Source organism: Rhododendron vialii, chromosome 12a (genome assembly GCF_030253575.1).
Source record: "Rhododendron vialii isolate Sample 1 chromosome 12a, ASM3025357v1".
In the NCBI taxonomy this organism is placed as follows: Eukaryota; Viridiplantae; Streptophyta; class Magnoliopsida; order Ericales; family Ericaceae; genus Rhododendron; species Rhododendron vialii.
This window is the reverse complement of record NC_080568.1, coordinates 23,400,546-23,542,912: the sequence shown is the minus strand read 5'-3', so window position 1 is coordinate 23,542,912 and position 142,367 is coordinate 23,400,546. Positions and strand designations below refer to the sequence as shown.

The following is a 142,367-nucleotide window of genomic DNA, read 5'->3' as shown; positions in this document are numbered from 1 at the left end:
ACAGCGACCGGGTTGCCTCGGCTTTCTTGGACTCTAGCAGTGCGGGACGCGCAAGGAGAGGAGGCCGTAGTTCGGTTCGAGCCTGCCAAGACAGATCCGGCGGAGATCACAGGGCCGGTATGATACTCTTCTTCCCTTGTAGTTTCCTCACTTTACTTTTGGCACATATATTTGGCTTGTATTCTGATTGTGCCCAAAATTGTATCACAGGCCCCGATGGAATGGGTGCGGGAGGCAGCGCGCTTGATGAAGGCCATGGAGAAAGAGTTCCATAAGATAGCCGGCGGTGCCTCTTTGCAGTTGCACTACCCTCTGCCAGCTCCAGCTCCTGTTGTGCAGCCTCAGGTATAACTTCCCATCCCTTTTTTTTGGATAGAATTGCTTTCAAAGTTTCCTGCACTTAACATTTTAACATATACAATATGCACAATGTATGTGTAGACACCCTAATCTGGGCTTCCAGATTAGTTTACTTACGGTTTTTGATTCTCCGATGATGAAATGGATCAAGAACACCCTGGGAATGATAGCGTGTTTGAGCTTTGAGTGTTTGCAAAACCCTTGAACCTAACCTAGCCTAAGCCACTTCAAAAAAAAACCAAAAACCCTACTGATGCGCGCCAGGCGCAACCATCCTGCGCCGGGGCGCACCATCGCGCGCCAGACTCACTCCATCGCGCGACAGTGCGCCAGGGCGCACCATCGCGCGCCCGACTCACTCCATCGCGCGACAGTGCGCCAGGGCGCACCATCGCGCAACAGACTCAAACCATCGCGCGATGGTCAAAGTTGTCCCCATCACCTTTATCAGTTGGGTTGCTTAGCCACCAAGCAAACCTCAACCAGCCTTGTGGACTGGCTGAGCTCCTCTCATTACACCAACCAGATTCACCTCCATCCTTCTCTATATATATCCCCCTTTGTTTCTCTTTCAAAGGGTTCAAGAATTTCAAAAGAATACACTTTGGGTCACCATTCCCCATTTTCACACCTCAACCTTCCAAGAACAAGCTTGTTCTTTGCTTCTACCACTCAAACTCCTCAATCAAGCCTTCAAACATCAAAGTTCAAACACCTTTCAAACTCAAAACCGAAGGTATAGCTTACCTTTGTTCTGTTTTCTGTTCTAATCTCTGAGGGGGGCTGGCAGGGCCAAGGCTGGTAATCAATACCAGTCCTGGTCCTAAAGCTGGCAAGGTTTCAAAAACCGTCATGGTAGGAACCAGCGCGCGATGGTCCCACTCTCTCGCGCGACACTCCGGTGCTGCATGAGATGGACCGCGTGGGGATTGGTGTCCTATTGTTTTATGCTTTATTTTGTGTATAGATCACTCTGTTGAGCATGTTAATAACCAGTTTACTGCTTTCCTTTGTTAGAAATTGCTAGCCGTCGTTCAATATGCTTATCTGCTGTTTTGGAGTACCCCTGGGATCATTCTGGACCTGTCCCAGAACCCAGAAATGTGTAAACCAAACACTGGTCCGTGCCAGGGCGCACCATCGCGCGCCAGACTGGCTCCGTCGCGCGACAGTGCGCTAGGGCGCACCATCGCGCGCCGGACTCGAACCATCGCGCGACAGTGCGCCTGGGCGCATCCTCGCGCGCCAATCTGAAACCATCGCGCGACATAGTGCCTCTGACCAGTGAGTGGCCTTGCACGGGTAGCTTAGTTTTAGGTCATTATTTTGTCCCCACACTGTTTATGGGGTGTTTTATTAATTTGTAGGGCTTTTTAGCCTTTAACATTCCTTTAAACTGTATATTATGCTGCTATAAACTGCGTGGTTTGTCCTGGGTGTGCACTGGTCCTTCCAGAGCCCAGATGGTTTGAGAATAAGAGCTGTGGGTTTGAGCTTACCGGCGCACGCTTGTGTTGGAATTGTGTGCGCAGGAGTAAGCAGCATGCAGTGACTTGCTCAGTGCATGCTGGTTTCTTCCTACGCACGTCACTCCAAAACAGGGGCCTCCCAGTTTGTTTAAACTCCCACAGCAGTCTGTTCTCATCCTATACTAACTGCTCATCCATGCTATCATTCACATCCTACAAACATGTTACAGTTTTAAATCCCCGATTAACTGTTCCCCTGCCCTAAATGGCTAAAGAATTGATTAATCAAAAAGAATCGCAAACAAACATCTTTCGCAAATGCCTAAGTAGAGACCGATCTCCGGATTGGGCGAGAGGGTTGCCATAAAACCCTTCCCCTCTCGTAACCTGGCTCCCGAACCCAGATATGGTTATGACGGACTGGTTCCTTAACTTTTTCAAATCAAACAGTGCGGCAAGTGCTTCGAAATACGGTTCCTTGGGTGTCGGACCTTCAAACCCGAGTGGCGACTCTGTATTTTTCGCGAGCGCTCGCTTTTCCCGCTCGCGCTCCCTCGACCCGGGCCCCTTGCCTCGCGTCTCGGAATCCGGAAATTCCGAAAACGGGCACGCATGCCCACAGTGGCGACTCTGCTGGGGATCGAATCAATATTGGTCTATGCTTAGATTTTAAATACGCTAGAGAACAATCCCACAAAAGTCTGTCAAAATAGTGAGCTTCGCGCTGCTAAAGAAAGGATTGGTGATTTAACGGGACATTGTGTCCGACCATCCAATCTGGGGCTTTTCCGATTGTTCTCTCGTGTAGTATCTTCTAAGTATTGATCAATAAAGAGAGCCAAATTTGAAAAGGCATTTGCGAATTTGCGATTCTATTTGATTAATCAATTTCTTTAGCATTCTCATTTGCATCGATGTGGGATAAGCCTCGTTGGATCGTTTTGGCAATCCGGCACGGTTTACCGGAGCTCGGGGACCCCGAATGACCAACAACCTTCGACGATGATGAGTCATTCTACCGTTTGACTGTTGCTCAGCGATTACGCGGGCAGCGGGAGGTATATCTTGGCTTTAGTCCGAGGAACCCGTTACAAGCCAAAACCAGCCTTTGCATATACAAAGCATTAGAACTCTCCAAACTAGGACAGGTACCTACAGGGTAAGATTATTTGCATCTAACCCCCATATACTGTCTACGTGTTACTGCTTTCCCTATCTCATGCACTGTACATGCACTGTTTTGCATAGGAGCACGCTTAAGGTTGTTTTGTCTTTCGAGTTTGTCTTACGCTGTCTAAGACGTTGTTGGACCCGATGAGGAGTCGTTCATTCTGTCGAATGTTCGTTATCAATCGCAAAGTCCTTAGTTCAATGAGACTTTGGGAAATCAAAATTTACTACATCCTTGGCTCATGCCCGATTAAGGATTCAACCAACAATAAGGAACAACGAAGTAGTGATGCCACGTCATTGGTGCCACCCAGGTTGAAGTGCGAAGTCACTATACACCGCCGTGTTCAAGGTTAAGGTGCCATGTCATCACTACCAAGTTGTCCCAAATTCAAAGTTGAACCTTTAAATGGGACTAGTCGAAGATTTAGTCTATTTTGACTTCTTTTAGGATCTGTCGATCTACTCAAGGACACATCGCCGAAAAGAATTCTGAGGATTCCGGCAACGTCTGAAACTCATGAGGCAAACTCGTCTCTGGAACTGTACATACATACATTCTGTTTTGCGTAGGAGCATGATTAGGGCGGCTTCTAGGTTGTCTCTCTCTTTCGAGTCTGTCTTATGCTTATTAGGACGCTGCTAGACCCGATGAAGAGTCGTGCGTCTCGATGGTGCACGTTGTTAATTTTTTTCAAAGTCCTTAGATCAACGAGACTTTGAGAAATCAAATCTTATTAAGTCCTTGGCTCATGCCTGATTAAGGATTCGACCGACAATAAGGAACCACAAAGTATTGATGTCGTGACATTGATATCATTCAGGTTACAAGTGCCTTGTCACTTACAACCACCCCGGCTAAAGCACAGCGTTGCTCACGCCACCCCGGTTAAGGTGTCACGCCGTCAATACCGAGTTGTTTCTAATTCAAAGTCGAATCTTCAAATGGGACTAGTCGAAGACTTAGTCTGTTTTGACATCTCTTAGGATCAGTTTGATCTATTCAAAGGATACACCCTCAAAAAGAATTCCGAGGATTCTGGCAGCATCCGAACATCATGAGACAGACTTGTCTCTAGTTCTAGAGTCTAGGGTTGACACCGACAACGACATGTACATTGCATTTTACTGTAGGAACACCACTGAGCTTTTGTCTTACTTTGCTGTCCGAAGCTTCGGGCCATTGCATCGTCGGAGAGTACCGAAAAGAAGAGCCAAACCTGCTTGGGAACATTTGCCAGAGCTGTTGCACCTTTGCTTCCAAGGTCATATCACCTGCCTCGTTCATCAATTCAGAATGGCAGTACAAATGGAGCTGGCTGAGCTCAAGAAGGCTGTAGAAGAATTGGGTCACAAGATGGACAAACAGATGATTATGGTCCAGGGACTCGTTGGCCTCGTTACCTCCACAGCCCCACAGCCAGATATGGGGCTAGTCAAAGAACCTCCTCAAGCCTACCACTCTCCAACGGTCGGAATCAAACTGTGCTCAGGAGACATGTTCAACGACCTGGTTGAATTCCATGAGGCTAAGACTCACTCGAAGGAGGATGTTGATTCCTTTGTCGAAGCCATTGCCAAAGGGGAGGACATACTTAGTGATGAATTCAGCCCCGAAGGCAAAATAATGCATCCTATTGATAAGGCAATGTGTTGCAACTGCGAAGCAAACAAGGGTTCCGCTTTGGATTCTCAGTTCACTCGCCGAAACCCACCAAGGACTTTCTCACGCTTCTCTACACCTTTGGCCTCAATTTATGAGAAGCTCCTCGATGCTGGTTCCATCAAGCCCCTCAATCCAACTCCTCTACCCAAAAATCCATCACCTAACTTCAAGTATAACCTCTATTGTGCCTACCATCAGATGCCTGGCCATCCTACCAATGCTTGCTTCCGGCTACGACATGCCGTTCAAGATCTCGTTGATTGTGGTATCATCACAACCCCACCACCATCAACAGCCGATATCAATCAGGTTCAAATGCTCAAAGCTTCCGAGCCCGAACCCAACCCCGGAGTTTCTCTATCTTCGAGGCACCTCTATCTACAGTAATGGAGAAGCTTTTCCAATCCGGGCATCTCAAGCCTTTGACCCCGACTTCCCCACCCAAAGTCTTACCAGCCAACTGCAATGCAAACCATTTCTGTGCCTTCCACCAAATGCCTGGCCATCCCATTGACGCATGCTATCGTCTTCGACATGAGATTCAAGATCTCATTGACAATGGCACGGTTCAAGTTCCACCAAAGCCCAACGTCATTTCCAACTCCTTGCCTCAACACAACTCTGACCCTCTGGTTGGTCAGATATCTATCACCTCCACTCAAATCAACCCGAGCTCCACCATATTCAACCCTAGCCACTATATCGTCCCAGAGAGCCAACCCAAACCAATCGTATCCATCCCGTTCGAACCGGAGATTAACATGATGGCTGTAGGTTGGGCAATTGAGGTCTTCACTGCCGACACCTGGATTGACAGTAATGAGGAACTTATGAAGGAGCAGACTGACGGGCTGAGGTCCATTGTTCATGGGAGCACCGAGTAGGTTTGGTCAAAGAAGTTGAGGAAGCCGAAGTGCTGTTGCTTGGGCCTGACACTCGTGGATCCTACCTCTTTTTGTGGAAGCTATGGGTAGCTTTTTTTTTAATATTGCATTTTCAAACCATGTCTAGTTTGCATTGGCGTTTTGTCTGAGTCTGACACAGAGTCTTTTGCATTTGTCTAGTCTAGCTCTGAGTCGGAGGTTGTGCCTCTTGGCCCTCCACGTTGTAGCTTTTGTTTCAGGTTTCGAGTCTGCTGTACTTGGCAAACCCCGGGGGTTTTTATGATATGTTTTATCTTGCTTCTAAGTACTTCGCTGGCTTTTATATAAACTGTGTCGACTCTGACGACGAAGGGATAGATTTCAATGGGATCATCCCCAAGGAAATGTGTTCCCTCGCCGAAAGGGAAGACAAAAGGCATGCTCAGCCTATTAAAAGGAGAAGTAGTTTCAAATAAACTTGAAAGACAAGTATAACCTCCCGAAAGGTTCAAGGTTGGTCCAAGCACTGCCCCCAGAGGAGCATTGCGCCCGATCAGGCAGGCTCGAAGAGTTCATCAATGTTTTGGCATGGTCTCTCAAATGACATGCCTAACGTAGACCCTGAGATAAAGGGACATCAAACCCCCTGCTATCGGGTGCCAAACCATGCAAAGCAAAGCTCAAAAGGTCCAGCACCTCATACGTGTTCAAGTTTGTAGGAACAGCGTTCCACCAAGTACAAGTTAGCAAGTTCAAAATTGGTCTGGAACGAGACATGTCAACCGAAGCACACTGGACTCTGCGTTATCAAAGCCGTTTTATCTGAGGTTGTGGCCAGAGATCATCGATCTCGACCGACCTCGATGGCAATCAATTTCAAATACCTTGGTCAACATGGATCAATTCAAAAGTCTTTTCCCTGAGAGAAGCTCGTTGGGCTGAAAACCCCAAGGGTGGGCAGTTCCAAGCAAAAGTTAGAGCAGCCTGCTAGACCAAGAACCTATGAAAGAGGTCTAGGCAAAAGTAAAGGCAACGTTTGAAAGCTCGCTAGACCGAAAACCCGAATGGGCGGTTCTAGGCAAAAGTTAGAGCGTAAAAGGTACGGTAAAATACTCGAGTAAACCTTGGCCTGAACTACGTTCTGACCTGATTCCCTAGCTTGGGATACGTAGGCAGTCTCTTTTTGAGACTCGGTCACATTCTATCAATTGGATCCATGGTTGACATTTTGGTACACATCAAAGGTCGAAGAGGATCGAAGATCAGATCAAGCTGCATTGGAGGAATCAGAAGGGGGAAAACCTTTGTCTTTCAATTTTATTACAAACTGCTTTTTCAATTTACAGGCTGAGCATAAGTCTTAAAATATTTGAAGCATCAAAAACAGAACGAAATGCTAGAGGCCTTAACTGGCTCACAATTTATTCTAAGTTCAACGAAGTCTGGTATAAGCAACCATAACACGTTTGTTCGAAGTGATGCGCGTTGGTCTCAAACCTGCGCACGCTTCTTGCAACAGACAGTAGCAGCTAGCTACTACCCTCGAATGTCATTCCAGGGGCTTTTGCCAAGTCTTGTCATACCATGCAAGTCATATGGACTTAATGTGACTGCACGGGGGTGTCGGTTTCAGTCCGGGCCTATACGAGTCATTATCTCCGTCTTATGTCCGTCTTTGCGACATTTTTCCAGCTTTTCAATCAACTGTCGTTTCGAGATGCTTTTCTCGGTTTTGTTTGTACAGGTCTTTGTGCCTTTTGCGTCTTTCGCAAGTGTCAGTTTCACCCGTCTAAAGGGATATTGTGAGTTTTGGCACGTTAATACCCAAAATTTCATTATTTTCCATATGTCTAAGGATCCTCATCGTACCCTGGGGCTCTTTTTCCCTTTTCATTCGAGCTAGGCGAGTCTGTTTATGTGCGCACGTCTGTGTGTCGATTCAAATCACTTGTCAATGCAAATTAGATATTAGTGGTTAGTTTTTGCATTCTCTTCAACACTTGTAAAAGGGGGTCAATAAACTGGAAAACGCAATTTTTACATTGCTACACTAGTATCTGTAACCCACAAGCAGTGGAATCTTGTGGACATCAAGGGCATGTCGGCCCAAGGCCAAGCAAAGCATATTTCTGGGGCTCGTCTGCTTAAGCATCGAAGAAAGGGCACGCAGGCCCACTACTGTTGCTACATGTCAATTGGGCACGCCAGCCCGCTCAATGTCTCTCTATCTTGGTGCGCATCTTCAGGGCAAAAGGCAGTAAAGTACTTGGGCTCAGTGGTAGTCCTTAGGCGTCGTTGTCCTCGTAGGAGCCGCCCTTAGCTTGCATCTACATTTTCAAGTTGTGCATTTTCTTAGTATGCATCTTTGCATATTGTATATCAAATGTTTAAAGCAGGAAAATTCTATGACGGAATCGCTTCTGTGGGTTAGTGCAAGTATGGGGGAATGCCACACGCCACTTTCCTTATCTTTTTTGCCATGGTAACCATTAAGCGCACAACCTCGCTGTCCTGCTCTGTTGGCACTTAGAATGCATTTTGGGGAATCAGAATTCAATCCAATTCAATGGCTCGATCATTTTGTATGGTGATCCGCCCTTTTCGAATCAACGACAGCCGGTCCTGTCCAACGTTCAACGGCTCGATCATTCTGCACACTGATCTGCCCGACTCAAATCAACGACAGCCGGTCCTGTCCAACGTTCAACGGCTCGATCATTCTGCACACTGATCTGCCCGACTCAAATCAACGACAGCCGGTCCTGTCCATTTCTCAACGGCTTGATCATTCTGCACACTGATCTTCCCGTCTCAAATCAACGACAGCCGGTCCTGTCCATTTCTCAACGGCTCGATCATTCTGCACACTGATCTGCCCGTCTCAAATCAACGACAGCCGGTCCTGTCCATTTCACAACGGCATGATCATTCTGCACACTGATCTTCCCATCTCAAATCAACGACAGCCGGTCCTGTCCATTTCACAACGGCATGATCATTCTGCACACTGATCTTCCCGTCTCAAATCAACGACAGCCGGTCCTGTCCATTTCTCAACGGCTTGATCATTCTGCACACTGATCTTCCCGTCTCAAATCAACGACAGCCGGTCCTGTCCATTTCTCAAACGGCTCGATCATTCTGCACACTGATCTTCCCGTCTCAAATCAACGACAGCCGGTCCTGTCCATTTCACAACGGCATGATCATTCTGCACACTGATCTTCCCATCTCAAATCAACGACAGCCGGTCCTGTCCATTTCACAACGGCATGATCATTCTGCACACTGATCTTCCCGTCTCAAATCAACGACAGCCGGTCCTGTCCATTTCTCAACGGCTTGATCATTCTGCACACTGATCTTCCCGTCTCAAATCAACGACAGCCGGTCCTGTCCATTTCTCAAACGGCTCGATCATTCTGCACACTGATCTTCCCGTCTCAAATCAACGACAGCCGGTCCTGTCCATTTCTCAAACGGCTCGATCATTCTGCACACTGATCTTCCCGTCTCAAATCAACGACAGCCGGTTTTGTCCATTTCTCAACGGCTCGATCATTCTGCACACTAATCCGCCCGTCTCAAATTAACGACAGCCGGTCCTGTCCATTTCTCAACGACTCGATCATTCTGCACACTGATCTTCCCGTCTCAAATCAACGACAGCCGGTCCTGTCCATTTCTCAACGGCTCGATCATTCTGCACACTGATCTTCCCGTCTCAAATCAACGACAGCCGGTCCTGTCCATTTCTCAACGGCTCGATCATTCTGCACACTGATCTTCCCGTCTCAAATCAACGACAGCCGGTCTTGTCCATTTCTCAACGGCTCGATCATTCTGCACACTGATCCGCCCGTCTCAAATTAATGACAGCCGGTCCTGTCCATTTCTCAACGGCTCGATCATTCTGCACACTGATCTTCCCGTCTCAAATCAACGACAGCCGGTCCTGTCCATTTCTCAACGGCTCGATCATTCTGCACACTGATCTTCCCGTCTCAAATCAACGACAGCCGGTCCTGTCCATTTCTCAACGGCTCGATCATTCTGCACACTGATCTTCCCGTCTCAAATCAACGACAGCCGGTCCTGTCCATTTCTCAACGGCTCGATCATTCTGCACACTGATCCGCCCGTCTCAATTCAACGATGGTCAGCCATATCATCAATGACGGTCAGCCATATCAGTCATTCAACGATGGTCAGCCATATCATCCATGACGGTCAGCCATATCAGTCATTCAACGATGGTCAGCCATATCATCCATGACGGTCAGCCATATCAGTCATTCAACGATGGTCAGCCATATCATCAATGAAGGTCAGCCATATCAGTCATTCAACGATGGTCAGCCATATCATCCATGACGGTCAGCCATATCGTCTATCTCCACCAAATCAACGGCTTGATCATTCTGCACACTGATCAGCCCGTCTCCTGTCATGTCTGCAACGGTTCGATCATTTATACTGATGATCCTCCCATCCAGACTTCAACGGTTCGATCATTTATACTGATGATCCTTTCTGTCAAATCCCCCAACGGCTTGATCTTTCGGTACACTGATCAGCCCATCTCTTGTCACAATTCCCTAACGGTTTGATCATTCGGCACATTGATCTCCCCGTTCGCCTTCACGACAGCCGGTCCTGTCAAATCCACAAACAACGACCAGAACATCATTCGATGGTCCGTTCATCCGCAACTGGTTGTTCCCCAGGAGAGTCCGTCTTGGCCTGTCCCGAACGACAATCACCCTCAGTCTAGCCGCAAGTGCATCTTCCAGCAAGCTTATTGCTCTGTCTCGGATGGTCTTTGATAAGGAGATTGGCTCTGATTCCCTACAGATGGAATTCAACCTGCCTGACACGGCCTACCCGTGTTTGTTGGAATACTTTGTGCCGAGGATAGCTTGATCCCCAGCAACGACGGCCTGTCCCGTCCAAATCTGCAACGATAGCCTGTCCTGTCCAAATTCGATCAACAAGCGGCGATTCGCTCGTCCACTTCTACTTCCATCCCCGGCAATGGACAACCAGTCCATTCCACCGATTAGGTTCTGTAAGTATGCTTGTCTACTTTGCTAGTATGCTTTGCTCTGGATTGCCTTGAGGGGTGTCTAGAATTCTTTGACGTTACTTGTACCAAGTCGATGGTGCTTCAAGTGCCGTCAAAGAGGGGCTACTGTAGACACCCCAATCTGGGCTTCCAGATTAGTTTACTTACGGTTTTTGATTCTCCGATGATGAAATGGATCAAGAACACCCTGGGAATGATAGCGTGTTTGAGCTTTGAGTGTTTGCAAAACCCTTGAACCTAACCTAGCCTAAGCCACTTCAAAAAAAAACCAAAAACCCTACTGATGCGCGCCAGGGCGCAACCATCCTGCGCCGGGGTGCACCATCGCGCGCCAGACTCACTCCATCGCGTGACAGTGCGCCAGGGCGCACCATCGCGCGCCCGACTCACTCCATCGCGCGACAGTGCGCCAGGGCGCACCATCGCGCGACAGACTCAAACCATCGCGCGATGGTCAAAGCTGTCCCCATCACCTTTATCAGCTGGGTTGCTTAGCCACCAAGCAAACCTTAACCAGCCTCGTGGACTGGCTGAGCTCCTCTCATTACACCAACCAGATTCACCTCCATCCTTCTCTATATATATCCCCCTTTGTTTCTCTTTCAAAGGGTTCAAGAATTTCAAAAGAATACACTTTGGGTCACCATTCCCCATTTTCACACCTCAACCTTCCAAGAACAAGCTTGTTCTTTGCTTCTACCACTCAAACTCCTCAATCAAGCCTTCAAACATCAAAGTTCAAACACCTTTCAAACTCAAAACCGAAGGTATAGCTTACCTTTGTTCTGTTTTCTGTTCTAATCTCTGAGGGGGGCTGGCAGGGCCAAGGCTGGTAATCAATACCAGTCCTGGTCCTAAAGCTGGCAAGGTTTCAAAAACCGTCATGGTAGGAACCAGCGCGCGATGGTCCCACTCTCTCGCGCGACACTCCGGTGCCGCATGAGATGGACCGCGTGGGGATTGGTGTCCTACTGTTTTATGCTTTATTTTGTGTATAGATCACTCTGTTGAGCATGTTAATAACCAGTTTACTGCTTTCCTTTGTTAGAAATTGCTAGCCGTCGTTCAATATGCTTATCTGCTGTTTTGGAGTACCCCTGGGATCATTCTGGACCTGTCCCAGAACCCAGAAATGTGTAAACCAAACACTGGTCCGTGCCAGGGCGCACCATCGCGCGCCGGACTCGAACCATCGCGCGACAGTGCGCCTGGGCGCATCCTCGCGCGCCAATCTGAAACCATCGCGCGACATAGTGCCTCTGACCAGTGAGTGGCCTTGCACGGGTAGCTTAGTTTTAGGTCATTATTTTGTCCCCACACTGTTTATGGGGTGTTTTATTAATTTGTAGGGCTTTTTAGCCTTTAACATTCCTTTAAATTGTATATTATGCTGCTATAAACTGCGTGGTTTGTCCTGGGTGTGCACTGGTCCTTCCAGAGCCCAGATGGTTTGAGAATAAGAGCTGTGGGTTTGAGCTTACCGGCGCACGCTTGTGTTGGAATTGTGTGCGCAGGAGTAAGCAGCATGCAGTGACTTGCTCAGTGCATGCTGGTTTCTTCCTACGCACGTCACTCCAAAACAGGGGCCTCCCAGTTTGTTTAAACTCCCACAGCAGTCTGTTCTCATCCTATACTAACTGCTCATCCATGCTATCATTCACATCCTGCAAACATGTTACAGTTTTAAATCCCCGATTAACTGTTCCCCTGCCCTAAATGGCTAAAGAATTGATTAATAAAAAAGAATCGCAAACAAACATCTTTCGCAAATGCCTAAGTAGAGATCGATCTCCGGATTGGGCGAGAGGGGTGCCATAAAACCCTTCCCCTCTCGTAACCTGGCTCCCGAACCCAGATATGGTTATGACGGACTGGTTCCTTAACTTTTTCAAATCAAACAGCGCGGCAAGTGCTTCGAAATACGGTTCCTTGGGTGTCGGACCTTCAAACCCGAGTGGCGACTCTGTATTTTTCGCGAGCGCTCGCTTTTCCCGCTCGCGCTCCCTCGACCCGGGCCCCTTGCCTCGCGTCTCGGAATCCGGAAATTCTGAAAACGGGCACGCATGCCCACAGTATGCTAAATGACTTAAATGACCAAACAGGGACATGCAAGGGCGGCTCCTAGGAGGAAGAGTGTGCGCCCTCCTCCAACAAAGAAGGTAGCACCGAGCTCCTCCCGGCCAGCGGCGAGGGTATAACGGGGAGTGCAGATCACTCCGGCTAGCGAGGAGCTCCAGTTCCGCCGAGAGCTGAGGAAGAGGGGTGCAGAGAAGAGGCCTACTGAGGGACCCTCATAGAAGAAGAGGATAGAGGAGGAAGAAAAAGAAGAAGAAGAACAGACGTCCCTCAGCAGCGACTCTGACTCGGCGAGCGACCCCAGGTTCCGGATGGACCTTCGAGAGTTGGAGGAGAGCGAGGAGGACGACGATGACGAGGACCTTTTCGACAACTGAGGGCTACCGCTGAGCCGTAGTTATTTTGCTGACACTTTGATACTTTTGATATGGGTGCTTTGATACTTTGGATAGGGCCTGCGTGCCTTTTTGACCTTTTGGGCGAGGGTGCCCTGATACTTTCAGTTCTGCCCGGGCCGTTGTGCCGCTTTGATGCCTATTACATTTCCACCTTTACGTTTTGACACAGTAGTATATAACTTCTGCATTTTCTGTTTATCATTTTCCTTTTGCTTTGATGAGACTTGGTAAAGGAAAAGAACGAACCATCCGCTAATATCTAACATGCATTGATGAATGCTCTGAATCGACAATAGACACTTGCATATGTACACAATTGACTTAGCTCGAAGAAAAGATGGACAGAGAAGTCCTAGGATACGATGCGTATCCCAGACACGCGGAGGATACGGGAGATTTGGGGCGCTAATTGGTCAAACTCTGAGAGTCTCCCGGGGGAAAGAAACTGACCCTTTTAAAAGTTAAAATAGGTGCATAATGACTTGTACGAGCTACAAAAACTGGTAGAACTGTCTCGGCATGAGGAAAATATCGAAGAAAAGCTAAAAATACCGCAAAAATGGACATAAGATGCAAAAGATGACTCGATATGGTCCCGGACTGAAACCGACACCCCCATACAGTCACATAAGGCCTATGCAACTTGTGCGGCATGACAAAACTTGGCAAAAGCCCCTGAAACGAGATTTGACCTCCCGTATCCTTGATTTTAGCTTGAAACGGGCCGCCGAGGGTCCAAAATCTTCATTGGGCGTGGCTTTTGGAATCCGACGCCTTGCCACAGTCCCAAATGACATTTGCGACTTGTAGGAAACAACAAACGTCCAAAACGAGCCCTGGAATCAAAAACAACCATGCGGAGGCAGTAGCTGCTGCAAACTGGTTTCTGGTGAACTTTACTGGCGTACGCCAAGAATTAGGCCCCGTACGCCAGTAGTTGGGGGACACGCACACGCCAGTTATAAACTGGCGTATGCCAGGTTTCTGAGTGCCAGATCCACTTGACTGACCAACCGTCCTTTTTCAGGGGGCACTTTGCTTTTACCCCCACACGGTTTCTGAGCCTTCAGAAGGCAGTGTACCCTGCTGCATTAGGTTTTGGAAGCTAGCATGATGCTTGAATGGTTTATTAGTAATGGAATGGAATGGCCAAGGCCTATAAAGCAGAGGCATAGGCATTGTGGCCTTCACGGCTGCACTGCTTCTTCTTTTCCTCAGCATATTTCAACATCCTCCATGGACAACCCCCTCCCGACTTTGCTTAGGCCCTGGTTGGCGCAATTTCTAAGCGTCGACTGGCTCAACTTCCAATATCATGCCTGGCTTCGTTCCGTTTTCTTCGACATGTGCCGCTCCGCCCAGCGCTCCTGCAGGCGGCCCTCAGATTCTGGGACCCCGACGTCCATGTCTTCCGCTTTGGCGATGATGAGATGTGCCCAACTGTCGAGGAATTCCAGGCGTACCTCCGGACCTACTCGTCCCCTACGCTTGTTGTTCCGCCTTATCAGGCGAGTATGCCCAATCTGCTTGCCAGCTTGCTCAACATCTCCCGGGGCCTGGCGAGCGCTATCCATGAGGGTGGTCAAATGAATATCATGCGGCTGATTGAGGTGTACAGTCCAGACAGCGATTTGGATAGCGACGAAGCTCAGGCGCGCCGCCACTTTGCCTTGGTAATCTGCCTGCTTGTCGCTTATTTGCTCGTGCCGGCTCACGGGCAGGTTAGCCCTTCACTTGTGAGCGTTGCTGCCCAGATGGGGGCACGAAGGAATGTGATCCCTTTGGTTCTGGCTGAGACGCTCTTGGGTTTGGATTTGGTATATACGGGCCAGTCGGCCGTTTTCCGGTTTTTCACCCATTCTCATTTTACCTCGACGCTCGGATTAGGTTGCTTCCTAGCTCCTCACTTGTCTTTTCGCTCAGGCTTTATCTGACTTCTTACTTGTCTTTTCGCTCATGCAGTTGTGGCTGTCGGACAAACTGAGTCTCTTGCACCCTCCGGTGGCGGGCTGGAATCTCTTTCCGAAGAGGATTCATCAGAGGGAGATGCGGTATCCTGACATGGATATAGAAGGCTGGTACGAGTTCATGTAGCAGTTGCAGCCTGACGAGATCGCCTAGAGGTGCCCCTGGCTGGAGACCTCCCGGATATGGCTATTCATTCCGATGGATTCGACAGGATGGTAATTGCAGGGCTGTCGAGCTTTACTTTCTACATTCCTGGCCGAACTCTTCGACAGTTGGGCGTTTCTCAGGAGAATCACCGCATCAGCATTGGAGATTTCCGTGTCCCGAATTTCAACGCTCAAACACTCAGCGGTTACCAGAGGCGCTGGGGCCTTAGAGCCCTTCAGGCTGAGATGCCGGATTTTACCACAGGGCTAAGGAGTCGCTACAGACAGTGGCTGAGAGCGGATGTGAACGCAAGGGAAAATATTAACTGACTCCGGGCCACTTTGCTATGCTTAGAATAAACTGCGAGCCGTTAGGCTTCCTAAGCATTTTGTTCTGTTTTTCATGCTTTAACTGTTTTAAGGCTTTTATGCTCAGCTTATGTATTAGAAGTAGTAATTTGCAATAAATTTGAAAGACGATGGATTTCCCCTTTTCTGATTCTCCTCGATGCGGCTTAGACCTGTGCTCGGCCTCCTCGAACTGCGACAAGAAACCAAAAATGCCAACCCTGGATCGAAATTTGGATAGAATATGACCGAATCTCAAGGTGAGATTGCCTACGTATCCCTTTTTAAGGAATCAGGTCAGAATGTAGTTCAGGCTAAGGTTCACTCGTGTATTGCACCTCTCCTTTTACGCTCTAACTTTTGCCTAGAGCTCTGCCTTTTAAGGTTTTCGGCCTAGCGAGCTTTTGACTTTTGCCTATTTATTTTCGCCTAGAACCGCCTCCTTAGGTTTTTGGTCTAGCAGGCTGCTCTAACTTTTGCTTGGAATCGCCCACCCTTGTGATTTTCGATCCAACGAGCATCTCTCAGGGATAGTAACATTTGAGTTGATCCAGGTTGACCAGGGTGTTGAATTCGTTGCCGTCGAGGTCGATGAGCTTAGCAGCACCCCGAGATAGGATGGTCTTGATGATGTACAGCCCGGATCGCTTCGGCCTGAATTTCCCGCGGGGATCAAACATTGGGGCCCGGATTTCCTTTGTAACCATGTCTCCTTCGACTAAGCCCCTGGACTTCACCTTTTTGTTGAATGCGCGAGCGATTCGGCGCTGATACCCCTGAACATGATACAAAGCCTGGAGCCTTCTTTCATCAAACAACATCAGCTCGACAAACCTCCCGCTCAACCACTCAGATTCTTCGAGGCCACTTTCAACCATGATTCTCAGCGACGGGACCTCGAGCTCGATAGGAAGCACTGCCTCCATCCCATAGACCAAGGAGAAAGGAGTTGCACCAGTTGAAGTGCGGATAGACGTTCGATACCCCCAGAGGGCGAGAGGTAGCTGCTCAGGCCAATCCCTTGCAGACTCGGCAATTTTCTTGATGATCATCTCGACATTATTGTTTGCAGCTTCGACTGTTCCATTTGTTTGTGGGCGATAGGTCGTTGAATGGTGGATCTCGATACCGAATTCCTCAAAGAGCTCTAGAACCCTTCCTTTGAAATGACTCCCGTTATCTGACACAAACGCCTGAGGGACCCCGTACCGATAGATGATGTTCTTTCGAACGAATTGAGCGACCTGAACCGTTGTCAGCGTCTTGTAGGATTCGGCCTCGACCCATTTAGTGAAGTAGTCTATTGCCACCAGTATGAACTTGTGGCCATTCGAAGCAGACAGCCTGATCATCCCAATAACATCGATGCCCCAAACACAGAACGGCCACGGTGAAGTCATGCCGTACAGTTTAGATGGAGGGACATGTTACAGGTTCGCGTGGATTTGGCATTTGTAACAACGCCGGACGTAGTCGATGCATTGCGTCTCCATTATAGACCAGTAATAACCCTGCCGAGGATTTTCCTAGCGAGCATGACGCCGCTCATGTGAAGCCCGCAAACTCCCTTGTGAACCTCCTCCATTATCCTTGTCGCTTCGACGCCGTTGACACAGAGCTTGTGCATCCCGCAGTGCGACCTTCGATACAATTTCCCCCCACAAATGATGTACTAAGAAGCCAACCTCTGTAAAGCAATCCGATCTTCTTCGTGGCCTCGGCAGGAAATTCCCCACGCTCCACAAAGTTCCAAATGTCATGGTACCAGGGTAGGCCATCATCGACATCATCAATGGCATTGACATACTCATAAGCGGGCAGGTCCCTCTGTTCAATCACTATCGGCCGCAGCCTAACGCCCATCGGAAGTTCGATCATTGAAGCCAAAGTCGCCAAAGCATCGGCGAACTGATTCTTCAAGCGTGGGACATGGGTGAAAGTCACCTTATTGAAGTGAGGAATCAGTTCTTCCAAATCTTGGTGATAAGGCTTCAGCTTTTCCTCACGAACCTTCCAATCTCCATTGGCTTGGGAAACCACCAAGTTTGAATCCCCAATTACTTCGAGTTTCTCGACTCCTAAAGTAATAGCAGCTTCCATTCCGATGATGCAGGCCTCGTACTCAGCTTGATTATTGGTAACATCGAAATTCAGTTTGAAAGCGAGCGGAATGTGAGCGCCGGCGGGCGTGATCAACAGCACTCCGATCCCAAACCCCTTTTGGTTAGCAGCTCCATCGAAATAGAGTCCACACGTCCTCGACCACTATTAACACCTCCTCGTCTGGGAAAGTGAAATTCACATCTTCCGGGCCGTCGATCGGGTGGTCGGCCAGAAATTCGGCCACAGCTCGCCCCTTTACAGACTTTCTCGTGACGTGTTAGAGTTCGAACTCAGCCAGCAGAAGCAACCAACGTGCTAGCTTATGGGTGAGCGTAGGCTTCTCGAATAGATACTTGATAGGATCCATTCGAAAAATCAGTCTCACCGAATAGGCTAGCATGTAGTGTCTAAGCTTTCTGGTAGCCCAAACCAGCGCCCAACATGTCTTCTCCAGAGGGGTATAGCGCTCCTCGGACCCCACCATCTTCTTGCTCAGATAGTAAACGGCTCTCTCGACCCCATTGCTTCTTTCCTGCGCCAGTAGACATCCCATGGCTGTTGGAGAGACGGACAGATAAAGAATCAACGGTCGGCCCAGTGCAGGCGGCATTAGTACAGGCGGGTTCTGCAAGTATCTCTGGATAGACTCGAAGGCGGCCTGGCATTTCTCTGTCCATTCGAACGGGACCCCCTTTTTGAGCAAACGGAACAACGGTTCGCAGGTTAGAGTTAGCTTGGAGATGAACCTGCTGATGAATTGGACTTTCCCTAGAAAGCTTCGCACGCCTTTCTCAGACTTTGGCGGCTCCATTTCGAGAATCGCTTTGATTTTGGAAGGGTCCACTTCAATTCCCCTTGCGGTGATTAGAAATCCCAACATCTTGCCTGCCGTGACTCCAAATGTGCACTTTTGTGGGTTCAGACATACGTTGTACTTACGGAGCCTTTCAAGAAACTGCCTAAGTGAAGGAAGATAGTCCTTTTCCTCCTTTGCTTTCACAATCATGTCATCAACGTAGATCTCAACGGTCTTATGGATAAAGTCATGGAACAGGGTCGTTTGGGCCCGTTGAAAAGTACACCCGGCGTTCTTCAGCCCAAATGGCATTTTTACATAGCAGTAGGTGCCCCACTCCGTGACAAATGTCATTTTCTCTTGGTCCTCGGGCGCCACAGAGATCTGGTTGTATCCGGAGAATCCGTCGACAAAAGAGAGCAAGGCATGCCCCGCCGTGTTGTCCACAAGCACGTCAATGTGTGGCAAGGGAAAACTGTCTTTGGGGCTTGCCTTGTTTAAATCCCTGAAGTCGACGCAGACTCGGATCCTTCCATCCTTCTTGGGGACAGGCACGATGTTGGCAACCCATTTGGGGTACTCTGCAACTCTTATGAATCCTGCGTCAATCTATTTTGTAACCTCTTCCTTGATCTTCTGAACCCAATCCGGCCTCATCCTGCGGAGTTTCTGTTTGACGGGGACAGCCCCAGGCTCCAACGGGATTCGATGCTGCACTATTTCAGGGTCGATGCTGGGCATATCCTTGTGGGACCATGCGAAAACCTCGGGGAACTCTTTGAGAAGCTCGATTGTTCCAGCGTGGTTTTCCGGGGATAGATTTGCACCAATTTGCATCATGCGGGGGTCATCCTCGTCTTTCAGATTTACAAAAATTACTTCTTCTTTTAGAGGCTGAGCACGCCTTTCGTCTTCCTTTTCGACGAGGGAACGCAACTCAGTCGGGATGTCCCCGTCGAAGTCTGTTCCTTCATCGTCTGGGTCAACACAGTTTATGTAAAAGCTAGCAAAGTAGTCAGAAGTAGGATCATGCATTTCATAAAGCCCAACAGGGTTGCCAAGTACAAAAGACTCGAACTCAAAGTAAAAGCTACGACGTGGAGGGCCAAGAGGCACAAACTCCGACCCTGAGCTAGACTTAGACTTGACAGACTCTGTGTCAGATTCAGATACATCGTCAGTGCATGTTAGACGTGGAGTGAAAATGCAGTTATTGATACTTCCCTGCGCCTTCACAATGAGAGTGGTAGAATCCTTGAGAGCATCTGGTGAGTCGGGCCCAAGCATCAGCACCTCAGCTTCTTCGCCCCTGCCAACCAAACCTACTTAGGAGAAAAGCATCTCCAGACCCCCTTGATCGAAAGCCTTCAGCCAGTCGAACTTCTCCTTGGACCGACCCAGCTGTTTCTCGACTTTTGCCTTAGCAAGCTTCTCTTCAGCTGTCTCCTCTTCGCCATCGGACCAGGTGTCTGCATCAAAGATTTTGAATCCCGGTAGCCAGGTGCAAGTCTCTAAATCCCAAAATGGCTCTATCTGTCCTGAGTAAGCAAAGCCTCCTCCTTCTCGAACAAAATAGCTGTCGGGGTTACCAAAAAGGGTTCGAGGTTTTCCCGTGTCTTTCCTCTTTTTGGCGTTTTTGGCCGATGGAGTGTAGCCTAGACCAAAGCGGCCTTCGGTGAAAAGAAATACAGGGAACTCAGCGATCCCTTGTTGGTTGACCCTGAGTCCTAGGCCAGGCATGAAAGACATTTTCCTCATCATTTCGAGGACGGTTGAGCTTATGGTGAAATCGTCATCCATGGCGATGGCGAGGACTGAGCCAGATGTGTCGAAAGAGAATCCTCCAAAATCCGAGTCTTCTTCCCCGTGCATGATCCCCAGAACTGGCGTGCCGTCATCCGTGAGTGGGCGGATCCCAGAGTCTCCGCAGATTGTCAAAGTCCCGGTAGGAAGATCCAGCATGACCTTCTGATGCAGAGTCGAAGGCACCGCCATGATGTCGGCCCTGTGGAGCCACGGCCTGCCCAGCGGCAGATTGAAGGTAGCAGGGACATCGACGACATGGAATTCTACATCCATTTCAAAACCCTTAGCGTCGAGTTGTAGAGTGAGAGTCCCCTCTACCGCACGACGGGTGCTGTCATATGCTTTGACGGCCAGATTGGAGGGCGTTAGGTCATTCTTTGTGAGCCCCAAGCGGTAAGCAGCCCTCATTGGGCAAACATTGATGGCAGAGCCATTGTCGATCAGTACAGTTGGCACCCAATGTCCCCGGCACTTAACAGTGATGTGCAGCGGGCGGTTGTGAGCGGTTCCTTCGATGGGGAGATCCCTATCGGTGAACGTGACAGAGTGCTTAGAGAGGAGTGGCAGCACAAAAGCAATCATGGCCTCGGGGGTAATGTCAATCGGTACCATGAGCCGGGCCAGCGAGGAGGATAGCTTCTCCCGATGCTCCTTTGATGACGATATCAGACCCCAGATAGATACGGCGGCCGGAATCCGTTCGAGCTGTTTCAGAATGGCGTCTTCTTCGGGAGCCCCATTTGGAAAGAGCGGACCATTCCTCTGAGCAGCGGGAGCGGCGGTCCTCTGAGCAATTGGATTGTACGAACTCCCAGCCTGGAGATTAGATGGCTGGAATACTCGTCCGCTCCGAGTGACGTTGGCAACATCCCACCAAGAAGACGAGTCAATAGAATCCCACAGATCGGCCGGCACCTCTTCCATCTTGTGTTTCCCTTTGTCCGTTGAAGCAAACGTTGCGGTCAAGTCTGGCCCCAGAGCTGTGTCCCACTCCAAGTCTTCCATGACTAATCCTTCCCAAAAAGTAGGATCTTGTGCAGCATCTTCCTCGAAGGGCGCCCCCGGATTAGTGACAAATGGTATGTCCCAGAACCCTCCATCGACAAGAGCAGTGTTGACAGTCCACACCTCGTTTCCCATGTTCAGGTTGACAATGTTGTCCACATCCCAAATATCAGCGGGCGGTGGGGTCTTAACAGTTTCCTTTGCATCCCAAAGGTCGGCAGGAGGCGCATCCAGGACCATGATCGAACAGTCGTCTCCGGGAATGGAAACAATGGGGCAGGGTTGTTCCGCAGAGACAATGTCAAGAGTAAGGTCAAGTTCATGGGTGCAGCGGCCGACCATGCTGGCAATCGTGTTTATCAAAGGTAGCATAGCACCGAGCGGGCGACGGACATCAGACACGACCTTCGCCTCTTGATAGTAGTCCCAATATTCCTCACTAATGTCATCCTGGTTCAAATCAGCCTCGAGACCCTGACCCATTTGCCATTCATCGGGTTGAGGATCCCACACATATTCCTCGGCTTCCTCCCCGACTTGGTTCAACTCAGGCTGGTAGAAGAGTGCGAACAAAGAGAGTCCGTCCAAAGGGTCAGTTTGCGCCGCATTCCACTCTTCTTCCCACTGGTCTAGCCATATTTGATTGACTTGGGGGTGTGCGGGAAACCCCATGTTGTACTGTTCGACCCAGTCGGTGCAAAGCTCCTCCCATTCCTTAGCTTGGTCTTCCATGGCCCAACCGGCTGCCATCATGTTAATACTTGGCTCGGAAGGAAAGGGTACGACTGGTTTAGAGTTGTTGGATGAGGTGATATGGTCGGTGGGGTTGAATATGGTGGAGCCGAGGTTTATCTGGTTTACTTGCGGGTTGGGGTCGTGTTTAGGTAAGGAATTGGAAATGACGTTGGGCTTAGTAGGTGGAGTTGGAAGGGTACCATTGTCCACCAAATCTTGTATCGCATGACGGAGGCGATAGCAAGAGTCAGTGTAATGGTCGGGCATTTAGTGGTATGCACAGAAAGCATTGGGGTTATGGCTAGGGGGTGGATTTTGAGGGAGTGGAGTTGGGGCTAAAGGCCTAAGGTGTCCGATTTTGATTAACTTCTCCAACACCGAGGAAAGTGGTGCCTCGAAATTGTCGAAGTAACGGGGTTGGTTGCGGTTTTGGGGTCGCTAAGGGGTCTGAACTTGGTTGATATCGGCGATGTGGTTGGAGCTCTGGGCAGAGGGATTGTTAGCAGAAGTGGTGTTGGCATAGCTGTTGCCACCAAACAGAGCAGTGTTGTTTCCGGTGTATGCACGGGGCTTTGACTTTAAGGTTGAGGTGGAGGAGGAATTGTCGCTCCTGGGCAGAACACCAGTTTGGAGGGCTTCTTCGATGGCCAGCCCGGAGTCGTAGAAAGTTTCAAAGTTTGCACCCTGAACCAAGACAAGGTTTTTGGCAAAATTCGGCTACAGATTACGGGAGATGATGTGGATCTGGTCCTTCTCGCTCGGGCGATCGGGCATGAGAGCGGCCTTGGCCCTCCATCTCTGGATAAAGTCCGCGAAAGACTCCTTTGCGCTCATCTTAGTGGATTCCAACTCCCGGGTGGTCATTTTGAGTTGGGCGTTGTAGCTGTACTGAGCATTGAAGGCTGTGCCGATGTCTTCCCATGTCCGTCTCTTGGAAATGTCGAGTGATAAGAACCACTGGAAGGCAGGGCCGGCAAGGGTTTGCGAAAACAGCTGAGCCATCGCGTCTTCCCCAACACCATGTAGTTTCATCGCACCATGATAGGCCAACAGGTGATTTTCGGATCACCGGTACCGTCAAACTTTGCGAAGTCGGGCATTTTGAACCGATCGGGCAGCCTGGCATTCGGGAATGGGCAGAGGCGATCCATGTCTAGTACTCTTGACCCTTTCCTTTCGGACTTAGAAACTGTCTCTTCCAACTTGGCCATTTTGGCGACCAGAGCTGCCATTTCCGGGCTTGGAGCAGGATTCTCGATCAGTGGTTCCTCTTCGGCAGCGGCTCCCTGTTCTTGCCTTTCGCCGCCTTCCCCTCCTGCTACAAGGGGAAGCCTTTCTTCGATTAGGGTTCGGAGATTGGCCATGGAGGTGTCAGCCTGGTCGGCCCTTTGCTGCATGATGGCTAGGTTGTGCTGTAGATCGGCCAATACGGTAGCGAGATTCAGAGGTGGGACATCTGCCATGGCTAGAACTTCCGTTTTAATAAGCTTTGGAGATGCCAGCGGAGATGGAGTAGACGGAGGGGACTCGTGCGGAGTAGTCGGCGGTGAATCCTCCCGTGACACAGTGCAGGCCAGAGTTTCCGTTGCGGTCGACTGAAAGACAAACCCCAAATCAAACTTTCAAACGGACTCGACGGACGGCCCCAAGTAGGTTTGGCTCTTGATTTCGGAACCCTGCTTTGACATCGGCATGACTAGATAGCAAGGTATAAGAGCTCAGTGACAGCCTGCAATCATTTTATTTGAAAGAAACGACAAGAATGGAAAAATGATCATGCAAATGTCGTCGGTGTCCTCCTAGACTCTAGAACTAAAGAGAGTCTGCCTTGCGACACTCGGACAGTTGCCATAGAATCCTCGTATTTTCTTTTCGACGATGTATCCTTGATTGAATCGACTGTCACTAAGAGATGCCAAAACAGCCTAAGCCTTTGACTTTCTCCCTTTTCGAAGTTTCAAAGTTTGAGTTAGGAACAACTCGGTGTAGATGGCGTGATGCCATAACCGAAGTGGCGTAAGCAGCACTGTGCCGGAGCCTGAGCGGTGTAAGTGTTTAGCACTTTTAACCTGAGTGGTGTAAGCATCACGACATTCTCTTCGTCGTTCCTAGTTTTTCAGCTTGAAACCTCGATCGGGTGTTAAATAAAGACTTAGGAAGTGTTGATTTCCCGAAGTCTCATTGATTAAGGACTTGAAAATTTTGGTAACGTGCAACATCGAGATGCACGACTCGTCATCGGTCCAAGGCAACGTCGAACGGGCGCAAGACAAACTCGACGAAAGACAAACCTAAAAGCCGCCCTAACATGCTCCTACGCAAACGGTTATGAATGTATGTATAGGCATGCGATAAGGAAAGCAGTAACACATAGACAGGATATAGGGGTTAGATGCAAATAATCCTACCCTGCGGGTTCCTGTATTAGGTTGAAAGGTACTAGTGCTTTGTAAGCGCTGTAGAGACCGGTTTTGGCTTAAGTGGTTCCTCTGACTAGAGCCGCGATATACCTTCCACTGCAACGCGTAGAGCAAAGCAATGGTCGAACGGTAGTACGACTCATCATCGTCCAAGGTTGTTGGGCGTTCGAGGACCCCGGGCTCCAATAAATTGTGCCGGTTACCTAAAACACCTCAACGGGGCTGACCAACCATCGATGCGAACGAAGAATGCCAGGGAATGATTCGACGAGAGAGAGATGCGACGCTTTTTGAAACAAATGCCCTTTGAAGCTTGGCTCACTTTTATTAATTGATACTTGGAGAAAATTACACAAGTGAACAATAGCAAAAGCCCCAGTTCGGATTGGTCGGATGCTGAGATCCTGTTACGTTACCATTCCGTTCTTCAGCGGCGCGAAGCGTACTATTTTGACAGACTTTTGAAAATTGTTCAATTATGTATTAATTGCCAAATACCAATCAATGCAATGAGTTCCCCAGCAGAGTCGCCACTGTGGGCACACGCCCCAAAATTTCCAATTTTTGTTATTTTGGAATGTCGGGTGCGGCCCTCTTTGAAAAGCGCGGCGAAACGCCTCGATTCAGAGTCGCCACTCGGGTTTTAGCGGTGAAAGTACCCAAGGAACCGAACTCGAAAACATTTGCTATGTTTGTTTGATTTTGAAAAAGGCTTGTAGACTGGACCGTCGCCACCTTCGATATCTGAGGTTCGGGAGCCAGGTTACAAGAGGGAAAGGGTTTTATGGTACCCCTCTCGCCCAATCCGGAGATCGGTCTCTACTCGGGCATTTCTTTGTAAAACTTTCGCATTTTTCTCTCATTTGATCATTTTTTAGCCATTTAGGGCGGGGGAACAGTTAATGGGGATTAAAACGGTAACGAGTTGCAGTTATGTGATAAATTGCTTATGGATGACTTGCTTGCAATGGTAAATATAGATTGAGAACAAGCACCGAGCAACCCGAACAAGTTGAATCACGCTGCCCTGAAGGGACATGAGCAGGATCCACACCAGCATGCACTGGCCGAGCCACTGCATGCTGGCACAACCTGCGCACGCCACACCTAGACTGGCGTACTCCACTTACCAAGTTTCACAGTCTTTGTTTGCAACCCTCTGGGCTCTGGAAAGGGACCAGCGCACACCCAGGGCAAACCACACAGTTAATAGAGCAGAATATATAGTTACAGGCAGATGAAATGGTTTGAGGCCATAAGAATGGACAGGAAACCCCCTAAACAGAGTGGGGACATAAAAGAGGCCAAGATCAAGCTAAGATGCAAGGGCCAGCCATTGGATCCTGGGACAAATTGCCGTACGCCACTTTGATCCTGATCCAGTGCTTGGCTTTGCATCATCTGAGCTCTGGAACATGACCAGAAAGATCCCAGGGGCCTTCTAAAATGGAGGAAAATGAATATTGAATGCTATAGCTAAACAGTTCTAGGATACAGAAGCTGTAAAACTGGTTATTTAGCATGTTAAGGTGATTGACAGAAATGTAAGTAAGCAAAAATGATGATCCATGATCCCCACGCCAGTAGTGCTCGTACTGCCATGACTGGCGTACGGCATAGGTGTACTGGCGTGCGCCATGTCCCATCTCATATGATTGTTGTATTTTACCAATTTAAGGCCAGGACTAGTGTTGTTTACTAGCTTGGGCCTTACTGGCTCACCTCAGGAGCTGAAAACAGAAAGAAACACAAAGGTGGTATACCTTTTTGTGTTGAGGTTTGAAGGTGGTATTGAGCTTAAGGCTTGAAGATGGAGGCTTAGAAGGTGACTGTATATCAGTAGGGTGTATGGAAGTGAGTTGCTTTCCTTTCTCTTTCAATGGAAGAAGAGAGATAAAGAGGAAGGCTTTTTGGCTTCTTAATGTGTCTAAACCCTTACAAATGAATGCAATGGGGTATTTATAGGAGAGAGAGACTGAGATCAGTTTGGAACCAAGGCCTTGTTTGGCTGGTTGGAACAAGAATGAAGCCTCCCATGCATTAAATGCATGGGACTTGCCTTGATGGGGGGTGTAGGAGAGAGGGGGAGCGTCTCTGCCGAGAGTGATCATCAGGGATACTGTGGCCGACGTCAGGGTGGCCACCAAAGTCTCGCCCATGTGGCTGAATAAAGTTGATTTGACTGGACTTGACTGGCATGCGCCATGTATTGACTGGCGTGCGCCAGTGATAGCTGAGTCAACGGTCGATGACCGACACGTGGCAGCTAACTGGCGTACGTCATCAGGGTACTGGCGTAAGCCAGTTGGATTTTGCTGGGGCCGTTTGGCTCTGGTTTGAAGGGTTTGAAGTGGGTTTGAAAGAGGTTCGGGACGCTCAAAGCTCAAACACACCATCATCCTCAGACTGTTCTCGACTATAATCATCATTGGGGGAATAAAATAGCATTCTCTGGACAGGTCAGAATGGGGTGTCTACAATGCTCATAACCATCCTTAAGATCAAAATACGAATACTTTCAATCAAGTTTATATTTCGAAAATCCATTCTTTCTTCTTTTGTGTGAAGTTCAAAACAACATATATTTATTGGAGTAAAAGTCAATTTTTCCACATGTTCATACCTCCATTAGCAAAAATAAGTTTATTAACTAACGTGCATTTCAAACGTACAAGTATTATACAACTTCTAGCTATACTTAGAGAAGTGAGTAAAGATAATCTACTTATACTAAACTTTATACTTAGAGAAAGTGGTTAGAAGTATTTTACCGTTCTTCTTGGCGGTAAGGCAGCTACGGAAAAGTAAGTCGACTATCGGCGGAGTGACTTCCTACGGTAAGCTTCCGGTAGTTTCGAAAGAGAAAGGTTTCTCTTGAAACTAGTTATTGGCTAAACTATTAAACTTTTTGGATTGAAAGGGTGGTCGAGTGGTGGTTTAGTGATAGCCTAGGATGAGTTTCTTGAAGAACTCAAGAACAACTCAAGAACAAGAAGAACAAAGAACAAACTCAAGAATTCTAGAGAGAGAAGTTGAAGGATGAAAGGTATTAGTTGAATGGCAAGTGAGGGGTGCTATTTATAGCAAAAATCTTGGCTCTCTCTCCCTCTCCTTGGCCGGCCCTCTCTCTCGCTCTTTCTCCCATGGATTTGTTCCATGGTCTTGTCCAATCACACCTTTAACCAAGCCAAAGCCTTGTCAATCAATCATAGGTGTAAGGCTAAGTGATGAAGGATTTTTAGGCCTTTAAAGAAGATCCTAGGTAATTATACCCTAGGTTGGCAAGCTTTGCAAGTAAGAAGGACATGATGGCTAGGCGAATGAGTAGTCTTCCCGTGTTTAGTCAATCCTAGGCTAGGTTGTAGTCAATTTCTAGGATGATTAAAGGCTAGGTAGTGTGCTTGAAATAGTCTAGGAATGGGTTGTCACATTGTACTTAGGTAGAGTGTGAGGTTGGCTAAAAGGTAGCTTGTGTAAGTGTATAAAATACACGCACACACTACACACACTCTTTCTCTCTCTCGGCCCATCTCTCTTTCTCTCTCTATTCCCCATGTGTACATATATATATATATATATATATATATATATATATGTGTGTGTGTGTGTGTGTGTGTGTGTGTATATATATATATATATATTTAATTTTTTTTCATTTGTTTTATGGTTCTCTTAGTGGTTTATATATTTAAAAGTATAATTAAAAAAATTACGTGTTCCTATTTTCAATCCATTTGAACCAGTGTACAGATCTTATTTTTTTGATTATTTTATCCTAAATGGTCATAATTAATTTTTAGCTCTAGGGCTCTCGTTGAAGAGCCCTAACATAACCATAAAATCAAATGTTTCAACACCATAAAACCCACCCAAAACGACGTCGTAGGTTGTTCGGTGGAAGTTCACCGACTCCCAAGGTTAGTGGGCGTAGTGTTTACTCTTGCGAAAAATTATTTTGATAGATTTTTTAGATTCTAGTTTCCAAAAAGCATGTCAGAATGTTTGTCAAAAATTCTACGTAATTGATTTTTACAATCTATTGAGATCCTTAAAAAAGAAAGAAATTCTCAAAATTCTAAAACAACACAAATTCTCAAAAAAACAAAAGAAATTTTCATAATCTCGCAATGCAATAAATTGGTTTATCAACTCCTACCGAAATACTAAATCTGCAGGAGGGCAATGGAGTATTTGTAGGAGTTTTTGTTTGCAAACTCTTTGAATACTCTGACTATTGTTTCAACCGAGGAGGAAGCTACAAATTCGTGGATTAGGCCTCCAGACGGGTTTGTAAGATCAACGTGGATGGTTTATGGAAGAAAGACTTGGGGAAAGGAGGCTAATATGTATTGTGGTTAGAGATTCTAGAGGTCTTTTTGTTGCTGCTTCTATGGGTTTTTCACAGTGGTGTTCATCAGTTGCTGAAGCTCTAGCAATTCGATAAGAAGTTCAGCTTGGATTCTAACTTGGTTTGGGGTCTATTCTCGTGGAAAGTGATCTTCAATTGCTGATGAAGATGCTTAATGGTCAGGTTGCAACCAATCAAGAGTTAGAAGTGATCATTCATGATATTCAAGTTTTGAGCAAGAATTTCCAGTGCTGCAGCTTTTCTTTTGTTCGTAGGACCAAGTAATAATGTTGCTCATGTGTAGGCGGGTAAGGGTTTGAGTGGTTCGGGTTATAGTCTTTGGACGGAATTTTCACCGTTATGGTTACTTGGTCCCTTTTTAAGGAATGGGTATCCCGATTGATGTATCGTTCCTGACGTAATAATAACACCTGTTATAATTGTGAAAAAAAAGGTCCTACCGAAATACGAAATCTAAAATCTTGCAGTAACTGAAACTCAATCTAAAATCTTTATCTACAACCATCAGGATGACACTCAATCTAAAATCTTTATCTACAACCATCAGGACGACAGGATCACGCCCTTGGCTGAGCAGCTCGTGAGTTCGGCTCGGTTCGGCTCGGTTCAAAGGATAAACGAGCCGAGCTCGAGCTCAATTTTTCGGCTCGTTTGATAAACGAGCCGAGCTGGAACCTAGCAGGGCTCGGCTTGAACAGGTTCGCGAACAGGTTCGTCTCGGCTCAAAATATATAGGTTCAGCTCGGCTCGGCTTGGCTCGAACATGCCAATATATAGTTTCACGAACAGGTTTGTCTCTGCTCAAAATATATAGGTTCTGCTCGGCTCGGCTCGAATATGCCAATATTCGGTTCGACTCGGCTCGTTTAGCCAATTTTTAATATCAAGGCCAAAAAGTTGACGAATTCGAGCTCGAATTCGAGCCGAGCCCGCTCGTTTATTCCAGATCGAATACTAACCAGCTGAGTCGAGCATTGTACATGTTTATTGAGCCGAGCTCAAGCCGAACTTTTTCGACTCGATTCGAACTCGAGCCGAGCTCGAGCCAAACGAATTCTGATCGAGCCGAGCTCGAACATGCCGATATTCGGTTCGATTCGGCTCGTTTACACCCCTACTTGCCCCTAGGGATGGCAATGGGGAGGGTCGGGGGTGGAAACCACTATCCCCGTCCCTGAACCCAAATCCCTCTCCATCCCCGCCCTAATCCCTACCGGGGATTTATTTTTACCCTCCATCCCCACCCGAAACGGGGAACGGGGATCCCCGCGGGGAATCGAGGATCCAAAGATTCCAAAACTTAAAAATAAAAAAGTCACCTGCCACTACAAAATACAAACTATGAAACCAAATTCAAAAAAAAATAAAAAATCTAGGCTGCCATTATAAACCAAATGCCAAGGAAAACAACAACAGTTGCGCCATAGTGCCATTACATACCAAATTGAAATGAAAACAATCATATATCTGCTGCCATAGTGCCGTTACAAACTAAATTTAAATTAAAACAGTCACATAGTTGCTGCTGTAATGCATTACAAACCAAATTGAAATTAAGTTAGTCGATTTCTTCTCCATAACAGCATGAACAACTTTAGTCTGAAGATTAGTGAAGCCTGGAACAAGAACACGAGCAAGAATGAGATGTAGAGTCGTAGAGATGGTGGGGAATGAGGATCTTGTGTGTGTCAGTGTGTAGGGGTGAGACAGTGAGAGAGATAGTGTGAGAGACTCCGAGACTGTGAGTCAAGATATATATATATATACACACACACACATATATATATATATATAGAGAGAGAGAGAGAGACTGGAACTGGATGGAGACGTAAGTCTCTAGGAACCCTAACTTATGTAGGCTAGTGGCAGTGGCGTAAATAAATGAAATCGTAACTTTTTAATTCTTATCTATATAATATGGGAGGGTGGTTTTCAAATCCCCTATATTTTCTCCTATATTTTGGACCATAGGATCGGTACACATTTTTTCAACGACTGAGATCTACAGGTAGAAAGGCTAACGATATATTTGGAAAAGATGACACAAACATTCCTACCTTCTATCTAGCTAGCCGAAAATATGGAAATGATGGTACAATGATATATGCAGTAGTAAGCCAAAATATATGGAAAGGATGGTACAATGATATATGCAGTAGTAATGCCACATTCTAAATTTTCAGCCTTCCTTCTATCTAGCTAGCCGAAAATATGAAAAGGATAGTAAATATTTTTTCTACAGCTGAGATTTACGAGTAGTAGGGCTAGAAATATAATTGAAAAGAATCTATGTCTATATGGTACGGAAAGGTGGTAATTTGAAGATAGTTGTTAGAATCTATGTCTATATTAGAAGATAGTTGTTAAAATTAATTAACCAAAAAGGTGGTAATTTGAATGGTCGAACAAAAAGGAAAGGTAATTTGCACAATATAAGGGATGATATGGGTGGATTAATTAGAATTTAGAAGATAAGAATAAAAATTAATGGCTGGTAATTTGCACGATATATATGGCTGGTAATTAGAACTTAGATGATATGGCTGGTAATTTGCATGATATAAGTGATGATATGACTTGATTAGAAGACAAATTTGTTATTAATTAACCAAAAAGGAAAGGTTTCTACCATAAACGCATCTATATATATGTGAAAAGCAAAGTTTCCTTTGGCTTCGAACAAAATTTGTATAAAACGTTTGTATTTCCATCATGGTTCACGCCGCCAAATCTTCATGTTTTGAACCCTTCATCTCTCCCAAACCCAATCATTGTGACTCAGTGTCAGTAAGTCCCTCTCCTTGTCTCTCTTTTATCTTTTGCCCTTTGCAGTTTTTGGTTACTTTGCCAAGGTCACGTTTGTCTCTCCTATCAATTTCGAGTTAATAGATTTAAGAGTTGAAACGATTGACCAAAGACTGCAACCGAAATCGACTTTCCATGGTAACAATCTCCGTCGCTCTTTTTTCACTTTATATCGTTCTCTCTCTTTTTTTGCCTCTAACAACTTAATCTTTTTTTTATCCTGATTCCTAACACAAAACTATGGGTGTTTCCGAGTTTCTTCTTACATAGTTATCTTTATTTTTATGGTTAAACTGGAAAAAAGAGCACGTGATTGCGTTCTGGGGCTTCTTCTTTTTTTGTACTATTCATGATTAACATGTTAGGTTTTGATTCACTTACGCTGTGTTTGGTTTGCAGTTTTGAGATTTATTTTTGAGATAAAAAAAGTTCTATAGGTTTGCGTATTTTTCCGTCTTTAGTAATTTTTTAAAACATTTTAACAAACTTTTTTACTTTTTGAATAGAGGTACGTTATGTACATCCAAAAAGTAAAAAATAAGTAAAAAAATTTGACAAAAAAACACGGATGACGAAACAGTCCAAAAATTTGGAGAAATTATTTCTGAGAGGAGAACCAAACTTATTAATCAAGAAGAGAGTAAAGGCCAATCAAGGAAAGGATTTGCCGATGCACACTTGAGGAGGGAGAAAACCTGAAAACATGAGGTAACGTTTTTCCATTTTTCCATTTATCTTGCCAGATATTTTTTACATTCTTTGTACCCATAAATTTGGACTAGGGAAGACAATCTATATAATGTGGAGCGATGGTTTTCATGTTTATGTTATGTAATCACTATCATAGTGCACTGCGTTTTATTGATATAGTTTCTCTTCATCGCCCACTAAAATGTTATATTTTGGTCATAGCAATTGTCACGCCCTCGATTTTCAACATAATTAAGTAATACATTTCTCTCGCATATCATATACGTTACCCAAAGGAGTTTCCCACCTGTTTCATTTACAAACAAGTCCTTAAGTTTTGATAATTACAACTTTAGTCAAAAGGAAATTCAATAGTAATTATTTACAAAACCATCCTTAACGAATCGAGATCTTCACAAAGATGACAAAATAACCAGTGATGTCAGTTTCCGAAAGTCTTTTACTGTCAAGCACACAATGCATGCAATCTATTGCCCGGCGTCAGAACCTGAAAAGAAAGATTTGGTTGAGCTACACTAGCCCAGTAGAGAATTCTAAGCTCAAGCTATATATAGTTTGAATGAATCATACACCGAGGATGAATGAGTATGGACAGATACGCCTATAGTACAAATGACTACCAACAAACAGCAAATTATCGCCTAAGAGTCCTAGACTTCACACCAATGTCACTAGACGTTTACTTCTTTAACTAGTTACATTATTAAACTCACGTCATTCCACATTTGTCTATAATCAAATCAAAACATCTTATTATTCTTCGTACGGTAGTACAATCTTTCTCGTGTCCACATTGATCTTTATTAAATCCCTTTATTGCAAAACCTTTCTTTTCCTATAATCCCGTATTTCCCATCAATAATCACTAGGGTCACCTCGGGTCTAGTTCCCTCGAGCGTAGGGTCACCCCGAGTCTTTTCCCTTAATAATAATAATAAGGTGGGGTCACCTCGGGTCTAGTTCCCTCGAGCGCAGGGTCACCCCAAGTCTTTTCCTCCAATAATATGAATCAGTTGGGTCACCTCGGGTCTAGTTCCCTCGAGCGCAGGGTCACCCCAAGTCTTTTCCCTCAACAACGACCACTTGGGTCACCTTTCACACTTTTCACAATCGACATCATTTCATAATTAATGTCATCATCCCTATGACGGTTATACCACTGAAATTTAATTAATCATTACGCGACTCCACAAATGTACATGTTCATGCTTTTTCACTAGTTTATCCATGTGCATCAGACATAACAAAACAAGCCCGTACGTATAATCCTACCAATCCACCACGTTGATTACATCTCAAACCGTACCTAATTGTCATCCATGTCAAGACTCTGACTAATTAATTAATACACGCCTTTTCCTTTAAGTACACCATAATCCCACACGTCCTCACCGTACCTCTAAGTACATTTCCCATACCTTGACAAGCCACATATTAACCCACGACTAGACTCTACAATGCCCGATTATCTAGTTTCTATACTCGGAGTCCGTAAAAGCATGTACTAAAGGAATCTAAGAATTTTACGAGCCGAGAGAGAGAACGGATTGCAATACTACTCGTCGAATCCCTAGACATGTTCATTCTAGTTCGTTGGATGCCACTCTAAGTGAGAAACGAGTAATACTCACCAAAACACTTGGAAGGATGTGTAAACAAACTCATTAGAGTCAATGAAAAGCTTCGACATGTGAGTTGAAAAATATAGGGAAACAGCTGAAAGATACTGCAGCAGCTCCTGAAAGCAGCTGAAAGCAGCTCAAGCTCCTACCGGTAGACAAGCAAGTCCTATCGGTAGAACTTAACCTACCGGTAGATGAAAGGTTCCTACCGGTAGAAACTGAAAACAGAAAGGCCAACATTCAAAATTTGTGCTTGGCCTACCGGTAGGTAAAGAATTCCTACCGGTAGAAGACTGAAGACAGGAAGGCCAACATTCCAAATTTATGCTTGTCCTACCGGTAGAACTTAACCTACCGGTAGATGAAAGGTTCCTACCGGTAGACACTGAAAACAGAAAGGCCAACATTCAAAATTCGTGCTTGGCCTACCGGTAGGTAAAGAATTCCTACCGGTAGAAGACTCAAGATAGGAAGGCCAACATTCCAAATTTATGCTTGGTCTACCAGTAGGTAAGGAATTCCTACCGGTAGAAGACTGAAGACAGGAAGGCCAACATTCCAAATTTATGCTTGGCCTACCGGTAGGTAAGGAATTCTCGGTAAGGAATTCCTACCGGTAGAAGTTAGATACGTTGAGCAGCTTTTGAGCTGCTGCTATACGTTTGAGCTAGTTGACGAAATTTCTCAATCGTTCTACCGGTAGGTGAAAAGTTCCTACCGGTAGGGGGAGTTACTTACAGACGATTTCAACAGATTTCGACAGAAAATTTTAAGTTTCGATCCAATCTCAATAACAACCAATACCAACTCGAATAAGGCATAAAAACACTCAAATAACATATAAAGTGAGGTAGAATTCCCTACCTCGAAGTTGGAGGACGAAACCCAAGAAGTTACAAGCCCTAGCTTTCCGAAAACCTTGTTCCAACCAGAATACAACTTCTCCGAGCTCGAACCAGTGCGATACAGACCACAATACACGAGTAGAAGATGGAATGGAGGTTATTTGTTGTGGGTTTTGAATTTGGAGGTGAGTTTTTGAGAGAAGGGAGGGAGAGAGAGCCGAGAGGAGGAGAAAGAACGGGAGGGGGAAAAAGTGGGAAATATTTTCCCTGCCACACACACATATACACACTTGCACTATATTACACCAACACCCACATCTTTCAAACTCTTGCACATTGACCCACAACTATAATCTTCACACTTAACCATTATTTGTCCACTTATAAAAAGTTAAAATTTAAAAGGAAATTTCGGGTCTCTACATTCTACCCTCCTTAAAGAAATTTCGTCCTCGAAATTTGATAAGGCAAGCCTAATCATGCCAAGCATCACATCAACATACTCCAACTGTAACACTATCCATCACGTAACAATTCAATAACCATCAAAGTCCATGTCTAGATTCATATCAAGCAGACCACAACAAACACGCATATATCTTTCGAACTTCGTGCCCCCATTTCCACGTAACCATGCAGTAACAACATCGGCTTACCTTTCAACAATGGACTACGCGAGTCTCGGGTACGCATCGGTTTCTCATCATAGGACACTTGAGCTCCTAATTCAATTTCGGACCTCTCTAACACATGCAATGGATTTATTTCATACCTCCTCAATCTCCGTATACATAATGCGTCACATATTTTGAAAAAAAGTTAGGCGGCAACGTCAAACGGTTCACAGTTTCCAAACTTTTCTTTATTATACAAATCCTATACACAATTATCTTTCTCACTATAGAGATCTTACCTCCTAAGTATAACCAGATAATCCAATTGACTTCCCGAGACTTCCATGTAGAATGGGCGGTGATCAAGTGCCTCTTCCAAGTGGATTTCACCGGTTGTTGTCTAGGTATCCCAAAACACGCACATAGTGTCCGACACTTAAACTATCTTTCTTACGGTGAACGCTTCCTTTCTGCCCAAAACGAGACAAACCCCAACGCAAGTACGCTTTACGAAATTCATGATTTCCCTTCTTCAAATAACATTGGGTGACGTCGACGGTCAACACAATCCTTTGGTTGGCCCTCCGCAGTTAGCAATCTTTGACGATCTTTACCTTTCTCTTTTCGGTCATTCTCCCTCAAGCTTCCAAATATCGTTGGCGAGTCGAATTAATTGTTTTAGCGGGTCCATAACACAAGCCAATTCTTCTAAAAGCCGCACCAAATTTTCACTCTAGGTTGGGTCATTCTATATTACGAGAATGATTCGATTTGTCATCTCAAACGAAACGAATAAGCTACAAAACTCAAGCAGTGTTAACCAAGAATTGGAAGAATGGTAACGAAGCATCCGAAATTCAAAGAACACGTGGAATCTTCAGGGCAGTTTGGCAACAATTCAAAATACCTTTTTATGATAACCCAAGAAATTTGAAATGACTGATCATGACTTTCTTATTGCTTTACGAGTCAACAGAGTCAGTGAATAACCTTTAGCAACTGAACGATGTCGATACTAAGGATAAATACAAGAAGTGAAACAAATCTCTGGTAAGTTAACTGATACAAGATCAAAAATTTGTCCAATACCGGGAATGGTAAGACCTTCCAACAAGTTAAGGCTGAGTGTTACAGAATGAGTCATGTGCCTCCAGAGTTAAGGAACCATGACAGAGTAAAATAACACTTAAAGTAATTTCCACAATTGAATTTGTATTGAATGGTGTCAATGAATAGACATCAATAGATATGACACCACAAGATTTGACTCCAACAATGGAAATTCGAACCAACCAAATAGGCAAGGGCAAACAAATAGATACAAAGCGGATATGAGTTCAAATCATATGACTTCTTAGTCATGGGATCAAAATGGATGATGGCCCAAGCAAACAATGATGGGAACAAGGTCCAAATTTTGATAGTGCTAACGAATTTGTATTTCATACGGTACATAGCCAAAGGTTGGGTTCAATAGATTGATGTTACAAATTAAATACTCATGGAATAACGGTTACAAGCAAACGACGAAAATGATAGTCGCATCAAGGAAATCTAAACTGACCAATGAAAATTTATCTCAAGTAGGATGATGTCAAAATAAGACCTTGAATAGGGAACGAGAAACACTTGTCAAATTTGATAGCAACATTGTCATAAGATACTTCGCTACAAGAATTTAAATATGCCCAAGAAAAGCTAGGAAGGGATCGCATGACAATTGACTCAAATACTGAGAATTATAACGGGTCATCCACCCACTGGATTTCACGAAAGAATAAATTACGATACAATTCTGACAATATTCAGCTTGGCCAATGAAAGATGGTAATAAAAGAAACAACTCTTCTAAACTCACATTTGAGATGTCACCAATCATCATGGATACAACCAATCCCTATCCAAATCCAATCAAATCTCGATATAAGCAGTTTAAAGAGGTCAAAGACAACACTTCAATATAGAATGATTAACCTCTAATCTCGGCAAATATGATCTATCGATATTTCTCAACACGCGTGGACTAAGATTTCTTATTTTCTATTCCAAACATGGACAAGAATAGGATTCTCAATGAGTGAAATGCTTCCAAATCAAAAGTATTGTAGAGGATGAGTAGAACAACTAGGAATAAATGATACCTCAAACAAGTGACGCTTCTAAGAGCTAGAGAATAGTACGAAGTGGTAGTTTAGCTACAGAACTGCATCTGTTGTTGTTTCGACGTTTATGTATCCTGCTGCATTGAGCTCGACTCACCAGGTACTCCCAATCCCCAAGGATAATTCCTTGCCATGTGGCCACGTTCACCGCAAGTATAACAAGATCCCCCACGCCATGGACATTGAGAACGAATATGACCAAACTGATGACATCGATAACACACAGTCTGACACTTGAGAAGAGATCTTGGAGTCCCAATATAAAGAGGTGGCTTAAAGCCCTGCTGGTCCTGAATAAAGTGATCTGATACTCTAGGTTTCTTCCTTCCTGAACTCTCAACACTCTCTGAAGATGATCTTGTGCTAACGACTCGATGCCTAGTTTCTCCCACATTCACACCACCTTGCGCACCTTCCAGTGTCTTGACACCTTTCCCGCACTCAACAATCTCAGGAAACATCGCTTCATCCTTGGTACATTGACTCACTTCATTCTCCCCGTTTGCACTACAGCCCTGGTGCTCACGATCCCCGGTCTCACCACACCTATCTCCACATCTCGAAGACATCCTACTATGGAAGCATAAGAAATGAAATCATCAACATTAGCCACCTAATTATGTGCTACAGGTCTCCAACCTTTCCAACCGAAGTCTACAACTTTGTGCCACTCTATTGAGATATATATATGCAATGTCACCTCGACATACTGACTCTTCATGCAAGCACACATGTGATTTTTGCAAAAGATGCATCGATTTTTGAACCCGTGAGACTAAAAGTCTCCCCACGGTCTCAAGGTGTTCTAAACTTATGCTCTGATACCAAGTTGTCACGCCCTCGATTTTCAACATAATTAAGTAATACATTTCTCTCGCATATCATATACGTTACCTAAAGGAGTTTCCCACCTTTTTAATTTACAAACAAGTCCTTAAGTTTTGATAATTACAACTTTAGTCAAAAGGAAATTCAATAGTAATTATTTACAAAACCATCCTTAACGAATCGAGATCTTCACAAAGATGACAAAATAACCAGTGATGTCAGCTTCCAAAAGTCTTTTACTGTCAAGCACACAATGCATGCAATCTATTGCCCGGCGTCAGAACCTGAAAAGAAAGATTTGGTTGAGCTACACTAGCCCAGTAGAGAATTCTAAGCTCAAGCTATATATAGTTTGAATGAATCATACACCGAGGATGAATGAGTATGGACAGATACGCCTATAGTACAAATGACTACCAACAAACAGCAAATTATCGCCTAAGAGTCCTAGACTTCACACCAATGTCACTAGACGTTTACTTCTTTAACTAGTTACATTATTAAACTCACGTCATTCCACATTTGTCTATAATCAAATCAAAACATCTTATTATTCTTCGTACGGTAGTACAATCTTTCTCGTGTCCACATTGATCTTCATTAAATCCCTTTATTGCAAAACCTTTCTTTTCCTATAATCCCGTATTTCCCATCAATAATCACTAGGGTCACCTCGGGTCTAGTTCCCTCGAGCGTAGGGTCACCCCGAGTCTTTTCCCTTAATAATAATAATAAGGTGGGGTCACCTCGGGTCTAGTTCCCTCGAGCGCAGGGTCACCCCGAGTCTTTTCCTCCAATAATATGAATCAGTTGGGTCACCTCGGGTCTAGTTCCCTCGAGCGCAGGGTCACCCCGAGTCTTTTCCCTCAACAACGACCACTTGGGTCAACTTTCACACTTTTCACAATCGACATCATTTCATAATTAATTTCATCATCCATATGACGGTTATACCACTGAAATTTAATTAATCATTACGCGACTCCACAAATGTACATGTTCATGCCTTTTCACTAGTTTATCCATTTGCATCAGACATAGCGTATCAAGCCCGTATGTATAATCCTACCAATCCACCATGTTGATTACATCTCAAACCGTTCCTAATTGTCATTCATGTCAAGACTCTGACTAATTAATTAATACACGCCTTTTCCTTCAAGTACACCATAATCCCACACGTCCTCACCGTACCTCTAAGTACATTTCCCATACCTTCACAAGCCACATATTAACCCACAACTAGACTCTACGATGCCCGATTATCTAGTTTCTATACTCGGAGTCCGTAAAAGCATGTACTAAAGGAATCTAAGAATTTTACGAGTCGAGAGAGAGAACGGATTGCAATACTACTCGTCGAATCCCTAGACATGTTCATTCTAGTTCGTTGGATGCCACTCTAAGTGAGAAACGAGTAATACTCACCAAAACACTTGGAAGGATGTGTAAACAAACTCATTAGAGCCAATGAAAAGCTTCGACATGTGAGTTGAAAAATATAGGGAAACAGCTGAAAGATACTGCAGTAGCTCCTGAAAGCAACTGAAAGCAGCTCAAGCTCCTATCGGTAGACAAGCAAGTCCTACCGGTAGAACTTGACCTAGCAGCTCAAGCTCCTACCGATAGACAAGCAAGTCCTACCGGTAGAATTTGACCTACCGGTAGATGAAAGATTCCTACCAGTAGAAACCGGTAGACAAGCAAGTCCTACAGGTAGAACTTGATCTACCGGTAGGTAAAGAATCCTACCGGTAGAAACTGAAGACAGGAAGGCCAACATTCTAAATTCGTGCTTGGCCTACCGGTAGGTAAAGAATTCCTACCGGTAGAAGACTGAAGACAGGAAGGCCAACATTTCAAACTTATGCTTGGCCTACCGGTAGGTAAGGAATTCCTACCGGTAGAAGTTAGATACGTTGAGCAGCTTTTGAGCTGCTGCTATACGTTTGAGCTAGTTGACGAAATTTCTCAATCGTTCTACCGGTAGGTGAAACGTTCCTACCGGTAGGGGGAGTTACTTACAGACGATTTCAGCAGATTTCGACAGAAAATTTCAAGTTTCGATCCAATCTCAATAACAACCAATACCAACTCGAATAAGGCATAAAAACACTCAAATAACATATAAAGTGAGGTAGAATTCCCTACCTCGAAGTCGGAGCACGAAACCCAAGAAGTTACAAGCCCTAGCTTTTCGAAAACCTTGTTCCAACCGGAATACAACTTCTCCGAGCTCGAACCAGTGTGATACAGACCACAATACACGAGTAGAAGATGGAATGGAGGTTATTTGTTGTGGGTTTTGAATTTGGTGGTGAGTTTTTGAGAGAAGAGAGGGAGAGAGAGCCGAGAGGAGGAGAAAGAACGGGAGGGGGAAAAAGTGGGAAATATTTTCCCTGCCACACACACATATACACACTTGCACTATATTACACCAACACCCACATCTTTCAAACTCTTGCACATTGACCCATAACTATAATCTTCACACTTAACCATTATTTGTCCACTTATAAAAAGTTAAAATTTAAAAGGAAATTTCGGGTCTCTACAGCAATGCCCTATATAACAGATGCATATGCATATGTAAAGCCATGAATTAATTAGCGTTCTGCATTAGGAATGTTGTTTTTTTTTTTTTTTTGATATTCAGAATGGTTGTTTTGTTGATCATGACTTTGGTGGAATAAACACATTTGACGATCTAGCTTTGGAGGATTTGTCAAAGATACACCTCTTAATGTAAGTATATATCGAGACGACTCTTTTTGAAGTTAGGGAAAATGACGGCTAAGGACGTGTTTTGATAATTAATACCCGCCAAGGACATTTTCAGCATTAACAAATGTTCTTAGCTTGTCCTTAGCGGGTATTAATTATCAAAATACATCCTGGACCGTCATTTTCCCTTGAAGTTATAGTTTGTTGAATTCAAAATTTTATTTTGTTTTGTGCCCATGTCTTGCTGAGGATTTTGGAACCGTATAAGTAATTAGACTGTACGTTAGGATGGAGTTGTTTTCTTACATGGCTTTTAGCATTTTGTAGTTTTGTTAATTTGCTTTTTATCAGGTTTATATGAAGCAAGGGTTGGTTTATATGAAGCAGGGGTTGGTGTTGTAGATGGTAAAAAAGGCATGGGAGAGTTACGGGAAAATACGACGATTGAGGTGGGGGGGTGCATAAGGATCACATGCAATGGATTCCAGTTTCCGTGCAAAAATATTGCGAGACATGAGTTCCTCCTACTATTACTAGAGGGAGATGAGAATAGGGGATTTGATTATCATAAGTAGTGAATAGGGATTTGAATGGGATGATGTGGGTTAGAATATGAAGGAAGAGTCGGATGTAAGTCATGATAAATTGGGGTTTGAAATGTATTACGGTTAACTGTGTTTAATAGGTTAGAGGACGGAGATGAGTCGCTCACTGGTACTAAGTCTGGTTTTTTAATTACTATTGTATATGATTTATTGGACATGCAATCACATTACGTTTGGACGTTTGTAATTTATTTTGTTTCAAGTGTGGCTAACTCTCGATGGAATTGTTGAATTCTAGATTACTAGATGTGGTCCCCACTAATTAGGAATCGATTGTGTTGGGATCAAGTTATGTGAGTGTGTGTAAGCACGGGCAGTTGTCCACAACTTGCTAAAGACACTCAAAGCCAGTTATAATGCCGCATTCTTCGAGTCGTGCCTTTAGGTACGGGCATGTGCTAGTGTATATATATAACGGGGATTCAGAGTAGAGTAGGGTAGGGTGGGGCGGGGATGAGTCGGGGATCAGGGTGGGGACTAACTCATATCAAACCCCTACCCGTTCCTCACTTTTTTAAAAATAATTATCCTTATACCCTACCCGATCTCCAAATAATCTCCGAATCTCCTACCCATTTGGAACGGAAAACGAATCGGATTGGATTGGGTCGAATCGACCGAAATTGCCATCCCTGCTTGCCCCAATTCCCATTCCCGTGAATCCCTTCGAAGGGATGCACACGTGTCCAAATTTCCACACACCGACGCGTGCTTTTCCAACCTACTTATAATAGGAAAAGTCTATGAGTTCATTCACATGGATGCATACATCGCGTACATACGCATTTGAGACACATCAAATTTTAAAAAAAAATGATCTGAGCCGTTCATTTTATTCAAAATGATTTTTTAGAATTTTTTAAAAAATAGATTCAATCTACTATAAGTAAAATTGTTTACAAGACATTTAGCTTTGCTTCATAATTCAGCCCTAATTATGAAAAAAATTGATGTTTTGTATATGCCTTTAACAATTTTGGATAGAGTGTATTTTTTATTGAGACCCTATAAAACTCATTTTAAATGAGGGGCTCAAATTATTTTTTAAGGCCCGAGATAGGTCAAAAATGTGTTTGTACGCCAAATGTGTTTGTACGCCATATATGTACATATGTGTATGTGCCTCTAACAAAACTGCTTATAATAACAGGTCTATTTTCGCACCTTTTGTCTGTTCGTTGGTTGTTTCCTTTCTTCTCTCTTCAGAGCTGGAGCTCGAAAAGAAGAAGAGTTGATAGAAAATCGAAAGCAATGGCGAAATCGAGCGCCGACGACGGAGAGCTCCGGCGGGCCTGCGAGGCGGCCATCGAGGGCACTAAACAGAAGGTCGTGATGTCGATCCGCGTCGCCAAGAGCCGCGGGATCTGGGGCAAATCGGGCAAATTGGGCAAAGGTCACATGGCTAAACCCCGCGTCCTCGCCATTTCCAGTACGCTATTCCTCTCTCTCTCTCTCTCTCTCTCTCTCTCTCTCTCTAAATATATATCTATGTGAATAGATTATATTTGCATGCCTGTTGATCAACTTAGTGATCTAAAAGCAACGAATTAGCAAGTCAAGTTATTGAATTGGAAACGTGACTGATATGTACAGTGTTTAGGTTGTGCTTTTCATTTGTTGAATGATGTCTGATACGATAGGAGATTTGCGACACTAAATGATAATGCCTACAACTCTCTCTCTCTCTCTCTCTCTCTCTCTCTCTCTCTGTTGCAATTAAGTGGTCTAACGTTAGCGCGCTCCAATTATGCTATGAATGAATTGCAAACAAATTTATTCATGGCCGTTCAAAAGAAGAAGAAGAAGAAGAAGTTATTCATGTTCCGCGTCTCTCTCTCTCTCTCTCCCTCTCTCTCTTAAGTGATTATCTAACATCTCAAACTTACTACGCAGTGAATCGCGAATAAATGAGTAATGTTTTTTATTGAATGGGAAACACAATCGAGTTGTTCAGTGTTTACTTATGAAATTTGCAATTGTGAATGATAATTGCTACAATTACAATCTCTCTCTCTCTCTCTCTCTCTCTCTCTCTCTCTCTCTCTCTATAGTATGTTTCTTATATGTGGTTATGTAGAAATTTCTGTTGATCAATTTAGTTATCTACCGGAAAATCGCGCTATTTTGTGAGACATTGTGGACAAAGAAGTTAGTAAAGTTATTCACTTGGATACGTGAATGATATTTACAGTGTTTGATACTTTTTGCTGAACGGAAGTCTGATACAATATGGAGTATGCAAAAATAAATGATAATCGCCTCTCTCTCTCAGTGGGGAATTGTGGGGTATGTTATGACTATTGCGAATTAGAAGAAAACAAACCTATGAGAAATTGAACATAGGAATAAAGATAATGTGGTTCCACCTAAGGATAAGCTTAAGTGTACTCGAAGGGTGAAGAACGAGAGAGAATTCACTATAACCAAGCAGTGTTCTAAATGGCGGCCGCCGAGGCCGCTAGGCGCTTGGAGGTACCCTACCGCCACGCCAATACCCCTTGGCGTTTGATTTGGCGCCCAGGGAGGTTTGGCGGTGTTTGGCGGCGGCCGCCTAGGCGGCCATGGCTGCCATGGCGGTCTCGGCGATTTGGCGCCCAGGGAGGTTTGGCGGCCGCCTAGGCGGTCTTGGCAGGCCTTGGCGGGGCTTGGCAGCATCATCGACGCCTTTGGAGGCCTTTGGCGGCCTAAAATGTATAGTATTAAATTAAGAGTTTTTTATGAAAACATCCCTCGAACTATCACCAATTTTTCTACTTCGTCCTCAAACTATCTAAACCAGCAATTTCATCCCTCAAACTATCCAAAACCCTTTTATTTCGTCCTTAGACTAACTCCATCCATGTTTTTAACGGAAAAGGGAGCATGTGCCAAGCATGTGACAAGGACCTGGGGGCATAATGGTCATTTCAGCCCCTCACAACCTTCTGGCGCCAAAATGTTTGGGTTTCCCTCTAATATCTGGTGTATATATACACATATAGGGCTATAAAAAACAGAGTATTGATTGACTTTTCTTCCTCTTACCTCAAATTCTCTCACTCATTTTCTCTTCCCCATCCCCAGCCACATGAAGACCCAGCCACAATCTTCATGTTCCTCTTCAAGCACCCACTATGAATACCCTGTTTTCTGTAAACTGTACAAGCACATTTACAATTATAACTTGACAATAAAAAAGTAAATAAGGTGAAAGAAAAATAAAACCAAAAATAAAAGTTCCTCAAAATGTGATTTTTATCATCACAGTAATGTATTCGAGTACTCAGGTCATTGTCTTTTTCCGTCAGTCTGAAACTTCTTTCCCAACAATAATGTATTCAAGCATTTTCTTTGCCTTCTCAACGTGTCCGTGTCCTAATTTTCTGAGAAATGACGTGTCCGCGTATCCGTTTCGTGTCGTATCCATATCTTGTATCTTTGTCCGTGCTTCTTAGATTCCAAGTGCAGCAACTAACAACTTCATTCCAAGTGCATATTCATACAAAATAATGTAAGTAATAGCTACAGCAATAACAAACACAAAAACTGCTCTAAACATCTCTCAAACAAAACATGTTCATAACATACCACATTCATAACATGCCACAAACAATTCAGGTCATAAATAGGTTCCAATATCTCTTAAAGGGCATTACCAAAACAAATCTTCAGTTCATGGTGAAAACAGACTAAATTGTGGGTCTCATAAACTACCAAGTGCATAATATACCACATTGACATTAGTTACAAAAACAGGCCAGATTATGGTTCTGATAATCTACCTACGAATCCCATATGCAACATGAATGGATTCCAAGACAAAAAGAAGCAAAACAGAGTTTCACTGTGCTCCAATAGAAGTAATGTTGGCGTTGTCATCTGAAGTGGCATCCACAAGGGCTCTTCCTCTTCCTCTTCCTCTTGTACTGGTGTATTGAACTGGAGTTGCATCCACAGGGGCTTTGCATGTCTTGGTGTTGTGCCCTTCTTTCCCACATCTTCTACATGACATTTTGACACCCCTTTTACTCAGCTTGATAGGATTCTTTGGAGGTTCATCTGGTTCCCTTCTCCTTGATTTCTTGGGCCTCCCAGGTTGCTTTGTAAACTCTGCAGGTAAGATTGGATCCTTACCAGACTTCTCCCACATATCAGGCCCATTGAGGGGGTGCATTATGTGCTGATAAGTAGCTTCAAAAGTGTGTTTATGGTACCATTCACTCACATAGTCCTCTGGCTGTAAACCTGATTGACCTATGACTGCTGTAGCATGTTGACAAGGTATTCCAGTGAGATCCCATCTTCTACAAGAGCATGTTCGTTGTTCTAGATTGACAGTGTGTTGACCACCATGGATCCACCTTGCTTCAAACTCCCCATTCCCACATGGATATATGTTAAAATCACCATACATTTTCTTCAACTTCTCTATCTTTTTATGTATCTTTGGACCCAAATGATCTACCCTTTCAGTTGCAAATTCTCTCTTTTCAACTAACCTCTTCATGAAGTAGGTTCTAAGTCTCTCCAACATGGTTAGTATAGGTTTGTCCCTAGCACACAATATGGCCTTGTTGAATGGTTCACAAAGATTGTTGAGTAAAATGTCACACTTGGGGGTGACAATAAAGTGTGACCTAGACCAATGGCAAGGGTTTCTATCTTGGTGAGACAACCATGTAAAGGCCCGTGGGTATTCTTTCTTTAGTTCTTCCATCAAGAATGTAAATTTTCCCACATAACTAGCCCTAGCTAAATTCCACATCTTATCATGTAAATCCTGACCTGGGAATCCAGCACTCTTGAAGTTGTTATGCAAATGCCTTACACAATGCCTATGCTCAATTGATGGTAGCAACTCCTTAATTGCATTCTCCAACCCCTATGAAAGAGAATAGCAGTAGTTAAAAAAGAACCCTGGTATTGCTCAACAGAGTGCCAGCCCATTTTGTATTATCATCCACATTGTCTTCGTACAATCTATCATCTTCATCACTCAACTCATAATCACTGTCATTAAATTCATCGTAGTTTTTATCAGAATCTGAGTCATCTTCAACCTCAACTAAAGTGCCACTTAACCCCTCTATCGTATCTATATTTTCAATGGTAATCCCACTCTCCGGAAAGGTCCCACAATCCCATTCCCAATTACCAACATTCACATCTAACAAATCATCAACAATGGAATTAGAGATCACAAGGAAAATCTCTACTACATTATCCTTAATCTGCCTTACCATTTTCAAAACATCATTATCAGTCCGCATAAGTTTGAAATCTCCATCGAAGTGTGAACTAGGGACCTTGCAGTAGATTTTTACTTCATCATTAATCCCTAACTTTCTACCAATTTCATTCAAATCAAAAAATGAGACCTTATCCCTCTCTTCATAGTCACTGTAGCTTATTCGTCCACCCACATAGTAATTCCTACCCCCTTCAACAGTCAAATTACCCCCATGGTGGACCTTGATTGAAAAAAAATTAGGGTTGAAATCTGTAATAGAAAAACACACGTTTTATTACTAATTAAACAATTAACATATTCCATGTGTTTAACTAAAGTGGGGAACCATCATTACACGTTTATAAACACACCTTTTATACTACAAATGCTGTAACAAAACTAATCAGAGCATATAATGGAAAAGAAATTTAAAAATTACTTTAGTGGGGGACCAGATCACAACAAAGGTGGGGGACCATCATGACTGATTTCGGACGACACAAACTGATTAAAAAACTCGACACAAATGGCTGATTTGGGACCACAAATTGCTTAAAAAAACCGAACATGCATGAGACTTAAATCCTCAATCAGAGCACATATTTTCATACATATTATACAGAAACGGACCCACAGACAACTAATTTAGTAAACCCATGCAACAAAACCCTGGAGTTTTTATCAGTTGGGAGTAGACAACTTACATTTGGGGACAAGGCCATTTCCTTCCCTCCTTAGCCGGTCGTCCATCGCCAGAAAAATCCACACCGAAGTGCAGAAAAAATCCTCTCCTTGTGCTATTCAATCTGGCTCTGCTCTGGATTGGAAGAAGGAAAGAAGAGAGAGAACGTGAGGTGGGTTTTTCTTTTGTGCGTAATGTAAAGTATGAGAGATAGAGAAGAGAGAAAGAATAGGGTTTTGTCGGATGGTGGGAGTAATAGACGTGAAATTCCATTTCTGCCCTTCAAAAAAGTCACATGCTCGGCACATGCTCCCTTTTCCGCTAAAAACGTGGATGGAGTTAGTCTGAGGACAAAATAGAAGGGTTTTGAATAGTTTGAGGGATGAAATTGCTGGTTTAGATAGTTTGAGGACGAAGTAGAAAAATTGGTAATAGTTTGAGGGATATTTTCATTAAAAACTCTTAAATTAATGTAGATCAAGTTTTGGAAGGGTATGGAGGAGAAGAATTAAAGAAAGGTGATGAACTTTTAACTTGGCATTAGGGATCTCCGATCTCGTTTATTTCTACTTATTGTCTTATTCAACTTATTTGCTAGTTGCTACTACTTAATTTCATTTGGGTTTGTACATTAAACTTTGCATTATGGTTATGTAGAACTTTGAACTTGTATTATGGATACATAGAATATGGTTTGATCGGATAATGGTTTGTTAAAAAAAAAAAAAAAAAAAACGCCGAATTGCTTGGCGGCGCCTAGGCGGCTTGGCGCTTGGAGGTGGGTCTCCGCCCTACTAGTGCCAAGCACCATTTAGAACATTGTAACCAAGGTGAGTTTACAAAGAGCTGGCTATATCCGTCGCTCTCAAATAAGCACCAATTATTAGGGACAAAACTTTGGTGGAACCCAAAGGTGAACAAAAACTTAGTGGAACCCAAAGAGAGACTCAAACCCTAGGAACATGTCCGTTTGTGTAGGAAAGAAAAAAAAAGACAAAAAAATCAAACAAACCGACGACCAAACGCATCGATTCCGTGTTCGCCCATCTGGAGGGAAAGAGCAGAGAGTTCTGCGCGAAACATGTAATTGACCGGTCGGATGGACGTGAATCCTGTTTGTACGCACCTGTATGGAAATCAAGGCAATCTTCAATGTGGTCTAACATCTACTCGCTCTAATTATGCTATGTATTGCGAAAAGATAATTAATTTGTGTTCTTCATTTGGAAACCTCATCAATCTTTGATAATTTTTGAGTGAATGAAGTCTGATACAGTTTGAAATTGCAGCGCCAAATGAAAATTCCAACAATCGCTTCTTTTTTTTGTCGTTGTTGTGCTTTGCTTCTTTGTGATGATTTGTGGTTTATGCAGCTAAATCTAAAGGACAGCGAACTAAAGCTTTCCTCCGTGTATTAAAGTATTCCACTGGAGGGGTCCTTGAGGTGATTCCTTACTATCTCTTTCAGTGTTTTGTTAAGAAGCACTGATATAGACAAGGGATATTATTCAACATGATCGGCACGATATTATGAATAACGAAGACAGGATTTGGAAGTATACGAATATGATAGCCAATTTGCTTCTTTTCATTGTTTGATATTCCTATATGTACGCATTCATATCACTAGTTTATATTTTCATGTTGTGAAATTTTACTTTTTAGATTCTTTGTATTGAAAAAGAAGGGAACAATGTCCTAATAGCTAGTTTATAAAGCTCAATTCATAATCAAATGCAGCGTTTTCGGCTCAGACCTACTAGATCAAAAGAAGGATTAAGGATGAATTCACATTGTTTTTATTTTATCATTTGATCGCCATTTTCTGTAAAATTTGCTACCTGTTTCATGTTTGTCTAAGTGATGGATAAGTCTGAGATGCAAGTGTCTGAAATGTGTCCATTGTTTTAACGAAATCAAAGGGGAAACGTTTTGGATGGATATCCCAGATGTGGCAGGAGTGCAAAAGTGTTTGGTGTTCAACACAGACACAATACTTCCTAAGAAGTCTACATACTTCTTATAATGTTAGTAGTACTAGTGATTGTTGTTGGTTTGCCCCATCCGGCTTGTTTATTTTGTTTAGGAGGAATATTTGGTGGGAATTCATAGAAGTTAAAAATAAATCTCAATGTCTGGTATCTGCAGAATACATCTGATACTCCTTAGAAATCTTATTCAATAGCTGATATTTTCCGTTCAATCCAATTTCCATCTGTAGCCTGCAAAATTATACAAGCTGAAGCATCTTTCAAAGGTGGAGGTTGTAACTAATGACATCACTGGATGTACATTTCTGCTGGTAATGTTTCATTACTTACATAGCCATAGGCAAGATTTCAATTCCAGGATCAAAAACTTTCGGGGAATGATTTTCACACTCCCCTTTTTACTAACCACACTCCCCTTTTTGTTTATAATGTGTAAAATAACCAAAATATCCTTAAACTTTGAACAAAAATCATTTTATTTGGATAACAACAAAAAGGAAATATTGAAAAGTGGAAGGTTGTTTTGGTAACTTCACATACTAAAAACAAAATTGGTAGTGTGGTTAGTAAATAGGGAGTGTGAAAATCTCTCTCCAAAACTTTACTCTGTTATTGGAGAAATGGATAGATCATATATGTTTTTGATGTTTAGTTTACTCGATAATTTATTACTTCCTCCGTCCAAAATAAATGTCCGTCCGCAAAACAAGAACTTAAAAATAATACAAATTTTCCAAGAAAAATTCAAACTTTTTTCAATAATTTACTAGTTATCCATGAGTTCTTTTAATTTATGAAAAAAGTTGGAATTTTTTCTTGTAGAGAGCGTATTTTATTTAAGTCCTCGTTTTGCAGTCTGGACATTTATTTTGGGATGGAGGTAGTAGTTGTTTCCCTCTCTGAACTTATTTTTTGCAATCATTTCTTGTGGCTGAACTTCATCTAGGGATTTGATAACCTTAGAAGCCAGAGTGTTGCACCACCTCAGTGGACGATGCGAAATATAGATGACAGGTAATTTAGAAGCAAATCTTGATCATGTATCTTGATGGTGTTATGCTAGATACGGACATGTATGTTACGTTTCGTGTGGTCTATGAGGTGGCTGTCTTTATGTTGTAGGAACCGTCTTCTACTTTGTATTTTAAACATCTGCAAAGACATTTTGGGTCGCCTTCCGAAAGTTGTAGGTATAGATGTTGTGGAGATGGCTCTTTGGGCAAAGGTGCGTATGATACGTTCTTAGTTTTCTGCCTTTTAAGTTATATTTCTTTTGTTTCATTTGTCATGAGATTCATCAATTTTGAGTTCTTCGTAGATAACTGCAACATGATCTTGCGTTAGGAGTAACTTGTAGTCTGTTCGTTGGCCATGTCATGTTTCCTTGTTTATCATTTTGAACCAATGTCTGTAAGAAAAAAAGATAGGATGGAATTGAATTTCCAACAACATTTTGTAAGCTTCATGTAGTTTTCTTGTTAAATGATTTGCTACTCATAAGTCATTGTTTCCAGTTTCAGTCTTTTACTTGTGGTTTTCGTAGGAAAATACACCCACAGTCACCACTCAAGGGAATCTTGAAGATGGGCCCGTTGAAGCTACTGTGACCGAAAGTGACTTGAAAGTTACTGTTGAAAAAGAACTTGTATCTCAAGCTGAGGAGGAGGACATGGAGGCCCTCTTAGGCACGTATGTGTTTTTTTCCTTGTCTGTAGGTAGATTTTGTGTGACTCTAGATGCATACGGACCTATGTGATTGCGCATATAACTGCAATAAAATGCACTCTTACTTTAGATATCTTAGATGCAGAACAAACTTCATTTTTTAACCATTAAACTTTTAAGAGTAAAGGACGACAAAAAAAACGGTGCGGAGTGTTTCTTCTCTAGCATACTGTGCAAAACTAACAAACGAGAAGTTAAAAGAAGTATATTGACAGTTTAGAAATCAGCTATGTTGAGATTCTTGAAGAACATCAATTTGGAGGTCTTCCGTTTGTGATTATAGGACATGCAACCACATACATTCATAATAGTGGAAATGTTAACTTAATTGCCCTGCTGTCGTTTTCCTTACTTTTCCATTCCCCACCTATCATTCTGTTCTTTCATTTTTTGATGTTTTTCTCAATTCCCGAGATGCAGCCTACTTTTCCAACTATCCTCTATACTCCCCATTATTGTCATTTGACCATCTAAATGCTGTACCAGAGATTTAAGCATGATATTGTGTACAGGTATGTAATGGGTATTGGCGAAGCAGAGGCATTCTCTGAGCGGTTGAAGCGAGAACTTCAAGCCTTGGAAGCAGCAAATGTGCATGCCATTCTGGCAAATGAGCCATTGATTGATGAGGTAACCTTTGTTTAAGATGTGTAAATTAACTTAACACGTATGTCGAGCACAACCCATTAATCATCTTGTCATGATTCTTTCAAACCCTCCCTTTGCCCCCTCCCTTTTTGAATTGTCGGTGAAAAGCTTTTCTTGGTCAATAGGAGCCTTCTTTGACATTCTTGTGTTTGGGCCTAGGGGAAACAAATAGACATATCATGCTTTGCCTCGGACTTTGATGCGGTATCATCTCTGGTTGTCTCTTATAAATTCAAGAATTATTGCTAACAAGTTATATGGTTTGGTAGAACCCTTGACATTGCTCTCCATCTCAAGCAATTCTATCTTGTTTGTCAATCTTTAGGGCTGCGATGCAATATTTCTTTAACAAATTTTGTGTCCAAGACCTGTAGGATAGCTATGTTCTTGGGGCAACGGCAATGATGCTTTAAATGGAAAAGTTTGAAAGCTAAATGTGGAAGTAGCCGTTTTCCATCTTTTTTTATTTTTTAATTTCTGGTATTTCCTCATGGTGATACCTTTAGGTTGGCTCTTTGATTGTTAATTTTTGGATTCTGCAGGTTTTGCAGGGGCTTGAATCAGCCACAAGTTGTGTTGAGGATATGGATGAATGGTTAGGCATTTTCAATGTAAAACTTAGGCACATGAGGGAGGACATTGAGTCGGTAAGATCTCTGCTTACAGTGATGCGAGGTGTTGTTTCTGTTGTGTTCCCATTAGAATTTTTTATTGGAGTTATGATATGTTTGTACAGCACCTCATACATAACTGAATGTACAACTTCATGTGCATGCATATATGTAACTAGACATTATCCATTTTATGCTGCATCCCTCTCCGTATCCTTGAGCGTTGAAATTATAGTTAGTGAAAACTATTCGTTTTCTTTCTACTCAGACTTGTTTAGATATCTACTTCATAAAGTATTAATTATAAAAGAGCGATTGTTCCAGTTTCCATGTTCTTCATGGTTTTATGCTTCATGTTAGAATAGTTGCTGTTATCACCGAATCTCCATTGCGGCCTTCACCTGTGATATTCATTCTTGTGATTTGCAGATAGAAACTCGCAATAACAAGCTGGAAATGCAGTCTGTAAATAATAAATCATTGATTGAGGAACTTGATAAGCTTCTCGAAAGATTGCGTGTGCCTTCTGAGGTGCCCCATAATGTCTTGATTGTGAAAGTTCAATGAGACATATTTTTGTCAACTTATTCAGTCTTTTACTTCTTGTGCTTTTATTTTTTTGTGCAGTTTGCGGCTTCTCTAACCGGAGGTTCATTTGATGAGGCACGAATGCTTCAAAATGTTGAAGCATGTGAGTGGTTAACTGGTGCTTTACGTGGTCTTCAAGTACCTAACTTGGATCCTAGCTATGCGAGCATGAGAGCTGTATGTCCCATCTCTCTCTCGTTCGTTCGTTTGTTTGTTTTTTTTTTTTTTTCCTGACTGCAATGTGTCTAAGGTGTGTGGAAATGCAAGAGATGACATGGACGTAAATCCATGTGAGTCCTAGGATTAAATTGTGCGTGAAGACTAGATGTTGACCCTTGTAAGGTTTACTTTGTGCACTATATTTCGCATTCAAACAATGATTGAGTTTATAGGACACAAGCTACCATGAATGAAAATTAACTGCACGAATCTGTCAATAAGTATGTCTGAAGCAATAACGTATATCCTATTTGTTGCTTTACTATAACCAGACTTTGCTGCACTAAAATGTTTACTTTTTGGGTTATATACCTGTGTAAATGGTAAAATATCATACACCCACGCACAGACACATTAATAATGCGCATCCCGATGCATCTGTGTGTTAATATATTATTGATAATCTGGAGATGATTAATACACTGTTTCTAGCACAGCAAAGGATTGTAGACTCCAAACTCTGAAGTGGTGAGATTTGGTCATTAAAGCCCATGCTATGTGTGTTGATTTAAGAAAATCAGCTCTCACAAATGGGGGTTCTTTGGGCATCCTAACAGATGCAGACATTGGACGCCATGTTTTTGCATGTTAACTGAGAAACCACATTGACTAAGATACCTGTTGGATCAGATTTTAACAAATATCTCAGTATAATATGCTACTACGTTCTTCTAGGGCCTTTGTTAGAGAGTGATGTCATCCATTTTCTTCCCCTTTACTCCTTTTTAATGTGTTAGGTGATTTCATAAAACTTATCTTTGACAATACAAGATTTTTGAATTGTTGATCTTCTACAAATTGGGCATTTAAACAATTAAGCAGGCCAAGTACCCAATAAGGCCTTTTTTTAGTCACCGGTTGCTTTATGTGCTGGATATGATTATGGCCCTTGGTATCATGTTTGATACTCCTTCGATTTTTTTTAAAAATACAAGTTCATTCTGGTTTCAAACTTTTTATTTCTTATGGGCATAGCATCTCATTTCTGCCTTTTTTTCTTTTCTGGCCTCCTTTTGATATCCCAACATGTGGACTACCTGATTATAGCAGCTGCTAGCTGCTGAACTCCCTGTTTGAGTTGACGGATTCTCTAGCCCACCAGCCCAACCCATATGTCTATGACTTGCATTTTTCTTCTTTCCCCCTTATCTTGGTTCCGCAGGACCACAACTTCATGTCATGCATTCATGAGTAGTGTCATGCACCTGTGAACAATTTGAAGGGCCTTTTCTTTGTTTCTTCTTCTTGGGAGTTTCCTAACTGAACATGAGAGTTTGTTCTTGCTCCTAAAGGGCACCGGATAACAGTTTTGACTTTGAGGTATCATCTATTTCTAAAGGTGGCAGATCAAACATTTACAGGTCAAAGAGAAGCGGACTGAACTTGAAAAATTGAAGTCTACTTTTGTTCGGAGAGCATCTGAGTTCTTGAAAAACTACTTTGCTAGTTTGGTGGATTTCATGATAAGTGACAAAAGCTACTTCTCCCAGGTATTTTAATGGGATGTTTCTTTATTGTTGGAACTTGTCGATTTTTTGGAACAGGAATCCTGAGTCCTGTTTCTTGCTTTAAACAGAGGGGACAATTGAAGAGGCCCGATCATGCTGATCTTCGGTATAAATGCAGGACTTATGCTCGCCTTTTGCAACACCTGAAGGTCAAATTCCCTATGAGCTGCCCAATTATCAAAATTATCAGTTGTTAGTCCTTATTTGATCCCCGTCTTTCCTTGGAATTTGCAGTCTCTTGACAGGAACTGTTTGGGCCCATTGAGAAAAGCTTACTGTTCCTCCCTTAATTTGCTTCTACGCCGGGAGGTCTGGAAAATAAACTCTCCATCAGTTTATGTTATAGTTACTCTGTCTTAGTTACTATCTTATATTCTTCCTTGTTCCACTTCCATCTTGAATTGAAGGTTTTGTGAGGACCCTGAAGTAAGCAACTGTGCATGTCTTCAGATTCTCACAGCAACATGTTTGCGATAAGGTTTTTTTTTTTTTGCCACATGCTCACTTTAGAAGCAAGCATAGTTGAATGAGAATCAATGAGGGTGTTGGCCTTGGGATTTAGGAGCAAATAACACGGCTTTGTCATCTGTAGTAAGGGGCCCTATTTTGCATAGTAGCGCTTAAGTTCTCGCCAAGGACATTTAGGCTTTACCTCGATACTCCTAGTGATGGCGTTAGTGAATCTGTTCTGCCTCAAATATGGTTTAGATTGATAGTAGTCTGGACTCTGGAAAGCATCATATTATAAACGTTGGAGCTGGGTATTCTTTGGATAATAAATTCAAACACACGCCCGCGCGCACACACGTGTATTCTTTGGATAATAAATTCAACCATCCATGGATATTTTGTGTAATTTAAACCTGACTGCATGCTATGCTTGATCTAGCAAATGTCAGAATGTAAATAGTGCAGTGCCTGAGGAACAAGGCATTGGATTTTCCCACATAGTAATTTATTAGTAAGTCAGGAATTTGTCAATTTTCTATATTTGGAAGTTTCATAATTGTCCACAGGCTCGTGAATTTGCAAATGAGCTTCGTGCTAGTACCAAAGCATCAAGAAATCCAACTGTATGGCTTGAAGCTTCCATGGGTTCCAGCCAAAATGTGAACAATGCAGACACTTCTACAGTTTCAGAGGCATATGCCAAAATGCTTACTATTTTCATCCCACTCCTTGTAGATGAGGTTGTGACCTTAATATCCTATTCACTTTCTGAACCCCAATTGATGTTTTATTTTATTATGTTCTTTTAAATTAATGATTATGTTCTTTTAAATTAATGACTGACAGCTCTTGAACTGCAGAGTTCTTTTTTCGCGCATTTCATGTGCTTCGAAGTTCCTGCCCTTGTACCACCAGGAGGTGTTGCCAACGGTAACAAAGCTGGATCCAATGATGACGATGGCAATGATGATGATCTGGGTATCATGGACATCGATGACAATGATGGCAAAACTGGTATCCTTTTCCAAAATAGCCCTCATCTCTTCAGTCTATTCAAAATTTCTTGTTTGTTTACCCCTGCTTATTAAATTTTGTAGGTAAAAATTCTGCAGAGCTGGCAGCACTAAATGAATCACTTCATGAATTACTTGATGGAATACAAGTAATGCTTGCATTATTTAATATATTTTGGGCATTAAATAGTATCAGTACGGACTATTTTTGTTATGTGTTGAAGAAAGGCCTCAGAATCATCCAATTTAGACAACACTTACAGAACTTGCACATCTGAAATCTTGGATACTTGCTCTATTTTTCTAGATGATAAACTCAGGCCAAGACTTGCACCTCATCTGTGACTTCACAAACACTATTTCAATTTATGGTTCGATATATGGAGCTTAGCCAGATAAATTGTGATGTAATGGGAATGATTTTGACTGAAGTCCAAATTCTCACTCTGTTTAGGAATTCTTTTCTCAATATCCATGGACTTTGGATTGTTTTTGTGATTCCCTTTAGGGAAAATTTCATATTAGCACCTGACCTTTCACGCAAATCACACATGGACACCTGATCTTAACAAAACATCACATAGACACCTGACAAATTAAAAAAATTATCAATTAAACCCCTATCGTTAACCTCCGTCCAAAAACTAACAGAAAACATGTTTCTCTTTCCAATTTTGCTACCCACACTGACTTTTTTTTCACATATTTTGCACAAATTTTTTGTGGGGTCTATTTTTGGGTCCCACACAAATTATCCGATCTGTTCACTAATTCTAAAATATTTTTTCAAGTGATCTTGCAAAAAATCAGCTCCATAAAATAAATGTAAGTGTATGATCCAATCGTACAACTTTTCATTCATAATTCTGGATTAAAATTTTGAATAAAAAGTTGTAAGATTGGATCAAACACTTACATTTACCCCGTTGAGCTGATTTTTTTACAGGGTGACGCAAAAAATATTTTAAAACTAATGAAATGATCGGATCATTTTTAGGGACCCAAAAGTGGGCCCCATAAAAAATCTATGTAATACTAATCTGTGTGGGTACACTGGGTAGTGTTAGTTGCTCTGGCAAAAAATAAATTAAAAAAAACAACTCAGCACTATGCGGGAAAGAAAAAAGGAAAATAATAACGCAGAAGAAAAGATTTGTGTTATAATTTTTTTTTTTTGTGGTGACCCAAAAGTGAACCAATCCGATCATTAATCTTTATTTATTTTTTTGCATGACCCTATAAAAAATCAGCTCAACGGGGTAAATGTAAGTGTTAGATCAAATCTTACAACTTTTCATGCAGAATTTTGATCCAAAATTCTGAATCAAAAGTTGTACGATTGGATCATATACTTACATTTATCCGATGGAGCTGATTTTTTGCAAGGGTTCTCAAAAGAATATTTTTGACATAATCAATTGATCGGATAATATGTATGGGACCCAAAAATGGGCCCCACAAAGAAAAAGTGCAGAATCTGTGAAAAAAAGTCAGTTCGGGTAGCAAAATTGGAGAGAGAAACATGTTTTCCGTTTGTTTTTGGACAGAGATTGACGGTTGGGATTTAATTGATGAGTTCTTTAATACATTAGGTGTTTATGTGACATTTCGTTAAGGTGAGGTGTCTATATGTGATTTGTGTGAAAGGTCAGGTGCTAATATGAAATTTTTCCTTCCTTTTAATTCCTGTTTAGATTGTTTCTTAACTTTGTTACTGTTGCTTAGCATCAGGCATCAGTGGATATACTAAATTCCAAATGTAACATAATCACCTCTGACATTACACCGATTTTGACGATTTTCTTTTGATGATTGTTTAGGAAGACTTTTGTGCTGTGGTGGATTGGGCATACAAGATTGATCCTTTGCGCTGCATATCTATGCATGGGATTACGGAACGGTATATTTCTGGTCAAAAGGCTGATGCAGCAGGGTTTGTGCGCATTTTGCTTGATGACCTTGAATCTAGAATTTCTACGCAGTTTGGCCGTGTGAGTTACATGCTTTTGGGCTGACTATTTTTTACTCTGCCTATTTATGAGGTGACTACATTGACCATCTTAGGTGTGCCTGTGTTGCAGTTTGTTGATGAAGCTTGTCACCAGATTGAAAGAAATGAGAGAAATGTGCGGCAATTGGGTGTCTTGTCATATATACCAAGGTGAACTTGATCTCATAGGTTTATGTTTTCTGCTAATTGCATGTTTCTTATGATTTGATGTATTCTCTATTTGGGCTCTTCCCCATTTTGGTCAGCTGTACTGAGAATAAGGGTGGGCAAGTTAGAGCATACGATGAAATCATACAACCAAAGATGTTTTTGAAATTTTGTAGGTTTATTATGTTTTAAGAAAAAAGAAGAAGCTGTACCTAGACTTCTAGAGCTTTTGATATGTTTCCACAGCGTCACAATGAGAATGCTCTATGTTCGCCTCTGTTTCCAGAGACGTGCTTTGTTTCTGCGTTGGGTCGTTTCCTGAGTATTACCAATAAGCAAAATGATTGCGAAGCTTGTTTGGTTCAAGGTCAACTATGAGATATATTGTTTTGATGGCTGGTTGTAGATCACCTCGTTTTTTGACAGAGGAATTTGGGTGTAGTACCTGGATCATAGGATGCTCTATTTTCATAATGGTTATTTAAGAAATTTTTTTAGTTGCTCCAACAATATAGCGAGTGTGTAAAACCTATCTCTGCATACTGATTGCTTGAGATATGATTTTACATACGATTGAGAAGGATAGTTTTTGGAAATAGCTATCATTCAGACAATTATTTTGGTGTTGAAAGTCCATCTGCAGCTGGCACTTGTTAATGTTGTTTTCTGATTCTTCTTCGATAGGAGATAGGTGGAGACAATTTTTGGAGGGTAGTAGGCCAATCTTACGTTGGTGGTTGTATATTGGTATTGTTCGTTGCTTTTCCCAATATCTCTTGTATTTGTGCAGATAGTTTTGTGGGAAAGAGGGAAAAGCTTTTTCGATTTTCTCCACATGTACACTGTTTTTACTTCATTCTCTCCTGTTCTGCCCAGTTCCTTGAGCACCTAATGAAATGTTTGACTCTGGAATCTGGATGACAACCTCGTACTTTTGTCTTCTATCAAGCTGATAAGTAAGATAATGAGAAACTCTTTCTTCTATAAATAAGGGAAAAGAAGAGATACTAAATTTTCCCAATCAAAATTCATCTTTCCTCATACGATATCTATCATTTAGTAGTATGCTTCATTGCTAGATGTTAGTTTGCTTCTCTGTTCGATAGTTTCAATCTTCGTTATTTATCAATGTAAATAAGGTTGCTATCACTTTTGCAATAGATTTGCAACTCTTGCGACCCGCATGGAGCAGTATATTCAGGGACAATCAAGGGATTTGGTGGATCAAGCTTACACAAAGTTTGTAAGTATTCTCATCTACAATCAATGGATTTGGTGGTACTTCATACAGTGATGCTTCCTTATAATTTTGCCGTAAAGTTGATTATGATCCACCTTATATGCCATAAACCATTTTAACCTTGAGCCTTTGCTCAGTTCCTGGAAAGGCTGGCAATGATATGCCAAATGCCTTCTCTATCTGACAAGGAAAGTTGTGTAATAAGAACTATTTAGCAAGGGGGGGGGGGGAAGGGAATGATGAAATGTGAGACACTATGGGGGGAATGATGAAATGTGAAACACTATTGGCTTTTCAATGGCAATTGAGTGCTGATGCTTTTGGAGAGATTAGGATAAGATACATCAATCGGGATATATGTTTCACGTATCGTTTACGTAAATCAACATCAGTAGGGAGGACCTCTGCGTGGATGTAGATACAAACGTTTTTCTACAGTCATTCACCTTCGTTCTGGTGTTAGTTTGTGAGTTTGGCTTTCAGCGCTTTTTCCTTTTCTCTTTTCTTTTGTCTGGATATGAAGCACCTTAACGAATCACGTGTACCTTGCAAGAAGCAAATACTATTCACACTAACAGCTGGCACAAATTGTAACTTTTGTTCGACAGGTGACCATAATGTTTGTGACATTGGAGAAAATTGCAGCGCAAGACCCAAAATATGCTGATATTTTGCTTTTAGAGAACTATGCAGCCTTTCAGAATAGGTACTCATCACAATTGAATTTGCATCTCAAAATTTGTATTTGCAGATATGAATATAGTGTCTGTTATAACTGTAACGACCCGCCCCAGCCGACTTGCTAACCATTCACCTAACCACGTGGCTCAAAAGGTTAACCTCAAGTTATACAGTAGCTGGTGGGATTTTCATTTATATTACATTTTCTTCTTCCAAAGTCCCAGTGTGGGACTCTTGGAATCTGGGGCTTCACAATCTCCCCACCTTGGTTGCAACGTCCCCGTTGCACCCCGTTGCATTGGCCCAGCAACCTTTACCTGGTGGCCATAGTGTGGCACTTAGTTTTGTACAGCACAATCAGTGGGGATGGTATTACAGTTGATCCACAGAAAATTGAGGCGATAATGAGCTGGCCAAGACCGACTACTGGAACGGAGGTTCGCAACTTCTTAGGATTGGCTGGATACTATCGGAAATTTGTGAAAGACTTTTCTAAAATTGCAAGGCCATTGACTGAATTAACTTTATATCAGTCATCTCTGGGGTAGCATAGCCAGCATTTGTGTTTTTGAATCATTTTATCTGCCAACATACTAACAAATTGATATGTGCAGTCTGTATGACCTAGCCAATGTTGTGCCTACTTTAGCAAAATTTTATCACCAGGCAAGCGAAAATTATGAATTAGCTTGCACACGTCATATCAGCATGATCATATATTATGTAAGTATTCCACCTTTGAAGTTCATTATTTTTGATTTGTTTTACTTTTACCTAAATTTCGGTATCTTGTTTGGCTGGTTTCCTTCTAAAATCAAATTCTAGTGTATGTAGTAGTATTTTCTGAAGCAGTATATTGGAATTGAATTTGATTGCAGCAATTTGAAAGACTTTTCCAGTTTGCTCGAAGAATTGAGGATTTGATGTACACAATCACGCCAGAAGAGGTCAGACCTGTAGTGTATGAATGCAATCCAGTATTGCCATTGACTATGTTTGCATGTTCTACTAGAAAGCTATAATACTAAAGTTAGGCTCGTCAGCCAGGATACCCTTCTGCGAAACCTTGTCTTGTAGGATTGGAACCAGTTTTGAGTGCTGGGCAGTGAATTTCACTTAGCTAGAAATTTGCAGCTATTTTGATTGGTAGAAGATTTTTAAGTATACTAAACGTGAATTTATTGTTTGTGTGGTCTTTGGGTGTTTATCACGAAAGGTTACAACTTACCCTTCCTATCCCATTCTTTGATGCATTTTGATCCCTCGGACATCGGGCACCCTCTCTTTGTGTCTACGATCTTTACCTAAACTTCACTTTTGCACTCCGTGCGGTCTTTTCTTCACAAAAAGGAAAAAAAGAAAAAGAAATTAACTTGTAATACGTTAAACTGGCTATGAGTGGTGCAGTATATGTTCCCCCGGCGTGGTGATCAGTACTCGGTACTCTTCTTCAGATTAACATTCACTTGTTATTTGTTGAAACTAATTGCTGAGCCATAGAGTGTTTCTCTTTGAAATTCAGATACCATTCCAGCTTGGATTGTCAAAAATGGATCTTCGTAAGGTGGTGAAATCCAGTTTATCTGGGGTAAGTTTGCAAGTTACCTTCTGTATCTCCTAGCTTTAGTTGCAATGGCGCTTTGGTGATGTTAATCTTGTGTTGTACAGGTAGACAAGTCCATCACTGTAATGTATAAGAAATTGCAAAAGAACTTAACCTCAGAGGAGTTGTTGCCATCTTTATGGGATAAATGCAAGGTACAGTCTTTTCTGATTGTGTGTTAATGCTTTTATAAGGTTTTTGCTTAATGGACGTATATTTGACAAACAACAATTTGGGGGATGGGATGGCTTTTATCTTCGTCATTTATTTCGATGAACCTTATTAAAAATGATGAAAGTTAGTGAAGACAAATCAGGGCAAAATTGTGAATAAGTAGATGTGACCACCCAAAGCAATATCTGAACCTAAATAGTGAATATTTATGAAAAGAGACCTCAAGTTGTCTGTTCACATATAAAAGCCTCAGTATAGTCTTATCATAACTCCAAGGAGTGTTGGGGTTGCTCTCTCCTTGGTTCTCAAGTTCGAAACCTCTCATGTGCTATGAACTCTTTAGAGGAAGTGAAGAGAAATAGTTTTGAGAATCTAATAGGACAAGAATGTCGATTGCTGGACCAAAATGTGGTGGTGGGTCATTTTTCTTTTGGAGCAAAAGATGTGGATAAGTGGGCAAAAAAATTCTCTAAATGATGTAAGATCCAAGATATGCTGTTTTTTCTTGGATGGTTTTTTGACCAGTAATAAGGAAAATCGCGTTGCTTGAGCTATTGCTTTTTTGGATGGAGTCTACGTTCTATCTGCTGTATCCCTATCTTAAAACAGTTTTCTTTTACGCTGTTGCTGCTTGTTTCCATTGTCAATGATTTGGTGATGCACATACATATGTTTCGCATCTAATCAAATTGTAATTGTTGCAGAAAGAATTTTTGGACAAGTATGATAGTTTTGCACAACTTGTTGCCAAGATATACCCCACTGAGACCATTCCTTCTGTAGCCGAAATGAGAGAGCTTTTGGCATCCATGTAGAGACTTGCTTCTGTAAATTACTCTTTCAAAATTATTTTCCTCTAGTCTTTGCCCTTATTTGATTGATTGGATAGGACATTTTTAGGTGTATTAGTCTGAGTTGAAATAGATCTTGTAACTCTACTGTAATGCAGTTGTAATGTATTGTTAATCTTCATTACCTTTTGATTTTGTACCTTGACTTAATTATAATTCAGTTGTAATGTATTTTTAATCTGTTCATTGCCTTGTGATTTTGTGCTGTGCTTTTTTTCTTTTTCTTTTTTTGTATCGATGCCTTTTTGGAACGGTTAGATTAGCACCCCCGTTGGGCCAAAGATTGGCAATTTTGTGCTGCTGTTGGTCTAGGTGCTGGATGTTTTGGCGATTTTGTGCTGCTGTTGGTGTATGTGCTGGAGAATTATGTTTTGCTTCAAACCAAGCAAACACTTTCCAGCCTGCCTCCCAGGCCCAGCAGGTTCTAGTACTATGATAGTGTTGAAAGAGGTTGGAATGAGACTCTGAGGCAACATAGTTTCGAGCTTGAACAATTTGGCCCTAGTATTGTGGCCCTAAAAATTGGTGACAGAATTAACGGACACAGTATCATCTTTTTATAGCTTCTTGGAAGTGAAGTTGCAACTTACAACCTTGCTCTTTCATATGCCAACTTCGATTAAATGGAAAGACAATATTACAAATCAATCACCAAAACATGAACGGAAGGTGACAATACACATGCGTTTGTGAATATTTTTACATATTTGAAGTTTATCCGTTGATCAGAAAATTACAAGGAAGCGTGAACTACAAAATTAAAAGTTACTCCCATTCATTTTTCACTCTCTTGCTAGTATCCGCATGGAGCGTAGCAACCAAGGTGCATGTTACTCCTATCATATAGAAAGCTATATTTCAGGGGAAATAAAAACAATTCAAGATTGCCACCTAAAAGGCTTTACTAGAGCGAAGATCTCCACCTAAAAGGCTAAAACTAGAACGATAACCAAGAGGAATTAATCAAGCTATAGTTTCTTATAATCCCCTCCTTAATCAAAGAGACTTGAAGATCATATCCTGCAAGGCTAAGACTAGAACAATAACCAAGAGGAATTAATCAAGCTATATTTTCTTTCCCCTCCTTAATCAAAGAGACTTGAAGATCATATCCTGCAAGGCTAAGACTAGAACAATAACCAAGAGGAATTATTCAAGCTATATTTTCTTTCCCCTCCTTAATCAAAGAGACTTGAAGATCATATCCGGCAACAATCACAATTACTTTGTTTGGAAAAAAAAACTAACACAAGAAATCGAAGATGAACCAAATACTCTGTCTGGAACCATTGAAAAGGAGGGAAAAGAAAGGAAACTAATTACCCCGTATAGAGCAATTTTAAACATTGGACATCATTTGGTTTTTTTATTTTTGGGGGATACTTTTTTTTCTTTAGGTTCCAAATAACAAATCCATTTCTTTCTTTCTGTAGGTTCAAAAAACAGAGCGTATATTCGCTATCTTGACAATCTGGGTTGCAGTTAAAATCAATAAAATAAATTGACCTCATCAAATTCTTCTCTTCAACTTTCTCCTCTTTCATTGCTTCTGCGGCAGGAACAGCAGAAACACCACCACCGCCATAAGGAAATGAAGCCAATTTCTCCCTTTGCTTTTGATGCTTATGTGGGCTATTTGGAAGCACAGAAACAAAGCAAATCCGTTGTCCATCTGATACCATCTTGTTAGCTAAGGAGTTGATTTCACAGTTTTTGTTCTCTTCTGAACCGTAGGCTTCTGAGGTTGTGCAGCCAGTAAAGAATGGTCCTCCTTGTGGGATCACTTCGGCTCCAGGTTCAAAAATGATGTTGATGAGTTCTTTTCGACGGACGTGGTTGTGTTAAGATTGTGATTGATGGTGCATGGAAAAAGGAGGAGCCCCAGGCAGCTGCTGCGTCGGTGGATTTTGATGATGGCGCAGTGTGAAGATGGCCCAACGAGGTTTGAGCCAATTTTGCAGCTTCAGCGGTTATGGCCAAGGCTAGGGCCTGTCTTGAGGCAATGAGGTGGTGCACATCGAGCGCAACCACAGCACGGTTATTTTGACTGATATCATTTTGGCTAAATCGGGCTCTTCGTTCAAAAGCACCTGCGGACGCTTTCGCGTACGTATGTACCATTGCTATCTTGTAATTTTGTTAAGCTGACTATTGTAAAAGTTGAAAGAACTCTAGTTAGGGTTTGCGCACAATTTCGCCAAGGCTCTCATAACAGCCAGTGGGATTTGATGCATCCCGGAAAAATAAGCAACAAATTTCCTCTAATTCTTACTGAATTAAATTCAAGTTTGATCACGTCTTCTGGCCCGAGGACGACCAAGGTAGCCTAGAATATTTGCCATTTCTGGTCTGCTTCGTCTTGAATTCTGCACTTTTTTTTTTTTAAGAAAATTAATTTCAATGAGAAAAAAGTACCACAGAGGACTCCAGCACGAATGAAAATTTTGTACCACTCTAAAGATTATCCTATATTTGTTATTAAGGCCAATATACCAGCCATATCCTTTAGTCATTATCAAAACTAATCCAGACCCCATCGTTTTACATATACATTCTTAAGTCATAAATATACCAAAATTCCTGTTTTGACAGTGGATTAAAAGCATGATATGACACAAACAATCAAATAACCATTGATGATAAAAACAAAAAACAAAAAAAAAAAACAAAACCATTCATGAAAAAGTTTTCTATGCTTTTATCTATCAAACTATCACTCTTTTTTCCACTTCATCCTTAAACTAACTGATTTCGTCCAATTGGACTAATTAAAGGACTGATTGGCCTTGCTGTTTTCAAAAAAAAAAAAGGGGGACAAATTGGACTCAATGAAATAGATTGGAATAGCGTAAGGACGAAATTGGTAATTTAAGGACAAAGTAAAAAAAAAAGGTAATAATTTGTAAAAACATAAAAAATAATTAAAAAAAAAACCCTTCCAGACAATAACAAAAAATTGAACCTTCCCGAAAAAAATCCCAACCTTTGATGATCAACAGAGCAAGTGAACAACAATAAAGGCCCATCAACCAGTTGAATCAGAACTACTATAACAAAGGAAATAAAAATCAAATATCTAAAATACCAATCGAGAAAAACAATTACTCATGATTCACCGGGCAAAAAGAAAGAAAAAAAAAAAAAGGGAAGATTGTTCATGGGAATAAAAAAAAAACTGGGTTAAACTTAAAAGAAAGAGGGGGGATTTTCTCTCAGACAAATGCCTCGTATTGTCGTCAGGGTTTTGATAATGGATTAACATAGATCGGACTCGTCATCGTTTTCATCATCACAGAGAAGCCCCATCCCCATTCCTTAATCAAGAAAAAATTGCCAAGAAAATCAAACTCAGGAAAAAAAACAAAGAACAGAGAAATCAAACAAATACTATCGATCTACGCATGGGTAATAGAAAAGAAAATTAGAGAGAGAGAGAGAGAGAGAGAGAGAGAGTGAGAGAGAGAGAGAGAGAGAGAGAGAGAGAGAGAGAGAAGAAAATTTCATTCGACAGCGATCTGAAAGATGTCGATTGAAGGGGTCACCATTTATAGACTGTCGTAGAGGTGAAAGGGTTTTAGGGTTTTTATGGAGTCGTGGGCCTTGGGCCTGCGGGTGATGTCCCAAGGAGAGACAAAGAAGCCCTAAACTAAATTTACAAAACAATCCTTACCAGGAATTCTCCTTATAAAAAAAAGCAAGTGGAACTTGTTGAGAGCCCGTTGGACTATTTTTATTTGGGATTTCTTGATGCGGTCTTTTTAGTTATTTTCTCTTCATCTTTATAAGATTTGGATAAAAATTTTACGTTATATTTTTGATCAAAATTGAAAAGTTCATATAAAACGAAGAAAAAAACCCAAAAAACCAATATATATATATATATATATATATATATAGAGAGAGAGAGAGAGAGAGAGAGAGAAACGTATCAAAAAGCCCCTAAAACATTAGACCAACCAAGCCCTAAACATTTCAAAACTGCCGACACAAAAGAATGCTAAAATCATTTCAAATTGTCCAATAAGACCAATAACTGAACAAGACCGATAACCGAACGAGCCGACCACGAACTAATATTGAGTAATTTGAAGGTTTTAAACATCATAAGTCGAACTTGCTGAGCATTAGCTGGTTTGAGCTTGGTTTGAAAACTTCACAAACTTCAAAAAAATATTCAAATTTAGTTTGTTTATACAACAAATCGATCTTTATTAGTAATATATTTTAAAGAGCGAACATGAGCTTTGAACATATTTGGTTAGTTTATCAATCCCCAGCTTGGTTGACAGTCTCCTCTTCAGTGGCGAGGGGAATCCTTTTGCACCCTGATACTTTCCAAAACAAACAGAATTGTGACAAGGAGAGAGTTTCGAACAAGCACCAAAAAAAAAAAGCATTTTCGAAACAGAAATATATACAGCATAAAGATACAAGCATCAGTGATTCTCCGCGACTGGTCTTGAAGGAAATAACCTAAGAAGAAATGTTAACAGCGACCAGAGGCAAACGAAACCCAGGATTTGGAAAGTTGCTACCATAGCAACCATGGCACCGCCTCTTTCTACCACGCCCGGGGTTGCTTTGACATCCTTCATCGCAAACATCAACCTCTCAATGAAATGAGCAGCTTTCGTCAACTGATATATTCTGTAGACCTGCAGAAAAAATTCTCCAGTTTTCAAAACTTCGCCCTCCGTAGGGTTACTTTCTTGAAATACAGCTTCAAAGAACACTTCCTAAAAATTGTAACCACCCATCGTTTTCATCTCATATTCATTCTTGAGCAGAAGGTGATTCCAAGAATTTGCATATATTTTGTCGGTGTTCTTGCAAGGAATGGGTTGTTTTTTAGAAACATGGTCCAAAAAAAGTTAGGATAACCATTCGCCAAAAAATTATGTGCTACTAGCCTACTACATAAATAAAAAAATCCAATACTATTTCCAAACTTGCTTTCTGTTTATTACTTTTCAAAAATCTCAGTTTTGGAGAAACTTTTGCTTTTGGAAACAAAAACACCCCCGCTTAATCTTGTTGTATTCATTCTTGAGCAGGAATTGTTCGTGAGAATTGGAATATATCTAGTGTTCTTGCAAAAAAAATGGGTTGTTCGCAAACAGCTTGGAAAATTGTCTGCCAAACGATTTTGCAGTTTATTCGAAACACTCTTCAGAAAACTGTTTTTGAAACTACCAACACCCCTTATTTTTTAGTGGAAATAGTTATTGAGAGTTTGGAGATATCTCTTTGGCATTTTCTATTCCTAAACTTCCTCAAAAACAAATTTTGAAATCCTATAGCCAATCAAGTTTCCAAAGTGTTTGAACAGAAAACCCACTGCACAGATAATCTCACACGAAAGGACGTTGGGAAGTTTAGAAAGTTACATACCTCAAAGATTATGGGGACTAGAGGCCAACAAGACGATCCCCGTCTGTTGAGATGGGCCTCAAACACAAGTTGGGCCAGACACCCAGCAAGAAAAGGTGCTACTGCAACCAAAGCTGGCAAGCCGAGTGCGGGCCAAGTAATATAGACAGCCAAGAGGGGCACCACGACCTTCAAGCCCATGGCGAGGAAGGCAGAAGTCATGTAACCTCTGAGACCTGTGATGAGGCCCCACCTCTTCGGGCTGAATTGGATATATGGCTTCTGAACATGGTCCGCTACAAGTAGAAAGATTGCTAGGCCAATATAGAAACTGACCTCAGAACAGAATGAAGCCACGATTTCTGCATAAACATAATCATGGAAGTAAACAAACGGACCGTACATAAGAAAAAGAATAGTTAAAAAACTAGGGGAAGATTAAAACATTATCAAAAGAGTAGAAATCTTATCGGACTAGCAGTAGCATCGCCAAGCATTAAATGTCAATCCTAATAGGTAATTCCTCAAGAATCTGAAGCATAGAAAAAAAGTAGAGAATATCAGCACACCCACACACTCACACATATGGAGTATATAACCTAAAGCTAAAAGTCATAGTTGTGTCTTATGGGTGAGATCAGGGGAGCAGGGCCCGCAAAATCTGAACTGGTACTGTGTTGGTATGTACACGAATTATGGAGCGTGTTGCTATATTGTTTTGATGGTGGCCCCCCTCCTCCGAACTAATACACATGACGCTCATGCTCGATATACTTGCAGAATACTTGAATAATAAGGTTCAAAATTAAATTCCAATACAGCCCATAATAGATATGCATGCACTTGTATATTCTCGTTATGTACTCCATATTTATTGACAAGCTGCCTCTTTCTCTAAGCTGGAGATAGATGTAGGTATTGCACATCTATAAATGTTTTTTCGATGAAGACCTCATTCAATTATGTGTTTATCACTTGACATAAGCCAAATCTGACGTTGTACCCATTAGGAAACCCACATCACACCACAATTTAGGTTATGTGGTGAACGGAGCTCACATTCCCGTTTGTTGTACAGATAATCCGTGTTCCAGCAAACCTAGGGCCCTGACAATTTAATTTGGGTCAGGGATCAAAGTTATATAATTCTATATCATAACAAGTTTCATCGCTTAGACCAAACAATGGCTACCAAACGCGTAGATTAGGTACTTGAGGTCACTGCAAGCCAGAAAACAAGATTCTGATAACACAAAATATGAATTTAAAAACTGATCCTATACCTAATAGGACAAATATCAAGTGAAATGTACACCTGATAAGACACACACTAATCTATCATAAATGTAGTTAAGGTTATACAGACTTAGAGGTGTAGCTCATACTGATCCTTACACTTGCCTTAAAAATGAACTCCCATAACTAGCAACCAATATTTTTTGTCCGAGGGGACTTCTTTTCAAAATAAGCATTCATTATTTCTCATCAAAAGCTATCAAATCTTTTGCTAACAAAGTTATATTGGTTTTGATTTCTCGAAGGGCATGTTTGTTTGACTAGAAGAAGAGTGAAGGCTATTAATACAATAGGATATACACTTTCATCAAGCTAACAGGTACCATACACCACCGTAATGTATGTCCCATGTTTAGTAGAATTTCCTACCTGAAACTCTCTGTTACCAACCACAAAAGTTTCCATCAAACCTAGAATAGGTGGGCCCCTTGGATATATAGTCCAGTCGGCTAGACAAACTTGGACAAACAAACAGAGCCTAAAAGTTGTATGCATACCAGACATAATAAACTTGAACTTGATCACAAAGCCGGCTCAGGCATAGGTAAAAAACATCAACCTGATATTTTCTTACCTAAGAGAATCTCATCTTTAATGAAGACATCAATAACAGTGCTGAGGAGTAACTGTGGAAGCACAATTGACGAAATCAATGCAACCGGAGCCAACACCCAGAGAAGTGAGCCAGTTCCTTCCTTGGAAGGAGATGACACCCATTTACCTTCTTCAACCAACTGGTGAGTACTACCCTGAAATGATACAGAACCTGATTTACCGCAAAAAGGTTCCACTTCATCTACACACATTTCCACTTCCTCCTTCTCTGAGAATTTCAAATTTGCCTCCGAATTAGACTCCGCAGCACATACAATCACTCCTTTGTAACTAGTCCTCTTCAAACCTAAAAAAGTTGGGCGGGAAACCCAGTTAGAGGAAAGCAAAACATTGGCCATAAGCTGATAAGCTCCTTCAAATGGTATTATACATATCATTATTTTTGGTCACTTTGTTGCAGTATTTCATGGAAGAGAGAAAAAAAAAGTGTTTGTGATCTCTCTATCATGTTTGATGAGTAGAAAGCAAATCATGAGATGGAGGGATTTGGGTGAGAATTCTCTTTTGTGAAATGTATTTCAATCAAAATTTCATCTTTTCCCCCTTTACATTACAGCCAATTGATTACGTTTAATGCCATCTCTGCTTCTTGCTCTCAGAAAGTAAAAAAGCCTCGTAAAAAATTTGAAATAGTAAATTGCTGGTTAGTTTGTCCAATAAAGAATGACATAGGAGATTTTGTTTGAAAAAGAATTGGAACGGAGAATGTGGCTTTTATCATCTTAAAAGGGACTTCTGGCATCTAACTCCGGAAGGATCAAGACTACATTGGAAAAATCGTGACTCAAGGTTTTAAAGCACTGAATTACTTGTGTTATAGCACAGGCAGACAAGCTTACAACTTTCACCAAATCTAACCACTTTTTTGTCAAAAACAAAGTGGAAGTAAGAGAGTTGTCCATTTCTCACCATTTCTTTTCTTTGTTTGGTACAAATTTCCCACCATTTCTCACATAACGTGTTACCCAAAATCCAAACGGGTCTTATGCTTTGCCAGTTGGAAATTATGAAACCTAAGATAAGATTACTTTTCTCAAGAACCAAACAAAAAGAACAAAGGGTAATCAAGTAGATTAGATAAAAACATACTTTTGGATGCATTTTGGACCCAAAGCCTCCGATCCTTGAACCCCACATGGCTTCTTGATGTACCCAACAAGACTGATAACGAACGAGGTACCTGCAAGAATTAAAACCAAACCCAAGTCCAAATTAGAGAGAGAACCTTATGTGTACACACACACACACACACACACACACAGAGTTTGAGGAGAATACTCACAGTTCGAGGAGAGAGAGAACGATGGGCAGAAGGTAATTTGGCATTTGGGGTGCCAATTCCAAAACAAGCTGATTGAAAATTCATCTTATTCTTCTTCTTCCCTCTGTCTGTCTGATGATATCTTGGAGGGTTTTAGCAGTTACTGGTTTTCTCTAGTATTTGGAGTCCTGGTCCCTGAACCGCTTAAACCCGAAGGGCATGTTTGGCTTTGAGATTTTTGATGGTGATGCTTCAATTTGAACGTCTATTACCCATGTTTGGCCGATGGGATGAGGGATAAGGCCTAGAGCGCTGCTAAACGAGCTAAAAAAGCGAACTCGAGCTCAGTTTGCTCAATGAGTCGAGCTTACTTTTTCGAGCTAGCCGTATTAAGCTCAGTTTTTTTACTAAACAAGCTCAAAACTCGAGCTCAAGCTCGAGATTCGCTTGAATACTAAACAAGTCAAGCCGAGTAGACCCTTAACGAGTCGAGTCTCAAACAGTTTGTTTGGTTTGCAGCCCTAATAAAGCTAGTCTTTCCGTTGATGTCAAAATGACTTGTCATATACCAATTCTAGTTTTTTTTTTTTTTCAATCGATAGGGCTACGATTTTATTGATAGAATTGAAATAACGAAAAAATACATCGATCAGGACATCCATCCCTTTGAAGAGGGAAAAGAAGTTAAGTCGGAGGCCTAAACTCTCACGTACAAGTGATAAGACCCCTTACTGTTTTTTGAGTTACACTATAGGCAACTCCATTACCGATCCTTCTCACAAATAAAACCTCTGCGATGGAAAACCGGGCTAGAAGATGCACAATATCCGCTACAAGCACCCCACCCCCTTTGATGGTCTTCCTTGCGCCTATGTACCCAAATTCTTAATGAAAAGTTATAAAATTTGATCAAATACTTACAATTATTCGACGAGTCTAATTTTTTTGTAAGGTCACTTGAAAAAATATTTTAAAATTATCGAACGAATCGAATCATTTGGTGGGACCCAAAAATGGGCCCCACACACATCAACAGTTCCGTTTGTTTTTGGACGGAGGTTGATGGCAGGGGATTTAATTGATAAGTTCTTTAATACGCTAGGTGTTTATGTGATATTTCATTAAGATCAAGTATTTATGTGTGATTTGCGTGAAAGTTTAGGTGCTAATATCAAAATTTCCCTTCGTTTTTGGCTGATGTATAGGTAGGTAACTCCAACTGGACCAGGTGATTTTGGCATGCTTGGAATTTGAGGGAAGGAAGAGGAAAATTAATTAGGACATAAATACAAAAGATAGTTGAATATGTTATAAAATTAAGTGAAAATTAGAAAAAAAAATCTGGAGAAGTAAGAAAAAATGTCAAACATAATGAACTTGTTATTATTATTATTATTATTTTCTGAAGTGATATTTTATCAAAATTTTATTTATTTTACACTTTTTAAATATACTTTTTAAAATACATAAAAGACGTTATTTCCTTCTCCCTATAGCCACTCTATCCACTCTATGGCCGCAACCGTCTCTCTGCCTTTCTCCTTAGACCCCCAACCTCACCACCACCGTCTACACCACCACCGCGCCACCACCCAAATCAAACCCCATCAATCCCCATTCCCAACCCCAAACCCCCCACAACCTCTTCTCTCCTTCCCCAAACCAGGCCGTTACTACCTCCCCCTCTCCTCCTCCTCCTCCTCCTCTTCTTCTTCTTCAGCCCCATCACAAACCCTCGAAGACCCGTTTCGCACCGGCCGGTTCCTCACCAGCGAAGAGCTCCAAAAGCTCCAATTCCTCTCTGAGTTCAGTTACCACCAAGAACTGAAATCTGGGTCTTTATCCGTTCGAGTAATGATGGCAGAGGAGATGGATACGGTCGTCGCCCTGCTGGCCGAATCGTTCGGTGAGTCCATGCTCCTGCCTAGTGGGTACGTGGCTCTTTTGGGTTTCTTGGTGAAGCAGTATTTGATTGAGAGGAGAGCTTTGCTGCCTCACGCTGCCACGCTTGTAGGGTTTTATAAAGAGGGTGAGGGCGAGGAGTTAGAGTTGGCTGGGACTTTGGAGGTTTTTTTTGACCGAAGGGGTGCTAGTGATTCTGTCCCTTCGCCCACTCCGCCCAAGGACTCGCCCTATGTTTGTAATATGACCGTTACGAAGCCGCTTAGGAGGTATATTCTTTTCATTGCTATGTGGGGCGTATGGAATTTTTCTTCACTTTGAATTTATATGGTGTTGGTTTGATATATAGTATGATGTTACATCTGGTGAAATGTGAAATCATTCTAGGGTTTTCGCCACTTCAAAGGATGTATTTTCGCTGCTCTGTACTCCTTGGATGCCCTAGAAGATAAAAGAATACGTGTATTTATATTACCACATACACATGCGTAAACCGATTGACTGTCCGATCGATCGCCCGATCAATCGGGGCTTGCCCCAATCCATGCCTTAACATTCCAACCGGTACCAATTGATACTCTGACTAATTGATCGGTCTAAATCCGATTGATCCCTTGTTGCTCGATTGATCTGAATCCACTCTCTAAAATACAAATAAGGATTCTTTCCACTCTAATCCTATACAGACTCACTGGCTTAGAAGATAAAGAATGAAATTACAAGTCGATTAAAACAGGATACAGATAAATGTATGATTTGTCAATGTAATTGTCAACCAAAAGGGAACGCAACTTTTTGGAGCTTACAAAATGGTTTTATCAATTGAAGACATTATTCTGTCTGTTTTTCTTTCTATTGTGCTGGTCGAAGAATTCTGGCTGTGGATCCATTAAAGTTGTTTGGCCTGAGAGATTTTTTTTTTTTTTTGATCGCACTAGGAAGTTAACTCATCCGGAAGAAGTTTTTATCGAGGGCAATGTATGGGCGGCGGTGATCTTTGGCAGAGCTGTTAGGGTAGTTTTTGGGCTCTTGGGATGGGTTTGGCCCTTTTGGGCCTTGCCTTTAGGATGTTTGGGCTTTGCCCATTAGGAGTTGTGGGCTTGGCCCATTGGATCTGCTGTTTTTTTTTTTACCATCCAGCCCTTGGTTGGATTCCCCCAACATGATGTACCCTTTATCAAGTGTTCTTAATAAAACTTTATTTTGCTGATCAAAAAAAAAGTTTATTAATGTATGGGTAGTGGAGGACTTCTGTAGTTGCTGACTTGAACGTAGTTATGGGAGTTAAAGCAGGAACCTTTTCGGGTTGGAGAAGCTATGTAGCATGACACTTTGAGTAAAACCGTGGCCAAATCCCTCAGTATTGTGACACAGTGACAATATGTTGTTTGCTTGATCTATTGTGCTTGGCCCATCAGACTATCAACTTACTGATAAGTTCAGAGACTTCAGTCATGTTAAGACCTACAATTGTGGTTTCCACTGACAGTAGTTTCATTTTAGCTTAACTAGGCAAGTATTGTTTCTAGTAGTGGTACATGGTTCGTTACGGCCTCAGTGTCCATGTAATTTGACCGAAGTGTCTCTTTTTACATAGAAATATTTGTAACAAACTGGGGACGATAAATTTATACATTCTTATATTGAGGGGGAGCGTTAACGGAATTAAGTATGACAAGATAATAGTAACAAGAATACTTTCTAAACTTAGCCAATTGAATAGTTCCTTCAACTCCAACTTCTTTTTCATCTCTTCGAGTCTTTTATTGTGAAAATTTTCTAGTAGGTCTTTGGTTTTCTTTTTGGTTAGACCAATGGGACATTAGTTTGAACTTGAAGTCAGGGTATCAACAAACCAAAAAAATCTTGTATGCAGCAAAAAGAAACATCAATTAGCATTGGAAACAGATTGCATTTAATGTTCTGAATCCTCAGCTGAGCAATATTCCTGATAATATCATTTCTTGTGGAGTTCCATTACTTCTCACCTATCATTCCCGTACCTTCATTAGGTCCGTACTTTGATCTGATCCCCAGTAATGTTGGTCATTTGGCCTCCCTTGTACCTTATCTTCTGTTCGCTTCAGCAATGTCTTTCTCATAGCTTGTGTGCTGGTAAAGTAGTTATGTGCCTAAAAACTTATGTCGAATGCATCAAGTTAATTTTTGGTTGTGAAATTTCAGGAGGGGCATTGGTTGGCATCTTCTCAAGGCAGGCGAGGAGCTAATTTCTCTGATGAGTTCCTCAAGAGAAGTTTATTTGCACTGCAGAATCATTGATGAAGCTCCATTCAACATGTATTTAAAAGCAGGTTATAGTATTGTTAAGACAGATAGCATTTTGATCCTATTGACGTTGCAAAGACGCAAGCACTTGATGCGGAAAGAACTTCAAGTTTCAGACAGCCCTTCAGACTTCTGTGATTTTAAAGAGGAACTTCCTTCACTAGCAGATTAGCAAAAATCAGAACCTACTTAGCTAAGGTACAGGAAATCGCCACACAAGTTCTACCTCTGCCACAGACTGAATTACATCTGTCATTGGTGCTAATTATTTTCTTACTCCCTCTTTGCGTGTCTCATCTCATTTGTATACTAAGTCTATACACATTATATCCAAGTTACAGAATGTATACTGGCTTACCTATATGCCTTAAGAGTTTTTGTTCCCTGAAATTTCTGAAAGTAAACGCGATCATTTCTTTGATTGATTTTCCTGTGAAAATGTGGCCTAATCTGCTTGTTTAAAATGTACTTGGGTTAGTTTTGTTGAAAGGCAAATCAAATAGGTCATTATGTCCTCACATTGCTTTGTCACGTTTTTGGCTGAGACTTATCATGTTGTAGGAAAATCACGTCATAACTCAGTAACTCACTAATTTCCCATTTTTTGAGGGCTATTTAGTGTCTTAGTGACATTGGATAGCTAATATTTACCAACAAGAGTATCTAACATTCTGGACACTATGTGAGATTGACACCGATATGCTAAGCTCAAGGTTCCAAGAATTGAATTCAGGGAAAAATTGCATATCCCCCTCCCCTCTATCTCCAGGATATTTCCTCTTGCTTCTTTCTACACTTGATCAAAATGGAAGAGTTCCTCTCAGGGGAGGGTGGCTGCAGCCTTCGATCACCTCTCTCCTCCTCTTCCCCACACCCTCCCTTTCTCCCACTCTTGTACTCCCATCTCCTTCCCTTCCCCTCTTTGTTCTTCCCCTCACCTTTGTCCTCCCTTCGGTAGATCCACCACCATTTTCTCAGATTTGGACCAGATCTGTTTTGCGGTTGTAGCTTGACGCTGTTGGCAGCGTCTGTGCACGCAGGGTGACCTCCCCCAACCAAGAAGAGTTTGGTATGTTCCGTTGGTGGAAGCAACAACCTTTGTCGAAGATGAATGCAGATTCGTGGAGCTTCAAAGACGAGAGAAGTGGAGACAGAGTATCCTTCCTTGTTTTGCCTTTTCTTTTCCATCCTCCATGTCTGGATGTTTCATTTGTTGGCGTCAAGGTGTGTGGTCTTTCCTTTGTGGCGCTCTTTCCCTCCCTGCATAGAGGCCTCTCTCCCCTATTCAATAGTCTTATTATGCACCCAATGTACCAAATTGTCTGATCCCTTTTGAGAACCCTATTATGCACTCGATGTACCTTATTGTCCTATTTTTTTCGATGCAATACAGTTAGGCCTCATTCTTTTTGATGAAGAAAAGGTCTGAGAACCGTTACCCAGAGATGGAGACTAGAAGTATTGTCATTATAGTTGGTGGCTTGGTGCTGTTTTGGAGTGGAAGTGTAGGGAACACTGTGCAACTTCTGCGGCTCTGCCTTAATTCTAAAAGTAATAGTAAGTACATTTTATCGAAAACTTTATCCACTACAAGTTGCACAATGTTCATCAACAATTTAAAGCACATGATCAAATGCAAGTAAGTGTGAATATATATTCTGTATCTAGAATATATATTCTGTATCTTCTTGTAATACGCTATTTTAGGACATGTATCGTAATCAAATCATAGCATAATCATAGGGTAATCATATCGTAATCATATCATAGCGTAATCATAGGGTAATCATATCGTAATCAAATCTTGTAATCTTCCTTTCTTAGGCATAGCTTTACTCTATTTAAAGATGCACTCACCTTATTGTAATTCATTCAGAAATAATATCAGTATTTTCCGTCTCTGTTTCTCTGTTTTCTATCATGGTATCAAAGCCGACTCCGAAACCCTAACCTGTTTTCCAATCAGTCTTCTATCCTCAAATCTCTTTCCCTCTGTCAGCTACTATCGTTCCCTATCTCTCTGTTTTTCAGCAACTCAAATCACAAGAAATACCCATAGCAGCCGACACCCATCCCTCTCCAACCGCCGGTGACCTACCCACACTCCGACAACCTCCAGCAGCACTTGCAGGCACTGCAGTAGCTCCGGCAACCTCTGTTACAACTCCGACGAACCAGTCTAAGGCAAATTGGTACTCTGGTATTCTGTTTTCTTTTTTTTGACTGCGTTTCTCTGTTAGCATCATGTCTGGCGATAAAAATCAGGCTATTAGTGTTCGTTTGACCGGTAACAACTACTCCTATTGGGCTCATGTGATGAAAAATTTTGTTGTTGGTAAAGAAATGTGGGGATATGTAGACGGTTCTACGCTACCTCCTTCTGATCCAAAAGACCCAGGGTATGCCACTGCCTTGGGAAAATGGAACACAGGGAATGCACAGATTTTGACTTGGTTTCACAACTCCGTAGAACCAAGTATTGGCATGAATTTTTCGAAATATAACACAGCAAAGAAAGTTTGGGATTATCTACAAGCTCTGTATCTTGAATCAAATTTTGCTAAACGATATGAGCTTGAAATGTCCATCCGAAACACCACCCAAAACAATAAATCGATTCAAGAATTTTATAACGAAATGACTACTTATTGGGATCAGTTAGCTCTCATGGAACCTTCAGATTTGCAGCTACTTGATAGTTATGTCAGATTTCGTGAGGAACTACGACTTGTTCAGTTTCTCATGGCCCTTCGGCCTCAGTTTGAGCCTCTTCGTGGGGCTATCTTGCATCGGTCTCCATTGCCCTCAGTAGATGGTGCTGTTCATGAGCTTATCGCTGAGGAAACGCGGTTCAAAGTGGCTAATCTTGCACCTCCCTCACAGTCTGTCTTTGCTGCTCCATTTGCTCCATCTGGCCAATATCCGACACATCACTCGCCCACTCCAGCATCTCATCCTGTCCAATTTGCGGCCAAGCCAAGGCCTCAAATTCCTGAAGATGAGTGTAACTATTGCCATCAGAAGGGTCATTGGAAGCATCAATGCCCTAACCGTCCCAAGCCAAAGGGACGAAATGTTACTCAGTCAACTGGTCCTCATGCCCCGCATCAGTCTCGGGCACCACAACAGTATTTTCGCCCTCCTGCAGCCTTGGCAGCACCGGCCTCCAGTAGTGCACCTCCAGAGTTTGATTATGAGCAATTTCAACAGTTTCAGGCTTACATGGAAGCCATTCGAGGGGGTTCCCCCCAAGCTTCTGCCATGACTACCACTCACTCAGGTTTGCGTGGTTCTCCCACCTCAGGTATCCAACCCACCACTTGGATCTTTGATTCTGGCTCTTCTCATCATATGACTCCTGATATGTCTCTTCTTAGTAATTGTGTGCCACCTGCTTTTCCTATTAGTATTGCCACAGCCAATGGTTCTCCCATGCATGTTGCTTCTATTGGCTCCATTCTATCTTCTACTGCACCTTTACTATCTATTCCTAATGTCTTTTATGTTCCTCAGTTGTCTTTGAGCCTACTTTCAATCAGCCAATTATCCGACTCTGGTTTTGATGTTGTTTTCTCTTCCTCTGGTTGTGTTGTGCAGGATCGGAATTCCAAGAAGCAGATTGGGGTAGGTCGTAGAGTTGGTGATCTCTATCTTTTGGAGCACTTGCATCTCCCAATAAAACCTTCTTCCACTGCTGCGTCATCTTTTTGTTTAGATCATAAGTCATCTCCATTTTATCTTTGGCATTCTAGATTAGGACATCTGTCTAGTGAACGTCTAAAACTTTTAGTTAAGTCAGGTCATTTGGGTCATATTTCAGTCAGTAATATTTCAGAATGCAGTGGTTGTAAGTTTGCAAAAATGTCAGCTTTACCTTTTAATAAAAGTACCTCTATTTCTACTTAGCCTTTTCAGCTTGTTCACACTGATTTATGGGGCCCTTCTCCGGTTGCTACTAAAGGTGATTTTGTCTATTATGTCTCTTTTGTGGATGATTTTAGTCGGTATACTTGGGTTTACTTAATGACACACAAATCTGAGTTCTTTACGATTTATAAGAATTTCCATGCCATGGTTCAAAATCAGTTTTCTACATCGGTTAAAATTCTTCGGTCTGACTTGGGTGGGGAATATTCACTTTCAGAGTTTCATAAATTCCTAGATTCTCTTGGAACTATCCACCAATCGTCTTGCACTGACACTCCTGCCCAAAATGGTAGAGCTGAAAGAAAACATCGTCACCTTCTTAATACTGCTCGGTCTCTACTCCTATCTTCCTCCGTCCCGTCCTGTTACTGGGGAGAAGCTGTTCTCACTGCAGCCTATCTCCTGAATCGGATGCCCACCCCTCTTCTTTCTGGTAGCTCTCCTTATGAGCGGCTTTATGGTCAGGTTCCTAATTACTCTCTTCTTCGAGTGTTTGGCTCTACCTGTTTTGTTCTCCTCCCCAAGAAAGACCGCACTAAGCTCAGCACCCGCTGTGTCTTAGGTGTTTTTTTAGGGTATGGCATTAATCAAAAAGGGTATCGGTGTTATGATCCTGTGACCAAAAAGCTTTATGTTTCAAGGCACGTTGTCTTCTTAGAGCGTCTTCCCTATTTTACTCTTCCACCTCGCACTGCTCCAGTAGCCAAAGAAGACTTGATCCATATTGACTCATTTCCTATGGATCTGGATGTGCCTCCCGAAGAGTACACCTCCACTCTTCAGGTATCTGATATTTCTACAGCCCCCTCAGCATCACCTCGTCGTGCTCCAATCACTCAGGTCTACACCCGTCGTCCAACTTCTACAGCTGCTCCCCAATCTGCCTCTGCGGATCCTGATCCGCCTGCCCGCCGGTATCCCGTCCGCGACAATCGTCAACCACCGGTAAATTATGGCTTTACTAATACTTGTTTCTCATCCTCTTATCAATCATTCCTTTCCCGCATTCACACTTATTTTGAGCCTAGGTCCTATAAAGAAGCTTGCAATGATCCCAATTGGATGGATGCCATGCAAGCTGAACTTACTGCTCTTGCTCACAATCAAACTTGGGAGTTGGTTTCACTTCCGGATGGTAAGAATCTAATCGGTTGCAAATGGGTCTACAAGGTTAAGACTCATTCTGATGGTTCTTTAGAACGGTATAAAGCCCGCTTAGTTGCTAAAGGGTTTTCTCAGGAGTATGGGATTGATTATGAGGAAACTTTTGCCCCCGTTGCCAAAATGACCACTGTTCGCACCTTGATCTCAGTGGCCGCAGTGCACCAGTGGCCTCTTTCTCAGTTGGATGTAAAGAATGCTTTTCTCAATGGCAATCTCTCTGAAGAGGTTTATATGCGGCCTCCTCCTGGCTTCTCTCATCCTTCCGGTATGGTTTGTCGCTTGCGTCGTGCTCTCTATGGCTTGAAACAGTCCCCTCGCGCTTGGTATTCACGCTTCCAGGATGTTGTTCTTCAGATTGGCTTCACGCCCAGCATGCATGACTCTGCTCTATTTCTCCATCGCACCTCTCATGGCCTGGTACTTCTCTTACTTTATGTTGATGACATGATCATCACTGGTTCTGATTCTACTGCTATTGCTGAAGTCAAAAGTCATCTCTTCCGTGAGTTCGAAATGAAAGACTTGGGCCCGCTACGTTATTTCCTTGGTATTGAAGTTGCTTCCTCTCCTCAGGGGTATCTTTTGGGACAGTCCAAGTATGTTACTGATATTCTTCACCGTGCTCGTCTCACGGATACGAAGACTGTTGATACTCCCCTTGAACTCCATGCCAAGTTCTCTGCCTCTGATGGTGTCCCCCTTGAGGATCCTACGGAATATCGCGAATTGGTGGGCTGCTTAGTTTATCTTACTGTTACTCGGCCAGATATTTCTTATGCAGTTCACATTGTTAGTCAGTTTGTCTCTGCCCCCCGGACTACGCATTGGGCTGCCCTCTTACGTATTCTCCGTTATCTTCGTGGTACCCTTCATCAGTGCCTTCTGATTTCTTCTACATCAAGCTTAACCCTCCATGCTTATGCTGATGCTGACTGGGCAGGTGATGTCAATGACCGCAAATCTACCTCTGGCCTCTGTGTTTTTCTAGGCGATTCTCTTATCTCTTGGAAAAGTAAAAAGCAATCTGTTGTTGCTCGCTCCACCGCGGAAGCTGAATATCGTGCCATGGCCCATGCTACCTCTGAAATCGTCTGGCTTCGCTGGCTTATTTCCGATATGGGGGTCTCTGTTACTACTCCTACGCTTCTTTACTGCGACAATAAGAGTGCTATTCAGCTTGCCCACAACTCGGTCTTCCATGAGCGCACGAAGCACATTGAGATTGATTGTCATTTCATACGTCAGCATCTTCAGTCTGGCACCATTGCTTTACCCTTCGTCTCCTCCACATTGCAGCTGGCTGATTTCTTCACGAAGACCCATACCGCTGCTCGTTTCCGCTTTCTCCTTGACAAACTCTCGATGCTCTCTGCCCTCGCACCTTGAGTTTGAGGGGGGGTGTGAATATATATTCTGTATCTAGAATATATATTCTGTATCTTCTTGTAATACGCTATTTTAGGACATGTATCGTAATCAAATCATAGCATAATCATAGGGTAATCATATCGTAATCATATCATAGCGTAATCATAGGGTAATCATATCGTAATCAAATCTTGTAATCTTCCTTTCTTAGGCATAGCTTTACTCTATTTAAAGATGCACTCACCTCATTGTAATTCATTCAGAAATAATATCAGTATTTTCCGTCTCTGTTTCTCTGTTTTCTATCAGTAAGTTCGTTCTATCCTTTGTCTATTGTTCTCTCATAACAAGGCATCATATGGCATGTAATGTCCATGTTCCTTTTAGATCAAGGAGGTCAAGTAATACATAAGTAACAGTACATCTGACGGTACCAACTACAGTAGTAGTTAACACTTTATCAGTACATGAATAGAGAATGGTAATTGCTACCAGTAAAATTTGTATTATGAAATACTGAACCAGCTGGATTAGTAGAATTCTTCATGTGACATTGCCTAGTCAGCCCAAAAGCCTCTCTCTCTCTCTCTCTCTATTCCTATCTGAAGCTCAATCTCAAGTTTCTCTAACTCATGAATCTTAAAAGGTCATGAAATCTCTACTAATCATTTCAAAAAGAAGCAGAGGAGTGAAAGCTGGGGAAAGACAAGATCTGTGATGTCTTTAACCAACCCATCCAAAGAGCACCTTAGTGTCTGTCAAGGAAGCACCTTACCTTCGCTTTTTGTGCTCTTCTTTTCAAAGCTTATTCATTTGAAATATTTCTCCACTACACCTTTTCTTTCTCTTCAACTGATCAGGTTCTTCAGAATAGCCCCATTGCCAATACCACCACAACCTCCTCGTTTTCTGCATCTTCTTCCCCTTCAAAAGGTATTTACAGCTATACACATTATATCTAGACAAGAAGTCAAGAATGTACATTTTCCTACGGTTCATACATCTGAACACATATGTCTCTTACCTGAACCTGGCTAGTCATCTGTGGTACGGCGACTGTGCATGTAGATTTATCTCATAGGAAAGCGACATAACTAAAAAATCTTTGATGTTGTCCTTTTGTATAAGAGAGGGCTGAAGGCCAAATTGCATGCGAATACAGCAATGGCAAATGGGTACCAGGTAAGATTGGCCCTTCGTACAATGGCACAAGCTGTGATATAATCAATGCCCAGAGTTGCATGACTCATGGGAGGCCTGACCAGTGACCAAGGCTACCTATTTTGGAGGTGGAAGCCTGATCAATGTGACCTTCCAAGGTTTCAGCCCCAAGTTTTCTCCAAATGCTTAGGGACAAACATTTGGCTTTTGTGGGTGATTCCTTGGGTAGAAACCAATTGGAGTCTCTTCTTTGTATGCTAGCCACTGCCTCTACTTCTCAGCATGTATGCGGTTATAGCATCGGTGGTGACTGGATTTGTGACAAGTTCCACCGGTGGCATTTCCCTTCTCACAACCTCAATTGTGTTGATTTATTAGTCACCGTTTCTTGTACATGGAATTGAAAGAAGACAAGGTGTCGATTACTAGAGGCTCTACTTGGACTCCTTGGATGAGCAGTGGGTGTTTGATTTGGAGCGAATGGATATTATCATCATATTATTCGGGCATTGTTTTTTACAACTGGCCTTTTATTACGACGTTGATTCCACACTAGGTTGCCATATGTGCATGTAGTAAAATTCCACTGAGGTCGGATTTTACCTTGTCCTAGGGAAAATACTAAAGGTTATACCCTTAATACCATTGTTGAAAGGACAAGTTTGAAGGCGAGTGGACAAGTTTGTGGCTACTTTTTCACCGCGCCATTTTGAAGGCAAGTGGACTCGTGCTTTTGAGGTGAGAGAGAAGCAGCTTGAAGGGATGGAAGCGGACACGAGCAAAGTCGAGGTAGAAGAAGTGGAAGCTGCGAAGTTAAAGTCAATAACGTTGGAGGTTCTGGATGTGACGAAATTATATCATTATAATGAGAGAGGGTGCAGAATGACTGTTGCTGCTAGTGCTTACCGGGTATTGTGGATACATGGCAGAGTTCTTGCTTAATGTTAACTAAATTTGTAATTGCTTACACATACAATGAAGTGAACATTAGCGACCCATAGTAAGAATTTCTCATGTGACGAGAGATCTCTCACGTGATCCTGCACTTTCATGGGACAATCCGAACAATTCATTGAGTACATCATTCATTTAAAAATCAGATTTGATCGGACATTGATATCTACTAGAACGACTTATTTTTGTCTTACGAGCATTCGACAGTCAGACTCTGACTCCATTTCTCTTACAACAACTATGATCCGATCAAGTTTTTATTGAGATCAAATTAATTTTTGGCATAAGTGATTCACACAATTAGGCCTTCAAAATAATAAACGTCTCGGATCATTGAATAGGACAGTGATGGATCACACTTTCTGTTGCATGATGGACCATCATACGAGACGATCCTTGCTCACCACCACTGTCACCATCATCACCGCCCATTTGCCTCCATGACGCCATCCAACCACCACAACACTGCCCACACCGCCACCGGACTTTAGAAGGTGTAGGAACCACCATGCAATCTCCTGTTAAAATATTGGGCAACTAGTGTAAATTAAGCAATCAAAACACTTTATCACATGTTAGTACTAACTTCATCAAACCAATTTGAAACTTGATTAATGTACAATATCGTTGAAATCAAGGGACATCAAGCAGTATAAAGTAGTAATATCGATAACATTACCTGCCGGATCAAGCAAAGTACACTAGCTTACAAACAATAGAAAACAACACGAGTAACTGGACCACTACATATATTTAAAGATCTGTATTATGAAATACTGAACCAGCTTAGATAGTGGGGATTCTTCATGTGACCTTGCCTCATCATCGTACAAACCTCTCTTTTTCAATTTCTTTCAGCGCCTAATTAACCAAGGCAGTTCCTATTCAAATTTCAAATCACATTCTCAAAGTCTAATAGTATGATTCTTGAAGTTCTCAGAATCTCACTGAGCAATACTAACAGGTAACAGAGGAGCCAAGACTTGAGAAAAGAGAGAAGGATCTGAGATGCTTTCAACTGACCAATTCAAAGAGCAATCTTTCTCTATCGCAAAGAAGCTCGTATCCTGGGCCTCATTTGCTCTCCTTTCCCTAGCTCTTTTTACCTTGTATTTTTTCACCATACCCTCCTCCCACTTTACAGCTGAGGAGCTTCTTCTAAACAGCTCCATTATCAGTGCGACTCCAACAATCAACTCCTCATCATCATCATCATCATCATCATCTTCTTCTTCCCCCCCACCAAGAGGTATGTAAAAAAAAAGTGGATATATCTGGATATAGTCATAGTATAAAGACATCTCCAACAAAGTATTTTGAATGCCAAGAGTCACGAATATCAAGGTTCAATTACGATTTCAGAGCTACGATGACGTTGGTGCTTCCAGGCCCTTCCAACACCAATTCATCTTTCAATTTTTTGTTGCCACTGTTCAAATTTGAAGTACGAGAATCAACCTGCAAATGCCATTTGGCAATTAATTTCTGGTGTACAACTAACTGGATCTTTCCTGTTTTCCTTCTGTAGAAGAGGAGAGGACTAATGTCCAAACTACATGCGACTACAGCAATGGAACATGGGTCCCTGACAAAATGGGCCCTTTGTACAATGGTACAAGCTGTGGTACAATTTCTGATTCCCAGAATTGCATGATTCACGGGAGGCCTGACTTGGGTTACCTCGATTGGAGGTGGAAACCCCATCAATGCAACATTCCCAGGTTTGAGCCCCAAACATTTCTCCAAATCCTAAGGAACAAACATTTGGCTTTTGTGGGTGATACCATGAGTAGAAACCAAGTGGAGTCTCTCATTTGTATGTTAGCTACCGTCTCTACTCCTCGACTTTTGTACAGTTATAGCGACAATGATAAGTATATCCGGCAAAAGTTTCGTCGATGGTACTTCCCTTCTCACAATGTCAGTATATCAGCTTATTGGTCACCATTTCTCGTACACGCAATCGGAAAAACAGATAGTGTGAACTACAATAGAGTCTACTTGGATTCTTTGGATGAGCGGTGGGCGTCATATTTGGATCAGATGGATATTATTTTCCTATCACCGGGACATTGGTTCCTACAACCGGCTGTTTATTTTGACGGTAATTCTACACTGGGTTGCCATATGTGCACAGGCCAAAATTACGCTGAAGTTGGATTTTATGATGTATTCGGGAAAATACTCAAGATTACCCTCAACACGATAGTCGAAAGCCGGGGTGGGAGTACGAATGGCATCGGCGTAATCATGACTACTTTTTCACCCCAGCATTTTGAAGGCGAGCGGGACGAGTTTGGGGCGTGTCCCAAGACTCGGCCTTTTGAGGAGGGAGAGAAGAAGGTTGAAGGGATGGATGCGGAGCTGAGAAGAATAGAGGTAGAAGAAATGGAAGCGGTGAAAGAAAACGCGAAGAAATTCGGAAAACGAATAAGGCTGGAAGTTTTGGATGTGACAAAATTATCACTATTGAGAGGAGATGGGCACCCTGGGCCTCATCTGTTTGCTAGTCCATTTGCTAATAATGGAACTGAAGAGAGAGTGCAAAATGATTGTGTCAACTGGTGCTTACCGGGACCAGTTGATACATGGAACGAGATTTTGTTGCATCTGATGAAGAGATGGGACCTCGGCTGACTGTGTTTCTTACCTAGACTTTGTTATTTGTTGGCTGGCTTGATTTGCTTTCTTTGGTTGCATTTTTAGCCTCTGCTGAAATCAAATGGCTCCATTTCCGAAACCTTTCTGATTCGCGGCTCCGTCTAGCTATGGCTTCTTCCTTTTTGACTGTTAGGTGTACGAATGATTTCCATTAGGTGGTTATGCGTTCACTTGTTTAAAGGAAGAAAAAGATTTTAAAATAAAATAAAATTGAGAATGTGTGTATTTTTCTATTTTATTGGAGGTTTTAATAGAAATTTTTTCTAGATTTGAAGGATAAGGATCCTATCTAGTTAAGGGCATTCATGGGCTCTTTCCAAGCCCCCTTTGATGATTGGCACTGTTCATATTTTAGGCCCGGTTTAGTATATCTTCCTGTTCTAGATTCCGCCCTCCCGGGCTGCAAACGAGCCGAAGATTAGAAGTTCAAATTCGTTCATTAAGTTTTTTAGCTAACTCGAGCTCCAGCTGAACTCAAAGAAAATTATGATGAGCCCAACTCGAACCGAGCTTGCCTAGGTTTGGGTCGAACTCGAGCTTGTTCACAAATCTTAACAACCCAATAATATTATATATTTATGTTCTCATACAGGTCTAAAGCTGCAAATAAAATTTTTAGTATCTACATAAATACGTTTATATACATATAAGTTTTTATTAATTGTAAACGTTTAGACTTGTACAAGTTTTAAAATTTTCACTATGTAGCTATATAAAATCCCCATGATATACTCCAGGTTTATGAGCTTAATCGAGCCGAATACTGCTACGTTCATGTTTTGGCTTATTTATGAAACAAGCCTAAAATTGAGATTCAAGTTCGGTTTATTTAGTAGACAAATTGAACTCGAACGAACTTTTACCAAATCGAGCCTCGAACAGTTCACGAACGGCTCAGTTCATTTATAGCATGGGCCCTCCAGAAACTTGAGCAACACTTAGTTATATCTTACCTCAAAAAAGTTCTGAATATGTAAGTCCTTTCTCCAAGCATAAAGACTTGCAACAAAATGTCTTTTCTTTGATTCTCATCAAGGTGTAAGGCAAAGCAATACAACATAGTATATCGTCTGAATATGTTTTCAGTTCACAGAAAATTTGATACCAAGAATGCACCTTGTGCTTGGAGAAAGGACTTACAACCAAAGATTTATTCCCAAACAAAATGTACGACCCTCTTATTTCCTTATATGATTCGGATAGGAAATTGATATTCGTGCTTCACTTTTTACTAATGGCACTCCACTTTGTTCATGAAGTTACTAGTAACTTCACATTAAAATTGGAACGCCATCAATAAAAATTAGAGCGCGAAAATCAATTTCCTTCGGATACTTCTATATATCAAGCAGAAGTGCCCTCAACGAGATCCCCTCACCTTCATGATACTAGAAAACAAAATTTTCAATGAGATAAAAAAAAAATTGAAAATTGAAACATTTAACACTTAAAATGCAAAGTAACAATTAAAAAAGGGAATTGATTTTGCCACTCTAATTCTCTCACAAAATAAATCATCTTATATAGACACAAAAAGGAATGACATTAACAAAAAAGAAAGTGGCAAAATTACTCCCCTTAAAAAAACGAGAGCTAATCATTGAACTGCACACAATCAATCAATCAGGAACACAATTATAAAAACACAGAGTTTAAGCAAATGGAGACGACAGACTATCAATTACAAAAATGCATTGAGTGAATAGCAAACAAGTCGTTATTCACAAACTACTAAAGATCTCATAAATAATGCAGACGTGAAAGTGAATTGAATTGTTTAGCCAACAAATTCCTCACCTCATATGCCTGATGGGAAAATGACGGCCAAGGACGTAATTTGATACCTAATTAATTCCAGCCAAGGAACCCGTCAAGGACATCCTTGGCGGGTATTAATTATCAAAACGCATCCTTGGCCGTCATTTTTCCCATGCGTGATTAAGATCAAGAACAAAAGGTTGAATCAAACAACAAATTTTTTTTAGACATTTCTTCAGCATTTAACGGTGCAATCAACTGAAAAATGTAGACATCTCAATTTGGCTAAACAGATATCTCGGGCCCCACTTTGAGAACCATCCCGATGACGAACATGATATGTGATTGTTGTGATTGACTTCTTGTGAGCCCAAGGGACTTTGTGAGTACTTTTAACCACCTAGAGGACCAAATCCAGAGCCAAAAAGCCTTGTTGGACAGAAATACAATTTTCTAGTCAAATTGATCTGCTAGCCGCTAAATTGATGTGCTGGCCACTATTTCTTTCTTTCCCCCGTGGAATCTTGTCAGTTCAAATCTCTCAGAGAGATTATTTCCTCGGCCGCGAGATGCATTCCTCGGCCGCCACATCGTTTTACTCAGCATTCTGGAACGTTCTGTCACAGTTTGATCCGAACTCAAACCCTAGCATAGCCGATTTACGAGGCTTCGGGGCTACAAAAAATACTTCTATGTAGAGGTCTTGTTGCCCTATACTTCCATGTTGATTCATGCATTGTGATTGGCCGGAGTGAGTCACCCATTGCCTATATAAAGAGAGCCTTAGGTTTCCGAAATGAACGTTCAAGACACCCTCTTCTGCCACGAAACTCTGCAGAAATCGTCTCTCATACTCCCTCTCCAAAAGCCCTAACTCCCTGTGAGTAGCCATAATTCAAGTGATCAAACCCCAAAGTACCCACTATAGTTTCCTAGGGTTTTGAGAGGCAATACAATCAATCACCCTCCTCCAAAGCAATCAAGCTACTGAGGGATCAAGGTGGTGAGGCTCAGGGGCTTGTGGTTATGTTTAATTTACGCATTTGAATTCTAGCTTTGTATTCAAATTTATGCTGTAACTGTTTGTATTCTGGTGTGAGGAAAAACACTGGCCGAGATTTCGTTTAGCCAGCCGGTTTCCGTCAAGGCCTATATAGACGAGAGAATCCCTCTCCCTGCGATAATCAAGGAAGGGGGGCCATGGTTTACGGACGTAAAAGAAATGGGATCCTCCCTATATTGATCCAGCGAGATCCCTCAGCCGCAAAATCCATTTGCTGGTCGGTGAATCTATTTGCTGGGACAGATTCCGTTTTTCTGTTATTTGATGCATGTGGTTTACTTATTGTCATGGCTCAGCTGTTAAACTGTATAAAGGCTTAATAAAAGTTTATTTGTAGAGTTAAATAAAGCAAATACTAATTTTGTGTTGGATGATTATGGGCTGGTCTCACAACAGTGACAACAGTGCAAAGAGTGGTGCCTAATACCTTCTTCTTATCGCACTTTTGGCGTTCGTTCTCGGAATTTCTACTTGTTTTCTTAGTTTCGATAAACTAAGTGGCGACTCTATTTGAAGTATCCACGATTTTGGTTTAAATGGATGAAACATGTAACGATGATCACTGTTTAGTGATGCTCCTCCGAGGAGGTGTCCATAAAAAGGCCCAAGAAGTAAAACAAAAGGAGAAGGGCGAGGTAGATGTAAAATTTGGTGACATAAAGATGACGTTTACTGTGAGAAAAATGTCGTCCCTCGGATACCTAAAAGCCCTCCTCATCAAGGAGAGTTTGTTTCAGATTGGATGATGAAGTAAAGAGATTCAGAGAACTTGTCAATAGATTCACACTTCTTAAATACACGATTACATTTGGTTATATACATGCATTGATTCCCAATTGTAAGTGAATCGTGTAATACACATCTTAACACTAATCTCTAAAACTAACTTTGCACTTTTCTGGTTACTGATCGAGAATCAGTTATGCACGAGGGAATCCAATGCTGCTGTATTGGTATCTGACTGTAGTTCTATCATCCTCTCAAGCTCATGGAGGGAGGCTCCAAGAGCTTGTTGGAAAGATAAAGAAACCGTGAGATAGGAAGAGATTTGGTAAAAATATCTGCAAATTGGTCCACAGAAGAAAGATAAAGAAACCGCAAGATAGGAAGAGACTTGGTAAAAATATCTGCAAATTGGTCCACAGAAGAGATATGCCTCATAATAAGAGATTTGGAAGCTACTTTTTTGCGGATAAAGTGGTAATCCACAACAATATGCTTTGAACAAGCATAAAAGACCAGATTAGTGGTTAATGCCAGAGCTGAAAGGTTGTCACACCACAAAGTAGAAGTAGTGGGATAAGTAACAGAAAGATCACGTAAAAGCATAGTGATCCAAGTAAGTTCAGTTGTTGAGCTAAGGCACGATATTCAGCTTCACTAGAAGACCTGGAGACTATAGGTTGCTTCTTAGCAGCTCAAGAAATCAAATTAGATCCCAAAAAGATACAAAAACCAGTGGTGGAACGTCTATCCAAAGCGCATTACCAGCCCAATCTGAGTCAGAAAAAGCATGTAAATCAAATAATACCTTTAAAATGAGTCTAATATTATATATATATGAGAATACATTTTGAAATAACATCAAATGGAGGGGGAATTTTGGAGGTGAAAAATGGAAAATTGGGGTTGGAGTCGTTGGTTCTCCAAAATTGCTTTTTGAATAAATTTTTTTTTTTTGAGTCTCCAAAATGGAGAAAGAGTTAGAAATGGGTTGGAGATAGGAAATGTTGTGATTCAAACCTAAGATAACATGGAGGATTTATAGGAAACATTAAGAGCCAAATCCACAAGGCTAATCAATTGAGGGCTAGGATCATCTTGTCCAGTGACTCTTATTTTTCTTTTAGAATATACTCCTATAAAATCTCTCTTCGTTATTCATGCCTCCATAAGATCTAGAACTTTTCACCAAGTCTACCATGCAGTAAAGTTTTCTACAATCTTCTAGGATATTCTGGAATCCTCTGTAGATCGCTTGAATTTCTAGTTGATCACATAGAATGTAGTAAAATTCCAGAGGGACAAGACAATCCTCGAACCTACTGATTCCCCACACAAAATGGCTGAAACAGAGTGTCAAAAGCCTTGTTTACTCTACATAATACAAACATCAACGATCAGGGGAGAAATATAGAATTCATCCAAAATGGCTTTGAAAATATTAGATTCATCAATAACCCGTGAAAAACGACTAAAATATGCGTTCATAAATGCGGGAAATCCCAGAAACTCGACAATATGCATTCATATTACCCTAAATAGGAATAAAAAGCAGACTTAAACTAATTGAATTTAAGTCCAGGAAATGGACAATTTTTCTTCATGCAAAAGCTCAATAGACCAAAACTTTAATTGTCCCAAGTGCACGACTTATAGAACGTCCAATCTCCCCATGTCACTTAAGTTTCAGGGACGCCCCTGTCCATTCTTTGCAAAAGCTAATTCATAACAAACTTGACCTCAATTAAATACAAATACAAAGAATCACTAAAAATGACGATCAAACTGCATTCTTTGGGAGTACACTAAAATTGTGTCTTCTTAATGTTTTTGCAAGAGAGGGGCCTCTTCACTGGTTGATTCATCCAAGCTGCTTACCTCGTCCTCGAACACTTTCCGTTCATTGGCTTTTCCCCACATAACAGAGTAAAATCCTGCGACAATAATAATTGATCCCACCAAACTGCACAAACAATGTTCAAAAAGATGATCTGTATATCCAATTTTAATTCCGAAAAGAAAGAAAGAAAAACCACTAAACAATGTAATCAACTACAACCCAACAATTATATCTTTAAGGGGAGCAAGCACACGGAACTTCCCTACCTTCCCAAATACATGATATCACCTAAGAAGAGGATGCCCACTGCAGCTGAAATGATAATCCCTAAGGGGTGAAATACAGCAACAAAGAGAGGCCCCCTCTTCTTCAGACACCATATACCAATGCTTACTTGGGCTGCAGAACCAATGAATCCCTACATTTGATGCATAAAAGTAACAAATGACCATGTTAAGAATTATAACACCACTGTAATTTTCACTGATGGTTCGATTTATGTTGCCATAAAATTGATAATGAAGTCAATGTTAAATTGTTAATTGGAACACAGATCGTTCCTGTAAGGGCAACGACAGCAGGAACGTAGTATGCGATACCATGAATTGCAGTATGGTGAATGTAGGCTACTATAGAGAATAACACTAAATGCACGTGCTCCAAGAAAGAAAGAAAAAAAAAAATAGAGTACTATTTTCCTAACTTTTTTCATAAACCACATTTCAAGGAGCATTCTCATCATATTTATCTATATATGTCCTGTTAAAGCTCCATTTTCTAGATTTTGAGTGTTGCCCGTTGTAGTTATCTAATATCCCACGGATGATTAGGGGAATAATCCAGATAAAACTTCGGGATCGCTGTGATTCGCTTAATTCATCATCTTGGATTGTAGGCGTACCATATTTAGAAAGTGCATTCCAGAATGTAATTTGCTTGGGTACTAATGTTTTCTGTACCCTCATAATTTACTTGGGCGACGTATTATTAGGCTTCCCAACACCGTAATCATGTTGACAACCAGAAAGATATTCCCTCCGTCCCAAATTGGATGTCAATTTTATCTGTACAAATTTCAATTCCTTATATATTTTAATATGGATTTCAAAAAATATGCAATATGGATCTTGTTTGATAGTTCTCAATTAGTTCTATTATACAATGTTTTCAAACTCATGAAAAACATTATAGATTGAAAGATATATGCAATGAAAAATGACACAAGTTCCAAAAATTGTCATCCTTTTTGGGATGGAGGGAGTAATATCCTTCACTTACAGCGTAAAGAACAGCAAGCATCCTAACCGGAGGTCGTAAGCTCCAAGCAGCTAAGTCTCGATCAAAAACCAAAGACAAAATTGCACACATAATGGCCACAAAGAAGCAGTAGAAGAAGACTATAATCAGCTCTGCATTACATTCCTTAAGGAGCAATGCCTGAAATCATCGTGAAAAAACAGCAGTCAAACTATGTTGGTGATTAATCCCGACTTGGTTTCTTTCTACTCTCTCCAAGAGCATTTCGTGGACCATACCTGTGCAATAGTAAACGCTGAAGAAGCCAGACAATCTATAACAAGGAGCACCCCTCCAGTGATCAGATTTGTCTCTTGTTGAATCCGAAATCGTTGGGAGATGTTTCGATGTGAGGGCTTCGTCAGAAGTGAAGGCCCCTTGTAGAGAGTCACAACGAGAGCCCCAACAATTAAAACTAGAGTTCCAATGGATTTAGCCTGGGTACTTGAGCTTCTATAATGAACTACTTCCATCCTGAAACGAACCATTTAACCAGTTTAAACCTGAATCCCCACTTCGAACTGTAATGCCTGGTTCAATTTTTGTATTCGCTTCCAAAACATAGTTCTATTTACATGTTTTTGGTGTGCGTCTTCTGTTTTCAACGCGTATAGCCTAGAGTTAGAGGCTTGAGTTAATTATGCAATATGGAATGGCATAGAATGAAATGTAAAGAGAGCCAGGCATGCCCTACTTTCTCCACTATTTATCTGAGCCTCCGTTTCCTTTGCTCTTCTGTGTTTTCCTATCAGCAATTGTTCTCATGGTTTCTTCATGTTATTCCAAAAATACAAAATTTGTTGAATTTATAGCTAGCATTCCCAGGAAACTTTTCCACTCAAGGAATTGTTACGTTGCATATCCATGTGGGTATAATTTTGCGATGAATATCTAAAAGGGGGATCCAAAGAAAAAACTGCTCGCTCAGAAGTAGGATATTCTCACATCACTTCTCTCGTCTAAAAGCTCATGTGAGTTACTATTTACATGCTGTTTCTCTCTCGAGAGCAACAAGATGTAACAAAATTATACACACATCAACGTATGCTTGCAAAATCATGAAATAATTGATAGTAGTTTAAATTAAGCTAGTCAAAGCACTGGTCGACCAATTAGAAGACTTGTAAGTTGTAGCAAGTGCAGAATGAAACCTGAAAATGACAGCAAGTATGAATGTAAAACCTGGGACCAGGTTGAGAATCGCCGACGTAAATGATGCTGGAGTGATCTCAATTGCAGCATTACCAGTTACATTTGCTATGCAACTGTCCAAAATGAATAGTTAAACCTCAATCTGCATATATTTCCGTAATTTTTTTTTTTCACATAGCAGAAATTGAAGAGTGAAAACCCCCAAAAACGATAAATGGCAGGTGGCTTCATTACCTTAAAGCAATTGTATAAATTATCTGTTAGAGGCCCTTTCGATTGTCAGAATTTGAGAGAAAAGAAAAGTTTCTGATTTCTCTTTTGGTGAGAAACAAAATAGACTAATAAAGATTCAACTTTTTTGTTTATTTTTATAATTTCTTTTAGTTAACCAAATAAGTAGAATCCTTTCTTTTCTCACCCTTTCTCACTACATGTGCAAGGGGCTCTTAACATTAAGGGATGACTGGTTAGAGTGAAAAGGGTAGAAAATACAAGAAAGAAAAAAAATTACCACTTTTGTAGCGTATGATTAGCACGAAAATAGTAGAAAGTGCTGGTATAGAGTAAATTTTCTTGTACAACCCATTAAAGCATCACTACATACCTTTCACTTTCTTGCAAAAAGCACAAGAATATTTTATTTCCTTGTGACAGTTGACAACTCCTACAACTTTCTATTATGCCCATAGTTTTCACTTTCCTATCATAATTCATGTTGCAAGGTACCGATAATTTTCCGGTCAATAAAAAAAAAAAAGGTACCAATAATTTAGTAACTAATAAATATATCCTTGCAACATTCTTTCAAAAATTTCATTTTAACCAAACATGTGGAAGAAAATAAATTTTCATTTCACCTTTTTTTCTTTCACTTCACTTCCTCTTAGTTTCACTTGTCGTGATTCTCTATCAAATCAAAGGGACCCTAAAACATTCCTTGAAGGTGCTGTGATGCCCCACAGTGGTATTGGGGCATGGATGCCCCCAATTGTCCTGCATTGGATCTTCCTTATTTAATCACAACCATTGGATATTCATGCCCCTTCTGCTACCGGACTGACCAGTCGAACATATTTTGTGGTAAGTATGGTCATAAAGCATAGTATGTATAGCCATTTTTCTCCGTAAGTAAAAATACGATTTTTTGGAGGGAAAACCGCAAAACCACATCTTGTTTAGGAATTCCACCTTACTTTTTGTGTGTGGTTTTGATCCTCAAATTCACCTATTTTGATCTAATGACTGAGATTTACTGGGGCATCAATACCCGAATACCACAATGGGGCATTATAGAAAAATTCTGCGGATTGTACTGGATATAAGCATTTCTGTAAACATGAGTTTGAGGAGTACAAGAATTTACAGACCCAAACACGGCAAGCAAGAAAAATTTGCAGAGGAGTGAGAAAGTGATTGGGGGCCGAGTTGATCTGCACATAATTCAAACAAGCTTTATTACATACCATTAAACCATGATCTTACCAAATTATTCAAGGGGAGGCTTATGTAACAACAAGAATGGACCTATATATATAAATATATATATATATACCAGTAGAAATGGAAATTAAGGTGGGGGGTACCTGTGAATGAGAAAGGATGTAGGAAGAAGAATGAGGGAGGAGAGAGCATTGTAGTAAGAGACGAAGGTGAATTTGGTCATTCCACTTGAAGTGGCTTCCTTGATCGCAACAATCAGCCCCACCTGTATAAACTGCACACCAACCATACCCAGATACGGCACTGCATCCTTCATCCCCATGGGTTGGCCCGTTGTTCAAGCCGGTCAAGCCTGAGACTTGGGCTTGCTCCAGTCCGCTCCTTCCCAAGTTCGAAACATCCCAGGTGCTATCAACGCTTTGGCCCGCTTCATAAAGGGAGCTTTGCTCCGGCTTCAATTCGAGACCGCTAGTTGACAGTGGGATTGCTATTATGCAAGGCGCGGAAGCTGGCTTGGACCCGTGAGTTATCAGAAATTGTAAATACGGACGCATATAAACACAAGTAGCACCTGGTGATTGCAATTGATTCTGGAATAGGAAGGGTTCTGAAATTGGGACTGCAATTGAACATATGTGGCGATAAGGGGAGGATGGGGCTGCAGGCGGTGGCTTGTGGCTCAGTTTTTCAACGAGGAGCCTGTGGATTGGCGGCCGTGGCCGAAGGTATATAAAGTGGGGTTAAAGCCGCCCCTCCTTACGCCTAACCCCCACTTCTCGCATTGACAGTCTCACCCGGGGGGATTGGCGGAGGCGGCTGTAGGCTCTGTTTGGAACTTGTGGAAGGAAAAGGAAAGAGGAGAAAAAATAATTAGTAAGAAGGAAAATGAGGGGAATTTTTTTTATTATTCTTAGAACTCTATTTAACCATTTTGCCTCTCCTTTCCTCTCCAACCAAACAGGGGAAGAGAAAATCTTTAAACTTTCTTTCATTTTCCTTCCTTTTCACATTTTTCGAACAAAGCCGTAGTGACTTGGGTCACCACAGGGGGTACTGATCCAAAACACAAGTTATTCTTAAAATGGAGTATTTTTTATGAGTTTCTAGAGAAAAATTAGCATAATCTAATATCGGTTAGAGTTGTTTCAAAATTCGCAGGGTGTTTCAGCATTTATAGGCGTCCTACAAATTATGAAACAGCCTTTACCGATATCGAATTGAGGATATTTTGTTCAAAAACCCATAAAAATATATTTTAAGAATAACTTGGCGATTTAAATTATTTCTATAGGACCCCGCCGACACCAAACATGACATAAAAGTGTGAAAGGGGAGTGGACATCAAAACTATGCCGTTTTGGGTCATTACACCTAGCCCGCTGCTTCCTAGTTTCACATCACTAACTTGGAGTGGCTCGTTCTAAAAAATCTCAAAAATGTATATAGAGACTATAAACTCCCCCCAAAAAAATTTGTGGTGGATAAACCGAACAAATTCATTTCGTGTATGCCTCATTAAAAACAAGAAAAGAAATAAGTTCCAGCCAAAACAAATTCACTTATTTTTAATGGGACAAATGTGGCGAGGCTTATTCGGGGTGTACCTTCCTCGACCTAGTTCTGCAAGAAAGAACACATTTAATGCCTAGCCGGCGAAGTCAGCCGGAAAAGCAGTTCGATGTCTAAGTGGATCTCAACTGAAGGAGATGAAAGTACAAAGCTCAATAATGAATAGTAAGGACATATCTCTCTTGGGATTATTTTAACAGGGCCTCTCTAGGGTATAGAAATGTGTTTGTATAAAATGACTGAGAGTTTAAGCTCCAAGTAAGCTTGTTCTAGATACTTGCCATAACTACTTTCTGGATTGACGTCGTGCATGACACATCGAGTAGGATGTGATCGAAATGAAACCTTGTTAACACGTTAACTATCCGTCTTCATTCGGGTTGGACCTCATCTGACCCGGTTGACCGGTTCTATCCGGCCTAGCTCTGCGAATCCAAAAGCCTAGGGCTTGCACATGACAGGCTAGCTGCACCATCGTGTCGGCTCAACGCATATAGTAACATGAAGTGCCTGGTTATTATGACAGAAGTTATGAGCCAAAATTAATTTCCTATGCTTTGGGTATCCATTTTCTCCTTCGTGTTTGTTCTTTTAGCTAGCTAGGTGCATCTCTAATGCGCGCATTTGGCAAATGACACCTAACAATGTGGTTGTGTTTGCTAATCTGTCAAATTTGACATGGTTTTTAATAAGTGTGGGTGTAACAAAATTTGGAGATAAATTATATATTTGGTGAAACATTTTCTTTGCTTTTGTTTCTTTTTTTGACTATGTGTTTGAGTTAAATTGGGAACGAATTTTTTTCTCTCGAAATTTAGATTATATTCAATGGAATTCAGAATGACCAATTGGACCAGATTACATAGGTCAGGGGGAACATAGCTAGTATAATCAGTTATTATTGAGGGAAAACACAATAAATCGTTAATTTTCTTCTCTTTCTTTTTTTTTTCAAATGATAAGGTGAAATTTTTTTTTTTTTAGGGTAAGTTAATATATTGAAACGAAAACCGATTACAGGTTCTAGGGGCATACCCAACACAACAAAACACACCACAGTCAAACAGAGCCTAAAAAGACAACCATTCAGCTAGTAGAACACCTAAAGACAGCAAAACCAAAGAATACAATGATTAAGAGTAGGGATGGCCATCTCGGCCGATTCGTCTGTATCCGATCCGTTATCTGTCCCGACGGATCGGATTTTTCAGATATTGGGGCAGATTCGGATTTATTTTTCAAAAAAAAATTGGAGATCGGATCGGATTCGGAGATAAGCCTGTCCCTGCCCCGAATCCAATCCCTATCCCCGATCCACCCCGATCTGTCCCTGAATATCCAAAAATCTATTTTTTTGATCAAAAATCCACTTCCGATCCGCCCCAATCTATCCCCGAATACTCTTTTTGATCAAAAATCCATTTATTTTTCTTTTCAAATTCGGATATCCGAATCTCCGATCGGATCTCTGTTCTCCATACGGAGCAGAGATGGAGGACCAAAAATATATCCAATCAGGGATCGGGGTGGATTTGGAGGTCAGATGGAAGGTTCGAATTCGGATATGTCAATATCTGCCTCCGATCTACCCCGTTACCATCCCTAACTAAGAGGCAACAAGAACAATAAATAGTGTCTAGGATCCAAAAGAGGTCAAAAATTGTAGAGGAAATCTGCCAATCCAGGCACAACAGCCTATTTGCATACGATTTTTGTTTGTGCATTATTGATGCTTTGGATTTTCGATAAGGAAGTAAAGTAAGATAATGAGTGAAAAATTGAATCCGGTCTCTAATTCTGTCAAATGATGTCTTCCGGCTTTGATTTGAGGGCAATAATTCCAAGACCTGAGAGTTTCTCGAGTTTTAGAGGTATAGGGATCCTTAGAGGTATAGGGGGATCGCTATTTGAGCGGTAAAACTTTCCGAAGGAGACCACTTTGTGCATATATAGTCAATGACTAAGTATATCTTAAGTCCTTTCTCACCTGTACCCCATCTATTTTGGAATTATATGGATACTGTTATTGTTGTATATGTTAGTAGGTAAGGAGTTAGGTTAAAATCAGGCTTCGACTCTCCTCAATCAGCTCAAACTCCCAACCTCCCACTATTCTATACAAGTTTAAACACCAAGAATGCTACTTCAATATTTTGCATGGTTTTTTTTAACAGCATCTCATGTGCTATAGTATTCGTAATGGTTGAACGATCCTCAATATATAAACTCATTGTTTTTTCTACAAGTTTGGTTAACCGTATCCGTAAGAGTACCTCGGTTGTTCAGAAATGAAGATTTGTTTTTGTCTTATAGTGTAGGATCAATGGATTTTGATAGAGATATTTATTAATTATCGAGGAAAAAGACATTCAAGACGAAAAACCCCCGTTCGTAAAGATTTTTATTTTTTAAATACTTATTTTCTGTTTTATAAGACGCTACATCACATTTAATTCAAAAAATAAGTACTTATTGCTCTTAAGGGCCTAAGATTAGTTGGGTCACATTGGTAATTTTTTACGGCCACCATTTACCTTATACTGAATAAATATCTCCACAAAATTCAAATTGAATGCATGAGGTTTGTCATTCGCGTAGTTGACAAAGCGATCTTACATGCATTTCAATTAATCTCATCTCCGGTCCGATTAAAGAGCGGTCTTCAAACGGGGACTAGGGAATTCACAAAATTACTTTTTTGCGGCTTAACCCCAATAATCGAACCCTAGGTAATTGTGTGAAAGACAAATTCACCAACCAACTAGATTAAGATTAACCTTTGATGCTGGGTTTGTAGTTAAAAAAAGCCATTTTAATTTGGATCTAGCTCCTCTCCATCCCATCTGATTTCTCCTTTTTCGGGCCCATACCGGATCCACATTGATGATCAGAATCGTTCATTATATAGATCTCGTCAAGTATTTCAACCATGCAAAATAGTCTTTGATCGCATACTGTTCAATACCTGATTCAAAAGCATTTATCTAGAAGAAAGTGGGAAAAAAATTAAGATTTCTATTCAGTGTCCAGTTCAATTTTTTTTTCAATATCAACGTGATCCAATTAGTTATCAAACAGTATCCGATTAATACAACTTTGTACATGGTTGAAGTACTTGAAGAAGAGATCTACAAAATAAACGATTGGAAGCCGCTTCCATTACTGGAGAGGAGCCAGATCCTTTATCTAAATGAGTTTTTTGAAAGCAACTTTCAGGACATACAAACCTTAGAGGTTTGGTCTACCCTTTTAAGCGCCTGATTCACTAACTCTTAACTACTTCGTCGGCATTTTTCTTCCCATTAAATATGAAGAAATTAAGACCTCATAAATAAGCAGCTGCCCCTCCCACCTACTGATTACCTACATATTCAAAAAAAAAACTAGGCTGCTGATTTTGCCACACCCTTATTTATTAACGCCACTCCCCTGTAAGTGTATTTTTGGTGCAAAAATACACTTGTAGGGGAGTGACGTTAACAAAAAAAGATGTGACAAAATCATTTCCCAAAAACTATGGGTACACCATTAAGGCCTTTTGGGTACACCAAATATACATAGACTTGTGTGTAAGCTATTTGATATACCCAAAAATGATCCGATTCGAAGACTCGGATAATTTGTGTACAATATTATTCCGGAGGTAAGTTTCATGCAAGTCGGTGTATATTTAGTGTAACCACAAATGCTACGCGCGTTGTATTGATTGTGCGCCTACCCGTGATCAGACTTCGATCCTCTGCCATGTACCCCACTTTTTTGTTTTCAAATGTGGTCGTACTCCAAGAGGAATATTTTATGGGGATCTAGGCATTGATCCATCTCTAATCAGGTCTCAATTAAGGATCACAATCAAAAGGACAGTGGTAGTGATTTTTCACCCGGGCCCGGGATCCTGTAGTGAATTGTAACGAGTATCTCAATCGTTTATCTCAACAATTAACGGTCTAAATTTTAAATAAATTCTTTTAAGGAATAGTTATTTTCTTTTGTGAAATCATTTTTTTAATCCAAATCGTTCAAAACACTTTTGAACAACTAAAATTACTCACTATAATTTTGGAGTGACTTTACTCGCTACGGGTCCCCGGATCCCCTCATGGCACGAGGTACACCCATTCAAGGATCTCAGTCCAATCAATGTTTTGTGTTCGTTCTTGGTATCTAATGATCTATGGTCCAAAAGTGTCCCACCTGGAGCATATCCAATCGGTGGTTCATAGTATTACCGTGAAAGGTAGATCTCCCAAAAATTCAATTTTTGCAGATAGCCTATTTGCACATTAGTACAACTTTGTTAAATCTTGACTAAAATATGATATGACATTTGGCTCAAGCCAATTTTTCTACATCTCTCTATCAAAAAGAGCATGGAAGGGACCGATCGTCATGGCCGACCACCTTACCCAAATTTTAAATTTACATACGATTTAAAGTAGTCTTACTTTAAAAACTTTTAGATTATATTTTTTCACCGCACCCAGTGTTTTTTTTTTTTTTTTTTAAATCTCACACATCTATCGATCCCACATATTTGTTGCAAATATAATTACCCCCTTCCTGAAAGTAAGTTCTATGTTTTGCCTTTTGAAATGGACCTAACTGTACAAAATTGGATATACCTATGACTATGAATGACCCTATTTCTACTGACCCTATTTCTGTCCATAATCGTACGCGCTACTCGAAAATTTCTATTGAGTATTTTTCGACCTTGGAAGAAATCGATATTGCCTTTCATATGTTACGAATTTTGTTTAATGCAGTTCGTCTATCTAATATTAAAATCATGTGTCTGTCTTTATTGTAGGCTCGTAAAAAATGGCTCTAAATTTGTCTATATGTAGCTTTGTTACTATGGAAGCAAGATTGTCAAATGACTAGTAATTTTGCATTAACAAGTCCAAAAATAGAATATTGGAGCTTTGCCATTTTGGTTGTAATTGTTGTTTGATAGTCCCTTCTTCTTTTTTTATAGTATGTCCTTGCTTATTCCGGTATTTTGAATATTTTTTTTATCTAATTCAAACTTAAAAAAGAAAATAAGCAAAACAAATGTTAATTAGGCCTCGTTCTCCTAAGTTTTTTTTGGGGCTTTTTTTTATTTTGTCTTTATTCAATTTTTTTCTGCATTTGTTAGTTTTGCGCCAAATTTTTGTGGATTATTGATTATCTTGGATATTTTCAAAAATATTTAGGTAAAAGTTAAATTTTTTTCGTTTTCCAATTCCTTTGATCGAGACAAATCAATGATCTACAAAAGTTTGTTGCAAAACTAACAAATGAGAAAAAATTTGAACATAAACAAAACATGTAAAAAGCCTCCAAAAGGTAAGGAGACAAAGGCAATGCTTATTATTATTATTATTATTATTATTTGTAATACGGTATACATCAACGGGTTATCGGGGTGTTAGTATGTTAATTAGTGGAGAGTTCAGATGCTATTCATAGTCCTGAACCCCAAATTTACTCCTCGTAAAACTCAAACTCAGATCACCACTGAAAAGAGAAATGAGACAATCAATTTCACGAGCTTTGATTTCTGAAGGCAAGGCTTATGAAGGTGCAATAATTTTGGTTTCTGAGCAGTTTTTTTGGGTTGCGGTTAACCAATATCTAGAAAGCATCTGACACCGGTCATTTTAATTTCATGTGTCGTTTGGCAGAGGGCAGGTGAGCGATTCTTGAATGGAATTTAAAGCCTCGTCACCTCCAAATCAATTAATGCCCTCCTACCAGGCTACCACTATTTATAGGACACCCATATCTCTCTTCGGATCCTCACCTATACTTCACTCTATCTACCAGTCTCTTCTTCTTTGTCAATTGTACCAATCAAATCAATTAAACCACCACAATGGCTGCCGCTGGAAAGCTTGATGTCGAGGTGGTGCTGAAGACCAGTGCAGACAAGTTCTGGGAGACCATTAGGGACTCCTCGACCGTGTTCCCCAAGGCCTTGCCTCACCAGTACAAAAGCATCCAAGTCCTTGAAGGGGATGGCAAGTCTGTGGGCTCTGTTCGCCTTATTCATTATGCTGAAGGTATTTGCTATATAACTACGCTTATTAATTGCTTGTTACAATTGATTAGTGTATCATTTAATTCTCCTCTTTGTGAATATTTGTGGTTCCAAGAGTAATAATGGGAAATGGATAGGACTGGGTGGGCATGGATATTCGGGGGATCCGGGGTCATGTAGGGCGGGCTATCCTACAGAGCCTGTAGGATGCATTTGGACCGTCCATCTCAGCAATCAATGATTAGATATGTTTGTTATTTTTGACTGAGAATAGATTACAAACGTATCTAAACCACTGATTGCCAAGAAAGACGGTCCGGATGCGCCCTACATGCTGCCAGACAGAAAGCTACACTGTGAGGTAGAAAAATCATAGGATAATGCTATGGTGTCTACCTTTATGGTATCCCCGTTATGTCTTGTGTGGTTCTAAAACCACAAAATGACATAACATGTTATGTCATTGCGTGAATCAGGTGCATAACATTTTTTATTATTACTGTATTAGATCAAACACTTTTTAAAAAATGGCATAACATAACCACTCGAAGGCACAACCGGTGTCCACTTTTGGGTAGAGATACCATAGCATTTGCCAAAATGATATCCTCCCATACATACATGCATGATTACCCTCGTACCCACTTCTATTGGGTAAGCAAATTGGGCAATACTCTTCCCGTCTCAAAATCTTTGGCCTTTTTCGATATTCGCACTATTCTTTAAATTTTATATCTCTCAATTTATAATATTTTTCATAATTTTGAAAGCTTTGTATTATAGATTTAATTGAGAACTATCAAATAAATCTATATTACATATTGGAAGATACAATAACAATTGAAAACTGACACACAAATGTCGAAAAAGTTTAAACAATATAGAACGGAGGGAGTATTCACATCCAAATGACGGGGCCGGGATTGGATATTCGTGAATATGGGTATAATTGTCATCCCTGTACCCAATGTTGATTAGAAGTTATAAGTACTCTGAAGGTTGACTAATCGTGAGATTATTTGTCCTAGTAGATGTTAAGAACTTGACTGATGACAGTAGTTAATTACTTAATTAGTTGTGTTTTCTGTTATAACTGTGATTAAGAGGGTACTTTTAGGTAGTTAGTTAAGCTGGTCCAGCTCAGCTTTGTTCCAGGTCATCAATCCGTGTGCTTTGGGTTAGGACTCAGGCTCTGTTCCGGAAAAAAAAAAAAAAAGATCCTTACTTTTTAAGAAGTCAATTTCAAGCTCAAAAATTATGGGCTTATTGAAATCTAAAAATATGCAATATGGATCTTGTTTGGAAAATCTCTATGAGATCTTTTATACAATGCAAAAAAAATTGAAAAAATATTTTTCATTTGTTTTATTTTTGAGTTTAAAATGTAAAATAAACTGTTTATTTTTTAAGAAGATTTCTGGAACGGGGCCTGATTGATCAGTTGGGGGTCTTGTATAAGGCCATCCACAGTGGTATAATCAAAAGCAAATTATTTTTAAAGTTAACAATGTTTGTGTAAAAGATGGCTCACAATGGTATAATCAAACTTAACAACATTCTTAGAAATAATCAAATTTTGGACTTTGAATAACCAAAACTAGAAACCTTTTTCAATAATCAAAATTTGTAGATCTCACACCACATAAGTTAACTTGTTTAAAAATTTGTATATATGCGTGTTTCAAATGCTATTTTCTTCTCTTCTTCGCCTGTTCTATATCTCATTTTCTTCACCCACAAACTATTTTTCTTTCTTTCTCTCCAAAAGTGAAGTTATATCTTTCGATCATTTACAATTCAATTCATTGTCGCCAGACTAAGGTATTTCACTTTTTTTTTTCTGCTTCTATTTTTTGTTCCCGTTCCTCTCCCCGTGGTTGAGTACATTATTTTCCAAATTTGATTTTTTTTTAGTACATTATTTTTTTTCCAAATTCATAATATGAGGGATGGAAGTCACCAATTTCTTCCCCAAAATTAATGGAGGTAATCGATATATTTTTGCCAAAAAAAAAAACAGTAATGGAGGGAAGTGATCAATGGTGGAAAACATATGGGGAGAGAGAGTAAAATTATAGTGGACTCCTTATTTTGATTATGGACTAGAAGTGACCATTGTGGACCTCAACATTGTTAAGCTTAGCAACCTTTTAAATGGATAATCAAAAGCTGATATGTCAACTTTTGGTTATCCATTTTTGATTATACTACTGTGGATGACCTAAGTAGGTGCGTTTCTTTTCTCTTTGTAATTGACGAATACACAGAAATGATCGAAAAGAATGGGTTTGCTTTTCCCTCTTCTCTCTATCTAGGTTATCTGTATTTTTTTTTATTGGTAAAAGATGAAATTTTATTAAAAACGGGAAAAAAAAATCCAACAAAAAGTTGGAATACACCTCTAAAGGGCAAAGACTCAACCACCAAAGGGTCTACAAGGGATCACAAAATAGAAACAATAGAGTCCAATCCAATACCCAAATAAAACAATAAAGCCTGTGGGGATGCAATTGTTTCCCATGGGGATTATTAGCTAAAATTAGTCCCCAGCATAATATAATCTCATGGAGTACCCTTTTTTTATATTTTACCTGTGGATCGAATTAGAGGACAATCTCTTACCAACTGGACCTCATGTATTTTCTCATAATCCCATTTCCATCAATTCATCAAATCAAAACTAGCCCAATTTCCTATCAAAATGATGTGACCGTGCAAAATTTATTTAAGTAGTAAAGCTTATAAATAGAAAAACACACTTGGTGTGACAAGTCAATCACAAGGGAATTTTGTATATTTTATATCTTATTTTGTGGAGAAAATAAGATGTAGTGATCATGGTCCATGAACACACGACTATGGTCTTCTAATGAAAAGGCATCTCAATATCAATTTAGATCAGTTGCATTATGAAATGGGAAAGTCTGCAGACATACTAGTATTTTTGCACACGCATCACACAAAATTCACATAGATCGATAGTTGTTATGCTGCACCGTGCAACATGTGAGGCGGGCCCTTAATCTACTCATGTGAGTGTGTGAACAAGTGCGTAATTCTACTTATGCACAACTCAAAATCTCACTACCACCATTGTCGCTAGAATTCGAACCGAAACTCCCAAGCACGAGGTTTTGCAAACTCCATGCGACCTTTACAAGCTACGTACTACAATATAGCTATTGTTTACTTATTAAATGGGTGCTCAATGAAATTTTATCATACGTACAGCGTCATCCATTGTGACATTTGCAAAGGAGAAGATTGATGCGGTGGACGAAGAAAAGAAGATATTATCTTACAGCGTGATCGAAGGGGACCTGCTGAAATTCTACAAGAGCTTCAAGGCCACACTGACGGTGAGCGCAAAGGGAGAAGGGAGTTCGGTGATATGGGTATCCGAGTACGAGAAGGCAAGCGATGAGATTCCCGATCCGAGCATCATCCGAGACTTTGCGGTCGACAACTTCGCAAAGCTTGATGCCTATCTCAAGGCATAGTATGATCAAGTAATACCTCCATTGTTGTTTGTTTCAATGAGTGTTTTATCTCGTGGATGTAATAGTAAATAAGGTGGAGTACTCCCCGAAGACTCTGCAGTTTTATATGTTATGATTCCATCTCAGTTTCATGAGTATTTGATTTAGTCCATAGTGTGAGCTGCATTATCAATTTGCTCAGATGGATTAATGTACTGCTTGTTCTGAATATAGCATTGAGCTGTTCTATGTCATTACAATAGAAGTTCTCTCTTAATTCATTTTCAGAAAATCGATCACAAAATATACCAATTGATATTTGTAGATATAATTCATTATATAAACGCCACAGATAAAATTTATCTAGGATTTAAAGTATTTATGTAAAACAGGACCCCTATTTTATGATTTATTTGAATTTGGGGATGAAAATATAAGTTTTTAAACACGTTAGGATGAGGATTGAAGTATTTATATAGGGCATGTTCCCTGCTTAAGTTTTCCTATTTCAAATAAGTACTTATTTGAGTTAGTGAAACACACTCTTAATCTCTCATTTAAGTAATGTAGATACCAGGAGACCACAAGTACCATACATGAATCTAAATTATTTAAGGAATGCTAAGTACAAAGAAAATATACCCAAAAATCACCCAGAATAGGGGTTTCAAAAAATGTATTAATGTTCATAAATACCTTTAAAAGTGTATTCTTGGTAATTTTTTAGTACACTTTCTTTGTACCTAACACTTTTCTATTTGAAAGAGAAGTGGGTGCTGAGCAACTGTCAAGACTTTGACTCTACTATTTTCCACAACGACCTTTTTTGCACCTAAATTATTTGAAAAGCAGAATAATGGGATCCGGGGTGCTGTAGTGCACCTCCGTGTTGTGCACGTGTAGGATGGCATACAGCCATCAATCTCATCAATCAACGATACACATTAAATGTAACGTCCCGATTTTCGGACACGTTAATTAAATCCTTTTCAACTGATTTAATAATTTATAAAACTAATATATAAGAAACGAAATTTTATTAAACAGAGTTTAGCAGCGGAAACCTCAAATACCAAATTCAAATCAACTTAATTGTCTTACAAACCAACAAAATGAAATAGAGTTTGACAAATGTGATAACACTTATGAAAATTTAAATAATAGTACGTCAAATTAACAGAGCTTCTAAGGGTATGGCCTCCAAGGCTCAACAAACTCCCCTTCCTCAGCAGGGAGGTCTTTACCTTGGTACGGATCGTCTTGCAACGGATTCTGCTCTTCGGTCTCCTGATTACCTGACATGAAATGCCAGCCCAACGGTACTATAATGATTTTTGAAACTCAGTAGATAAATCTTACCCATTAACCATTACTCTACAAACAATCACATTTATAATAAAAGGAGGTAAGAATTGAATAGCACAAAACTTATTTCATTATATAACTATCTCAACTTAAGTAAATTCCAAAATCTCAACTTCTATAATCATTCCAACACCGCAGTATTCACCACGTTCCAAATTCAGAATTTCACTGGATATACATTACAGGTCCTGCTAGGCTACCCTCCATAACGCGAGGTCCTAGTAGGCTACTCTCACAATTCGAGGTCCATCAGGCTGCCCTCAAGGTCCTGCTAGGCTACCCTCAATACCTGAGGTCCTGCCAGGCTACCTCTGAGTTCCTGCTTGGTCACCCCCACAATTCTAGGTCCATCAGGCTGCCCTCAAGGTCTTACTAGGCTACCCTTAATACCTAAGGTCCTGCCAGGCTACCCCTGAGGTCCTGCTTGGCCACCCTAACCACACCGGGTCTTTCAGGCTGCCCTAAAAGTCCTACCAGGCTGCCCCCGATCACACGAGGTCCTGTCAAGCTACCCCTGAGGTCCTGCTAAGCCCACAACCTTTCATTTGATTCCTTTTCCCACTAACTAGAACGACGTCTGCATAAGTTCTCTAAGTCCACAACTCATCTAATGTCTCTAATGACCTTTCTACGTTCTCAGTTCAATCAACAAAGCAATCATTTCAAATAAGGAGTAAACAAATCATAATATAACTACAGATACAGGGTAACTGAACCGCCGCACACCCACATCCAGTGAGCTTAAGTCCAAACTAACTTCACAGCAATTTCAATATGTATCAATACCAAAGTATTTGCAAGTGGATCAATAATAACAATAATTCATAACGAGTCATTGAAACAATACGTTATCGACAGTTCAAAAGACACAAAAATATTTCACATAAAGTATTCAGATTTGTCCCGGTGACTTTTGGGTTTCATTAGGATTTTGCACATAGGTTCATTTTAGTAATTTTCATTATTTGAGGAGTGAATAGTTATTTCGTAAACCATGTTATTGTAATAATCTAGTTAGTTAAGCCTAAGGTTAAATTTTGTAACATAGAAGTCTGAGGTAAGTTCCTAATTTTACTCGGTTAAAGTTTTATAAGAGTTGAAGTTGGGTTATCTTAAAGCACATTAATCGACAACGTTGATTTGCATCAGTTTTCATTTTTTTTATAAGAAAAATAGTTCCTAAATATTTACTTTGAGTGTCACTCACAACTATACATAATTATTTATTAAAAAAAAACTCATTCTTCACTAATACTAGAACCTACTTCTTCTTCTTTTTTTTTTTTTATACTTTGTGAAATATCTACTTTCTTATGAAATCTATTTGATACATAAACACTCTAATATATAAGAGTTATAAAATATATACACTAATCTGCATAACAACATTTGTACTGATCATTCCATTTTATTATTATTAGTTTTTCTTTTCTTTTCTACGTATGTACATACCTATCTATTACTCAAGGCATTTAGATAACTAATATAATAATCTAGAGTTCAAGAATTTCTGTCCACCAATCAATTATTCAATATTGTAATAGCAAACAGTAGGCAAAATGGGGCATGACATATTAAAATCAACTTCAACTAAATCTGGGTTTATATCCAGAAATCAAGTTCACGAACATGAGCACAGGGGTGGCGATCGTAGGGTAAGGGGTCGCGTGCGCGTCACCGGTGGGCTGTTTCGAAACAGATCTTCACATTATCGAGTTTCTTTACATGGGTTCACTGAAAACCACAATAATATCTAAAAATACACCCAATATACTTAGAGTTACGGGGTAATGAAAAATTTACCTTAATCCTTGGAGTTCTAGCTAGAACGGATAAAAATGGTGGATTCGGAAGCAGGGCTTGGTGGCCGCAACGGTAGTACTTTTATTCCTTCTTATTCTTTCTTTTGCTTTCTTCTTCTTTCTGTCTCTCTCGGAAAAAAGAAAAGAAAAGGGAGGGAGTTATTAATGCTCTCTCTCTCTCTCTCTCTCTCTCTCGTAGTGGAACAAAAAAATGGGGAATGGAAATTAATGGGAGAAAGTAATACAGGAGAAGGAGGAGAAATTATTTCCCTCTCTCCACTATCTCAGCCGACTAGATGGGGAATGGGGGAGGGATTGGTTGTTGTAGGGAACGTGGGAACGGAGTGTGGAAACGTGGGATAAGTATGGGTTTGGTTTGGATAGGATTTTAGTTAGGGTTTTTAGGGTTTAGTTAGGAAGGATAAGGGATTAATATAAATGTGTGCATATCTAAAGTATAATAATTTTCATATACGATTTTGTTTGTAATATCAATATACACATAATAATGTATTTTAGTTAATTAATCTAACTAATTATTGAATTAGTATTTAACATTTTAAATTTGTATAAAAAAAATAGAGTAAAAATCCGGGTCGTTACATTAAAAATCAATTATGACCAGTAATAAATGATTCTTACCGATCATAATTAAAAATTATATCTCAACCATTCATTGTCAAAATCAATGGCTCGTGTGTGCCCTACAGGATGCCTTGAAGGCCTTGCACTATAGAATTTTCCAATCTGAAAGTATAAAGCCACGGTACGAAACCATAGCATAAGACCACTGTATGTCATGTGGGGTCTATTCTAAGTCCCACAAAAATATATAAAAATATTTATAAATTTTAGAATATTTATGCATTGTTCTCTTTCCTTTTCAAAAAATTCTCCATACTTCCAACATTTTTCTCTCTATTTCTCTCAACTTATTACTCCTATTATTTTTCAAATACCAAACCAATCACAGCATTAGTTATGGAACTTCGTAAAAAACAGCTCCAATGGAATGCTTTCTAATTTCGTAAGGGTAGGTATTTTTTTTTGGATTTTTTGGGAAGTAAGCCCCACATGAAGTGTGATGGCCTTATGCTGTGGTTTGATTTGGTGCGGTGCATCGTAGCACGTTTGCTTCAAAAGTAGCCACGTTTGTTTCAAAAGTAGCCGGTGAGCAACTAGCTAGCAAGACTTTGACTTAACTAATTTTCACCAATCCTCATCTTCATTAATCCCCAACACCTATCCAGTACCAAGGGAAAAAAATTCCATTTTGAAGACGGTAACATGGCAAGTATTGCAGTGAAAGTGGTGGTGGAAAAGTTGGCATCGCTCCTAGCACAAGAAGCTCAATTCCTCGGCGGAGTCAGGAGGGGAGTTAGCGAGTTACGTGATGATTTGGAAAGCATGAGATCTTTCTTGCACGATGCCGAATCAAGAATTGAAACGGAAAAAGGCGTCGAAACTGTGGAAACTTTATATCCATCTCAAAGCCAATTAGCAATGAGTGGAGAGGTCCCAAATGTTATTAAATGGAAGCTTTATATCCATCTCAAAGCCAATTGGCAATGAGTGGAGAGGTCCCAAATGTTATCAAGTGGAAACTTTATATCCATCTCAAAGCCAATTGACAATGAGTGGAGAGGTCCCAAATGTTATTAAGTGATCACCCATTCCACTCCCAAGCAATGTGAGACTCTATTTCCTTAACAGAAACGTGGGTGAAACAAGTAAGAGATGCAGCCCATGACATCGACGACATCCTTGACGAGTTCTCTCTTCGCTTGTTGCTGACGCCTCGGCAGGGACAAAATGGTGATTTCAAACTGAGCTTGGCTGTAGTTACTCCGTCCAACTTTTATGGAATATTAATTCATTTCGACAAGAAGAGTCGAAAAAACAAAATTATGACCGAAACTCAAATTTTTTTTTTTAAGATCTCTTTCACCCTGTTTTGTCTGAAGGGAGGGGGGCTGCTGTCCCCTTAGGGGCAGCAGCGTGCTGCTGTTCCGGAATTCGGGGTTCACTCCGGTTTCGATCCGATGATCGAAAACGTTCACTTCGTAGAGCTCATCGAATAGAACAACTATGCAAAAAATCAGCTTAATTGGATATCATTAAGTACTTGATCGGAACCTTTTTATCTTAAAAAGAATGGATCCGAAACACTGGATCAAATCCACTGTAACCCATGGACTAAGAGTTATATGGGCTCCGATCAGTACTTAATGATATCCAATTAAGCTGATTTTTTGCATAGTTGTTCTACTCGACGAGCTCTACAAAATGAACGATTCAGATCATCGGAGCGAAACCGGGGTGGGCCCCAAAATTGGGGCAGCAGCACGCTGCTGTCCCCTCGGGGACAGCAGCCCCCCGCGTCCGTTTTGTCTCCTCTCACTTTCTCGTACAACTCGAGCTCTCCAGTGATTCTTGGGAAGGGAAGTAACGTCCGTGGTGAGATGTTTGGAGGTCCGGCGACGGGAGTTACGATTTGGGATGAGTTCTTGTTTCTTATTTTAGTCATCTACGGTGCTTTTTTGAGAATTGTAGTTCAAAAAAAAATATACCATTTTTAGGTTTTGTTTTTTAACACGGAAGGGTAGTACAGTAATTCCACTTACCACCTCCACTAGAAAAAGAAAATTAATACAGTTTTTAGTTTTTGGGTTTTCTTTTTTTTAGGTTTTCTTGTTAATCCGAAATTTTATTTTATGAGTGCCAATTTGGGTACAAAATCTGGGTGTTCAATGTTTGGAGAAGAGTTTGTCTTGTTATTTTTTGTGGGTTCAAAATCTATTTTCTTGTTTCTACAGTATTTGATTTGTTATATATTTGGTAGTTGAAAATGGAGGTGGGAAGGCTGATGTGGCAGAAATTGCCTTAGCCAAAGTTGGCCAGAGATTAGGACGGTAAATGAACTGAGTCATTCGTGAACTATTCGAGGCTCGGCTCAGTAAGGGTTCGTTCAAGTTCGATTAGTCTATTTAATGAACCAAACCTGAACCTCAATGTTAGGCTTGTTTGATAAATGAGCTGAGTCTAAACCTTATAGTATTCGGCTCGATTAAGCTCGCGAACCTGTAATTAAATATAATTAATTATTCTTTAGGGCTCTATTTATAAATATAAAAAATTTCAAGGTTATATATTGTAATTCAGTACTTATTTTTCTCCCAAATTTTATACGATCAATGAGAGAGTTTGGGTTCGGTTGAGTTTAATGAGCCGAGACGAATCAAAATTGAGTCTTGACGAGCTAAATTTGAGCTTAGATCCGGCTCAGCTTAGTTTGTTTGAGTTTAATGAACTAAACTCAAGACAAGATGTTCAGGCTCGAATCGAACCCAAGCCCAACTTGAGCCAAACTAGTACCTTAACGAATTTGACCGAGCCGAACCCGAGCTTTGAAAAATTTTAACAAGCCGAACTTGAGCCAAGTTGTTCAGGCTCGAATTGAACCCAAGCCAAACTAGTACCTTAACGAACTCGAGCCGAACTTAACAGGATTTGGCTCGATTTGGCTCGTTTATAGACCTACAGGAAATGCTCAAACATTTGGGCATCCAAATTAAGGGTATGGCTTGGAGAATGGCAGGGCAGATGCTCGTACAATCAATAGCATGTCAATATGTTGCTCCATTAACTCAAACCTTATACCTCTCTTATGGATATTTAGAGTCCCCTCCACAACCGGCCCTGGGTCTTATTGTACTTCAAAATTGGGGTAAACCTACTTTAGTTAAGGAGTAAAATGGTTAGAAATTTAGTACCCTGGCCTTCCCTTTCATGGAGTGTTAACCCTTGTTTTTTTTTTTTTCTCTCCCCGAGTCCAAACCCAATTTTGCAAAAATATATTCAGAATTTTTTGTTTTCAGATATGCATAACCAATATTTCACAATGTATTCATTGTTGAAAAAAAAAATTGCTAATTTAAAAGAATTTTTAATGTTCTAAATTGAAATCTTTAGAAAAAGAATAACAAGAAAGTTTCAAGGCTAAAAATAATAAAATCCCTATCAATTGTGGGTAGCTGTCACTTAACCCACAATCAATAGTTAAACTAATTGGGCTTCAAAGTGCTCTATGAGAGAGAACGCTTCAATTGCAATCTCCCCCGTGTATGTGTTATATTATATGTCTCATGTTGTTTCCACAATTCTTAACTCGAAGCATGATTGGTGCATTTGCATTATTTGGATGGGAATTTGGAAATAAAATTTCAACTCCAAATGTTTCTAGCAACTTCATTTTTTCTTATGTTTCACACAACAATGCACACAAGAGGCACAATGAAGCAACTCATTTGTACTTATTCGCTTTGACTTGAGCTTCATCCGCCACTTTAATATTTTTTTAAGGATCCATGCAAAAAATTAGCTATATCAAAATTTGACTGGGAACATGGTGGGTAATATTCACCTATTTTTTAAGGTGGGTGAACAAAAAATTGAACTACAGATAAAAAACAAAAAACAAAATTGAACTCCCAAAGATGTGAAAAGTTGAATTCATTTATACTACTTATTAAGTCTTTATCGATATTTAATTAAGATGATTTTTAAAAGAAACTCTTAAAAAATACATTTTAAATATATTGAGCGGCTCCGATAATTCGTGTAGAATCTTGAGATGGGTTCCACACAACATAATGTACATTTGGTGTATCCAAACACACACTTACATGAGAGGTTGATCCAGCACACTAGAGTATGTAGTAGTGTGCGGGACCCATGTGAGTGTGAACGTATGATAGGGCGCAGTACTAGTATTATTGGTTGTGTTTGGTTGGGAGTTTAGTTTAGTTTAGTTTTGGTAGTGGGTGGAGAGAAAAATAGAGTAATGATTGAAGATAGAGGTAATGATTGGGGTAATAATTGAAAAAATATAGTAATGATTGGAAAAAAAAATATGATAATGATTAAAAACAAAACTAAAACTAAAACTAAACGGTGAATCGAACAAAGTTTGTGATCTCAAGCAAATTTTCTCCTTTTGGCTTTGGGTGAGTAAACCGTGGTTGAGTTAGAAGTTAGCAGTGTCCCGCCCTGTGGGCACCGTTCTTTCACCGTTCTTTCATATTTTCTTTTCATTTTTGTATCTTTATTTTCTCACACACCGCCACATGGCCCACATCCACAACGGTCAGACCCATAAACCCCCATTCTGCCTTTCAAAAACAAACCCCTATTATCTCTCAGACGATCGGCGCCTGACGTCTCCTCTCCTCCCTCTCTCTCTCTCTCTCTCTCTCTCTCTCTCACACACACACACACACACATCAGTCCATCGCGATTTGGCCCCTCATCTCTCTCTTAGACGATCATACCCCCCATCTCTCTCTCAGTTGATCGTCGATTCGACCCCTCCTCTCTCTCTCACTCACCAGTCACCGTCAACCCCCTGGCTGCGGCGGGGGCGCCGATCCTCTGCGGACGCGGGGACAAGAGGACGAAGAAAGGGAAGAGGTTCAAGGAATCGCACGGAAACTCGAGGCTGAAGAAGGAGAAGATGATCGAGCGGATTAAAGACAAGGTCGATGTGCCCAGGTCCACCCCTTGGCCCTTCCCTTTTAAGCTCATTTGATGCTACTTGCTTTTCATAGGAAACGTAGTAATGCACTGATGTGTTTGAAAACCTGGGGTTAGGATTTAGGGGATTCGATTGCGATTGGAATATGCAGATTTTTATATGAATGTGTAATGGGTTTTGTGTGATTGTGGTTCTCTCTCTCTCTATTTTTTCTGTTGATGACTGTATTTTCTGATCCCGACCAACTCGAAATACCCTTTGGGTCGAAACCGTCCACTCATTCGGTCGGACTTGGTGCCCTTTTGACCACTCAACACAAAATCAAGAAGCACAAAGGGAAAATAATAAAATAGTAACATTCACACGAAATGAGGCATTCAAAATCTATGAATAGATTATCCTCCCCCATCTAGATTCCTTCAAGATTTCTGAAATTTCCATTGTAGACCCAATGTTTAAGTAAAAGGAAACCCCTAATAGAATTCTGGTCGAAAACTTAACAGATGATTTTAGATGGATGTTTGGAGCAGTGGTCTTGAGTTTGTGGTTTCCAGGGGAGAGGGAGAGAGGAGAAGGTTTCGTGTGTGGGTGTGGCCGTTGTGGATGTGGCGAGGATGGATGAGGCAAGCCAAGGAAAATAAAAGGTAGAAACCCAGGCATAGGGCTTGCTTCGAAATTGAAAGTTTTCAATGTCCTATTTTTAAGCTGTGTTTTTATTTTTTATTTTTTCGTTGACTAGTAGGTAATCTTAGGTTAATGGTTGTCTCCGTTAGATTTTTTACAAGTCGCATTTATTTTTGATGTTGTAGACTAAGGCCCCGTTCCGGAAACCTTCTTAAAAAATAAGTACTTATTTTGGAAAAAAGTTTATTTCACATTTTCAAACTCAAAAATAATGTAAATGAAAAAAAGAAAATCAATTTTTTTTGCACCGTATTAAAGATTTCAATGAGATCTATCAAACAAGATCCATATTGATAAGAAAATTATTTGCGTAAGCACATGATTTTTGAGCTTGAAATTGCCTTCTTAACAAATAAGGAGTTGTGCTATGAGTAGGGCTGTTACGAACCCGACCGAACCGAAAAAGACCGAAAAAACCGACCGATCGGTTCGGTCTTCGGTCGGTCCAAGGGAGTTTTTTTTCGGTTCGGGGTGGACCGAACCGAACCGAACCTAGGTCGGTTCGGTCTCGGTTTTCTGGAAATCTATACCGACCGAACCGAACCGAACAGAATGCGGACCGAACCGACCGAGGACCGAACCGACCGAACCGACCGAACCATATATATTATATATATTTATATAAATTGTTTTAATCTTTTGGCTCTTATTGTTTTGAATGGTTAACTTTTGGCTCTTACTTTTTTTTTTTTTGGAATTTCATTGCTTGATTTATTTACGTTTTTACAAAATTTTCCAATCGATTACTCTCTCTATTCTAAATTACTTTAACTCCTCCAAGTTATATACACTATTGTAGAAAATATTTCCAATCTAAATATAGGATTTCAATCGTCTACAGGTTTTACAAGACTCTTCAATATAGTAACTAACACTTGTAACTTCCATTCGGAAACCATAGATAAAATTAGACAATACAGTTGTATTCAGCAAGATTTTGGATAAAAATTGTTGTACTTTTCGATTTCTGCCAACTAAACTTTGACATTTTTCTTGCATGGATGGTCTGTAATAGCCATCAAGTACTAGATCCAATCCAATCCAACTAATGAGACCACTAATTGTAGAACGAGAGTTATACTTTTCGATTTCTGCCAACTTGACCATTTTTCTTGCATGGACGGTCCGTCATTAGTCGTCAAGTACTAAATCCAATCAAATCCAACCAATGAGACTACTAATTGTAGAATCCCATGGCCTATAATTACCTTCACGCTGTTGCACAAAAAACATAGACGTCTGCATTTACAAGTTCCGAACTCACGTATCTCTCGTTAATTTGCAAAACCCTCTATTCCCTTGTTGATATTCACTTTTTTGCAAGAGAAGAGATGGCCAAATGCAAATTTTCATTTGCTTTGTGGCTGCTCGCCCTCCTGTTTTCCCTGAAGCCTGCATCCACAACATTAACGCAAAGGAGCTACGCATCGTCAAGTTGTAAAAGTTGTAATTGTTTGAGCATACTTGTTGTATGTTTTTTTTTTTTTTTCAATTGGTGTTTGAAAAAAAAAAAAGGTACAAATTACGATGGCCCAAATGTGAAAAAATGGCCCAAACATGGGTGATTGACTTAAGGTTGAAAATTGCCCAAATATGGGTGGGAAACATATGAAAATGGCCCAAATACGGGGGAAAAAATGGTCCAAACATAGCCCGTAGTCTATTGTTAGTTTTTAAAAACGACCCAAATGGCCCAACTAAGGCCCATTTCGGGCGGACCGAACGCCCCGAAATCCCCGACCGAACCGAACTCACCCCGAACCGAACCGAACCGAAATTAATACCGGTCGGGATCGGTCTCCGGATTATATACCCCGAACCCGATCGGGGTGCGGCAAATCCACCCCGAACCGAACCGAACCGAACCGACCGAATAACACCCCTAGCTATGAGTAATGGGCGCCGGGGAGGGAAATCATACCGACGACCGTGCCGGGCCGTCTCCAGCCACCGGACGGCCGATCCGAGCCGTCCAAAAATTCTAAAAAAAAAAACCGAGGGGGCTAGAGCAGGAATCAACGGCATCCGAGGTGTGTAGGGTACTTGATCCGAGCACCCCTTTTCGTGTATATTCGTGTACACATACATACACGAAAAAGGGGTGCTCGGATCAAGCACTCTACACACCTCGGATGCCGTTGATTCCCACGGAAGCCCCCTCAGTTTTTTTTTTTAGAATTTTTTGACGGCTCGGATCGGCCGTCCGGTGGCCGGAGACGGCCCGGCACGACCGTCGGTACGATTTCCCTCCGGAAACTGTAAGTACCTATATATTTACCGACAAAATAAGTACTTAAGCAGCTTTTTTTGTGGAACAAACATTCTTATTCAACAAAAAATAAGAACTTAAGTTAGTTCTGGAACCCAGCCTAAAATTTAGCTTTTTTCCCTTTCTTGAAAGTTGTAAAGATGATATTTGACATTGGCATGTATATTGATCTCATATGATTTTGAAATTGGCATGTGCATGGAAATGCTTTGAAAGTACCACGTACATTGCTTGCCTATCTGGAGAATTATCTTTTGCTTCACTGTCAAAGGCTTGCTTCTGGGAGTAAACTTGCAGGTTAGAAAGCTTATTTTAGCGTCATGTGCATATACTATGTTTTAACTCCTCATTTTTATGTTGATGTGTTCTTTTTGACAACATTGCACTTGAAAGTGTTTACTTTGTTGGTCCTTACCTATCTTCTCTACTTTAGTTCATGGAAAAGGGAACCATGAAGTTTCCCTTGATGTGTTTTGTGATTTGCTAGGATGATACGATTTTTGGAACTGTATTTATTTTTCAAGGTTTTAGACTGTGATTTTTCTATAGATGTGTATGTCTCTCTCTCTCTCTCTCTCTCTCACACACACACATGTGTATGTATCTCTTTGTTTTGCTGTTGAGTACTGCTATGCCTTTCAATTCTCCAAATACAAACCTAATTCAATTCCAATCAGTTTTGGAATCCAATTATATCCAAGTAATTGGTCTGTCTTCTCTTAGTGCATCGTGTGCGACAGTGAAGTTTTTGCGGATAGCTCTATGATTCCATGTTTATGGTATGGACTGCTTTTTATCTTTCTTTGATCTATCTGGCCACTCTCTGTTGCTCTGATTTTTCTTTCAACTTAAAAATGTGAAATTGGAGCAGAAACAGAGAAGTTGCTTCCGGATCGAAATTGGAGGTGAATGAAGAGAAAAAAGGTATAAAGACTAATTGTTTGGAGTCAATATCCTCTTCCTGTAGGTCTGCATATTAGCAAAGAAATAAATTTTTGATCCCCTTGGGTTATGTTTTCAATGAATGTGTCCTCGCTTTCCTATTATTCGAAGGCTTCATTCTTTAATTTCCTGCACGTCCATGTTGTGTACGTGTGAATTAGCATGTTGGCAGGGTTGCATGCTTCTGCTCATTTACTAAGACATTTAGCATAAACAAACTTATTTCAAGTGTTCCCAAATGGATACTGTTGTTCTAAATTTTGCTCTCATTGTTGTGGTTTTGACTATCACAATCTCTCTAATAAGGAAGCTCAGCTTTGGTAGCTGAGCCATATTTTGCTCCGTTGGATATATGTTGCCATAAATCCTCACCGTTGGTCCTTTGTTAACATGAGCCCAAACAAGCTTCCCGTAGTACCTCACGTTGCCTCTCTCACGTAAACCTTCCCCCACACATCCTCTCTCTCTCTCATGAATCTTTGGTAGCTGAGCCAATTTCAAAATTTCAAAATTCAAATCGTTGTACATCCTCTCTCTCACGAATTTTAAATCTACCTTAACTTTCTCTCTCTCCTTCTGCAAACAAATAGTTGGTTAGGGTTTGATGGATCTTGATTCCTCTCTCTCTCTCTCCCTCTCTCCTCATGGCCGCCTCCAGGGAGGGACACTACAGAGGAGTGATAGAGAGGCCGTGTGGCCGCTACGCCACTGAGATCTGCGACTAGTGGAAGAAAACCCGCGTTTGGTTGGGCACCTTCGACACCCCCGGTGGTGCCTTTCGTTCCTTCCGCGGCGTCAAGGCCAAAACCACCGGCGCCGCCTTTTCTACAATTTATTAATATCCCCTCCTTTTTAATTGGGTTTTGTTTTTTGTTTCAGTTTCAGCAGTTTCAGCAGCAGCAACAGCAGCAAGGGCGACGATTTAGGGGTACCCGAAGGTGGCGCACCACGTGTGTCAGAACAGGGGAAGCAGCGGCGGTGGCCGTCTGTTGGGTTTTTATCGCTTGTGGCTTGGCCAGGTACCATGGTTTTATATTGCAGCGTTTATCAACACCCATAGAATGGAGTTACACTCTTGACATGCATTTTTTTCCAAGTCCTTTGTGGGCTTTCTTCTGTCTAATTTTTGCTTCTTTTTTTCAGGTACACAAGGCATGCATGAAATTAATGTAGGAAAAAAACAGTACAATCACAAATGTAAGACTTGAATCTTTTCATCGTTACCCAGGAATGGCAGAATCGTCTGGATACTCAATCTAGCAGAAGGAATAGCGGACTCATCTCTTGAGCCAGAGAACTTCTATTTGTTGGTATTGAAATTATATGTGCTTTCCCACTCCCGACGTCTCTACTTCTGTTCATGTGTAAGAAATCTATGGATCAGAATTATATGTAGGTCCCAAATTTATAAATGTCTAGAAGTTTCCCAGAATTATATGTAGGTCTCAAATTTATAAAGGTCAATTGTTTATAGGTGCTGAAATTCACTTTCCAAATTGCTGAAACGCTGCTTATAAGTGATTAAATTGGTTCTTATGAGTGATGCAAGGTGTTCTACTTTGTTACTCTAAAGCTCCACACTCTGTGTCTCCCAAGTTTTCATGCTTGCTTAGTGGGTGAGGCTTGGAGAGAACTTTAGTCAACAAGAGAGGTAGAGAGAAATTTAGTCAACAAGAAAATCTGCTACTTCTATTTTTTGGCTTGATTTGCCTAGAATTTGTAATTTTTTTAGATGGATACTGTGTAGATAGTGTACTTTAGCTGGGTATTCTTTTGGGTTATTAAAGATCAAGGAGCTGCCTTAGATTGTGTGGAGAGTTTGTTAATTTTGGGAAATTATTTGATGTAATGATCACTGTTAAGATTAGTATGTGAAGTTTTTTTGCGAACAGTATTCTTACACCTATAGCCATAAAACATGGAAGAGACAGCAGGACGATTAGACTTTAGAGGTAGAAATGTATTGCTTTAGTTGTTAGAAATGTATTGGTTCAATCTCTCTCTCTCTAAATGGAATTATCTTTAGTTGTTGCCTGTTGGTTTCATAATTGGTTAAAATTAAATGGAATTATTTTGATCTAATAAACGGGTTTCTATCGAAGAAGATCCGGAGGAAGATGGGACGAGAAGTTAGGGGTCTGGATTCTCATTTCAAGGTTGAGTCTGGATTCTCATTTGATTGTGTTAGAGTACCACATTACAATGATAATTGGGGTTTATTTAACTTCCTACACAGTTCTTTAGATAGTTCATTAATATTATGTACATCTTTGTGTGGGTTCTTCGTGAACTGTTGGTGTTACTGGCAACTCACATTTGGACATGCAAATGTTTAGAAATTCGATGACACGACATGATACTTTGGCTCAAGTTAAGTAGTCTTGCTCTAACAAAGAGAAAAGGACTAGGTGGCTCCATAGCTTAATTTGGTTTTCAAATGATTGACAAATCTTGCTTATTTTTGTCACTCGCACCTTTTAAGATCAATTTATATTGTAGTTTGATTATTTCTATCTCCTTTGTATTTATTTTAAAGAACATTTTAAAGAACACCTGTGTGTCAAATGTGATCCATGTAGTTGTAATTTCTAAATCCCAACAGGGGATCTAATCCAAAAGGCCACTTTGCTAATTTTGATTAGTTGTTTTCTTCCTTTTTTTGACGTTAGGGAGAGGGTAAATTGTGCGGCAATGCCACCGGTAAGAGGCTTCTTTTTTCTTCACATGGGACGAAAAGGATTTGTGCCCCAATCCCAATTTGAACCGGTCAATCAAGTAGTTCAAGTAGGTTAATCTTATATGTTGGCTTTGTTGGTTAAAACTAGATGGAATTATTTGTCATTCTATAGCTTTCTGGGTCCTTACGACTTTCATTTGTGTATAACTGATTTATATGGTAAATTTGAATGCTCCATGTGGCATATGAATTGTCAATTAAAACCGTGAAATAAGTTCAACAATGCATCGGGCATTTAAGTAGTTAGGTGTCTTTTCTTTGATAGACATGTAATAACTTGCTGATTTTTCAGAAATTGGGGGGCACGACATGTTGGCTCACACAGTGAAGCTCTTTTCCAAATTCAAATTTCGGTCAACTGACTTATAATATGTTTTGTTTTCTAAATTCTCAAGTTGAAGGGTAAAACGTGATCTCCACATGAACTCCTGGATGGTCTACTGTGATTCTTTGGACTTCAAAAGGAAGGCACTAAGTATGGCCCCAAATATAACTGAGTCATATTCATTGTTTTAATAGACTTGCTGATACAATGGAATCTGAATTTTTATCTTTCTTATTTTCCCTCGGTTGCCAACGGAGGGATTTTAGAAGCCAAATAAAGTTTTGCATCGAAAAGCAAAATTCAAGTAGCTTTTAAATTGAGTTTATGACTTTTTTGCATTGTAATCTAGGAGAATTTATTACAAAAATGGTAACCGAGAAAATCTCTGCCAATGCTGGATTTAAAACTTTAAAATGAAAACAATAGAACGTTGTATATTTCTCCTTGAGTAAAATTACTAGAATTTTGATCGCAAAAGCTTGGAATGCTTCATAAAATGCCTTTGTCTCCCAAGTGCTCGACTATCGCTTTCTAAGATGCCAATGGCATATGTAATGCAGTAGTGCATTATAGGTGGAAAGCACCTTTAGGAATTTAGTTCATGAAATTGCCCATATCTGAGATGCACATCGCTATCTAAGATGCATGTTGCATATGTGATTCAACATATGGGTTTACTGAAATCTCTATGCTATATTGGTTTTTAACTCTTACTACAAGTCAATCATTAGCTTTTCGTGAAAGTGTATTCATTCTTTTTGTTCTATGGTTTTATGCTATCCTATTACCTTTAGACAAAGATTTGTGACAAGTCTTTGGATTTTTTTTTGGGTATGAGTTCTTGTTTCGGCATGCATGGTCATGAGGCAATAGTTGTAGCAACTAATTACACTGGAAACGATCCATCTTAACTTGCGCATGTGCATTGTAGGGCTATAGTCATGATACGCCCAAACCCCTTGCACATAATTTTTCCAGTCTAGCTTGGCACTTGCTTTTTGGCTTCCCTTTAGTGTTGCCAAGGTTTTTTTTTGACATGCCTTTTATCACTACTTTTTATCACAAATGAAGCATATAGGGAGTTAGTTATTCCTGTGCTTAGGCTTCTTCTCTAACTTTCATTTGTTGTTGATACAGTGACTAAGGGGGAGCCACAAGAAGGATAATTGAAATACTCCAAATCTTTGACTCTACTACCTATACCGGTGGATCATTTATATAGGTGTGTGATCAAATGCAACCACCTTCTATGCTTCTGGCTCTGCTTTTTTCGCCTCAAAAGCTTTTTCAATTTCCTTTTTTGTTTTGCTTCTTCCGTAGAATTGGCTTCAGCTTCATCAGTTGGTATGCTTAAGTCGCGTTCCTTAGAAGGAAAAAGGATACCTTTCTTACTTTGCTTCTTTGCTTCATGAAACTGGATGACCCCTTAGTGTTTGTACATGGTTTTTTCTTTTGGAAATAAAGTAAAAGGATTGAGAAGGAAAATAGCGTTTTAATAATATTTTTTGAAATGGATTCTATAATGGTTGTTCAACCATGAGTTAAGCTAGGCCAATGCTTAAAATTTGGTTTAATGGATAACCGAACTGTATGACATAATGCATGAATGAGATATTACTTTTGAGAGTAACGTGATTATGAATAGGAACTGTGCTTGGAAGTTAACATTGATTCATTTTAGTTGTGTTCAAAACGAAATGCGCCGTGCCAATTCCTTGTACCTCTTACAATACGTAACACATTTTTCATCAAATTTCTTGAATGTAATTACATATCTAATTTTTTCCTAGTCTTTAGTATTGTTTTTGCTTATCTAATTTCAGAGCCTTACAATTTCTCTTTCCTTTTTTCTTCACTATTTTCTCTCAAGTTTTGGGGTTTTCGTCTCGCAGCAGCGCCTTCAGTCTAGTGTTTTGATCTCAATTTGTTTGTTCCATCTTATTCTTTTTTTGGGTTGTACATTGATGATTTTGATTTTTTCTCTTATTCGGAATTGCAGGATCTTTTTGATCGTTCTCCTAAAGATTTTCACCGCCATCAAATTTCTAGTTTTCCCATGTAATCTTCAGGCTCATAGCTTTTGGTGTGAGCCAGAAAGCAAAAGCAAGCCATGGTGGATCTATTACTAAGGGCAAAGGTCAGATAGTGTATATAGATATATTGTTTTGCACTTTGCAGTAACTTAAATTCTTTTCTTTATTTGTTTCTGGATGTGGTTTACTTTCCATTAGCATTGCATTTGTGCTATCTTAAAATATCTAGGGAAGAAAAAATAAAAAATGAAAAGTAATTAGGACTTGAGAATTTATTTGCGCATTTATATTTTTGATGCCGTTTAGTTTACTGATTTTTTAGACATCTATAAATGCAAGCACTAACTGCCTCAACTTTAACGGAGAAAAAAAAATGCAGTACGAAGTTCAAAACTACTCCTGGCTTGACCATATTACCTTTCTCCCTTAATGTGTTACGACTTTGTGGGAATTTGGGACCTAAAACTTTGTGCTGGTAACGTTTCTTTTTGAAGCTGGGATTGCCTTTTAAGCAAGAAGCTTAATAGGAAAAAAGGTAAAATCATATTAGGTCTTCAAGACGATTTTAAAAAACGACTAAAGCTCTTTCTATGGATACCAACTCTGTTTTACCAAAAAAAAAAGCTCTGTTTTACCACTAAAAATTGATGAGAAACGAAAAGAAAATGATTTCTCTCCCGTTATATCATAAATTAGGCGAGAGATGCGAGATGGACTTGGGACTGTCATGAGGTTGTTGAGTGGGTACTCAAATTGAAGCTTTAAGTGGCTCTATATTACCATTGAACTTCCATTGTTTATTGCACGATCTGAAGTTGCGTCGGATTAAGCTGTTTGTGTGCAAGCCTGAGTCGCTTGAATTTTTCTCTTGTTCGGACAAATCATAGGGAAAATTTAATCTTAAAGGACATTGTCAAATTGTGCTAACGTTGGTTAGCTATGGAGTTTCAGAATGATGCTAAATCCGTGGGATGAGAATTAAAATAGGCCCATTATAGAGTGTAGTTTGATGCTGATCAAGTTGGTAGTGCGCTAAGAAAAATTTAGTTGGGAATAATTTGATTGTTGGAAGGCTTATAGTTGTGCTTCAATGTTGGAAGGGTTATCATAAATTAAAGTATTGAAAAGTTCTATCTCTTAGCTTAAATGTTCACTTGCAGCAAATTGCATTGACATGAGTGAGTTGTAATTGACCTTAAAGGGCTCCATCCGATACCTAGCCAATAAATGACTTCATGTGCAATGTTCATGTTGAAGTATCTATCCAGCCCATCTTTTCAAGGACAATGGTGGAATCTGAGGTGGTAGAAATTTGAATGTTTTTGAACTGTATGTGCATTCCTCTTTGCCACTAGATTCATGTTTTAGTGAGTACTGTTTTTCCCTTTTTGTATCTTGAACATTTTGAGTTAATACAAATTATGGTAGTCATCTTCTTTCTAATCTCTTAATTTTAAATGCAGAAGAGTTCACTGGTATGTTATAATGGTAGTGCATAGTCGGACAATTTGAGCATGTTACAAGTTGACTAGTTTCTTGAATCAAATTAAAAAATTGAATAGATGAAACTGTGAAAAAACTTCCATTTGAGCTGGAGTCGAAGACTCCCTAAAGAGTTAAAATGCCGAGGGAGATGCAAAATTTGCAATCTTCAGATTATTGGAGCTCGTAACTTTTAAATGTCATCATATTATATAATTTTGATGAGTTACTTACTTATTCTTGTTTATCATTATAGATGGTCTTTGTCATCCTTTACCATTCCAATAGCAATAGCAAATGTGAATCTAATACGTGGGGGCTAATATATATATATTTTTTTGCCTTTTATCAGGATACTTGTTTAATCTTTATGTTGTTACACACATGACACAGGAAAGCGATATAATCATCAGCTAGCAACATATGCTTTAAAACCCAAAACCAATGTGCAGAGGAGTTTGAAAGGGTGCGCAGTCATATACACAAGATTACTTCTATTTGCATATACTACAATAGATTCCTTCAAATGCCAATGTTTTGCCTCTTTAGTGTCTACGAGAGTAAGCTATGAGCTATTCATTTTTCAGATCAAAGATTTTTGGTCATGGACATGTAGTAGACTGAATCTTTTGAGATTTATATTGCCTGATTGAGTTTGCTCTCATAGATTCATAACAGTTCTATGTAATTGTACTTGGTTAGATTGAGCCTTCAAATGAGGCTTTAGGTCAAGCATAACATTTCTATGTGATTGCTCTTGTGGTCCTCTTGGTCATTTTTCTCTCTGCTCATTCTATGCACAGAGATTGGAAGGAAACTAATGAAGGGAGGGTTTAAAAAGGTATTCTAGCTTAAGAAAATTTAGTGAACAACAATTTCATTTCACTAGAGGAAAGATGTTTTTTAATGGTGTATTGAAACACTGCAAAATTGCCTTGCTTTGCTACGTTTTTGAAACTGCTGCCAGAAGCCGCTGCTAACATTATCATAAAGGAACATCTTATAACTCTCCAAATGTTGACACGACATGATCGCATTAAGAACTTTTGTTTCTCATTTCAATGCCCCCCTCCCCCTCCCCCACTCTCACTCTCCCTCTCAAATACAGACGTATTGTCACACAACCAAGCATTTTTGTATTCTCAAAGCGTACATTACCATTCGTACTCCTACTTTGTCTCACCTCATCATGAGCCATGTGTACATTTGAATGAACCATCCTCAAACTATTGATGCATGTAGATGCAGTTGGAATTGAAAATTCTCATTCATAACTCCTGCTTCATTGCAATTTTTTCCGTCTCCTCTAACTCTATGTTGAGTTTTGTTCTGAAGTAAAATAATCCTCCACTTGCTTTCCAATCCCTAATGTTTGAATGTAGACTATCCATTTCTTCCCTGATAACAAAGATATTGGAATCACGGAACTACGATTATTAGATCGAGTTTTTTCGTGGAAATATGTATTGCGGTGTGGACCTAAAGGAATTGGATCATCTGGGTGGGTTGGAAAGAATCCAGAGGGAAACCGAAAGGTATACCTGGGTAAGGTGAATAATTATTCTGCTGTCAATTTGGAATTTAGGGAATGCCAGATCAAAGCTGAATTTAAGATTGCGAGGAGCTCAAGACCAAGTCTTTAAGCTTTGGCATTAGACGTTCCAGCAGCTCCCTTTTAGTCAAAACTTCTTATGTACAGTCCTCCTCCTAACCACAAAGCCAAACAAACATACAGTCTCGGTAAGCGGTCTCGTGGCCAAAAACTAAGAAAAAATAGGCCTTTCTATTACCAGTCTCACAAACAATTGTCGCCATGTTCTAAATTGATATAGAAACTTTGTGGTATTTCAGTTATGACAAATATATGAACGGAAACAATGGAGTTACACATATAATGGGAAAAATGAAATATACCAGAGAAGATAATATCCAAATAGCCTCAAAATACCTAAACCTTAACTATAACTTGCTAAATATTACCATACTTTACAAAATATGGGTACAAATATTCATTATTAGCCTCAAGAAAAGCACACTATCCACAAAATTTAATTGTACTTCTAAAATAGCATGCAAGTGTTTTGCTTATGTGATTACTATGTGAATGATTTCCTCAGTAATGAACTTTGTCTCCTATCCCAGTTTTTGTCCTTAGATTTCTACAGGTACAATTTCCTCTTGGGTTCATTAAGCACTTTTTTTCTTCCAACAAGAATCAGGGGCTTAAAGTTTGAGGATTTGTTTATTGTGTCACGGAAAAGGTTGGCTGCATTTGGTTTGTTCTCCACCATCTTCATGAAACGGTTAATTTTTTAATAGCATTTGTAAGAAAACATCATTTGATTTCTTTTTGAAGGCTTTCATTCTATCGAAATCCTTTAATCTATTTTGTCTGTTTGATATAATATCATCTCAGGGATCCCCTCCACACGAAAAAGATACAAGATGAGACATGTGAACAATTACATTCTGTTTTAGGAGACTCAACTAGTAGTTGTGAACTTAAGTTGGCTGGACTTCAATACGATTTTCGTTAGGTTACCTTTTCTTTTTCTTCAATTGTTTCTGAAGAATTTTTGTGTCCATATATACAGTCTTGACATGCCATTGAGTAGGATGTTTCCTCTAATCTTTATGTATTTCTTCCTTCACACATGAGATGGAGTATTATTGTCAGGCTTGATTATTTAGAACAAATGATACTTAAGTCTACATTTGGTATTTGTCAATCTATATGTAGGTGTTTATCAACTGGTGTTTTCATGCATGATTTATTCCTTCTTTTGCTTTTGCATGTAGGGTGGTGTTTAAGCCTTGTGGTTTGCGGTATGCCAATACGTAGCTTCTTCAGACTATAATGGAAGTAATAAGTAGCTTCTTCATTTTCAATTGGTTTCTGATGCTATTAGTATTACTCAGTTCTCTCGGTTTTCCTTTAGTGAACCTGCAAGAAGTGTTTTTGTCCATAAACCTGCTTGAAAACCAATTTGGTGTTGGCAAATCTTTGATCCAATTTTTCCAATTGAGCCCTTAAATTGGATCTCCTTCAGGCATTTGCTTGGTGTTTGCATCAATTACCGTTGTGACTTCTTAGACTTTTCACATTTTCCTTGTCTTTCTTGCATGTGTTTCTGCGTGTCCTTCCGTTGTCTTCTGCGGGGTGTTTCTCGTAAAACAGATTGGGTAGTCAATGAGGGTGCAGTGGTTTCCTCTGTTGTGCGCAGACCTTGATGGGATGGGTTGCTGAGAATGGACGAGTTTTGGCCATTCATATTTGGCGTTCTTCTGGGTACTCTGTTTATCTTTCTCTACCTCCAATATCTCTCTCTAAAAGCTATCTTTCTACAGAATTAGGGTTCGATTTTGGTTTTGGCTGGTTTTGAGCTCTCAATTGGAGAAGACAACGGTCTCCCATGCGCATCTGGACATAACGGCGGTTCATTAAAACTATCAGAACTTATGGCAGACAGATCTCAAGAGTACTAAGCGTCCTTTTAATTTATTTTGTTGGGAAATTTTTGGGGAAGTACGGATTTTTTATTCTTGAAGAGCTACTTTTTGTTGAAGTTTTACACTTTTAAGTTTACATTACATTAAGAAAGTTTTTGTTTTGTTTTCTAATCAAAATGAAGATGGGGTACATGTTCTGTGCATTAAATTTGATTGTGGTCTTTGATTAGGTTGTCCGAATTTTTGATTGGATGCAAGTATGATTGGTTGTCAATTTGCTTTTCTGCATGTGTTTTTTTTGGAATGTAGAAAGATGTGCCTATGGCTATTGCAATACTTTCCATCTGCTTATGTTACTGACATTTGCTGCCAAGGAATTTTTCGGACACATCATTAACTGCTCCCTTTAAGTTATTGCCTAGATTTATGAAGTTATCAGCGTGCTCCAATTTAGTTGGACATGGGTTGGGAATGTGATATGTGGGAGATGTACTAAGATAATTTCACATCGTGGACAGTAAATGTACTCCCAACTATTTGGACTATAGCGTCTCAAAATTGCTATAGTTTGGAGGTTCTTAGAATAATTTATTGTTGCTTTTGTGTTCCTTACTTTTAGAAGTTTACTTCTTGATATCTTAGCTCATGACATGATTGCATTCTTTTGAAGCCCAACTTCCGGGAACTACTCAGAATCACTTGTAGATATTTAAGATTCAGTCGGAAGAAAAAATGAAATCATATCAGATGCCTGAGCAGGTGATAGGTTTATTTTGTCCTTGAAATGCCTCACAGCACTTCAGAATTTGAATATTTTCATTAGCTTACTCCGTGCTCTGTGTGTAGGTTGTTTTTTGAAAATGGATCACTCCAAAGATGTTGGGTCTTGTCACACAAACATCTGTATATCATTGGTCCATTGAAGGTAACACACTTTCCTTTCAACAGAAAGACCAATATGCTACTTTATGCCTTCTTTTTGTGTTGTCTGTTCTTTCTTGTCCACCATGTTAATATGGACTTTCCCCCCCTTTTTTTCGGTAGGTGAATCTGAACCTATGAAGATGTTTGCCAATAATCAGATACTCCCTCCATCCCAATTTGTTTGTCCAATTTGGGGTACAACTTTTTTAGGGAACACAATTATTGCACCTATAAATGCTCAACTTTCCAAAAATTGCCCTCCTAACTTTTTGAAAAAGAGTACTTTAGTTCAAATGGTAAGGAACAAAAAGGTAATTTTGTAGCTTTTGGTCCCTTAGTTTTCCAAAGTGGACAAACATTTTGGGACAAGTAAAAGTCAAAAAGTGGACAAACAAATTGGGACGGAGGGATTAATTAACTATCGATGTGATCCTACCGAAAAATGGTTGGTATTGATTGGAATCGCTCCTGGTTCGGTGGAGGTACTTTTTAGCTGACAATGTTAATGCTTCTATTGGTTTCTTTAATTATTTACCCATATTCTAGGATTTGGTGTGTTATATTTATTGTTTTATCTGGATTGTGATGTGTTTAGAAGAGAGTTAAGAGGCAAAGTGCTACTGTTTATTCCCTCTCCCTCTCTGTGTGTTGCATCTGTCCTCTTGTTTTGGACGTAATTTATGTTTAAGCTCATCTTGTTTATTCCATTGTCAATGGCATTGAATGTCGTTGTGCAAGTGGTTTAGAGACAACAGAATGTCCGGCGAAGAGATGAAACACATAAGAGGCTTTGGAAACTATGTGAGAATAGGTCAAATCGTGAGAGATAAAGTAGCACAGTGGGGGTAGGATAGGAAAGATGCGAAAGAGTCTCTACTGAGACTCAATAGAGCGTGACAGAGAGTATTAAAGGGTTCAAATAGTGATGCAATAGTAGTTAGCCTTTTGTTGTAAAGTGAGTGCATGCATTTGACGGCGTGTTCTGGAATCTAGGTGGCTTTTAGGCAAAGCTGTTGGATTGTTGGACCCCCGCGGCCCCATGTATTGCCATTGTTGACAAACTTCCCCCGGGAAAGAATAACAAGTTTGTAAAAGATTATTGGGCAAACCATGTTGTAGGCTCTTTTGATCTACTTTGGCATGGACATAGCCAACCTGACCAACTCATCTGAATCCTTCTTTAGTCACCAAATCTCAAGAACCCAGAGTCTTTGAACTCAGACTTTTAGCTCCCGCAATATACTAGGATGGTGCCTCGGCGCTTCTCTTTCCACATCAGACCCAAGCGCACCCTCTAAGTGTTGGTGAATTAGTGTTTCTTTGAGAATTTACTGTATGAGACAAAACATATGTCTGACACGTGGAGGTCTTCATGGTGATGTGTGACAATGCAAGGAACACATCATGATGTGCCTTGAATACGTGAAGTGGTAGGTACTGTTTATTGGGATGACAATCATTAATGCATACCATGTGATCTATGGTCTGATTTTGTACATGGATTGCTAAGTGAGACAGTGCCTATATCTCATCTATACTTCTATTAAACAGGAGGGCTGTTTGTCGACTTTTACAAATTCCAAAATTACCCTTAATGAAGAATAGTAATCCTATGAACCGACTGCCTTCTGAAACTCACAGCCGTGGAACCAATCGACAAATTATGGAAACTACGATAATTGCTTCCGGACGTCGCCTCTATTCTCTCCATCGAACTGTTTCTCTTTCCCAAGGCCAATTACTAGACTTCAGTGAAGATAAGCACTTTATTACCCTTGTGAACATATGTACTTCGTTATCTCCTTTTGGCCTCTTTTTGGAATCCCATGTATCCCACGCGGTTTGTACTTGTCACCATTGAAGTGCTGCCGGCCACTGCCCAAGATTTTATCATTTGGCTTTGATGTGACTGTTCCATCGCCAAAAAGGACAACCCAATGTGAGCATGTATTATGTTTATAACTCGTATTGGAGAATTGGAATATATGCAATGCTATATCTTTATTGCCTCTTAAATATACATGAAATAAGTTTATAGCAATGTCCTAGATGTATGAATTTGTGTCTTGCTTGGTAGATTATGTATATGCCTATATGATGTTTGATGAATTGTCTATGATGAGTATGCAAATGATGATAGTGATGATAATGATGTTCCTATCTTTGAATGTGAGAGACTCTCACGTGAAGATGTTGAGGAGGAATTCGTCTTTGGGGCTAGTGATTTAGATGGTGTTCCCATATATGACAAGTGTGAAGAAGAGCTTAGTGTTCACATCGAAGAGGGAAGATTCCTTAACATGATTAAGGAAAGCTTCGCTATGGTAAAACAAGAAAGCGAGGAAGCACAAGAAGAGAATGGAGTTGGTGTGTTACAAGCACAAGTAGAGAATGGAGTTGGCATGTTACCAAAGTCGGAAGAGGTTGCTTTTGATGTCCCGCTCATTTTAGAAGATTTCATAGAGCCAAAGCTTGATAGTTGCTTGTATGAGATGCCTCTTGAATTGTCTATGGCTCAAGATGTTCAAGTGTGTATTACGTTGGTACCTCATCTAGCTACAAAGTTACTAAAAGAGGGGAGAGACTATTTAGAACACCTTGAAGATCCTTTGGGAATGATGTTCACTCGAGAAAGTCTGGGGTATGATCTTGGACATGTGGTGAAGTTGAATTTTCGCTATGCGAAGGTTGATGATTCTTGTGACGCTTTGGAACCAAGTGTAGTCACCTATGTTGAGGAAGTGTTGAGCCTTAAGAGGCATGGCAAATGGGTGATTTCTAGGCACATAAGCAAGGACACGGTCGATGTACACAAATGGAAACTCGTATTGAAGATGGGTTATTGTATGATCGTGGCGTGGATCCAGAAATGCAGCCGCATGCCTACTTCTAAAGTTCTATGTTTTCCTTGATTTAGTTGTCTTGAGTCATTTTGTCCTACTTGAGGACAAGTTTTTTTTTTTAGAGGGGGTGTATGATGCAGTAGGATTTAGGGGTATTGTTGTCATTTTAGTGTTTTTAGTGTGTAGAGTTTTGAGTCTATAAATAGGTGTTTTGTGCCCTCATTAGTTAGTTTTTGATATATTGATAATAGATATTTGAGAGCTTTTGCTCCTTGTATTCCCCTTTGAGGGATTTATCACTCTTATGAAATCTATCCTTGATTTGGTTTGCATCAAGGGATCATATCAAGGGTGGAGTGTGGTCTGTAGAGCCTACTAAACTAATGCTATTGGTAATTTAGGCACTCAACTTTAAGCACTATCTATTAGGATGGTTGCAATTGTTAGCTTTTATTATGTGTGCAAGTTTCGGTTAAAAGACCCGGGGAAGTGGACGAGGACTTCCTTTTTTGGGAGCATGGAGGAGTTTTTGTCCATGGTGGAGAGATGAAATTTTGGAGTATACATTGGTGAGAAGTTATTGTTCACCAATTAGTAATTGTAGGATGGTTGCAATTCTCAGCTTTTATTATTTGTGCAAGTAACAAGTTTCAGTCGACAAGGCCAGGGGAAGTTAATGAGGACTTCTTTTTCGAGAGCAAGGAGGAGTTCTTGCCCATGGTGAAGACTGGAGAGAGATGAAATTTTGGAGTATGCATTAATGAATGGGTATTGAAGTATGCATTGGTGCATGGGGACTGGGAATGGGTATTGAAGCACAGGCGTAATTCCTACAAATCTATATTTCATTTTTGGTATCTTTTAAGGCTTGTAGTTATAGACATTCTCTTGAACTTTAGGTGTGCTAGCCCAAGTGTAAAATGGAACAAAAAATAGAAGATTGAAACCGTAGATATAATCTCGGCTTGGTTTGCATGTGCAGCTTTTTGTTTGGCAACATAGCATATGATTGTTATCAATTCTGCAACAAATATGCCACGAAGATTTGAAACTGGAAATCACACTGTTAGATACTCCAAGGTTAATTACTAAATTCAGACCAATCAAAATTCAGACCGATCAGTTTGATTCGCGTACATCAACTGATTGTTGTTATATTTCTCTGTGTTTTCTCTAATCAAGTTTCAAACCAACAGGCATGATATTTTCGTGCGAAGCACGTGCATTGCCCCTAGTCTATAATACAAAACAGAATTTCATATGTTTCGCAAGAGGGGCACTTGATCCGGTGATGAATCAAGTTGAGAAATCCCACTACCGTCTTCAACCATCTTGGCTTCTTGGGCTTTACCCCACAACACGGAATAGAAACCCAAAGCTATTAGGGCTGCTCCAATCACACTGTCCACCATTAAATAGCAAAACCATGATTCAAGGAAGTTAACATAATCAATTGTAAAAATGTTAAGGTTACGGACATAGATGTTTGGTTCTGTTAATGTTTAGAGCCATTTGATATACGTAAACCTCAGAAAATATGTGGAACCCATGCCTATCAAAGTGCTCTAAACACATGCGTTTGAATTTGTGTCCTTATATGTCCCAATCAGTTTCCGGTCGATGTATACATGTATATATGTTTCGTGTGATGCATATATAGCTTTCAAATCCAAATGCCCCAAGGATCTTACCTTCCAATATGGAGAGTATCCCTCAGAAAGGTAACCCCCATGACGACTGTAAAGGCCATCCCTATGGGCTTAAACATCGAAACAAAAACTGGGCCCTTTGTCCGACAAGCCCATATATCAACCACACCCCGAATTGTAACCATGAAAATTGCCTGCACCACAACATTAACAGGTTAATCGTACGAAATTATCAAAATCCAAAGCACATTCATCGGAGACGGGAAAAACTCCATTAGTTTCTCTCCAGAGATTTTTAACGCTCCTACAGCCACTCTCGATGACTTTTCGGTGAGCTCCAAAAAATAATTCCACCGGTAGATGATTGGGTTGTTTCGTGCATAAATTACACAAAAGGGTTTGTGAATTTCTCTCACACATCGAGAGAGAGAATGCTCTCTCCCCCTTGAATCCTTTGTAGCTTTTTAAACTTTTACTCCCATAATGGTTCTCAATACGGTTGCAGGTGCGATCCAATAGTGGCATTTTAGCGAGAATGACAAATCATGAACGATGTTCCACTTCCAACAAGCTTCAACAGCACCTTTAATTCTTGCAAAAAGAAGGGTGGGACGTTGCAAATGATCTATTATTTTGTAGTTTTTGGCTCGTTTTGGACTTCACAGCCTCTGTGGTCCGGACCAAGGTCTTGGTGGTCTAGACTAGCAGTTTTAGCAGCAAGCCGCCATGGTGAAATTGGTAGACACGCTGCTCTTAGGAAGCAGTGCTAGAGCATCTCGGTTCGAGTCCTAGTGGCAACTTGTATTCGTTTCTGGAATGATGTGTTTTTCCTGTCCGGACTAGCGCATACCGTGGTCCGGACAAAGGCGACGGGACAGATTAGTATATAAGCAATTTTTTGGGTTCTAAGTATTAATGTTACACTAGTTTTGTTGATCAGGTCTAGTGGGTCACCAAACTAAAAGAAACCATGGAAGCATAATCAAGTTCATGGATAATTTAATTTAGATATATGCTTACCGCGTAGGCAATAGTTAACAACTCCAAATCTGGTCTCAGTTTCCAAGCACTTACATCCCTTTCTACGATCAGAGCAACCACGGCTGATGGGATTAGAACAAAAATACAGCCGATAAATGATACCACCAGCTCTGCAGGGTACTCCTTAATGATCCAAGTCTATGGAGCCACCAAAAAGAAAATTAATGGTTAAATTTCTTTTCGGGCCAGCAAGGGAGGTTCACGAAATCTACCTAAAAGCACAAACTAGTACCTGGACGATAAAAGACAATGAAAACAAAACGCTAGATGTGACAAGGAGAAAGCCTCCAATGATCCAATCCGACACAAAAAGTGTGCCAAGAACGCTGTTTGAGGAAGATCGGGTGGAAACAATGCCCGGGCCCTGGTAGAAAATCAAAAAGTATGCCCCTGCAAGTGCAATTAGGGTGCCGATGGACTTGGCCTGGCTGCTCCCAACTTTTAAGTCTAGCTTTTCCATCCTGGGGGAAAAAAAAATCACATTCAGTTTTCGAAGAATGTTTCCTCTCGAGAATGGGAAGTGTACAAAGAAACCATGGAGGTAGAATTTGGACTATCTATTTTTTTTTTCCTTCTAGAAATCAATGTGTTTGAATTAAGTAATTAAAAAATATCTGATCAAGATAATTTTTGTTTTGGTATACTGCAACTTGAGTCCAAAAAAAATGGGTCTCAAAGCATTTTAAGTAGGACCCAAAAAGAGCCTACGCACCCGGATTGCGAGGTGCAGTTGTCAGAGGAGCTGTGCCCTTGGTATACATACATGCCTACAAAAGTGAGGACTCCTATGGCTCATTTGTTGGACGAACATGAAAGATGAGAGAATAAGAAAAAAGATGAAAATATGCCAATCAAGGAGACACCTCAAGAAATCTAAATGTCCATATAAAATAATAAAACGCAGAGCCTAACACCTAAGAGGCTTAAAAGCCCAGATAGAATAGTAAGTACAAATAAGACGCAGCCCAAACACCTAAGAGGCCTAAAAGCAGTTTCATGTAAGCAGTCTCATGTAAAATGCATTGATAAGAGCAAGTTTATCAGCAGAGCCAAACAACAAAACTAAGCTACTTTACCTATGGAAAGGGACAAAACCAGCTTGCAGCAGATGGGGTAAAGAGAGATGTAAAATACATTCGTGAACAGTGCATAGTCATGTTTACCAATCCACTGTTCACTCGGTAACCATTTTTTAATTCTTTTGCCTCCCTCTCTCCAACAGTACATAGTCATACATCCATGAATAGTGGTAAATAGTCCTCCGTGAACAGTAATAATTTTTTATTAGAAAATAGGTTAAATAGATAGTGTTGGTATAGTGTTGAAAGAAAAATGGATAGGTAAAATGAAAAATGTATATTGTTTGCTAGTTTTTTTCACCTAATAATTGGTGTACTTGCTGTAACAGTATATGAGACTACCTACCAAATTCTCTGATCTGAATTATGGTATTTAATTTACATGAGATTACTATTAATTGGAGTGAAAAGGGAATCAGAAGTGCACATGCACCTGGTGACAATGGCAAGTATGAAGGTGAATCCTGGAATGAGTCCATTCATCGCTGAAGCCATAGCTGCAGAGCTATACCCTATTCCAACATACATCAAAATCTGCACACCACAACTTGAGAGTGTTCCCACAAACCAAAAAAATAATAATAATAAATAAATCCAAAGAAGAATTAACAGAACAAAAACTAATTATTAATGGACTTGCAAGCAATTCAAAGTACCTGAGGAGGCCTAAAATGAAGATTCTGAACACTATAAATAAGGGAAGCTTTGGAATTGGTTTTTTCCTGTAAATGATGAAATTCAAATTAAGTTAAAGAATTAATACAAATAATCATATTGTAGCACGAATTTGTGATCGACATCAATCTTTAAGCAAGTGTGGCCAATTATTGAGTTATTAAATAATGCTTTTTCCTAATATATTTATTTTAAGATGTTACTTTTCCACAGAAAATTTTGTGAAACCTCGGATTATATCCACAAACTTTATTCTTATCACTTCTTGTCGTTTTCTCTTTGAATAAAACCTGTATCTTGTTTGAAAATTGAAGTTTCTTGATTGTTAGCCATTTTGAATGGAACCCACACCGCCTCACTTCAATAAATATTTGATCCGTTTATTTACTAAAACTTGGTTTTTTGTGATTCTTCTTAAAACTAAACTGAATTGGATATCAATAAGCACTTGGTCTAAGTATTCAAATCTTTGTCTAAAATTCTATCCAAAAGTTGTGAACCAAGACAAGTACTTTTATTTGATCCAAGCAATTAACGACATAGTTCAGTTTAATTTTTAGCGGATTAATTGACATAAAAAACCAAGCTTCGTAACAAAAACTGCTCTAGCCATCAAGGTGGAGGACCGAATTTGTGAATGAACAATATTACTATGAATTCTGACTCCGGCCCTAATAGAAATGACGAATGAATATTACGAATGTGAGAGAGCATACCTGTAATGGATGAGATTCGAAGAAAGAAGCAAGAGCAAGGCCAAGGCGTTAAAATACACAACAAACACGAAGTCGCTCATTCCTTCCCTCATTGCTGCTTTGCTTAACGTGTTTAGACCTGCGTCCAAAGCCTCCATTGCCACCATCACTGCTATTAAACCACTTCCCCACATCTCTCTCTCTCTCTGAGTACAAACTTGGGTCTCTCTGTGAAGTCAATGTATCAAGTGCCGATCGAACCAGAAAGCTGCGCCTCAATTACTCGCGCGAGTCCAGGAATGAATACGGGCCCATGGGGCACTCTGTATATATGGTAAGAAATGTATAACAACGGCCGGTTTGGTGTTGGTTTCTAGCTAGAACTAGAAGTTGGAGACCCTTTTTTTATTTTTTGCTCAAAGAAGTTGGAGACTTGGAGCTAGTTTCTCTTGATCCGATCGGTTTACTCTCTCGGTGATATCTGCTTTGGATTCTTTGCTCATTTACTCCTTTTATGCCATTGACATGCCGTTGGGATTTGGAGAGGAGCACCCTCCCATCCTCATTTACTACTCGGCAGACACCTCTCCTTCTCTATTTCTTATATATGTCTCTAAATGGACCTTAAAATATGACGAGCTCTTCCTCTTCTGATGATTGCTGAATGGGGAAAAAAAAAACGTTCGCTTCTCCTACAAAACAAAACACTCTCAGTCCTATATACAAAACATCGCTGGTTCCATTCTCTGTATTTTTTGATAGACTTTGATGCAATATATATTTTGAGTATACGGGCGGTTCTTGGTTCGGGAAAAGTTTTAGCTACATACAAACCTTTCCAGGATTGTTTTATCTTGGGAGTGGAACATCACACAACCCTGTGCAAGCGGAGATGTATCTTCTCTCAAGGTAGCTCTTTATGCATGACTCGATCCACATAAGTTCTCTTAAACTCCTAATTGTGTGCTTACATAATTATGTCAATATTTTATTGTCTTGTTGTTGTCTCCAGTTATTATAGTTTGCAAAAATTCTAACGATTATTTTCAACAATTTACCCCCCAAAAAAAAATACTTTCTTTAACTGAAAATTAAATATGACTTTGGCCCATAACTGAATTCTTTTAAAAATGATAATGCCAAAGTTGGACTACAAAGTAGCCGACGCAATTCAATCCCGGTTGTTCATCTTGACAGCCAATGACTTAGATTTGTGGGAGGTTTTATAAGTAAGATACTTATCTAATTGGTCATATTCTGTTAGCAAAATCTGAGCCATTGATAACACTTTTGAATATCTGCAATTACAGGAATTGACCTCTGCAGTATGGTTTTGGATTATAGAGAAGCTGAATTCTATTGTAAAATTTCTTTATCCATTCAAATCTCTAAAACTTCCATTCCAGCGGTTATGGCGCAATAGTCGTCATTTGACATAAGAAAATTCTGCCTCCACACGAATGATTAATTGCACAAGCATTCACGTAAATGTGTGAAAGCGTGTGCGATGATGTAAATGTTTGCGCGATTGCGTATGTGATTGAGTTTTGCGTGTTCTTTTTTACTTCTTTTTTGTTAGCTCAGAGATTTCGAGCCAACTTGCATGTGTGTGTGATTTACTTGGCAACTGAGGACCTCCATCCAGAATGCTGCTTAGATCCGAATCTCAAGCAATTAAAATGTTGAATTGGAATTGATTGAGGAAGGCAGGATGCCAGCATGCGCAAAGCACATGCATATATTATATTCTCTAGCCTACGACCAAGCTTTATTTATTCAGTTTATCATTTCATAATATTTCAAAGGTTTTGTCTATTGTGAAAAACCAGGAGTAAAGTAACAACTGAAAAAAATTGAAGATAATTTTGAAAAAACAAACTTTTCAAGTACAACAATTGTGTTCTTCCCCAAAGGTTAAATTTTTCAATAAAAATAAAAACACACACTAAAACAAGGATACATAAAATACTACTACTAATACTGGAGGAAGATCTTCCTCGGTCTTCTTTGAGCTGAATTGTTCAATCCAGCCCGTTTGTGGGTACTTTTTGGGTTTGCTTCGATAATTAGGACCGTCGACTTTCTAAACCTGGCGGAGAACAATAATCGCGCAAAAAATTATGTTGGTCATATATCGTTTAATGTGCTTTCAGATCAGCTTTATGTTGCGAAAATAGCTTTCGATTAAGTGTTTCAAACTTTTTTTTAACATTTCGCCATAAAAATGTGTTTTTTTTTTATAGGCAACAAAGTTTTATTAAGAACTCAGTGCCATAAAAATTTTAGCAAGAGTTCGACGTTTAGCTCAATGCCATAAAATGTGTTTTGAAAACGTATATCTATTGGCATCTAATAAATATAATTTTTAACATGATTGATGTTCTTAAAAACCTTTAAAAAATAGTAGTCCCCATCATCAAAGTAAAACCAGAAAAAATTTCACAAATAGACCGGATCCAACGATCCAGCTTTTTTTTTTTTTGATCGGCAATATAATTTTATTAACTCGACAAATGGTACATCGAGAAGACCAAGCTCTAGATACAAGGAAAACTTGAATCATAGAGAAGGCCATAAGAAAAGGAAAAAATACATCTAACAATAGATTGAAAGAAACCATCAAGATAATCAGTGGATGCATCCAAAAGCCATACTCAAAGCCAAACCATATACAAATACAGCAGCAAATGTCTTCCTACCTCGAATGGTGCTAGTGCTGCTGATGCCAATTGGATTTTGCTTCTATCTTCCTTTCGGAAAGGGATCACATCCGAAAGGAAGATAGCAGCAAAATCCAATTGGCATCAGCAGCACTAGCACCATTCGAGGTAGGAAGAAATAGGAAGAATTTGCCCCAACCAATAACAAGCAGAATTTGGAACTTCATGAGAATTCAGCAACGCCAATCCGCAGCCCCTCAACATCATGTGAAACTTGTAAGACTAAATTTTGTAATTAGTCTTTATGGCCCACATGTTTTAAGTATGACACATACGAATAATGGGTCCAATGAGATTTTTCATATCTTTATGCCTAAAATTTTATTCTATTGGTCAAATATAGAAGTTATTTCCTAAATAGACTCTACTTCGATGGAAAGTGAGTATAATGTTTAATAAGAAAACTGGTCATCTCTCTGCCTATAAAAGAGTGTCTAGGGTTCCATTAAATTAATGTGATATACTAAACAACTAGAAAGTAAGGCAAGGGAGAGAAATCTGTATTCCACCTAGGGCTTAATGCTCTAGTAAATTATGGTTGCTAAAGTCACATACCGGATCTCTCAAGTTCCGCATAAATGATTCGGGTACGCCGTTCTTGATTTCTTAAGTTTCCGCTTAATGATTGTATTGTGATAATCATGATAGTTCTAAATTCTGGCATAACGAAGGTCGTTACTTATTTAACGCCATTAAGAATATAATTTACATGCGGTATCAGAGCATGGTTCGAGAACATCTTGATTTTCCGATAAACG

At 40.4% G+C, this 142,367-nt stretch overlaps 9 protein-coding genes and 1 non-coding gene across 16 annotated transcripts; 5 read left to right on the top strand and 5 right to left on the bottom strand.

Annotated features, from left to right (window-relative positions):
- Nucleotides 1–42,846: 42,846 nt before the first annotated feature.
- Nucleotides 42,847–63,237, top strand: LOC131310089 (exocyst complex component SEC3A). Its single transcript, XM_058336897.1, has 25 exons — nt 42,847–43,129; nt 48,965–49,035; nt 49,813–49,893; nt 50,529–50,596; nt 50,705–50,807; nt 51,126–51,271; nt 51,820–51,937; nt 52,498–52,602; nt 52,996–53,097; nt 53,194–53,331; nt 54,735–54,863; nt 54,950–55,030; nt 55,116–55,190; nt 55,898–56,071; nt 56,192–56,345; nt 56,429–56,493; nt 58,165–58,335; nt 58,426–58,505; nt 59,664–59,745; nt 60,351–60,448; nt 61,038–61,146; nt 61,302–61,370; nt 61,946–62,011; nt 62,092–62,181; nt 62,905–63,237. Exons 1-25 carry the CDS (start codon nt 42,952–42,954, stop codon nt 63,013–63,015), a joined length of 2,664 nt encoding a protein of 887 aa, XP_058192880.1. The 5' UTR covers nt 42,847–42,951; the 3' UTR covers nt 63,016–63,237.
- Nucleotides 45,214–48,030, bottom strand: LOC131310090 (uncharacterized). Of its 2 annotated transcripts, XM_058336898.1 has the most exons (3): nt 47,614–48,030; nt 46,757–47,179; nt 45,224–45,666 (listed from the first exon to the last, which is right to left on the bottom strand). In XM_058336898.1, exons 1-3 carry the CDS (start codon nt 47,657–47,659, stop codon nt 45,521–45,523), a joined length of 615 nt encoding a protein of 204 aa, XP_058192881.1. In that variant the 5' UTR covers nt 47,660–48,030; the 3' UTR covers nt 45,224–45,520. The 2 variants fall into 2 exon arrangements, 1 of the variants encoding a protein (XP_058192881.1); XR_009195116.1 differs by lacking the exon at nt 46,757–47,179 and having other exon boundaries at nt 45,214–45,789.
- Nucleotides 63,238–66,258: 3,021 nt separating the features above from the next.
- LOC131312209 (small nucleolar RNA SNOR75) lies at nt 66,259–66,349 on the bottom strand. Its single transcript, XR_009195780.1, has one exon. It is a non-coding gene; the product is annotated as a small nucleolar RNA SNOR75 (small nucleolar RNA).
- A 1,003-nt stretch (nt 66,350–67,352) lies between these two features.
- LOC131310088 (uncharacterized) lies at nt 67,353–71,951 on the bottom strand. 2 transcript variants are annotated; one of them, XM_058336895.1, is made up of 5 exons: nt 71,615–71,951; nt 71,422–71,512; nt 70,292–70,618; nt 68,443–68,783; nt 67,353–67,706 (listed from the first exon to the last, which is right to left on the bottom strand). In XM_058336895.1, exons 1-5 carry the CDS (start codon nt 71,696–71,698, stop codon nt 67,488–67,490), a joined length of 1,062 nt encoding a protein of 353 aa, XP_058192878.1. In that variant the 5' UTR covers nt 71,699–71,951; the 3' UTR covers nt 67,353–67,487. The 2 variants fall into 2 exon arrangements, with proteins under 2 accessions (XP_058192878.1, XP_058192877.1); XM_058336894.1 differs by having other exon boundaries at nt 70,292–70,629; nt 71,424–71,512; nt 71,615–71,917.
- A 1,126-nt stretch (nt 71,952–73,077) lies between these two features.
- Nucleotides 73,078–76,220, top strand: LOC131310087 (GCN5-related N-acetyltransferase 5, chloroplastic-like). Its single transcript, XM_058336893.1, has 2 exons — nt 73,078–73,764; nt 75,680–76,220. Exons 1-2 carry the CDS (start codon nt 73,106–73,108, stop codon nt 75,951–75,953), a joined length of 933 nt encoding a protein of 310 aa, XP_058192876.1. The 5' UTR covers nt 73,078–73,105; the 3' UTR covers nt 75,954–76,220.
- LOC131310085 (xyloglucan O-acetyltransferase 1-like) lies at nt 75,840–87,290 on the top strand. Of its 3 annotated transcripts, XM_058336892.1 has the most exons (5): nt 75,941–75,979; nt 83,101–83,173; nt 85,320–85,604; nt 85,884–86,076; nt 86,212–87,290. In XM_058336892.1, exons 3-5 carry the CDS (start codon nt 85,364–85,366, stop codon nt 86,990–86,992), a joined length of 1,215 nt encoding a protein of 404 aa, XP_058192875.1. In that variant the 5' UTR covers nt 75,941–75,979; nt 83,101–83,173; nt 85,320–85,363; the 3' UTR covers nt 86,993–87,290. The 3 variants fall into 3 exon arrangements, with proteins under 3 accessions (XP_058192874.1, XP_058192875.1, XP_058192873.1); XM_058336890.1 differs by having other exon boundaries at nt 75,944–75,979; nt 85,884–87,290; XM_058336891.1 differs by lacking the exon at nt 83,101–83,173 and having other exon boundaries at nt 75,840–75,979; nt 85,884–87,290.
- Nucleotides 87,291–92,120: 4,830 nt separating this feature from the next.
- Nucleotides 92,121–97,300, bottom strand: LOC131310084 (WAT1-related protein At3g28050-like). 3 transcript variants are annotated; one of them, XM_058336887.1, is made up of 7 exons: nt 96,432–97,300; nt 96,216–96,278; nt 94,848–94,961; nt 93,936–94,170; nt 93,679–93,837; nt 92,667–92,818; nt 92,121–92,523 (listed from the first exon to the last, which is right to left on the bottom strand). In XM_058336887.1, the coding sequence occupies exons 1-7, from the start codon at nt 96,608–96,610 to the stop codon at nt 92,382–92,384; spliced, it is 1,044 nt and encodes a 347-aa protein (XP_058192870.1). In that variant the 5' UTR covers nt 96,611–97,300; the 3' UTR covers nt 92,121–92,381. The 3 variants fall into 3 exon arrangements, with proteins under 3 accessions (XP_058192870.1, XP_058192872.1, XP_058192871.1); XM_058336889.1 differs by lacking the exon at nt 93,679–93,837; XM_058336888.1 differs by lacking the exon at nt 96,216–96,278.
- A 6,288-nt stretch (nt 97,301–103,588) lies between these two features.
- Nucleotides 103,589–107,615, top strand: LOC131310083 (MLP-like protein 423). The gene is made up of 2 exons (XM_058336886.1): nt 103,589–103,904; nt 107,114–107,615. Exons 1-2 carry the CDS (start codon nt 103,718–103,720, stop codon nt 107,380–107,382), a joined length of 456 nt encoding a protein of 151 aa, XP_058192869.1. The 5' UTR covers nt 103,589–103,717; the 3' UTR covers nt 107,383–107,615.
- Nucleotides 107,616–111,815: 4,200 nt separating this feature from the next.
- On the top strand, nt 111,816–116,254 carry LOC131309585 (uncharacterized). Its single transcript, XM_058336200.1, has 2 exons — nt 111,816–111,995; nt 115,849–116,254. The coding sequence occupies exons 1-2, from the start codon at nt 111,816–111,818 to the stop codon at nt 116,113–116,115; spliced, it is 447 nt and encodes a 148-aa protein (XP_058192183.1). The 3' UTR covers nt 116,116–116,254.
- Nucleotides 116,255–134,862: 18,608 nt separating this feature from the next.
- On the bottom strand, nt 134,863–139,256 carry LOC131311165 (WAT1-related protein At3g28050-like). Its single transcript, XM_058338506.1, has 7 exons — nt 138,911–139,256; nt 138,176–138,241; nt 137,953–138,066; nt 136,673–136,901; nt 136,420–136,578; nt 135,442–135,593; nt 134,863–135,151 (listed from the first exon to the last, which is right to left on the bottom strand). Exons 1-7 carry the CDS (start codon nt 139,081–139,083, stop codon nt 135,007–135,009), a joined length of 1,038 nt encoding a protein of 345 aa, XP_058194489.1. The 5' UTR covers nt 139,084–139,256; the 3' UTR covers nt 134,863–135,006.
- Between the last annotated feature and the right edge of the window lie 3,111 nt (nt 139,257–142,367).

What these genes read in the sequence shown, in the direction of transcription:
- LOC131311165 (XM_058338506.1), bottom strand. Translation starts at nt 139,083, where the DNA reads ATGTGGGGAAGTGGTTTAATAGCAGTGATGGTGGCAATGGAGGCTTTG. An exon ending in TTCATTTTAGGCCTCCTCAG is followed by an intron (nt 138,067 to 138,175) that starts GTACTTTGAATT and finishes AACACTCTCAAG; the next exon opens with TTGTGGTGTGCAGATTTTGA. An exon ending in CATTGTCTTTTATCGTCCAG is followed by an intron (nt 136,579 to 136,672) that starts GTACTAGTTTGT and finishes GTGGCTCCATAG; the next exon opens with ACTTGGATCATTAAGGAGTA.
- LOC131310089 (XM_058336897.1), top strand. Translation starts at nt 42,952, where the DNA reads ATGGCGAAATCGAGCGCCGACGACGGAGAGCTCCGGCGGGCCTGCGAG. An exon ending in ATGGAGGCCCTCTTAGGCAC is followed by an intron (nt 51,272 to 51,819) that starts GTATGTGTTTTT and finishes TATTGTGTACAG; the next exon opens with GTATGTAATGGGTATTGGCG. An exon ending in TGAGGGAGGACATTGAGTCG is followed by an intron (nt 52,603 to 52,995) that starts GTAAGATCTCTG and finishes TGTGATTTGCAG; the next exon opens with ATAGAAACTCGCAATAACAA.
- LOC131310084 (XM_058336887.1), bottom strand. Translation starts at nt 96,610, where the DNA reads ATGGGGATGAAGGATGCAGTGCCGTATCTGGGTATGGTTGGTGTGCAG. An exon ending in ACATCCTTTCTCATTCACAG is followed by an intron (nt 96,279 to 96,431) that starts GTACCCCCCACC and finishes AATTATGTGCAG; the next exon opens with ATCAACTCGGCCCCCAATCA. An exon ending in ATACTTGCTGTCATTTTCAG is followed by an intron (nt 94,171 to 94,847) that starts GTTTCATTCTGC and finishes GGTTCGTTTCAG; the next exon opens with GATGGAAGTAGTTCATTATA.
- LOC131310090 (XM_058336898.1), bottom strand. Translation starts at nt 47,659, where the DNA reads ATGGACGACCGGCTAAGGAGGGAAGGAAATGGCCTTGTCCCCAAAT. An exon ending in AAATGGCCTTGTCCCCAAAT is followed by an intron (nt 47,180 to 47,613) that starts GTAAGTTGTCTA and finishes TTTCTATTACAG; the next exon opens with ATTTCAACCCTAATTTTTTT. An exon ending in AGATACGATAGAGGGGTTAA is followed by an intron (nt 45,667 to 46,756) that starts GTGGCACTTTAG and finishes GATGTGGGAAAG; the next exon opens with AAGGGCACAACACCAAGACA.
- LOC131310088 (XM_058336894.1), bottom strand. Translation starts at nt 71,698, where the DNA reads ATGAATTTTCAATCAGCTTGTTTTGGAATTGGCACCCCAAATGCCAAA. An exon ending in TGGGTCCAAAATGCATCCAA is followed by an intron (nt 70,630 to 71,423) that starts AAGTATGTTTTT and finishes GGTTTCCCGCCC; the next exon opens with AACTTTTTTAGGTTTGAAGA. An exon ending in TAGTCCCCATAATCTTTGAG is followed by an intron (nt 67,707 to 68,442) that starts GTATGTAACTTT and finishes TTTTTTCTGCAG; the next exon opens with GTCTACAGAATATATCAGTT.
- LOC131310087 (XM_058336893.1), top strand. Translation starts at nt 73,106, where the DNA reads ATGGCCGCAACCGTCTCTCTGCCTTTCTCCTTAGACCCCCAACCTCAC. An exon ending in GTTACGAAGCCGCTTAGGAG is followed by an intron (nt 73,765 to 75,679) that starts GTATATTCTTTT and finishes GTGAAATTTCAG; the next exon opens with GAGGGGCATTGGTTGGCATC.
- LOC131310083 (XM_058336886.1), top strand. Translation starts at nt 103,718, where the DNA reads ATGGCTGCCGCTGGAAAGCTTGATGTCGAGGTGGTGCTGAAGACCAGT. An exon ending in CCTTATTCATTATGCTGAAG is followed by an intron (nt 103,905 to 107,113) that starts GTATTTGCTATA and finishes TCATACGTACAG; the next exon opens with CGTCATCCATTGTGACATTT.
- LOC131310085 (XM_058336891.1), top strand. Translation starts at nt 85,364, where the DNA reads ATGCTTTCAACTGACCAATTCAAAGAGCAATCTTTCTCTATCGCAAAG. An exon ending in TTCTTCCCCCCCACCAAGAG is followed by an intron (nt 85,605 to 85,883) that starts GTATGTAAAAAA and finishes TTCCTTCTGTAG; the next exon opens with AAGAGGAGAGGACTAATGTC.
- LOC131309585 (XM_058336200.1), top strand. Translation starts at nt 111,816, where the DNA reads ATGGCAAGTATTGCAGTGAAAGTGGTGGTGGAAAAGTTGGCATCGCTC. An exon ending in CGGAAAAAGGCGTCGAAACT is followed by an intron (nt 111,996 to 115,848) that starts GTGGAAACTTTA and finishes TCTCTCTCTTAG; the next exon opens with ACGATCATACCCCCCATCTC.